This window comes from Phytophthora infestans, genomic scaffold, assembly GCF_000142945.1.
Source record: "Phytophthora infestans T30-4 supercont1.5 genomic scaffold, whole genome shotgun sequence".
Taxonomy (NCBI): Eukaryota; Oomycota; class Peronosporomycetes; order Peronosporales; family Peronosporaceae; genus Phytophthora; species Phytophthora infestans.
The window spans coordinates 3,153,942-3,273,876 of NW_003303754.1; the positions used below are offsets into that span (position 1 = coordinate 3,153,942).

Genomic DNA, 119,935 nt, shown 5'->3' on the forward strand with positions numbered 1-119,935 from the left:
TGCAGTCGATGACATGCTCACTGTTCACCGTCTCCTTGGCCTTGTAAGCCGCAGCAATGCAGTTGCCGTCGCCCTGGTCGTCTCGTTCACAGCTCACATCAATAGCGCCGTCCGGGAAAAGAACTTGAAGATCGCTCGACAGCTTGCAGGAGTACGTTTTGCCTAACGAGTTGGCGTCGTAGATGAGCCCCGTGGCGCACGAATAGCCGCTGCCTAGAGCAGAGCTACAAACATCGGAGGCATCTTGGTCGGTGCTGGCAGTGCACATGCGACACCCAAGGCCACTGAAGCCTTCGCGACACTCGCAGTCTCCAGACTCGCCGAGTTGCCCATAATCCGAGTCGCATGTTGCATCAATTGCAGAAGAAGCTTGCACTACTGTCGACAGCAGTCCCAGTGCCAGAAGAAGGCGAAGAGACCGCATGAGTCTTAATTCTTATGGGGATAGATCGAGAATGGTAGACATGGAAGACGTACACCGCTACAAGAAACATGGCAGATAGGACGGAGGAATAGAAGAATGGCTGGGCGATTGGGAAGAACCTGTATCCGATTTGCCTATGACTGGCTACGACAAGGTTCCAAAACCACCACAAAAACTGAAAAACACCATGCGAGCTGACAAACACAAGACCACGTGTTTTTATCACATAAAAATATTCGGGCCCACCACAAAATCACAGGCGACACAAAAATCTGTAAATAATCATCCCATAGTGTGTTTCAGCACAAAACGATTCTTTTCATCCAGTCATATGCCTCTATTTAAATGATTTTACCCAATCATATCACGCCATCCGTACCCAAAAGTACAAGATGACTGGTCTAGCTCGCCCTAGAGCTTGCAGTTTTGAACGCTCTTTACTTTCAAACAAGCTTCCAACTACCTAGGCCACCCACCAGCTCACGTCGTGCACCGATGCCCAGCTCACACACCTGGAACCTACTCTGCAGCGGCGTTTCGTCTGAAGACGCTGCCCTCCTTCTCCAAGGAATGAAGACTTGGAAGACGGTCAAAAGTCAGCTGATGCCGTGCACGGCTTGTACCAGCGGTGATGCGCACACAATACGCTACAAGCTTCTACGCTGCGCCTGCAAGCACTGTACGGATGCGGTTCCCTACCTGGCCTGCACCTGGCGGATGAAGGTCTTGGTCTGCCAGGATACAGACACCGTTGACATGCACGAGCTAGGCGACCATCATTCGCGTGCGCGAACGCCATCCAGGTCATGCATTACGCCGAGGTGTCGCGAGTTCATCAAGGAGCTCGCCCGTGAAAACCTAATGCCGGTACGCATCCGGCACGCTTTGGGACGCAAATTTGATCTCCCTCCTGCAGAATTACCCAGTCTGCGAGAGGTGCAAAACATCGTACACCACTTTCGGCGCACGCGGCTTGGTGGAAACGATAAGCGCAAGGCGATCGTGGAGTCGGTGAGGGCCTCAGCATTTAGTGGACGTGAAGGTGACCACGACCCCTTCACGTTCACTAGTGCATACGACACGAATAGCCTTCCTGAGGTTGGGAACGGCTCAGATGCTCGGCCGTTTCTAGTAGGAATGACGACGAAGGCGCTACTTCGTAACGCTGCAAGAAACAGCGGAGCCTGTGTCTTGCACCTGGACGCAACGTTCAAGCTGAACAGCGTCGGGTATCCAGTCCTCGTCTGCGGCATTACCGACGCCTCCAGGACGTTTCACCTAGTAGCGCTTTTTATCACGTCACAGCTCCAGTACAAGCATTTCGTGGCCGCGCTCGTTGCATTGCGTTGTGTATATGCCAGGGTTAACGGAGCAGAGTGGCGAGTGAAATTCGTGCTTGGTGACGCGGACAAGGCACAACACAAGGCCTTCCGCAGTGTCTTCGCTGACAGCTCATTTACGTACCTTATGTGCTTTTACCACATGGTGGCGAAGTTGCGTGAGCGTACTCGTGGTTTCAGCTCAGATATGTCTGCATTGGTATACAAGGGCATATACAACTTGCATTTTGCGCAGAGCGATGCCGAATATGTCGACCAGAAAGGCGGCTATGTTGAAGGAGTGGGCTGGACACGCGGATCTCGCTGCCTTCACCATGTACGTGAAAGCCCAATGGCTTGAAGCTGGCAGTGCTTTCTGACGCCATCCGGGTATGCCACTACCAACAACCCGGTTGAGCAATTCAACCGAGTGCTGAAACGGGACTACACTCACCACCGCCAGCTGAAAATGGGAATGCTGCTCGCCCAGCTACTCGCATGTTGTGGCCACCGCTCAATGGCGTTGCCTCAGTTCTCGCTCGTGTCCACCTGCTCGACGACGCTTCAGACACGCACACGGGGGCTTCGTCGCCGCGGACTGCTGAGTGAGAACATCGTTACCAGGTCCAGCATAGACTTTCTCCTTGGCGACGCTGACTCTGACCTCGTACACGTGCGCGCGCTGCCTCCCGCGAGGACGTTTGTCACAGAGCTTAACCGCGCGAGAGAAGATATGGCGATTTCTGCTCAGTTTGGTGTCCACTACGCGCGCATGGAGGTTGAGGGCCAGCCTCGTACTGGCTGGCCGGTCGATCATCGGACTGCATACTGTCCCTGCAAATACCACTTTAAAATGGGGTACTGCTGCCACTTGCTCTTTGCTCAGCAGTCACGAAGCGTTGTGGATGAGGCTGGCGAGGAAATCCTTGTGAACAGGAAGCGCGTTCAAAAAGCTGGACGCCCGCAAAATATCGGTCACGCTCTGGAGCGTCTGTAAATAACAACAACATCAACAAATATTTCCTTTGCTCACATGGCTTCATTTGTTTAGCGGTATCTACAAAGCAATGTACTAAAGCACAAATACATAATATGTTAGCGTTTGAAGGCTCGCATCACATTCGGAGCAATGAGCTGTTACCTTATAATTCCAGAGGGGCAGTGGCCCCGATCCCAACAGCATGCATATCCCGAGCGCGGTAGGCAACCGACGATGCCATCAACCTCCAGCCACGAGCCAGTCCCCGTCGTAAGCCGAAGGCCTCCCACAGCACGCTTTACTTCACCTCCAGAAGCCTGTCAGCATAAAGATCACGTGCAACAAACCACTGGCGCGCACCCTACCTCCAGACGCAAGCAGCTCTGACCACGTGATGTAGATCAGCGACGACGCGCACCCTAGCTCCAGACACAAGCAGCTCTGGACACGCGATGTAGATCAGCGACGACGCGCTCTACAGTGTGCTACAGGCCACGCCTGCTCAGCCACGTGCTCCGCCCTACGACGCTCGAGTTACTGAATGGTGAGTGGCCCACTCCTGTTGGTGGGGGAGGTGAGACAATTTAACCTAGCCCTTCCTACAACAAGACCGTCTTGAAGACGTGGGTCGTCTCTGTCCTGGTGCTGTGTTGGATTTTATGGTGTTTGTCAGGGATCTTATGGTGTTTATGATATTTTATGCTGGCTACCTGACCAGCATGTTGTATCAATTTACCGTCTGTATCCACAGTAAAAACTCACGAGTGTTATTCGGTTTTCTATTGTTACGATAATTTGTAGAATAAACGGAACGGCTTACGGACATTTTAGAATAATCAACTTGTAACTATTGCAATAGGAAGTGATTAAATAATTTTACCGTCCTCGCAGCAAATTTCAGCACTGTGACAGAATAATTTGCAAGCTAGCTAATCACTCACCCGAGATGCAAAATGGTAGCATTTGCTTGAACGGATGAGAGAAACTGAAGGTCTAGACAAGATAAGAAATACTTCTGCTTCAAACAAAGTTACATTGGCAGCTCGCTGAAACCATTGTCTTGGTCGTACTAAATAAAATAAAAGAGCTACGACGATCGACGGAATACGAACAATACTTGTCAGTACATGTAGGGTTCGCATAAATGATGAGATTACGCACAGAATGGTTACACAGTAAACACACCCAAACAGGGCCAAAGCTCGCGTCGAAGTTTACTGTGCATACTACTTTGAAGTACATATGCACATGTTTAATTTAGACCGCATCTAGGATGAGTTTACGCACAGAATGTTCGCACAGTAAGCACACCTAAACCCGCTGAAGTACACTGTTTTTATACAACGTGGATCCGACATTGGGTGCCTGCCAAATATCACATAAACGACCGACTTACTTGCAGCAGATAAGTCGTTCTTCGAAAAGATATATGGCGGCTTATTGTAGAAACGCTCTACCACAATTAACATTCCACTACTTTATTCGTCCGGCCGAAATTGTCCTACCGAGTGTTTTGCAGTATTCGTGAGCTTTTATCTACAAATGTACCCGACATTTTGCTCGGGACACCACGGCGGGCCCACTCCCCCTCATCTTTTATTTTTTCACTTTTGAATCAGCTCTAGCCAAGCACAAGCCACCAGGCGTTGAAGCTAGTGTTGTGCTTCTACGTGGGATCAATAGAACAGAGCACCTTGTGCTTGGTGTTTGGCATACCACCCAGCACGCTGTCCCGAGCGCTACGTCGAGCAGAGGAGGCTCTATCCTCTACACTGAAAGGGTACGCACCCGCGAGAATCGCGTGGCCGTCTCCTCTTCGGCAGGTCGAGTTGGCGAAGCTGGTAGAAGCCAGGGAGCCCCTCCTTAAGCACACTTTTGGCTTCATCGACGGAAAAAATCTGAGGGTGCGTTCAGACGAAATGCATATGTGTATTGATAGTTATTTAAAAATACTATGATAGCTGACTATGGATACGTTTTGCCAACCTGCAGGTTCAGCAGCCATCTAGTAGTGATCTGCAGAACACCATGTACAACGGCTGGCTGCACACTGTATTCGTCACCGGGACAATATGCTTTGCAGCCGACGGTTGCATCGTCTGGTGTAAGCATAATATTGCCCCGGGTCCTGGAATGACTCTGACACTTCACTTGGGCTCCGCAACAAGCTGCTGGATGTGATCCACTGCCCTGACCTCCGTATGAATATGGTGTCAGACTCCGCGTTTCCTTGTTCGTCATCCATGACTGGCCGCATCTTGACCCCGTTGAAGGACGGGGATTTGGAACGGATACTGCCATCACTTCGGAGCTCCGCCCGCACGATTTACAACGCCATAACGTCGGTGAGGCAAGCTGCTGAGTGGGGCATGGGGAGCATTCAGAGGGTGTATCACCGTCTAAGTCTCCCCTTGCCGTACGACCCAGAGCTTCGCGGAGTCAGGCTCAACAACTTGTTCCGGATGGTGAACTATCGGGTACGAACCGTTGGTATCTCACAGATCGGAACGACTTTCCTGGGGGATAGTGAAGGTTACGAAGGCTGACTAGTTGCTGGTTAATTGGTGCATTTTTCGAGGCTTAACAAGTTGAACAACACTACTGAAATTAGATATAGAACCTCGCTGTCGTTGAGCTTGTCAGGCACATCGTCGTCATCCTACGCCTTCTTCGTAAGAGCTCCGATCAACAGGAGCAGCTCTTGAGTGCGAGCACGCGCTTCCTCGCGATCTCGACGTACACGCTCTTCCATGTCTTGCTTCTACGCACGACGACGCTCCTCAGCCTCCACTTTCTCAGCTTGACGGCGCGCCTCCATGGCTGCCAGTTCATCGCGGCGACGTTGGTCCTCCTCCTCGCGTCGGGCTTCGGCCTTGCGCTCCTTCGCGCAACAGCAGGATCGTTTCCATGATGCTTTCACGGTTGTTGTTTGCAGCATTCTCGAGATCGTCCAGCTTCTTCTTTAATGCCGAGGTCGCCTTCATAGCACGAAGCCGTTTTGTTTTGGCAAAGCTGGCTTCGTGAGTGTCGTCGTCGTCCTCATGAGCACGCTTGGCGCCCGTCAAGTCGCGAAACACGGCCAAATCTCCTCCGCCAAGGCGGTTCGAGCGACTGCTCATCTCTGGGTATTTTGCAGCTTCGATCTCGTCCCGCGTTCGGGTGTCACGCCCCTGACTCGTCTGTGGCTGCGCGGTGGTGTCGACATTGGACCGAGTCTTTCGCGGCGGCTGTAGACCAGCGGAGCCAGGGCGACGAGTTGGCGGTGTAGGACGGGGTGTATTGGCAGCTCCGTCGAGACTATTAGCAACGAATGGCGATGACAGCAAGTCCTGAAACTCGCCTCCGCTCATTTCCGCGGACCCCAAAGTAACAGACTCGTCCGTGGCGGTGTCGGTAGCGATTGGCTCACTCCTCACAGACCCAGCATGTGCGACGCGCAGGATGGACGGATCGTCATCTTCGTAGAAAGTTTGGTCAGGTTCAACGTCGAAGCTGAAGTCGGGCTCCACGGTGCGTTGATCTACGTCCGCTTCGTCGTCAAGCTCGATGACGCTGGCCTTGTCGTCAATTGCCTGCTTGGCCTCCTTTGCTTTCTCGATGTGTGGTGGCATGCTGGCCACCCCCGTCGATTTGCGTGTGCTGTATAGCACTTTAAACTTCCGACGAAGGCTTTCGAAGTCGCGTTCAGGTGCTCCACGCGGTCGGTTCGCGTTGAATGAGACCGCGAGGCGCTCCCATTCTTCCTTCCCCAACGGCAGAACCTTCATAACGAGACTCAGCATGCGATCGATGTCGGCCATGGAATAGTTGGTGGTTCCTGCGTTCCTGACCATATCTGTATGGCACAACAAGAACATGTTAGTCAAGGTGCGGTTTCAAAGACGAGAGGCCGAGCGGCTGCATACTGATCGAAGGTGGATGTGTTGAGGGCTTCTATGGAGTGAGGAGCTGCTTGGCAGGAGGCGAATTGAAAAATGAGAGACGCAAGCTCCTGGTCGGCGCAGTTCGAACCTACAGAAGAAGCCGCTAGAGCCACCTATCTTTTGCCTTGGATCTTTCAAAGCCATAACTGCAACTTCAACGCGGTTCGCGCGGGAAATTTGCGCGCGAAACCAGTAACGAGTAGCTTGAACGCTACAGCAGAAGCCAGAGATGGCGCAAATGCTGAATCCAAAGCAACTTCACGCCGGCTGTCTAGGCTCACGTTCGAATTTCACTCGGTACAACTATGAAAAAAACGAAGTTAAACGAAAGATACTCAAATTGACTTCAAATACACCTGCTCGTTAACTATGGCCTTTACTTTGCCGCCCACTTTTCACGGGTCGTCCTCATCCTGCATGTCCCGGTGGCGGCACCCCTCGAAGCCGCACCGGCAGATAAACCAGAGATCATCGCCGTAGTCGACCGTCACCTCCTCCCCGCGGCGAATCACATGAGTGGTGGCCACCACAACAGTGGTGTGACGTCTTTTTGAGACTTCCACAAACTTGGCATTGAAACGACATGAACGGTTGCAAAACCGTATTAGCCCCCCCATCTTTTGCGCGTTGATGACCACGCGGGCGGGGTGGCTTGGACGTGCGGGACGCTGGTTCAGCTCAAGCCGGTATTCTTCGTTGCACAGGCGCTGAGAACGTGGCACATTGATGTGCTCGAGCTCACCCAAATACTGCCCCACCACCTCCCCCGGCCTGATATCCTCACCCGCCACGACGCCCAATACATTCGTCCGCGTGTTCTCCCTCAAGAACACCTTGCTCGACTCAGTCAACATGTTTCCGCATCGCCCTTCGTACGAGCAATTATTCACGTTGCAATACAGGTTGACGAGTGAGATAGGGCACGAATCAACTCGGCACGGGTTCGAACAACCGCACCACCCGTTGTTCGGCACAAACGGGAAGATGATAGCCTGAGGATTGAAAGTCTCGCGCAGGTGGACAACGTCCCGTGGCCATCGAGTAGGCACAAACACGTCGTCCGGCTCGGCCATCTGTAAGAGCGAATGCAGTTTCCTACAGGCGGACGAAGCTTGTGGTTTGGAGTTGCGATACGTTGAGCGCTCCCTATTGTATGGCGCAGCTGCTCGTTGATGTTTACCCCGGGCGCCATAACGTGCCGTCGGGGCCTTTTTCGCGCAGCAACGCGGTGGTGGGTCCTCCAGAAGCACTGGGGATGAAGTGGTCGGGCTCCGGTAGTGACGGGTTGGTGTTTTCGCTGGTTGGGGTGCTGTACCCACCGGTGGTGGGCCTTTATTGCCTTTGGTGCGGGCGCTACGGGTGTCGAAGGGACTCCTAACGCTCTTGATCTGAGCGCTACGGCTGCCAGGAGGGAAACACGGCGATGACATTGTCTGGGTTGTGCTTGAGGACAAGCTTTCACCCAGCTGAACATGACGTTGGGCGGCGAATTCTCATCGCTGCTGGAGGATTCTTCGACGCGCAGCCGCCTTCGATGGACTGCAAAGTATACAGGATTTACCATACGTCTGCAAAGCAAAGGTGCGTCAATTCAATAAACTTACAGCACATTCTAAAAGCAGCAACAAACCTTTTGAGCACAATGCTGCTGTGGTGTCTTCGCAGATTTGAAAGTGATTGAGTGCTGGGTGCATCGGAAGATATATGCTTCAAGGTTAAGTCGCTGGAGTGAGTCTAGAGTGATGGTAATCATAAAATATACAAAAATCAATATAAAACGCTAAGATGGATACACAACATAAATTTAGGTGTAGATTAGAGTCTATAGACACGATATTTATGACTTCGGGTCGGGTATGCGCACCTATGCCTCGACTTATCTGTTGCAAGTAAGTCGGTCGTTTATGTGATATTTGGCAGGCACCCATTTCTTCGTTTAAGTCTTCAAGTCAGAAGCGATTTAGATACTGTACACGGATTCTCTGCCATAGAGTTTAATGGAATCTTCAATGCAATTCTTTACTTTTTCCACCAGTGCTTCGTTTCGCCCTGCAACAACAGCGGAATCGTGCGGCGCCGATAGTTGTTCTTGTGAGTCCTGTATTCAATGCAAGAGAAGAAAGCACTTTGTCTGCCTGAGCGTCATTTCGTGAAGCCACAAAGGGCGCTCTGAACGTAAAGCTTCTGGTCGAACTGCCTCTAGCGTTTACAATTTATTTTTTACGTGAACGAGAGTACGTGATTCAGATTTTTAGGAGCTGTGGCAACAACCTTGTACCACGGTTGAAAGAAGCAGAAACCGTTTACATGTATATATGTATAAAGCTGCCAAAAATACTTGGTGTCGCTATTGTTACTTGATGCATTAATATCAACGAGGGATAACATGCAAACTATTGTGTTGTTCATGATATTCTTTCTGTCTGTATTCCCACGTGTTTTAATGTTCACAGCATACCGTAGCTCTCTACGAAATTTTGCAAGGAATGCGTACTTCGCTCCTAGCGAAGTAGGCAAGTGGCGCGGCGAACCCCGCACCACGCTTCACGTTATTCTTGGTGCAGATCTCGCTTCCAGTTAGGCCGGATTCCGCCTAAGGACTGAACAAGACCTCTTCGAACTTCAACGCGTTGACCACCCCGGCAATAAGAAGGAACTCTCGACTACAATACGTGACGCTTTACCTATGACTGGAGACTCGACGTATGCGAGCACCACTCTATGCCGCCGACTATTATATAAATTGGACTGTTGGGTGAGAAGTTGTGAAGGGGCAAAGTTTGGTGGTGCATTTCATCTCGCCAGTACAATAGCAAAGTTGAGCCTAGCGCAGGTGTAATTTGGCCACGCGAACACGTAATACCTTACCTTACCTTTTACCGTAGCAGTACTCTGACGATTTCAGTGCATCATGTGGCTAAGATAGGCCTCTCCCGTCTAAGGGATCGACTCAAACTTTCTTGTCGACCCTACGCTGTTTGAAGATGTGTGTGGCGCTCACAAACAGGCATAGACTGATGATCAGCTTGAGAAGTGTACTGTATTGTATCAGAACACTCGTTTCCTAGCAATTTCTTCGTGTTGTTGTGCTCAGTTTGTACCCCGCAAATCGCAGCACGCTGTCTTTTTATCTAAATCCCTTTAGGCACGTAGGTCAAATTGACTTAGTAAAACTAAGTTACATAAATTGCTTAACACCATCTAAGGATAAAAGTCCGGCGGGCATTGCGATTTTGCTGCATCCGCTCGCCTCTGTTGATCTTCTTCTACATGTATTTTTATTTGCCGCCCCTTCGTCTCCGGTTGGTGCAATTTCCATACATTTACACGATTTCAATACAACTCGGTAAGTGAAGCCGATCACTTAAAAAGCTGCACTTTGTGCTGCAAATAAAGCGAAAGTAATTTATTAATGGCTCTGTAATCCATACAGTTGTCGAGCACTTCTCTGCACAAAGACCACTAGGTTCTGTTCGATCATGTGGGAAATCGAAGAAGATCTGCGATACCTCCTCTTCTTCTGCATGTACCTTTCCGTGGTCATATCGTATAAAAACAACTTTGTATTCTTATCGAAGGGATCACTGGCGAAGTTAAGCTCTCGAGTTTGATGTCCTCGGGGATTATCCTTACTCGATAATCGAGCTAGTGTCACCAAGATACCAATCGATCCCAAGTCTGTATTTATCAAATACGATGTCAGTCATGGAACTGCTACATCCATCTGAGGACAATCCCCACCGAGGAAGAGTTTAGTGGACAGTCGTGACTTTCCCATGGTAATGCGTCTCATTGTAGTACTTTCTGGTGGCTTTGTATATAATATTACTAAAGAGAGGCGAGAGGGACTATCACCTACTGCTTGGCATAGAATCCCTGTCGGTGGGTATTCCAAGACTACGGATTACTGCATACTGCTGTTGCGTAGTACCATCGAAAACCTCTCGATTCACTGGGTCGCGAGACGTGATTTTATTTTACAAGTCGCCTCCATCTTAACAAGTCCAAAGTAGCGAGCTCCGCTCTCTCCAAGTCGAACTATGCATTCAAGTCTTCTTTGGTTAGGCGCAGTCGTCGCTCTCCTTGCGGTCAATAATGTCACGGCTGTATCGACCGAAGCTAATGGGCAGGTTGCCCTATCTACGAGCAAAGGCCAACTAGCTGGCGAGCGTGCTGAGGAGGAAAACAGCATCGTCAGGTCCCTCCGCGCAGTCGAGACAAGTGAAGACGAAGAAGAGAGGGATTTGCTTGGGCTTTTTGCCAAGAGCAAGCTGAAGAAGATGATGAAAAGCGAAAGCTTCAAGCTGAAGAGGTTTGGAGAATGGGACGATTTCACAGTGGGTTATATTCGTGAAAAGCTCAAAAACAAGTATCCGGACCTCCTTTTGAACTACCTAAATGTCTACAAGAAGGCAGGCAATGAGATCGTTAGACACGCTAACAATCCCAACAAGGTGACTTTCTCGAACAAAGTCCGAGCTCGTATCTACAAAACCAACTCGTAGACTTCCATGGGAACATCCTAACTGGGCTCGAAAAACACCTACGCCTGAACGCTTTAAGTGTATCCTCCTACATCTACGAAATGAATACTGCGTTAGTATGCAGGTCGGTAGTGAGATTCGCGGAAGCAAAACAACATGACAAGTAAAAGTAAATGTCTTCAATATTTTATCTCAAATCAGGCCTTACCATAACAAGCTAAACAAAATGTTTCATAAGCTCTCGATGATATCGTGGGGATGTTCTCTTTTAAGTTCAAATACACATTACGCAGTTTCAGCATTGCCTGAGAGGGGTTGAATACTACTAAAATATATTTCGATCTCTCGTTACAGCAGTTTAAAATTCCAAAGGTACACGGTTTCATCGCTACAAAGTTGATATGATTAGGACAAGGCAGCGAGTAGAGATTAATTAACTAAAAGCACATTCCGTCGATAAGATACTGCGTTAAAGGTCCCTGTACATTTTGACGTGTCATCGACATTGCCATTTGACCGTGTCGCCCATGCACGGCATCTCAAGCATATTTTGCACTAGGATAATCCATCAAAGAATACTCGAAATCCGTCTCATTTCCATCGTAAACTTGCAGGCATGAATACTTTCTCTACTGAAAAATTAACGTCAAGTATCTGCAGAAGTGCACTCAGGTCCGCTTCCTACCGTGTGGTGTCGTAGTCATAAGGTGCAGAACCGATCATTACCTCATAAGTACAGAAAGCTTAGGCGCAACAAATTAGTGTGTACAGTGCACGCCAAATGCAGCCCATCGGAGTCGTCTCGGTTGAATTTCTTTTCGTCAGTAAACAATACATTCTCCCAATACTTCCTGCAATCTGCAAATTTGCTCGCAGATTTCACTCTAGCCACCTTCTGATGGGACTTCAAGCGCTGGAGCAGGTCTCATCTAAAACAAAAATGGCGTATCGGCTCCTGTGCAGCACTCGTAGAACCTTAGATGCACTGGATCGGCGTGGGCGATCTTTTAAGAAGATAGGTTGCGCGCTATGGCGAGTCGCAAAATATATCTGGCACTCTGCTCGTCGATTATGGGTGGTCTACAGACTCCGCTGGGTACACTTAGAGTTTTCTAGGAAGTTGCTAAACGGCCATCTCTCTGCGTTCGAGGCGCCTGGCGATCGCGGCTGCTTAGTTTCACTTCCTTATAGCTCTTAATGCGCTCGCACCCCTCTGCGGATAGACGCTTTCCGCGCGGCATCGGGCTTCGGTATATAAATTGCTAATGCTAACCAAAAAGAGGCATTGTTTGCGCTCTTTTCATCGGTCTAACGTTTTTCTAAAATGGCCCACCATTGTTATATATGAAAAATTAAAATGTGCGCATAGGTGCTTAGCTATGAATTTATGTTGTAATGATATATTGCACATGACGAGGGGTAGATTATTGCTTATGCTTGCAAGCTCTTTTTGTAGATTACAAATCAGTTATCAATTCTTATGTCCTGATCTCCCAAACATCGCTCGCATTTTGATTTAAAACAGTTTCCTCAAGTATATGTAGCATCAATCCAAAGGGACACTTAATGTAAAGTGTTGACATAAGTTGCTAGGCGGCTTCGCTGAGTCTCATCATCATCAGTTCTGCCCCCACCTGTAGAGGATTCTCCGTAGCAATGACAGACAACTCGTCGTTCTTCTTCAACAGCCCACACCATCCCAACGAAGTGCTAGTGTTTTCACCAACGCTCTTTGGAACTTGGCTCTCCAACAGACGGATATTGTTTTTCCGAAGTGTCACACCACCATTACACTTTTGCTGAAGTAAAAACACCGTCAAGTTCAAAGTGTACCACCCCTTAACGAGGCAAATTATTCCATTCCGCTCACTATTCTGATCGAAGTGGTCACATTTCTGCTCGTTCCAAATAATATCACCGTCTTCGTTCAGTTTGTCCACATTGCTCGAAACCGCAGAGAGATGGACCACTTGCTTCCCTATTAGATCCGCCAGAAGTTTTTCCGTCCGCACTAGTTTTTCTTCTACATCCCGGAGCTTTGCTTCCACTACATCCACGCGCTCCAGCGAGATAGGCTTGAGCTGGAGCACGTATTTGGTAAACCAAGCCGAGGAAAGTGCTCGGACCTCCACCATCAGTTCAAGCTCAAGCGTGTCGTCTTCCAATTCGGTCAACCTGCGCCGTATCTTGTCAGCTGTCAGTTTGTCCAAATCTATGTCCTCCAAATTCCCATCTTGTGTTTGGGACATACAGAATCGCATCGTGTCCGCAAAAAGCTGCCTCCGACAACAAGATTAGCTTATATAGAAGTAGTTTTGAGAAATAGAATATCAAGTTGCCTTTTTTACCGATATGTATTAATAGTCGTCTATAGAAGCTCTAGGGAGGCGATCCATGGCACTCACGAAATCTTCGTCATCGAGAAAGCCTGTGCACCTGCAGAAGCCCAATTCAATTTATAATATTTAGTAAACTTGTCGCGTCTAGCTCATGGGTCAAGCTCTTTATCTACCACTGTCGCTTGGTCTTCATGCCAAAGACGCATCTTATCATGATTGGATGAAATAGCGAATCGATAGGAAGAGGCAGGCGGTGGCCCGAAAGCAGTGATTCCGCTCGCCTTTTCTACTGCTGCCATCCTGACAGTTATTGATATTTTGTCGTGGCTTCCTCGGTCCACGCTGAAGCGTCGTTAAAAATTAGCGGAGAAAGCTGGGACAGGGTACTACATGTAGCCCGTTAGGAAATAATGCGATTGACTGGAAACGTCCACGTCGAGTCTAGTACCTCGAATGTTTTTCACGGTAAAACCGTAAGAATATAATGAAAGGGACGAACGAATTTGCTCGCCAGGCGGGCCTATAGCCATTCCGTTGTGGCTACGCACTGTTGTTTACACCTTGAAGTACATGTAGACGCTACCCAAGTTGTTGTTGCTGCCAGTGTGCGCATTTCAGCTGCAGAAAAAGCTAGTACAGGTAGCTCTAAGAAACCGGATTTCTTACACTTCTTGTTCTCTAAACATATATAGTAGGTGGCTCGGAGGCGGAAAGTCCACCTGTGCTAAGAGGTCAAGGCGGAACACCCCAGTTGACAGCTGATTTAAATACACTATTTAATTCACAATAATATTGACTAAAACCCTTGACAGCTAATTTAAATAAGGGAAATCATCAATTTAGGGCCGCCCTGAAAAAAAGTCACATAACTCGGCAACTATTTGCACAGGGACACAAAGCGAGACAGTGTCCGAAAGCTTGTAATCTGAATGTTTTTATCGTATTTTTTGCGGCCAATGACCAATAGCATTGATCGTTCAGGACACGGCAGCAGAAATTTTTGTCGCATCAGTTCAGGGCCGCATTTAACCTTAACTTCAGTACTAAAATGTTCAGCTGGTGAAAATTTCAAGCCCATTCAAGCATAGGGTCTGATCACCCTTTCTTTTTATGTTTATGCGTCTTGATAAAATTACGGAGGATACATAATTATGCAAGAATAATCAAACGTCTGTCATTACCAAAACAAAATCAGAAACGTCAATTGCTGACAGCTCAGTCGTTTAGACGCTAGCTTATTGAGGGCCCATTATGGGAGCAGGGGTGTCGCAGGCTCGAGTCTACTCGTTGCCGTTAATTCTCCGCACTGAAAAGGTAAGTTATCAATTCTTAAACATTGTGTAAAGATTGCAACTAACCTTTTTGTTGATTAGCTACACTACGACGGAATTGACAATATGTTGGGCTGCGCTCGTTTCTTGAGGGACTCCATCGTCTTTGCCTTCGGTGGCGACTGCAGATTCTCTGCGCGACTTAGTACGTGTTCTGCTGCTGGTGGCCCAAGCCATATTTGCAGGCTTTATTGCGTTGGGTTTGTCAATCGAATAACAGCCCTCATCGTCTTCGTCAACAACCTCCTTTATCAGATTGCAGAGTTTCACTTTTAGTGTCGCATTAACTGCAAGTTGCAGTCTGCAACGTCCAGAGGCTGCAATAGGTGGGTGGCGTTGGGCGGAAGCATGTCCTCTCAAGTATCTTGGTTTGCGCCGCGACCTCGGGAACCGCCGCACCGCTGAGTATTTTTGCCACAATGGCAGTCTTGGTGTCAGTAGAGTAAGTGTGGCGAGTCTTAGACATGGCTTGGGTCGGACAAATAAGAAGTGAAGCGTTTGTTTTCTTCTTGCAAATGTTTGAACGGAGTGGATGGCGCTCAACAATTGGAGGAGCTGAATAAAAATATGGCGCCAAGGGTTCACCCCTTCTGCAAATTAAAATCATAAAGGTATTCGTACTTAGCTCATTATAACCAATAGTTTCCAAGTTCAATGGAGTACTGTATATGATTGGCAGTAACTTATGCGGCCCTAAACTGGTTCGCGGCCCTAAATTGATGATTTCCCTTACATTATTTAATTCACAATAATATTGACTAAAACGAAAGCCTTCAGATGACAGAAAACTCAATAAATTCCAAATCGTCATTAATAGAAAACACGGCTTTAAAAAAGTGGTGGCGGCATATTTCATCGCCCCAGCGTTCAATTTCCAAGTCTGAAAGCGTCGAGATCACCCCCGACTTTAAAGGGAGAGCCCGTGGCGACAATCACGATCTCGTCGCTCTGCTTGAAGTACGTCGTAAAGGCGAACGTGACGCTGGTATTCTGCTTCAACGTACAGGGCGCTGGCATAGACCGCAAGTAGGTCCCATTCACTTGGATCTTAATGTCAGTTCCGACTGTTTGAGGCGCCAAGTAGACGGTCGAATGGACGACGTACCATCCGGCAACGAGGACGCGCACACCGTATCCGTCAATCGAGGACACGAAGCCAGACCCCGTGACGGAGCTCCACTTGAGCTGCCCCTTGTCGTTCAGCTGCGGAACGTTCTTGGAGGCTGCGTTCAGGCGCACGACGGCCTTTGAGTTCTTGACACTAATTAGCGCAGACTCGACTTTTTCGAGTTTGGCTTTAACCTCGCTCAACTCCTCCGCGACATTCGCTCGCTCTTGTTTTTCTTCGCTTAAATTGTTTGTAGTCTTCTCCAGCTCTTCCTCTACGTCGCGGAGCTTGGCTTCTAGAATATCGAGTCGGTCCAGAGTCACGGGCTCCAGTGAGAACAGATATTTCGCATTCCACGCCGACTCGAAGATCCGGATTTTTACTGTCAATTCCAATTGAAAGGTATCGTCTTTGAGAGGTGTTAACTTGCGACGAATCTTCGCAGGGTTGAGCGGGGCCTTGGCGTCGTCGTCTTCCCTTTCCAATTTATCCGTCTCAATGATCTCGTCCTCGTCCTCGTCCGCGGAATTCTTCATAAGAAATTCCAACGCGTCCTTGAAGACCTATATGCATAATTTAGTGCTAAGAAGCGCCATCATTCAGTTTCTTTGCAATGGGTTTTTGTAAGACAACCTTGACGTAATCTGTGGGACTCGCATTGGGCACTTTGTTGGTGCTTGTGAGGTATTCTTTGTCGTCTAAGAAGCCGGAGCTCCTGGATAGTATCGAGACACGGCGTTAGATTGAGTGAACTGAGGAAGGACGACGTCCTCTACGTACCACTGCTTCTTGCTCTCTAAACCCTCCAACGTGATCTTCACTTTCTCGGCTTTGCTGGTGATGAAGAAGCGATACGTCGGCGCTGGGGGCGGAGCGAACGCCGTCACCCCACACTCCGTTGTCTCGGCCATGGTTGCTTGCACTGATTTCTAAGGTACATTCAAGCAACATCCCATCAAAATATTTACTATAAAAATTCCTGATTTACAAAAAAGTAAATTTTTAAATCAATACAATGAAGAATCATTTCTTTAGAATATCGTATCTATTGTATTTTGCAACAATGCAAAAAATGGCACTCTTTATTTTGCCAGACTGAGGTAACATAGCATCGTCTTTCATACGTGTACAGACAGTATAGTAAGTTACGGCCATAAAGGTAGGACACTAGCGCGTTTGCACTCGTCTGCGGACCTACAGCCGTGGGCACGCCCCTGCTGCGCTGCGCTCGGGGGGCGCCGCTGCGCGGCCTGCCTCACCCCGGTCTCTAAGTCCTCGACTCGGCAAGGCGCTGTGTCTGGGATTATTAATAGAACTTAGTCTCGAGCAAGTCGTCGGCTAAGTCCATTTTATGCATGTTGGGGTCCCCGACTCCCCAACTTGGGGAGTCTAATTGTATACAGTCGTGCACCTCCAATTCGACAGTGCGGACCATATCAACAGTGCCAGGGCATGAGAAACAGAAAAAAAAATACACACTAATGCAAAAAAATACATAAAGTGCCTGAATGCACATAATATACATGAATGGCGCACAAGCGATTGGGAAGAACACACATCATTGTGTCTTCATGGAGATCGTAACCTGACTTGCATACAGAGGAAGCTGAATTGCGGACATTGTATTTAGCCAATCTCATGAGCGTTTGACAGGGTTTTTATCCTATCGCAGATGCGCACATCGCAATTCCCCCGAGTCAGAGCTGCCGAGGAAATCTGGCGCCTTCGTGGTGGAGCTCCCGGGGCGACCGACAGGTACGGCTTGCCTCAATCACGGTCTGCTATGACGCTGCAGTGGACTATAGTACGCGATTTTGTGGACGCCACTACCGCAGAAGCTGCGCTAGCAGGTTTTAAGCAGTACAAGAAGGGAACCAGTCATACCGTCCCCTGCACGATATGTACTGTGGCAACCCCCCACGAAATGCGCTACCAACTTTTGAACTGCTCATCTTAAAAATGCGAAACTAGCGGTCAACAGGCAAACTGTAAGTGGCGTGGGCGTGTCATGGAGTGCGACAATACACGGAAGTTCACCATTAACGAGTGTGGGGAACACAACAGCCTCGAGAAGGATACCAAGAAAAACAAGTTGACAGAAGCGCATAAGACTTACATCAGAGAGATGGCTGCGCAAGGACTGCGACCAGGTCGTATTCGAAACGCGATGCCTCGAAAGTTTAACGTTCGTATGGATGATCTGCCAGAGTTGAAGGTCGTGCAAAATTTCTCGAACTACTTTCGCAAGACCAAAATGATGAACAATGATTTTATGGACGAGCTCACTGAGTACATACGTGGGTTGGAGTTTAACGGAACTGATGAGGATAGCGCATCTTTCACTATTAGTTGTCAAAAGGATGATGCTGGCCATATCAAAGTTGGAACAGGATCTGACGAAAAATCTTTCGTGGTTGGTGTGACTTCAAAAAGGCTTCTATCTAGGTTGGATCGCCCAGTGGATTCATTTGTTTTTCGCGTGGATGCTACATTTAAGGTGGCTCAAGTGGAATACCCAGTACTGGTTTGTGCAATGTCAGATCGATGTCGTTCATTTCACCTAGTGGCGTTGCTAGTAACTTCTCAACGTTTGGAACCCCAATACACGGACATGCTAAATGCACTGCGCTCGGTGTACTTCCGTGTTATGCAAAAAAAATCTTACTCGACGCAGCTGCCCATGCAATTACTTCTTTAAGTTCGTGTGTTGCATACATCTTCTTCACGCATTGAAAGTCTCTGGCGCTGCTGAACCGGTTGGAAAAGCTACATTGGTCTACCGAGGCACGTCTAAGAAACGGCAACGGGAAACCCAAACAACTGAACCCCATGTACCCGTGGGAAGACCTCGCACCAACGGTTTTGCTCTTGATATGGAGTAGAAGTGTTGTTCGGCCTTGCTCACAGTGATAAGGACTGATAGTGCCGTGAAAGGTGCTCTACCCACCGCTTCATACGTCAGAGTAACCTCTCAATACACGGGTTTTCTTTTTAAAGCTGAAGTAAAATGGTTCGGTGCTGCATCCCCTGTCAAACCAAGCCGCCGAGCTTAGCGCCAGAACATGGAAACGATTTATTTGCAATAAAGGTTGCTTTCGGCGCTACTCATGGTCAATTCGTGCTTCCATCCTACTTTAATGGCACCTACGACATTGCAACACGGTGATCTTGAGCCCAATTACACGGCTTTTTGTCCTAGCCACGGCAGTTGGCAGCACCACACACGCAGTCGAACCACGGGTCCACGTAGTCGACAGTCATCTCTTCTCCCTCTTCAATCGTGCGCTTGGCCATTACCACCACAGCCTCGTTTTCGCGGTTGCGTAGCTCCACAAAGTGGCACGGTGCGTCGCACGAGTGGTTCAGCATTCGCGTTATACCACCACAGCTCGTCGCATCAATGTAGACTTTCTTGCCTCGAGCGCTCTTGAGCTGAAGCTCCAACGCGTAGTCGCAGGTCTGCTCTTCATCTGCTTCGAAGTTATGCGTAGTAGCTGGTGTCGGCATTAAGACAATCGTCTCTGAAGCAGTCATAAGCGCACTTGCACTTATCTGTAGGACCCGTGTCTAGAAATTTAATCTTCTCTGGGTTTTGAGGCACACTCACCTTGTCCACACCCATCGGCCAGAGGTCATCGCCGTCGTCGTCAATAGCGATTACCTCGGGTTTACGAGGAGCCGCTTCATGACGAAGCACAGCATTGCGCCGCGCAGACAGCGCCTCACGAACTCCTGGCAGCCGCAAAAAGCTATTCATGTACATCGCCTTCATTTTGCCGACATTGTACACTTTGGTGGAGGTGCGGACGGGCGTTTTGTGCCCCCTGTAGCGCAGCTTTCGCGAGCTTGTCTTCCAGGGATTGCTCTTCATGCGTTTCTTCTTGTCCTCCCGCTCCTTGTACGTCTGGACGCCCTTGGCCGTCGAGGTAGCCTCCGCTGCAAGCTCCTTCTTCATAGTCGCGTCCATGCCTACCTCGCGACCCTGTTCTTGGCTGCATCCCGCAGCCTTGTGCCCTGCCGTCTTCCCCATGATGCTTCCTCTCCTCGACTGCCGCGAATTTTCAAATGGTCCCTTTAACCTAGCATATGTCATTGCCGTAGGCTCAGACTCAGAACCGCCCACACCAACCCCTATCATCACTGCGCGGATGTGCCACAACGGACAAACTCCATTTTGTCCGAAATTCAGACTTGGCTGTCCATTTCTTATATTTTCTCCCAGGGCATAAGTGCACAACGTAAAGCAAAAAACAAACGCAAATCTAGTGCACTGATATTTGTTAATAGAAAAAAACGTGAAAATCATTCAGTACAAAATTTACGTTTAGTTTTGAGACGATGCCTGTGTGGCACCAACAGTTTCTAATAGTCTTTGCAGATATGTTGTTCCAGCCTTCAGACAACCACTTCATGGCGGAGTAAACGTCGACCGGCGTGTAAGGAACACCCTTGTAGAACAGGTCCAGCTCCGCGGCTTGCTTCTTGTTCTGGTACTCATTCTTCAGGCACTTAATGATGCCCTGGTCCATGGGCTGCAGTACGGCAGTTGTATTAGGCGGGAGCTTGCGAATAGCAACATTGGATAGCTCAATAGAAGCGTCTTTGTGCGACGAAGCATTGTCAACAAGTACACCTTTGCCCGGCCAAACTCTGATTAAGCGACATGCAAAGTCAAAATATAACCTCGGGTTACGTTTGGTGACTTGTGTTTATTACATTAAATTGCGAAATGTGCAAGCAAGGCCGATTTTGCCGCAAACAAAGTCGGAGAGAGACCAGCGCGCCAAACCGAGAGCCGCGCGCGCCAAAATGAATGGACGCTAGGTGGCTTTGTATCGTGGATCAGCTTCTACGATCACTTTCAATCGTCTCCTAAGGCCCCAGATGCCCAGCCAAGCCGCCCGCCTGTCACCTCACACCCCAATGGAGCGCCTGCGAGTGCTCGACGCGTACCGTGCTGGTCGCCCTGACTGGAAGATTGTCGCGGCAAGCAGCGGCTTTCCATCGTCGACAGCATACGACTTGGTCAAGCGTGATCGTGCCAATGATGTAAAACGTGGAGGCGCACGTGCAAAGTCAACGAAGGTAACAGACGAGGTCGTGGCGTTTTTGGAGAGCTACCTGAACGAGAACTGCACGTTCACGTTGAAGACAATGGTGAGCATGCTGACCGTCGACACTGGCATCTCGCTGTCTACCTCCACGGTTAGCCGGCACTTGGTGGTCTTGACATACACAGTCGAGCAAGCACGAATTGAGCCCTCAACCTGCAACAATGACGCTAACAAGGCAAAGCGCTAGAAGTTCGCGAAAACACTCCTGAAGCACCATCGCAAGGGCAACTGCATAGTGTACTACGACGAGACGAACGTCAACGTCTACTGCATGCGCACCCGCGGTCGTGCTAAGAAGGGAGCACGAGCCGTCGTGGTTTTGCCTCCGTCCAAAGGGTCAAGCCTGCAGATTCAATGTGCTGTAAATTCGACCATCGGGCTTGTGCACCACCGCCTCCAACGAGGTAGCATTCAGATGGATTGCAACGCTGAATTTGTCGAAGAGGTATACCAAAAGGTGAAAGAGTCTGAGGCGTTCCGTGAGAACTTCCGCGGCAAGAAGATCGTGATCGTGCTCGACAACGCGCCTGCTCACAGTCAGACGGAAGAGCGTGTTGTCGCGCACGCAGACCTGAAGCTGATGCGGCTGGGCCCCTATTTGCCAATGTGCAACCCCATCGAGGGGTGCTTCAGCGTCTTTAAGTCAAGAATTAAGAGCGAACTGGCTGTCGACCGAGAACAAATTTGCGATAGACGTCGCGGAGTGCACCACGATGAAAATGGCGAGTTAATTACTCTCGGAAAGCGCCAAATGCAGTTCTTGGAGCGGGCAGCTCGAGCAAGCATGCGGTGTATGACGCCCACGTTAGTGGGTCAGATGGAATTACACTGTCGCGATGCTGTCATTGCCGCTAGGGATCTCGAGGATATGCAGTATGGCAGATGAGCTGGCCTCTCTCCGACTTTGTTTGCGGCAAAATCGGCCTTGCTTGCACATTTCGCAATTTAATGTAATAAACACAAGTCACTAAACGTAACCCGAAGTTATATTTTGACTTTGCATGTCGCTTAATCCGAGTTTGGCCGGGCAAAGGTGTAGTAGTACTTGTCGTTCTTCCAGCTGCATACGTTCATTTAGCGCCAATTGCCAATCACAGTACTTTACCGTATTCATCCACGCCTTCGCCGTATTTGTGTAGGTAGCTCCAATTTCGACTTGAAGGTCGCGATTTTTTAGGGGGCGCGGCACTTTAGATCGACCAATGAGGTGCAGCGGAAGCTGCTCCGTGCCATCGGCGTTGGTGGTAACGCACACGGTGATCCGGTGCTTGCTCTGCTTCCTCCCCTTCTCTTTCTTGCTCACTGTTAGTGATCCTCGCGGTTCCCGGCGGTAGAATCGTCCATATTGAAGACGTCCCGGGGGTGGTATTCTGAAACAAGTGCTCGAAGATCTTTAAGCCCCTTTTCCACTGCTGCGTCCTGAACTCGTCAATCTTCTGCATAATCTTGGCGTCAGACGCGCGAATCGCGGGCGCGCAACAGCTCTTCCTGTCGCGATAGGTATCCGGCAAGGCGGCAACGTCCGCCGACCGCTTAAGAATACTCAAAACGGTAGTGCGCTTTACTGCTTGGGGGGTCTTAAAGCGCTCCGTTGCCCAACGAGCAAGTTCGGAGTGAAAGCATGCAGGATCTGACTTGTGCTTCTCGCACAAAGACTGCTTTTGTGCTAGAGTTAGGGACATGTAGGAGGAAGGGCGATGTCCCATTGTCTTTGGCGGTAAAAATCAAAGTGTGTGTTTGTATGAAGACGTCCGATCCAAAATTTAAAATCAGATCGATGCGGCGTGTCATCCCTCCGCGAGGAGGGGAAAACCGCTGAGGTTAATTGCTAGGGTGGTGATGGGCAAAGGTATTGCGCATCCGATTCGCGTAATCATAAAATCTGGCAGGGTATCGACTGATACCGGTGTCGAATTGGAGGTGCACGACTGTAGTCGGTTAGTCAGTCTGGCAAAATACACTCACTTCCAAAACCAATTTGATGGTAAAACCGCCACTGAAATAAACAGAACTGATGGGCGTTTATGCATCCGGTACTAAATACGATGTATATAATTCGAGTTGAGTTTTAATTCGTAATTATGAAATCTGTTTTGTACACCTTTGCCAGTCCAAATCGGCGACAGTGTAAAGCAAAGCTGTGTGAAGTAACTTAAGTGACAAAGAAATTTTTAATTTTTATTTTCAAAAATTGACTTTAGAGCAATGGCGATTTAGTGCAGAGCTAACTGGTGGTCGGCATCAAAACAAGTTAAAAAAGTCCATCCTGTCTTCGCCCTTTGCTTCTTCCTTCCGAGCACCATCGTACCCGCCACCCCCGCGTTAAAATTCCATTTTATGCTACCTCGGTCGTCGTTGACACGTGCAAAATGCAACTTAGGCCACACACTCGACACGCAGACAGAGCCGTCGCGACTGGGCGATGCTGGACGACTCCATGAGCATTGAGCGGAAGATACGCTCCTCGCTGTAGCCTGCCTTCTCCAGCATCGTGATGCGCTCCAGCGGCTTGAACCAGCGCACGCGTCTCCGCCGATGTCGTCCTGCGGTTTCCTGCCTGTCCCCCGCCTGTGTTTTCTCCCGCTGATGCTGCGCCGCGTTCACTGAAGTCCTCCACACACATTGCGGGGTTCGAGCCAGCCCCACCGCTGGACCACCGCGTCGAGGCACTGCGCTGCCGCCGATGCCCACGCCGAACTCGTAGACGGTGACGGTGGACCAGCGTACGCTCTTGGTCGCCATGGCTGCTGTGTATGTGGCTGTTGGACTGGGGCGAGGAAGGAATGGAGGAAAGACCCAGAGAGCGTCGGCTGTATGTCGTTCACGCGCCCCTCCCGGGTGGCCACTCACTCGCGCCGCTGCCATGCAAGTACCAGATTTGGTGGATCTGCTCCATCCACTTACAAACACTCAGTGGCTTGCCTTGCGTTGTTTTTCCCAGTCAGCGCTCAGTTCAACATCGTCCGCTTGCCCAGAAAACAGAGCGCCGGATGCAGCTGCTTGAAAACGCTGCAGAGCATAGCTTCCATGTATGGATCTGCGCTTGGCTAACAAGATGGCGCGCCACTGTGCGTTGTCAGTGGCGGCAGCTATTCGTAGCAAACCTATGGAGTACGGCACGTAAAGTTTTGCACTACACTAAATCAACTTTGCATGACAGGCTTTTTCTAAAAAAATAAATTTCAAAAATTAAAAAAATTAATTACGGGACGTTCCACTTTGCTTTACACTGTCGCCGATTTGGACTGGCAAAGGTGTAGAGTCTACGTGTTGTTGACGCTCCAGTTTTATAAAAGGGAAGTGAAATAATAAACAAAATTACATGAGGCTATTGGGTGAAGCTACTGTGTGTTGTTTGACATTTCTAATAAATATGTCACTGCCTTTTCATTAGTGCAGACAGAGGTAATTGACATGCATTTGTAAGCTTCAAGGTGCGACTGGAATCTTGCACGTTGAACTTGATCGAGTCAGCCATCAATGGCTTCCCCAATCAAGGTGGATTCGTTTAACTTCAAGGAGATTCTAGAGGTCTCGAACTTGAACTTCATTTTCTGGAACTATCATCGTGCCTGGCTCACAGCCATACCGTGCTGCTTATTTGAGCTGATTTCAGCTGACTCCCTCAGTGTTGTTTTTGTTGGACTTCTATCAACAACTCAATCGTGCTCTGCAAAGCTTTTGATGAGTTGTTGAAGCTAACCTGTTTTCACGCTTGACCTGATAAGGGAGAGGGACCCTCTCTCTTATGGCCAGTGGCCGACCACCGGTCGTATCATGCGGGGCAACGGCCGCCGTTGCCCCGCTTCTTTCTTGGCCATGCATTTTGTCAAGTCGCGTTGATGTTAGCTTAGCATACAGTGGCCGACTTAAAACTCGGGACTCGGCGGGTGTGGCTGGTCTCAAGTCCTGTAATTGTTACATTTTGAATGAAGTTGTCTCCACGTCCAATTTAGGCATGCAAAATATACTTGTGTCCATTCACAACAGTGACGTCTGCATTTGTCTAGAATAATTCCACGCTTTGGAAACGTGATGATGTGTAAGGGTATCCACCCCATTCCCTGCACATCAGTCGTGACGTACCGCTTAAATTAATTGGTCGGCTGTATTAATGTTAGTCTTTGCTTTTAGTAAGGGTATTATTCATGCCACTGCAACGATAGTCTGGTCTCCACTCACCGTGATATCGTCTAAAGCAGGCACCCGTTTCCTGATCTAACGTGGTTGTAGGGTGCTAGCTGATGAGCTAAGTGCATTAGAACGTTGAGCTTTTAAATTTCTTCTAGGGCCATTTCCAACGCACTGCTTTCATTCCCAGCTCTCACTTTAAATTCGCCTTCAAGCGCCAAACAGCCTTCCAGTCCAAGCCTTCCTACAGTCTAGATGTCTCGCTCGCCGAATCTACTCCAAGGCACGGACTACGCGATAGCAATGTCCCCGGTTGTGGACACCGTCAACGAGCCTACCATCGAAGGACGAGCGATTCGTGCGCAGTGGATCGTGTACACGTCTGCTGCCGTCGCTATGTTGGAAGCTTTCCAGTATGGTTGGTCGAGTCACCAGATCAGTCTCCACAAATTCAACAACACCGATGATTGCAACGCTCGTCCGGTGGTTGAGGGGACTTGCATTATGTTCCCTGGACACACTAAGACCACGTGGACTTTGCTGTCCAACGCATGGATTGTCGGAGGTATGGTAGGCAGTTTTCTATCGGGTATCCCGTCCAACAAGTACGGGCGTCGGATGACTCATCGCTTCAACACCGTCGTCATGGTGCTGGCCTCGGTGATCCAAGTCATTGCTCCCTACCCGTTCTGATTCGGTTTCGGTCGATTCGTCGCTGGAATCGCCAACGGTGTCGCAATGGCTGTCGTGAACACTTTTCTAAGTGAGATTTCAACCCCTCACAACCGTCACGCTCTCGGTACCAACACGCACTTGGCTGCCACACTCGGTATCTTAGGTGTGGCGACGACGTTCTGGTACTGGAACACGACGTCCGGTATCCGCTGGATCGCTGCTATCCCGATCATTCTCGCTGCCGGTTATCTACTCTGCTCCTACTTCGTTATGGTTGAGAGTCCTGTGTGGCTTGTTGCCAAGGGCCGTGAACAGGAAGCGGAGCGAGAGATCGCTCGTTTGTACGGCAAAGAGAACGTTGAAGCCATGATGAGCTGGATTCAAACTCGCGAACAACGAACCAAACTACCGTCTACTATCAGTGGTGAGTCGGTGCAGATGGAAGCGGAGCGTCCGTGGACGATCTTGGCCAAACCAAAGTTCCGCAAGCAACTCGTAGTGACCTTGGGTCTCACATGTATCAACCAATTGGTTGGAATTAACGCCGTTTTCTGGTACTCGTCGTCTATTTTGACTGGAGCTGGCATCGAGGATGCACGTCTCGGTGTGGTTATCATCGACATTCTTCCCGTCGTTCAGGTACCGATCGCTGCTTACGCTACACAGTTCCTACCGAAACGTCCGATGCTTCGTTGGGGCATCGCTATTATGGCCGTGTGCTGCATCGGAATGACGTTCTCTATGGTCTACAGTGTCGGTTGGCTCTCCGTCACCATGCTCGGTATCTACGTGGTTGGCTACGACGTCAGCATCGGCCCGTTGCTCTGGCCCATGATCGCTGAGCTCTTCCCAGACTCGGCGCGTGGTGGTGCTGTCGGGATCTGCGTCTTCTTGAAGTGGACCTGCGCGCTCATTATCGGCATCGCGTTCCCGTACATCCAGGACGCCATCACGGACTACAGCTTCACGCCGTTCCTGGCTACTACTTTTCTGTCGATCATCTTCATCTACTTCATGGTGCCGGAAACGTCGGACTTCACGATCGCCGAGATCCAAAATGGCTTCCGTGGCGACGAGAACCTCCACTCGGTCAAAAGACAACAGTGAAGTGGTTGACAAGTGTCAAATCAGCGTTGGTGTGTGTGGTAGGAAGCACCTTGCGCATTGCGCTGCAGCGTCATCGCCTCAGTAGTTGGATGAAACGTTTTACATATCGCTTGCCTATTGTCATTAAAAAAGGTTCTCGTTCTTGCGACTGACAGTAGTTCCGATTTGTTGGTCGTGCATTTGTCACATCAAAATGTACTGTACTAAATACTTCTTTTTATCAATTAACATTTCGTGGTTTTGATTCGGTAACGCTATTGTGTCGCGAGCCGTCCTTGGATGGGACGGTCGACGCTGTATACAGTAGAAGTAGAACGGTACGGAGATATAAACAGAAGCAACAAGCTAAAGACAAATGTCAACACAAATTCTTTTCTGCTTGTTGTCTCCAAGGAAAATTCACGACCGACCTCTTACATTCTTCCTTGCGACCCGCACTTCGCCCTCCACGGTCCTCGTTCCCGCCGTCAGGCACCGTTTCGCAATCATCGTCCACGATTTTGTACACCACGACAGCGAGGCGGTACTGCCCACCCCACCGCCTCACCGCGAGGATACACAGTCCTTCAGTAGCTCCGGTCCCCCATGACTTCCGTCCTCGTCATTAACGGGAACCGTACGCTCTAGCTGCGCTTGTCCTACGGAGACCGAGGCCGGCCCACAACTTCTCAGCAACTTCGTCGTGGCCCTGCCTGGCTTCATCGAATGCGCGGCCCACACGAATCTGGTCGGCCGTCGAAAAGTGCGGAGGAGGGTAACGGAACTCACCGTGCCCAAGACGGTGGCCGCCAGAACCACTCTTGACACCCTCCCCGACTGAAGCTTGACGCCCTCGTCGAGCACCCGTAGGGCCTTGATCAGCTTTCCGGGCACGATGAGCATCTTGGCGCGCCCGCACTTCACTCAGCCGACGCACCTTTGGCTTGGGACCCACACAGCCGTCGGCCTTCCAGAACGCTTCGCTGAGGCGCTCGGCCTGCTCCTGCTCCTCAAGGTCCTTCGTCCACCGGGCGTATCGGTCCTCAGCGACTTGCTTAGGCGTGCGTCGGTCCTTGGAGGCCTCGCCTCACCGCAGTAGGCGGCTAGTAACAGCTAGCAAGTCGGTCAAACCACTGGCAAGCACCATATCGTCGTTCCAGACGAATCCGCCGTCGACACCCAAATGCCTCTCCGCCAGTACGTAGTTCCCCAGCAGTAGTAGCGCCCCGACGCCGCAGCTTCCATAGAGAATCCATTCCACAAACTCGTACACGTAGACGGCCGTGTACATGCCGGCGTAGGCAAACAATCCCATTAGAGACGCGAAAGCGCGGAAAACACAGCATGCACGGTCCATTGCCCGGTGACACTCCGCGCCAGAGCCAATCCAATACTTCACTGTAGACTTGCAGCTCAACTCGAGCACGTCGGGTAGGCACACGCACCACAAGGCGTGATAGGCCTCCAGCCAGCGGTGGGCAAGACGTTCCAGCCCGTCCTCGCTTTCCGCCTCGTCCTCTAGCACCACCAGCGGCGTCTGGAACAACGCCTCGTACAGCTTCCAGCGACGCACTGCCGGAGTCCTTTCCGCAATCCTCACGTAGTCGGCGAAGATCCGGTAGCGCCGGATACAGGTCCTACACAGCCCGTCCACTTGATCACAAATTCCAATACGGCGCCGACGATCCGCCCCACCACCCACCACAACGGCTTGGTGATCATCCAGCCGACGGCGCCGCTCAGGACCCAGAGCAATCCAGACCAGTGGCGGACGGCCGCCACCCACGTCATTTCTGTCCACGGATGACGCACGACGCTCCACCAAAACGCCAAGCAGATCCCGGCAAGCCAGACGCACCACTCCGTAGCCTCAGCGAGCTACTCAATCATCGTAGCGCAGTCCCGAACGCAGGGAGTCCGAGCTTTGAGTAGTCGTGCGTACCGGCGCTAGGCCGGTCCAGATAGGCAGGAGCCATCAATCATCGTTAAAAGAACTCCATCACCGTCACTTCTCGGCGCTGGGGCGAGTCCACGCCGTAAGTCACAATCCATCGTAGTCGGATCTGGGACCGTGCCGGGCCTTCGTCACAAACTGTCGATCACGGTGGGCAAACCGTCTCCACCACCAGCGCATCTGGCGTATCACTGAACCATTGACGGCCCCAGACTAGGTCAAGAACCATCCGCCTAGCGGTAAGACCCAGCCTTTCTCGCATTTCCGCATTCGTTTCCTTCTTCCCACGCCGCCGCAGTTCTTCCCGCCTTCCACCATGGCCAAGACCAAGGAATCCAGCAAGGACGCCGCCGTCCGCCGTCTCCGCGCCCGCCTCGACAGCAAGGGCAAGCCGTCGGAGGAGGACATTGTCCTGCGCGCCCAAGTGGACTTCTACGCCGAGCTCCGTGATCACCTGGCCGCCAACGAGGCCTCCTCGGGGATGCAGGCAGTCGACGCCCTCGCCCTTGCCCTTATCGCGGATGACGATTCCCTACCGGCCACGCTGACGGAGGTCGTGACGCTGTTGCCGCCGCCCGACCCCTTCGAGACGGACAGCCCCCGACTCATGCTCTCTTTGCGCCGGAGCCAGACACGACAATTAAGCGTCCTGCCCCGCGCAACAAGGCCCAGTCGAAGCGTCCGGCCAAGAAGTGACGCACCACCGCGAACTCCCTGAAGTACTCCCTCGAGCTCCCCGATGACGTGCCGGCCGCGATCCGTCGTGACGTGGATCGCCTTATCAAGGAGGCGACAGGACGAGGGAAAACTCCTTTCCGGCTGGCGTATCCGTGGTCCGGGCAGCGAGCCTGGCACGACCCGCAAGTGCACCCGCTGCTTCATCTTCTGCACTGGCGCTTCTGGATGAAGCATTGCGCTACGTTCTTCATCTGCGCCCTCTACGCACCCACCGGCAACTCTGACGCACGCCGCAAGAAGAAGTCCGTCGCCGTGTAGGCCCATTTGCGGTTCATCAGCGCGAACATCGAGGTGTTCGGCTATTACAGCTTCCTGGCCCAGCTGGAGGACACGGCCCACGACACTCTGATGTGGTACGGGGGCAAGGCGGCCGCTCACTCGGTAGCGGCCAAGACTCAAGCCGCCCAAGTCGACCTGGCGACGCTCTACAAAAAGGATAGGGCTCTCTACGACCGGACCTTCGCCCGCGCTCTCGATCCGTTCTCCATCGACGAAGACGACTACAGCTCCGTTCCGGAGCTGCTGGAGCAGACCCAGGCGTTGGACATCACCCGGAAGCCCCACCTCCGCCTCTCGGACGTCGCGCTTGGCCGCATCGCCATGGACGTTGCCAGACGGTCGCCTCCCAACCCTGCTTGGGTTAATAACAAGACTAGCGGCGTCTGAAAGCAGCTCCTCTCGGATCGGTCGCTCCGCGAGGTGCAGACCAACATTTTGCAGCAGCAATTGGACGGTGCGTACGAAGCGCTGGACGACGTTAAACCTTACGACGTGACCGAGCAAGGGGACGACGACTCCGACTTCGAGGGCGAAGACGGTGACAGCTATTCGGCCTTGCCTCCTTGTGACAGAAATGCAGCACCGTTTTCACGTATGTCAAAGGCACGAGGGGGACTGAGACCGAGCCAGCAGGGCCGGCTCGAGCCAGCAAGTTTACGCGACGCAAGAGCATTCCTTCTTGGACGGAGTACCGGGACCCCATCCGCACCACTCGCGCTCGCAGGTACGGATCCAGTGGCAACGCTCCGTCCAGCAAGAAGGCCACCAGTGCCTTGATCCACGGCACCTTCAACTGTTCACTCACGAACTGCTCACGATCAAGGCTAAACTGGTCGACAGGTGACGGGGCGACCGGTCCGACTTCTTCTCTGACAGGATCCTCGCGTAACCCAACCGACCCAGGGTCGTCAATGTGCCCATCGGCTGGGTCGCCAGCAGCTCCGTCGGCGTATTCCACTTCTTCGTCCGCCTCGGGACTCGAATGCTCCCCGACTGAAGACGGACCCACGTCGTCGTCGTCCGGATTCAGTAGGTCGTTCATAGTCAGCGCCGCCACTTCGTCCGCTGGTAGCCCGAGAGAGACCGTCCACATGCCCCATAGCCGCACCGGGCTTATGGTGTACCTTGAACTGCAGACTCGACAGCTCCATGGCCCACCGGGCCAGTTTAGCGTTCGAAGTCCGATTGCCGGGACTGAAGACCCACGTAACGCGCTTGGTGGTCCGAGTACACATCGAACTCGCGCTTGTCGAGATAACTCCGAAACTTACGCGTCGCCCAGACGACGCCCCAGCACTCAATCTCCGAAATCCCATCCTGATTGTTAATCCAATTCTTCTGCGAACCTGTCAACAACTTGCTGGCGTAAGCCACTACACGGTCACGGCCATCAACTTCCTACACCAGACAAGCACCGACTACGTACCGAGAGGAGTCCACAAACAACTTGAATCGCCTCCGGCCGTCCGGATAGGCCAGGATAGGAGGCTTCATAAGAGCTCTCTTCATCTGCCGAAACGAAGCCTCGCAGTCCTCGTTCCACTCGAACGGAGCGTCCTTCGCTGTCAGTCTCTCCAGAGGCGCCGATATCGCCGCATATCCAGGGATGTATCTCCGGAAGTAGCTCGTCAGGCCCAAGAACGACCGAATCTCGTGCAAGTCCCTCGGCGGCCGGATGTTCATCACCGCTTTCACTTTCTCGGGGTTCGGCAGAATGCCGGCCGGCGTCACAATGTGACCCAAGAACGCCACCTGACTCTGACCCCAATGACACTTCTTCATCTTGAGCTTGAATCCCGCCTCACGGAACCGAGTCAGCACCTGACGGACACGCACTAGGTGCGTAGGGAAATCCTTGCTGAAGATCACACAGTCATCCAGGTACACCAAGCACACTCGCCACTTCAGGTCCACTAAGACGGTCTCCATCAACCGCTCGAACGCCGGCACCGCATTACAGAGTCCAAACGGCATCACCAGCCACTCGTACAGGCCAAACTTACACGTGAACGCCGTCTTGGCCACGCTGCCCTCGTCCATCGGCACGTTCCAGTAACCGGACGCGATGTCCATCGTAGAGAAGATCTGATCACCTCCTAATACATCCAGGATATCGTCAATCAGTGGCATAGGATAGCGATCCTTCACCGTCACAGCATTAATTTTCCCGTAATTAATACAAAAGCGGACTCCTCCGTCCGGCTTCCGGATCATCAGGACGAGACTAGCTCACGGACTGTTCGACGGCCTGATCAACCCGAGGCCCAGGTATTGCTGCACTTCCGCCTCCATGACTTCCCCTTCCGCCATCGACACACGGTAGGGCGGCTGCTTGATGGGCTTACTATCCCCGGTGTCTATCTCAAATTTGGGTCGGTCTGTCCTCCCCGGTTTCATGGACGACGTGACGAATAAGTCGTCAAAGCGGGTCAGCTCCTCGCGGAACAGTTCAATCTGTTCGTCCGTCAACTTGGACTGTGAGAAATCCGCCTCGCCCTTCTCTTTCTTGTCGGGCGGCACCTTCGGCTCCGGGCTCTTGATCTTCTCGAGCTCCACTAACTCAACGTTCCCCGAGGCCGACGTCACTTTCGCTTCTCGGGACTCCGTCGACTCGACCGCCGCGCCGGTAGACACGGAAGGCGAAGGAGGGCCAAACGCCGACTCGGGAATCACAGACACGCAAGCGACCGTGGAACCCTTCTTGACCCAACTCACGTCGGACGACGCATTGCACCCCTCGACTAGGACCTGGCCGTTTTCCACCGTGCACAAGGTCCGCGCGACACACAGAGTAGGCGAGAGACCAACGGTGCTCTTCACTAGGACCGTAGTCTTGTCAGCAGCGTCGCCGACGACGTTGGCCATCCCTAGAGCTTGGCCTCGCGGAGGCAGGCGTATCGAGGCGGTCATCTGAGCCATGTAGGCGTCCTGCACCACCGTGTACCCGAGCGGTAGCTCCTCACCGGTATCCTTGAGCGTCATCCTCCGTTCGGCGACATCGATCACCGCCCCAAAATCACCCAAGGCGTCCACCCCCAAAATGGCGTCGACGTGCAACTTGTCAGCTACCAGCACACTAAGGGAGACCTCAACAGTTCCCAGTCGCAGTGAGAGACCGATACATCCCCGTATCTTGAGAGGGTGTCCCGACGAGCTCTTGACTTGGCCACCGTACGGCTCCAGCGCCTCCTAGCAAATGCGACTCATGTTCGGCTCAAGTGATGAAGGTGAATAGTCGGACCACACTGTCCCACAAGGCAAGTCTGCTTCGGCGTCTGTTGCGACGTCCAAGCCAGTTGAAGTCTCGGGAGTGGTTTCTACAGCAGGGCCTGCCCCTGTTGAAGCTGCTCCACCAGCCTCCGTGTCTTCAAAGCCGGCTTCGATTGTTCCGACGGCTGTCGTACCAAGCGTGTCTTCGCCCGACTTAAAACAGTAGAGGATGTACAGTCGCTGGACTGAGATGATGACGGACCACGCAGCAGTGAAGTGGTTGATGACGAGCAAGGATCTGACTGGGAGGCTGCACCGTTGGGCTTCAAGAGTACAACTTCGAAGTGGTGTATCGGCCAGGTTCGAGCAACGTAGTGGCTGACGTTCTGTCGAGAGCGCCAGTGAGGTAAGGCACCACCAGCTAACGCAGTGGCGACGGTGAGCACGGTGGCGACGTTGGGCTTGCCATCGGTGGCTGAGCGCGGTGGCAGTGGTCAGGTGACAGAAGGGCGTGATGGTGTAGAGCAGCCGACGGCCGGCAACGAAGGCGGGTGACGGACACAGAGATTAAGACGGATCAAGCGGGTGACAAGACAGTCAAGAAGCTGAAGGAGAAGGGCTGGTACGGCAGACAGAAGATCGTGACGAAGGACGGGATAGTGTACATTGAGCTGGCAGATATGACCGGCCCAATCGCTTCAATACCTGCCTGTCCACGAGACTCAGAGTCGCACCAGTGTCGGCCAGCATCCGAGACGGTAAGCACTCAATGTACCCACTCGAGAGTGCCTCAAAGTTACCAACGGCGCACACGACTCGCCGGCCATCCTCGACCACTACATGGACATCGGCCCTTGCGTCATCGTGGGAGACGCCAAACCCACCAGGCAGCTCCACGGTAACTACTTCCACTAAGACGGTCTTCGGCACCTTCGTCACGACCCTCTGTGACGACCGCACCACCTCCACGTAGTGGGAGGCGTCGTCTTCGTCCTCGGGATAGAACAGCAGCTCGCACAAGCCAGCCGTTGACTCGAAGATTGTAGAGACATCCGTCCGTCGGGCCACTCTCCGCCGCTCACGGCGTCGTGCCGACGAATTCTTCACCCTTTTAGCCCGCAGGAGGAGCTTGGTCCAGACGAGAGCTCCTTCCGCCTCCAAGTACGCTCTGAGATATGCCTCTAAACGTCCCCACGGCATCCCGCTCTTAGGAGGTCCAGCCGCCTCACTTTCGGCGAGAGCACGGAGACGCTGCCAATCCGGAGTAGGCGCCTCGTCCCACCTAGGCTGAACTCCGTCTGTCGTAGGTCCGTCGTCGTCGGGCGTCGACGCCTTCGCGCTACCAGCCTCCAAGCACTCCTTCAACCAGCGATAAGCGGCGGTACGCGCCGCGGCCCGTACGCCTCGACGATCAACTACCGGTGAACTGTCACCAGGGCGTGAAAGTCTTCCGTCTTCTCCTCCAGCATCAGTTTCGACGGCGGGCAACAGGATGTTGTCACAGACGTCGTCCTCACCTCGATCCTACACGCGTCGGGGAGTCTCACGGCGCTCGTTCAGCTTCTCCGACGGCGACGACCTTCCTAGGGTAGTAATAGTCGTACGCACAGTATTTACTACGGGCGTCTTGAAGTCTCGGTTGGCCCGCTTGGCCTCCTCGGTCGTCTCCAACGTCTTCCGGAACCAGACTTGCCAGTGCTCCGGCGATGCAAGCTTTCCAGGGAAGGCACGGCGAGTTAGCTCCAAGATCTCGGGCGAGATGCCCAACAACCGGGACAACTCCGCTATCGAAGGGTCCCTTACGGCCTCAGTGTTTAGTCGCACACGCTCCAATACAACGGCTTCGTCCAACGGGTACAAACGGTCTTCTAACGCCTTGTCATATTCTTCACTTTCCGTATTAACTTTCGTACCAGCCAAAACCGTAGCCTCTTGGCCGGGCTCACACTCCTTCATGGCGTCCAGTTCCGCATCCGTGAAGATACAGCCAGTTTCAGTTTGCTCGATCTCCTTGCTCGGTTTGGCATCCTCGTCCGTGTCAGCCTCCTTGTTCCTGTACGTCATAGCGGCGCTAGGTCCATCAACACTGCTTACCCCTTCCGCACGCATCCTTCGTTCCGGCCGCGTCTTCTGCCCCACAGGCAGAGTCTCCACAGAAACCGTGACGCCGTCGACAGCGAAGGTAGTTCCCACCGTAGAGGCCACCTTGGATAGATCCACGGCTACCTTCTCACACCGTTCCGGAGCGTCGTTCACGCGAACAAGGTTTCCCTCTTCTTCCGTGCCTACGATTCGGATACCCCTCTTTTTCTTCGACTTTTTCTCCTTTTTCTTCGTCATCTTCTTTTTCTGCACCACAACAGCCACCGCAGTGTCCTCTCTCCCCGTCACTGCTACCTCTTCATCCAACGTCCACTGTAACGGCCTTATGTCCTCCATCCTTCACTCGGCCGCCACTCGAGTCATCCACTTGACCTGAGGAAGGAGTGACTCGTTCTTTCCCCTCCCTCACGCTCCCGTCATTGACGAGACGCTTCGGCCGTCGACGCCTTCAGAGTCGTGGCCAATCCCTTCAGAGTAGCGATCTCGGGACACTGAGAGACACTATGACCGATCTGGTGGCAGTAGAAACACCGCATCGTCGAGTTTCCTCCTCCGTTTCCACCGCTAGGCGGGCCACGGGTCTCATTATACGGCATCTCACACTCAGCCACAATATGACCGTACTGGGTACACCGTCGGCAAGTCATCGTTTGGCGCGAACACGTCACGCGAGGGTGACCCTTGTAGTCGCATCGGCCACAGACAGGTTCTCCTTCTTGCGTGTGGGAATCCTCCGCCATCTTGATGCCTCGACGGGCACGATTACCTCCGAACGGACCAGCTCCACCAGCGGGAGGGAACTGCCCGTGGCCGCCGGAGCTCGGCACCACCGCCGATACAGTAGGCACCGCAGCCGGCGGCACGGACTGCAAATCTTCCATCACCTGGTGTTGCCATTCCAGCTGCTGCAACAGGAAGTCGTCCAGCTTCTGGGTTAGAGCGTTCACAGTCGCCGTGTGACTATCAGGCTTCGCCCGCGACTCGTCAGGAAATTCGTCGTCTTCCTCCACAGGACGATGCATGTCCTTAAACATTAGCCACTCGCACGCCTCCGGAATATCTCGAGCCGGGCTTGAATCTTCGCTTACGTGTGGCTGCACACGTTGGATGTGGAGTCGACTAGGAAGTGCAGAGCGATGGCAGCCAGCATCCTCTTGTTCTTCAGGCCACGACGGAACAACTGATACCGCATCTGAGGGTTCGGATAGTCGAGGGAGTCGCACAGATCGGTGACTCGGTCTCCCCATTCCTCCACTGACTCGCCACGTTCACGCTTAGTGGAGTACAGTCTCTCCCAGAGCTCGTCGGCCGTCCTGCTGAGGAACCGGTTGTGGAAACGCACCTTCAGCGTCGCGAACGACTTGATGCTGGAGTTGCTCCACCACCTTTCGGCCTCACGTCCCTTCAGCTCCTGCCGGAAAACCAACAGCCGCTCTCTGTCGGACAACCGGTCAGTGTGGTCCTCGAACAGCTCCAAGAAGTCGCGCGTCTTCTCCACCATAGCCGTGTCCGAGTAGAGCATCGGTAGCACCTTTATCACAGTCGACATCTTCGTGATTCAGTCTTCACGCCTCGGCAGGCGGGACGGCCCAGGCAGGACCCGGACCGGCGGTCGGACACCAGCACGCGGAGGGGCCTGCGGACCTCGCGGCACCACTGCCGAACGCGGCGGAACGCCCGGGGCGCTCCCTACTTGTCCCGTCCAAGCAGGGCGCGGACCAGTCCGACGCACTCCAGGCGGAGCAGGATGCGTCCGGGTCGCAGCGATACTCGGACCTCCCGTAGCAGCAGTAGCCGTCCGAGCAGTACCCGTCCCAGGCACTTCGGGTCCCGTGGTCTTGTAGGGGCCACCGGATTGGCAGCGACCGTCTTCCTTTTTTAAGCGACAGGTGGAGCCTCGTAAGGCTGCTGGGGCACGGATGCCGTGTACGCGAACACCGTGTTGTCCGAGGGTGCGAATCCCTTGGACGTCCAGCTCCAGTCAAACGCCGTCCGGCCCCAGCGGCGCTCCTCGGTTCCAAAGTACTGCTGAATGAATCCTCTGGGGCTCTTCTTCTTGGCCGGTTCCCAATTCTCGACGAAAGGCTCGTCCTCCTCGTACTGGCCGAACACTTCCCAGCTGCCGTGCTCATAGGCAAGTTGGTAGTCGTCCCCAAGAGGAACGTCCTCCTCCACCAGGGGTACCTCGTCCGGGCCCGGCGACACCGCCTCCGTACCGGGCGCCGGCTCCGTTTTCACCTTTTCTTCTACCTTGACCGCGTCTTTGACGCCATCCGTCACCTCCAACCGGCCTTCTCCAGCCGCCCGTAGCTCGTCGCGCGTGCTCTTACGTAGAGCGTCCCGATCAGCAGCGGGTGTCACTCCTACAGGAGCCTTCGCTTCATCATCATCATCTTTAACATCCTCCGTCTGAAAGTCTCCCTGACTCTGTCCTTCTTCAGCCGCCTCTCTGGCAGCGGACTGCCTCAGGTCCTCTTCATAGTCGTCTTCCACGTATACCGACATGACACTCTTCTCCAATGCTTCCCTCGTCAAACTCTTGTTCCCAATACTACCTTATGAGCCCCTGGGCTCGATACCAGGAATTCCGCGCCGAATAAACTCCAAACTTCACACTCCCTTATGCGCCCCTGGGCTCTATACAAGGAATTCCGCGCCAAAAATCACACTCCAGTCCCTATGCGTCCGGGCTCGATACCAGACCTCCTTGCACTACGGGATCACACTCCACGACGTCTCCGACGGTTCTTCTTCACAACCAAGACCAGTACCCTGCTTCTCCACCACGTGTCGCGAGCCGTCCTTGGATGGGACGGTCGACGCTGTATAGAAGTAGAACGGTACGGTGATATAAACAGAAGCAACAAGCTAAAGACAAATGTCAACACAAATTTTTTTCTGCTTGTTGTCTCCAAGGAAAATTCACGACCGACCTCTTACATTCTTCCTTGCGACCTGCACTTCGCCCTCCACGGTCCTCGTTCCCGCCGTCAGGCACCGTTTCGCAATCATCGTCCACGATTTTGTACACCACGACAGCGAGGCGGTACCGCCCACCCCACCGCCTCACCGCGAGGATACACAGTCCTTCAGTAGCTCCGGTCCCCCATGACTTCCGTCCTCGTCATCAACGGGGACCGTACGCTCTAGCTGCGCTTGTCCTACGGAGACCGAGGCCGGCCCACAACTTCTCAGCGACTCGTCGTGGCCCTGCCTGCCTTCATCGAATGCGCGGCCCACACGAATCTAGTCGGCCGTCGAAAAGTGCGGAGGAGGGTAACGGAACTCACCGTGCCCAAGACAGTGGCCGCCAGAACCACTCGTGACAATTGTGAGTATAAAGTTACACGATGCGAGCCAATCAGTTCTTTCTGAAGTAAGTAGGGTGTATGTAGTGTATCAGTTCGTGGGGCAGTGAACTATTCGATCCTAGACTGGATTTTAGCAAAATACTTCAGTAGTAACTATTGGGGTTTTCATCCATTTTGGCAAAGCGGATGATCCGAGATCCACTATGTCGGATCCGATTTGCTGAGCGCCGTCGAAATAGATAGTAGGGGTAAGGTAAGAGTGCTATCTCGAGTCGGATATGTCGATGGGCACTTCGAATTAAAGGAGAAGTGCCAGAATTGCCGTCTTTGGACGGCATAAGTGATCTGCCCAAACTCATTTGCTAGAACACTTCCAGTCTAACCGCCATAGGAGAATTATAGCACCCTTTTACTCGGCAATCGCGCTACAGTATGCATACGTTTCGTGTTTTCCTCTTACTCAATAAGTAAAACTGAGTTGTGGGTGGTAAGGTCGTCTGGAGATGACGTCGCCCTCATCATTAAGACCTTAAGTAGGGTCACATATAGCTAATTCAAGTCTTATTACCCTACACCCTGCCCAATTTATTTAAATCTGGCCCCGAGATAACACAGCAAATCGGGCGGCAAAATTGATGAAAACCACAATATTTGTTGTTATCAAATAGCAGTAGCGGTCTGGAGATTGACTCCCATCCATGTCCACAACATGATACATTCATTTACTTCTTACATCTGACTCTTGCTAGACGACTGTACGCTGTGATCGCTACGGAATCCGTCCTGGATTTCCGCAATAGTCATGTCGGACGTCTCCGGCACCATAAAGTAGATGAAGACAATGGAGAGTACCGTCGTACCCAGAAACGGCATGAAGCTGTAGTTCGTGATAGCTTCTTCAACGTACGGGAAGCCGATGCCCACAATGAGCGAGCAGATCCACTTCATGGTGAGACAGATACCAACCGCAGCACCTCGAGCGGAATCTGCGAAGAGCTCAGCCACAATCGGCCAGAGCAACGGGCCGATGCTCAAGTCGTAGCCCACCACAAAGACGCCAAGGAAGACAATCGAGAGCCAACCCACACTGTAAACCAGCGAGACCGTCATGCCGATACAGCACAGAACCATCACGAAGATACCCGACATCAACATGGTACGTTTCCGCATGATCTTCGTCAAGGCCGCAGCAATCGGCACGGGGACAACGTTCAAGATGTCGATGATCATAAGTCCAGCACGGGAGTCCGAAATACCGGCATCTTTGAGGATAGACGACGAATAGAAGAACACAGCGTTGATACCCACCAACTGGTTGATGCAGGTCAGTCCTAGCGCGATGACAAGCGGCTTACGGAGCTTTTTATTGGTCAAGATTGTCCAGTTCGTCTCGGTGTGGACTTTATCCGAGACGCCACTCAACGTCGAAGGGAGCTTGGATCTTCGGTCGTTCGCTTGGATCCAACCCATCATGACGTTGACGTTCTGTGTTCCATACAGACGCGCCAGTTCCTTTTCGGCTTCTTCGTCTTTCCCGTTCGCAACGAGCCACACGGGACTCTCGACCATGAAGAAGAACGACAGGGCTACGAAACCGGCAGCGAAAAGAATCGGCATCGCAGCGATCCAGCGGAAACCGGACGTCGTATTCCAGTACCAGAACGTCGTGGCTACTCCGGAGATACCTAACGTTGCAGCTAAGTGTGTGTTTGTGCCCAAGGCGTGGCGGTTGTGAGGCGTAGAGATCTCGTTAAGGAACGTGTTGACGACAGCCATAGCTACACCGTTCGCTACACCCGTCACAAAGCGACCCACGGCGAACCACGTCGGGTTATTGGCCACGACCTGGATCACAGATCCTAACACCATAAGGATTGCATTGAAGCGAAGAGTAGTGCGACGACCAAACTTGTTGGACGGAAAACCGGACAGTAGACTACCGAACATACCGCCCACAATCCACGCGTTGACCAAGAGCGTCCAGGTCGTGTGTGTGTGACCAGGGAACATAAGGCAAGTGCCTTCTTCCACTGGTCGAGCTTTGCATTCCTCCGTGTTGCTGAAGGTGCTGAGGTTGACTTGGGAGTTGGACCAACCGTAGTGGAAGGCCTCGAGCATGGCGATCCCAACGGACGAATACACGATCCACGTTGGCTTAAGTGAGCGATCCTCGATGCTGAGCATGGGCTCATCGTGGACGTAGACAGGTGGCGTCTGGACGACTGTGTATCCGTTGCGAGGCGATTCGTGCGGCGCCATAAGAGGTTCGAGTTGGGGGCTTGTCAAGGCTTGGGCAAATTCAAAAGTGACTGCTGTGAGCTGGCCATCGGTCACAAATGAGAACATGTACGTGTAGGATGCACCATCGGGAGCGGAAATGCATGCATGCCGATACACTCGGCAAAGAGGGTGACGTCTCAAATCCCCCTGACAGATCCTTCCATTCTAGTGTGCGCTACATGTATTAATCGTTGCCAGGCGATCGTGAGCGATTGCCTACATCTCTTACGGCGTCCACCATGGACTCCACCCTGCAACCACACATCAACCAACTTCAACTTCAGAAATGGTCGACCGGCTCAGGTGCAGCGTTTCGGCTCGGTGCCTGGCTCAGCGGGGATACTTAGTGACACCTAATGTACCGTACTGGAATGATTTGTCCATTGAGTAGAACGCGACAATTGGATATGAGGATGCTGCACGTACCCATCTCCTGCCTCATTGACCGAAAAGGACGAATTTCCACGTACATGTACCATACAATATTCGAGCAATAATTTTATTGCAGCCAAGAAAAAAAGCAAGCTGTACGCTCTCATTTTTAAGTACAACCGTACAGAAACGTATGGTCAAATACTCTTCTCTGCCAAGGAATCCTGATTGCCTGGACGTTTTTCTGAGCCAGCTTAGCTCACAATTAGAACTGGTGTAGCCTTGAGATTAAGTCAATTCCGGCTGTCCCTTATTGATTCGCGGGCCAGTGTATATTGTTGACACTTGGAAATCAGTAAAAGAAATCTCGTCAGCAAATTCATACCGTTGTTAATTTCGCGTTATAACTGGTTTGGCTTTATTTAATCCGTCAACATTGTGCCGAATTTATCGAGGGCGAATGATGCACGCGTTAAAATCAGTCTCCGAGACGTATAGCTGTCAAACACGATGCGGGACTTGCAATCCCTGAGGCCCCCGTGCAAACCACGCCAAGATACTCACCCTTTTTAATCTGGAGAATGCATATAAACGACGAGCTGGTGAGGTGACTCAAGTAGGTACCATCGCAACTTGAATAGGCTGCAGCCGTTGCCGCAGACTATATAACAACGCCGCTCTTCTCCAGCGAAATCGTCCCCACACTGTTACTTCGGCCTGGCACATGGTTCACCAGTACAGCGATTGTGTACAAACCTGGAATGAGAACCTTGATCGAGGTTTTCCCGGAGCCCAGCACAAAATTCTTACAATCAAAAGGCTTCCACTGGAGCTTCATCGAGCTCCAAGCTACGCTTTCTGCGCGCAAAAAAACACGTTTGTCTTGGCCACCTCGGCCACGAAATTTTTCCAGCTCTTCCTGTTGATCTTTCAATTTCGACGCTAAAATGTCGATCTGCTCCACTGCAACCTGCTGTAGCTTGAATACGTAGCTGATTTCTCGAGCAGACTGAAGCAGACGAAGCCTGATACTTAACTCAAGCTGAAGTTGGCCATCACTGAGCGAAACTAGCTTGCGTTGCGCTTCGTCACTGTTGTCCTCCGAGCAGTCCAAGCACTGCTGGAAACACTAACAATGCAAGTACAAATTACTAAAATTGAATAGTACAATAAGCAGCGGCAACCGCACCGATGCGTAGTCTACCGCTGACGCATCCACGAATATGTTCGCAGCAGTCACATAGTCCTCTTTGCTCAGAAGTCCGGATTGCCTGGCGGGAAGCAAAATAAACATCGTTTTATTAGCTGTTATGCGCTTCATTTTACGTGTAGTTAGGCACACATCCAGCTAACCATTGTTTTTTGCTGGTGCGATCTTCAAGCCAAAGGTTCAGCTTTTCATTCTCGAGAGAGATCCGATAGCGAAAACTAACGTTGGAGCAGGTAGGAAACGTCGTTACTCCTTCAACGTCAGAGCTAACTCCCTTGGCCATGGCGAAATTTTGTTGAGGGAAAATTTGATTGTGATAGGTTAACGTCTGCTCCGGAGGATGTCATAAAGTGTCAAAGTGATTTCTTTGAATACCGAAAGATGAGTAAATTTCATGGAAAAATCATTTTTCAATAAGCCTCATCCTGCGATTGACAGAGGCTGAACCTAAGCTACTTAAAGTCTCATTCCTGAATTGACGTCATGGCATTCAAAGACGATATTAAGCTCGAGGGGGTCACGACGTTTTCTTCACTTGTTGGTGGAGCCTTCCGCTATTCAATATTTCTAGAAAACGGAAAACTGAGCATCTGGCTGGAGTCCAAGACATCCAGAAAGCAATGGTAAGTAGGACGGAAGAATCTCTACCAAACAATGGAGCTAACAAACAGTATCGCACTGCTGGAACGGTAAGGCAAACTGGATATTTAAGCAAAGAAGAGTATGTGACTCCTGCAAACACATTCGTGGATGCGTCAGCGGCGGACTACGCTTCGGTAGGATTACATTGTAGATGTACCCTACATGTACACGGTTGTGTCGGGCTTACCATTGTTATAAAATGATAGTATTTCCAGCAATGTTTGGACAGCCCACAAGACAACGATCAAGAACTACATCGCAACCTGGAATCTTGGACCGATAACGGACGTCGGCTTACATTTCACGTCAAGTTTCGACTTTTTAAATCCGCTCGAAGCGCCAGCTACACCTTTAAGTTACAGCCTGCTGCAATGGAGAGGATTGACATCTTGGAGTCGAGGATGAGGGACCAAGCAGAGGAGATTGAGAAGTTACGCAGCCGAATAGATCAAACCGAACACATATATTTTTGTATGTCGAAAGCGCGACCTGGGCGTCGTCGACGATTCGATGGAAGCCCCTGAATTCTGAGAATTTTAAGCTGAATGCTGAAACTTCGTCGATCGTCGTTCGAATTCCGGTATGTACGTGATTGCGGTGCTTGTCAACCATTGGCCAGCTCGGAATAGTTCTTCAGGCACGATTTCGTTGCTGATGAATGATGTCGAGATTCAACGCGCGGAAACAGGTTCTGCCCGCTGTAATGACAGCAGCGTCAAAGATAAGAATGTTAGTCATCGGACCAGTACGTCACTTGTGTGCGCTCAATGAGAGTGAGAGGATTTCTGTTTCGTTCTCAAACACCAATTCCGTTTGCGACACTGCATCATATTTGACAGCAGTTCGCATGGGGCCTTAGCGGACTTAATGGCGCTTGAAATGTTGCTAGCAACGACGCGTTTAATATTCGATTGCATTTTGATTGTGTTGTAAACTGTTAATCTGCTCGTCGCCACATACAAGAACACGTATACTGTTGTTTTATTTTAAAATCAAAATACCGATAGTCGCAGTAGTGGTAGTGCGGGTTGTGTCGTCGTGTTGAGGTTGGAAAAAATTGTGACCAACTCGTTTTATCGATAAAGGACATACCAGCACGGAGCGCCTCTAAGAAACGATTGAAGCACCTTAGGTCCGTACTACGTGACCACAGCACTACCAGGAATATAGACTTTTCAGGCAACATGCATAATTTACCGTCATTCGACTTACTTCAGTGTCATTACGTCGAGACCCGGCTTGAAGCGCTTCTGAATTTGGAAGCTGATAAGATGTTTGATATTATCCAGAAAAATCACGCGTCAATTCACTTTTTTTGCGCTGCACCAGTTCCCAAGTTGCCAGTTTTATCTAATTCACAAATGAAGTCACACCATTTTAATTTTAGGCTACGGTGTTTGGTAATTTGAGTGTTCTGACGCTTGAAGGGTACGCTTTATTCAGAGGAGAAACACTGCCCAAACAACGACTACATCATTCACAGCACCATATCCCCCCATTTAAGCTGTTCTACAGTGAAAAATGTTGCGGAGGGCTTCTTTTTCTTGAAGCGAGTCGAAGGGCATGGCTCATAGTGCTTCAAGAAAAGAAGCCCTCGTCGAAGTAACGTAAGCATTTGACCAGGTTTGCAGCTTGCTTAAAATATGATGGGCAGAAATGCAAGTCGTGGGATAAGCTGCTTTTTTCATGCAAATTGCCAAATACCGTTGAATAAAATTAAAAATGGTGTGACCTTGAATTAGATCACACAAGAACCGGCCATTTGCGTCCGTTTGACCGCGTCGATTCGAAAGTTCGAGTAGACTTGACGGAAATGGTGTGCATGTACAGTATCAGTATTCTGTACATGTAACAGAAATTTTACAGTTCTCCAGTAAAGAATCTTTACTAAACAGCTGTAAACCTTTTTTTAAAGCGTCCCGAACGATTCACGTTGAAGAATGCTGTTGCTGATGCTTAATCAAAGTTTAAGATACCGAGCTGGTAATAGTGGCCGACATAAAACTACTGAGCCCTCCCTACTTACAAACATGTCGCGCCGAACAGCGGTACAAGCAGTTGGTCGATCAAGCTGTTCAGTAGCGAACGCACGAGCTTGTCCAAGACCTTCGTGAACGTATTGTACGCAACCTTCTTCTTGTTTAGCTTCTCAGCGGAGAAGTCCAGGAGTCCATTGATGATATTTGAGATGAATGCGCCAGTGTCGGCGAATTTGAGGTCGATGTTCGTGATCGAGTCCCAGTCCAGATTGAGCGAGGTCAGCGACGCGTCCTTGAAGTGGCGTGGGACAGTGTTTAGAACGCTGGTGAGATCTCCTCCAAGCGCAGCCACAAGAATGGACGTGATCGTCATGTTGGAGCACACAGACGCTGGAACACCTGAAGCACATTGGTACAAATCCGCTTCAGCTCCCACTACAACGGTAGGCTTGTTGAGTCCCAGAGCGACATCCACAGTGACAGTCGTCGACGGACAACTGCTTTGGTGCAGCAGGCTCGTCCAGCAGATTTGGTACCATTTCTTGTCGAGCTGCGTGAACTCGACTGAGAACCTGCCGCTCACTGAGAGCTCACCTTTGAAGTCTGCTCCCAGGTCAAGGGAGTTGGAGCCTGTAACGCTGGCGGTCTTGGGCGCGATGGTCGTTAGACCGGACACATTGAGCCGTTCGAAAGAAGGTGTGGCTTTGAAATTGAGGCCCAGAACTTTTAAGTCGATGCCTTCCAGTGTTTGGTTAGTGACGACATATGGGTCGGTGATGTACATGGGCAGCAGCGCCGGAACGAGGCCCAGCACGTTGTTGAGCCCGACGAAATCGGCCGTGGCAGTCTGAAAGTCCGCGAGCACGCACGTGTCCTCGACGGTAGCGGCATTGGACGATCCGAAGGCAGTGGCTGCAATCGCGGCAGCAAAGGCGAAGAACTTGGCCATATTCAAATACAAAGGGTGTGCTTGAGAAGGCAAAATGAAAAGTGATTGAGTGAAAGCGAAGGCAGTGGAGGTCGCAGAGAGTTGCAGTCTGCAGCTCTTTGCCCATGCAGACTGCACCGGTAAGTGGAGGTGCCAACCACTATCCAAGCAGTAAAACCGGGTCAATGTGTTGCATGTATCTTCGCCAGCATTCAAGTAATCCTCGTTTTGTTATAAAGTATGATACTACGTAGAATTGGTGGGACCTTGTTTCACGCTTACCAAGATGGCTTGACAAGCTTTGTTTTAATTACTGTAAATGTAAAGCTGTGATGATCCACTGTAGCAACAAGCGCCCGTTGGAATGGATCCATTGGGCCACTTTCGTGACTGCTGTGTGCTGGTGTCAGGTACTGAGAAACGGATTCACGTCACCCGGTCTGATCGGATGTATCCTCGAGCGACATGGTACCGGTACATGTACCGGTACTGGTACACTTGCCGGTACTGTAATGTAGCCAATTGTTGAACAGAATAATTTGCGCTTGTGTGGACCACCTCACACGTAGATAGTCGGGCCTTACAAATTTCAAGTGCAAGTGCCTTATAAATTGGAGTTTTTTCTTTCGCTTTGACAGGCCACGTTTTAAAGGCGGAAATTAGGTTTTAGAGCTAAACGGTACAGTCGGACGTGATCCATCACGATAGGTGTTGGACTCGAGACTCGGTCTAGCAAGTTTACTGAGCTGGCGTTTCCGCATTGCCGTGTACCTGCTGAGACCATACGGCTCGTGACAGAAACACCGGGTGTGAAGGTTCTGCTGTTTTTATACTAGGTGCTCAAATCTCAGAATTCAACGGCTTGCGCTCCCTTAATCTCGAATTTGGTTCAGCCTTCCTCCTCGACCCTGCGACTCAGCGCTCCGAGCAACTCTGTGTCTGGATCTCGAGCAACCACAGTTTTACTTCCCGGGGTAGCCTTTCTTCCGTTATAGCGCCGCTCAGTGAGGTTCAGACCCCGCGCGCTCTCTCCTTTCCGCTCGTTTTACCCTGCTTTTCAAGTTCTTCATTTTCTTCTTTGCGTTTCGCCTACATCTTTGTGTTGCACTTACCTAGCAGTTCAGCTTAATTTACCTGCTGCTCCGTCATTTACTACCTGTTTCTTCGAAAAATAAATCGCTGGAATTCGGCTTCATTTGACCAAAGCTAGCCTCTAAACCCGGATAGTAGTAGTAGCGGTATTGTACTATCGAGACTAATTATGCTGAAGCTAGTATCGAAAGCTAGGTATTTGAAAATAGTACCCTAAAATTATCATAGTACTATGCAGATACTTTCATGTATTACTATTACTCATATTAAATTCAGTACTACAAGGTATTATTACAAGTATGACTGCTACTAATAGCAATCGGTATTGTACAGTACACATCCTAGCATCTCTGTAAAAGTATAAAGCAAGGGGAATTGTGTTTTCCACACCAAAGACTTGTACCGGTATACCGCAGCTGTTTCGGTATACACTGCTCCTTGCATTGTTAGAGCAGCAAGCAGTAAAGAAATATCCGCCCCTTTTCGGATAGAGCTGATGGTCATTGCATAAGCTCTCATTAATGCAGCTGTTCGTTTGACCCCCAAGGATTGTGGGACTCCTCCCTTCTGGTACACGTTTTTGAAAATTGTTTGCTTAAAAAACGAACGGTATGATTTGAACCACATTAAGGATGTAGTAATACTTCTGAAGTACTCATAAAATGAGGGTCAAGCCTACTTTTTGAATTTCAGACTTTGTTTCGATAATACATTCGATTTTATTGCTATTTACAGAAGTAATTTTACTTTCATTCAAGTTTTTTCGCTTAAGTCAGTGTGAAACACGGCATTAAGTGTTATTACATTCACACTGCATTTACTCATTTGGAAAGTTTCTTTTTTTGGATTGTCCCTGTCTCGTTTTTTTGTCTTCGATACTACATCGACAATGAGCTTCGTACTCAAATACCTCTTCCTCACATCCAAAACATGGTACTCAATTGCGTAGCCGACGCCCCTTTAGTCTTAGACGCAGCGACGAAACTGGTAGTACTTGTTGCAGAAGTAGCAGCTGCAGAAGCGCTTTCCAAGGGGGCGTCGCCTGAGCCGATGGACGGCAGCCCACCGCCGAAAGACCCGCATAAGTCACCACCACCGAAGCCAGAGCCACCAAAGCCTCCTCCGATCACGGAGCCCCCTCCTCGGCGACCGCCACCCATACCGTGGCCACCTCCAAGGTGACCGCCGAATAAACCGCTGCCCGCGAGACTGAAACCCTCATCAGAGCCAACGTCGTGCATACCTCTGTGGCCAGAGTCGTGACGTCCACGACTGCCGCCCCCGTGCATGGAGCCCGCAGGTCGATTTCCTACGGTGATGCCTTCACGTTGGAGACCACCGAAACTGCCTTGCGCCTCGACGTCGCCTGGGGTAAATTTTAAACCAGAACTGAGTGTGTTGAAGTCGGTATGAGTGACGGTGGAGTCCGTCTCGGCCGAATCCGCAGAGCGCAGCAGTCGCAGGGCGTCTACCGTCGACGACATAGATACAAGAGCGATTGTCGTAACAAGGATTGAAAGCACCTTCATTTCGAGTTGGAAGCTGCTGGTTGGAAAGTGTTGAGGAGGAGGTCAGTTGGAAAGTGAGGAGCTAATTAATGACAGATCGGTGACCAAAACGGCGTGAGTCGAAGTAGCGTCTCTACAATAGAGGCGACCGCGTGCGAATCATATCATATCAGTTCTCGTTCTCGACGGCCAGATGTAGTGTGCACCGCCCACGCTATTGACGATGTTAGCCACAGCAGCTTAACATGCTGGCGATCCGCGGAAGTCACCCGCGGCGATAGCAGTTAGTTTGGTTGTACTTTTGAGAACTTAGCACGACAGAGTGTAAAGTTTGTTGAGGACGAGATCTGTCAAGCACTACCAGCAGGTGCGACTCACCTTCGCGTGCCGTAACAGTCGTACGTCAAACTGCTGTAGTGCGGCATGTATCGCACTATGTGGCTGCTATGGATGTTGAAACCGACGGAAGACGTCAAAAGCAATAGCATTCCCCGTGTGTGTCAATACTTAAGTATTAGTTTCGGCCAGTCTCTCAAAAGGCGAAATGCCATTCGTGAACACGATTGGATCTTGCACCGACAGTATAAAATAAACACATCCCTATTATTTATATACCCTGATAATTATGTTCTAGATTTGATTATCAGAAGTGGGTAATATCAAAAGATAGGAAGGGTTGGTCACTACCGATACGACAATAACGTACTTCTTTTCTTAAATTGCATACTCCTTGATGCACAGTAATGAGAATCAATACATGAGCTGAGGAACGCAAGAAGTGCGTGATACTTGAAGTTCGTAAATTGTAGTCGGTCCACAGAACACGTATTAGGGAAGCTGATGGCTTCCTAGGATCCCTTGCTTGTATTGGTGCTGATTTCACAATGAGGTGTCTGGCTAACCTGACAGTGCTCTGTCCAAGCATGCTCTCAAGCTTCGTCCTCTAGAGGTCCTAGCTACTCTACCACCAGCTCGGCTTCGGAATCTTATCCTACACCCAGTGAGTGAGCCATGTGTTGTACATGAACCCACTACACCGCCCTTCCAAGACTTGGCTCACGAACATCGCTTGTCACCGTCTTGTTGTATACACTGTACTCTTTCATCACGTCATGGCAGCTACAGCATCCTGAAATGCACGGTTCCCTCTAGAAGCTGAGTAGTTCTTTACCATGACAGGTATGTCCTTGTAGAGGCTCGTCATAGACTCCCACGAGTCGTCAATAGGCTCCAAGCCCTTCCACGAGACGAGTATCTCGAATTCGTGCTTGCTAGTGTTCCATCTGTGCTCGAGGAGCGAGGCGACAGTAAGAATAATTCCCTGCGAGGCCACGTGCTCTCGAATTTCTTCTGTAACTTCAAAACTCTTGTCTGCGTGGAACTCCAATCTGGAACTGTGCACATCTTGTTCTGCGCCGGTAACCAGGTGTCGTACTCTGAAAGAGTTCTCCTCAGCTTTAACGACTTGGTATGGACCTATCCATGTCACCAGTAATTTGTCGCTGTGCTTCTGGTCCACTCGAGATCGTAACACGAAGTCTCCTTCATCGAAGTTTGGCTTCAATGTATGTTTAGGCTTCCGTTGGTTTCGCTTCGTCTGCTTCGAGCGAGCGTCGATCACCTTCTTATGCATAAGCTGAGCACTCTCTCGTAGAGCCTCTAACTTAGTTTCAATGTGATCTGGCAGCTCACCCAGATCCACCAGTCTCTTTTGATCTTCGTTCAGATAGAAAATGAGAGGCGACACCGCAGGAAGCACGCAGAACAGCTCCACGGGAGCGTGATTGCCCAACGAGGGCACGGGTGTATGGTTAAGGTTGGCTTGAAGAGCTGCAACAAAGTAAGTCCAGTCCTTGATGTCGACCTGATACTCCAGACACATTGCCCTTAGCACCTGGATGATGTCCTTGTTCAGTCTCTCAACAGATCCATTAATCCATGGCGAATACGCCAACGAAAACTTCTGGTTTGAGTTGAGCCGCTTGCTAACTTCACTCACAACCTCATTCTTGAAGTGCGACCCGTTATCGCTAATCCATAGCCCTGGAGCCCCGAATCTGCTATGCCAGTCCATTATGGCCTGTGCCGCCACCACACTGGTCGGTACGATGCACGGAACCAACTCACAGTAATGGGTAGCGTCGTCTTTCATCACGAGTAGATAAGCGTAGTTGCCGAACGACTTGCCCAAATGCAAGTAGTCCCAATGTAACGCTTCGTTCCTCTCATTGCTACGAAAGGTTTCTGCCCAAGGTCGATGCACGATCCTTCCCCCCTTCACATGGTGGCACATCAGGCACCCACGAAGGAAATTGTCCACTCGTTCACGTAGTTTAGCGATAGAGAAGCGTCGCTGCATGATTTCCATCAGAGAGTCACGACCACGATGCCCTTGTGATCCGCAGTGATCCACAACAAGCAGTCGCTGCACAATGCTCCTATCTTCGCTTGGTATCCAGATGCACTCATCCTTGGCCCATAGACCATCATTTCTTTGCGATATACCTCTTGGTCTTGCTGCCTCATGCTGCTTTTGACTTGCCAGTATAGCTGCAACGTCCGGCCACTCAAAGCTGTCATCGCTGAACGGGCGAATAGGTGGTGGTTTTGGCTGACACTCCCCACCTCTGTCTTCGCCTCGATCAGCATCCTTCGTTTCCTTATTGTCTGGTCGTGCACGTTTTTGCCGTATGCGCTTCATGGCTACATCGTTTGGGTGCAGGCACCCCGCCCAGCGCGATATCATATCCGCCCAAACGTTTTTCACTCCCTCAATATGCTCAATAGAAAACCGATACTCCATGAGCTTCATTGAACACCGCAATAGCTTGCCTCGCACATGTTTCTTGATTTCCTGCGCCGGCGCGAAGACGTGGATGAGATTCCTATGATCACAGTACATGCGGAACCCCTTCGGTCTCATCAACAGGTACGAGAGTTTGTCACACGCAGTGATAATTGGGTACGCTTCCTTCTCGATGACGCTCCAATTGCGTTGCGCGACAGTGAAAGTTCCTCCCATACACACTAACAGTTCATGTTCTTGTTCGTGAATAGGAATTTGTGCCTTCCAATCAATCACTTGAGTCACTATCACCGACCAACCAACGTCACTTGCATCTGTAACGAGGATAGTTTCAGCTTCCATCTTTGGAGATGCCAGCATCGCACTGCCGGCTAACGCATCTTTCAACTTGTCAAAAGCCTCCAACTCAGCTGCACTCAGCATGATCGGAATTCCACTCGCCACTCGCTTTGTTCGCTTGGACGTATGAGCCATGACAGAGTCAAATTTTTCTTGCAGCGGTCGCACTAGGCGGCCATAGTCAATGATCGACGTCCTCATCCAGTTAGTCGAGCAGATAAACTGCTGTAATTCACCGGCAGTTGACGGGTAAGGAAGTGCACGAAGAGCTCCAATCCTTTCTGGGTCATGCCTCACCCCGCTGCCGTCTATCAGTTTACCACACCACTTCACTTGTTTCTTGAATACGGACGACTTGGTAGCGCTGAGCTTGAATCCAAGCTCGTTCACTAGGCTGAAAAGCTCTGCAAGCTTGTCCAAGTACTCATCCAGAGTCTTTGCGTACAATAGCAGGTCATCAATCCACACTAATAAGTGATAGTAGAGCAGAGATGTGAAGCACCGCTCCATCGTCGCTTGAAAGTAAAGTGCAGCATCCGAACAACCTTGAGGTACTCGACGCGGTGTGTAAATCTTGCGGTGGGTCATATATGAAAGAATTTCTTGAGAAGATTCATCTAGAGGCAGTTGCCAATACCCCTTAATAAAGTCGAAAAGCCCAAAGAACAAACTCCCAGCCACTCGCTCAAGATCCACATCCAGGTTTGGCATCGTGCCAACGAGAGGCTCCACCTGCGCATTTGTCGGCTTGTAATCAGTCGTCTGTCGGAACTCGTTAGCTCCTCCAGCCTTCTTCACCGGCAGCGCTGGGCACGCCCACCTCGCATCAGGATTTTCATACACCCACCCAAGACTCTCCAATGTGTTGTTAAAGTCTTCGAGAAACCGTTGTAGTTCCGGCGGGTACTTCCTAGCCTTGGTTTTGTACGGTTTGGCCCCAGACTTCAACCGTATCTTCAGTGGAGGAACTTTCGCTGGCGGGTCATCGCCCAGATTGACGCGCCAAATATCGTACATATAGATCACAGTTCGAAGTCTGTCAACACGTTCACTCGGGAATCCTTCATCCGAAGCTCTCGCGATCATCGCTTCAACTGCCTCCTTGATCTCGTCGTCATCCTTCCTGCTCACGGCAGGGTCATCATCAATGTCATCGTCGTCCGATCCATCGGACCAGACCAGCAACTCTAGCTGCCTGTCAACGTCAATTCCTAACATGCTTAGTACATCGCGACCAAGCAGGAACTCATCTTGACCATCCACAATCAAACACTCCACCGGAGAGTGAATGTTAACTGGTCCAGCCGCTGTCCTCAGCGACAACTTCAAATATACAACCGTTTCCACCTTCAAAGTACGTCCACCAACCAGTTCACACAAAATTGGTTGCCGCAATTCCACAGTTTCAATCTCTTCTTTACTCAATTTGTCCACATCAGCTCGAGAAATGCACGACTTGAACGCTCCACTATCTGCGCAATATGGTAGCTCAAGAGAATCGTTCACTCGTACAGTCGGTTTTCCTTCAGGCAAGCACTGCTTAATTCGATGGAGGCGTGCGGTGCCTCCCTTGCTGGTTGGGTTGAGATCTGCGCTGGTTGTTGTTGGAGCTAGATGTGTTCGTCGTGCTCTCCACGCGGGGACAATCCCTCACTAAATGCCCTTCACCACAGTTGAAACAGCCACGCTGCTTGCTGCTGCGGCCACTTTGCTGTGTGGTACCTTGCTCTTCAACGCGGCGTCCTGACTGCCGTACTTGGCTGTTATCGGAGTGCTCCCTTGGCTTTGTTTTTTGCGAGGGGCAAACGAGTTGGCCTTGCTGTTTCTATCACTCTCGTGGTATTTCTGCTTGCGCTTTCCGCCGACACCAGCAACTCGTAGCGCCCGATCGATTTTCTCCTGGTCCGAGGCCTGCTCCATGATGAGTTTGAACAATTCAGGTACACTCGATTTTGCTCCTTGTGCCCGAAAGTCGATCTCATTTTTCACTCTCTTCTTCAACTTAGCTGGCAAAGAGTTCACTAGGATCTTGCACATCGACTTCAAACCGTCATCAGTCTTGAAAAGACCTACAAGTCCATTCGTACGAATCAGCGTGTTGCATGAGTGGAAATAGCTGATTACCTGAGCCTCCACATCACCCTGACTCTCATCCATCGACAACTCACGCTTAAACAACACCTCAATGTTAGGCAGAGTGCGATATTTGAAGCTCTCGACAGTCTTCATGATCCAATCCCAAAGAAAGTCGTCAGTCAAGTCGCTCTTGTCCATTTCCCAAGCTGCTTCACAGAGTGTGTCCAGCAGTGATTCATCGAACGAATTCCGGACGCTCGTCATGACAGCATCCAGCTCTTCGCCAGTCGTTTTGCAGCGAGCTTTAATCGCTTCTTCGTACTCAAATCGCAAGTCAAGCCATCTCGTCATGCCCTCATGAGAGACATTGGCCACTTTAGGCGCAGTGACAAAGGTGAATATCGGCTGCGGTACCGTCGGGTGGTTGCCGACCAAAACACTACTCGTAGCACCACCACTCTGCATGGCAGTTGACATGTTAGGCGCGCCATTGGCCTGACGACCTTCTCCTCCACCTGTCGTTGCTGCTCGCCGTCCTCTTGCTGCTCTTCCTTGGCCCCTACCCCGCGCTTGGCCTCGATTCCCCGTCGCAGTCGACTCTTGGGTGACTTCATGGGTTCTAGCCGCTTGCTCTTCTTGTACCGAGCGTGATGCTTGTCTAGGCCGAAGTGTTCGCTGCGTCGTAGTCGTACTTGCTGCCGTCGCAGTCGTACTTGCAGTCGTCGCAGCGTTGCTCACTGAAGCGTCGTTAACGGTAGGTGTTGTTGACATTTTCGTCGTCGAACCTTGAATAACTAAAGTTAACTTTGTAGTCGGTCCACAGAACACGTATTAGGGAAGCTGGTGGCTTCCTAGGATCCCTTGCTTGTATTGGTGCTGATTCACAATGAGGTGTCTGGCTAACCTGACAGTGCTCTGTCCAAGCATGCTCTCAAGCTTCGTCCTCTAGAGGTCCTAGCTACTCTACCACCAGCTCGGCTTCGGAATCTTATCCTACACCCAGTGAGTGAGCCATGTGTTGTACATGAACCCACTACATAAATAAAAAAGCTTCTATTGCTTGCGACAGCTAAATTCACCAGTGACATTTTATCATAGCTGTAAGGGGTTTAGGAGTTGCCATTACTGGACCGCGTGGGCCACGGTGCGAGGATCTCCAATAAAAGCCAACAAAGATGGTGGAGATAGCAAAGACGAGTGCCAAGATGACACAGTTGCTGATTGTAAATTCTAGAGTGTACCCTTTCGAAGAATGCGCTGGTCAAGAAAAACTGTTCTTTACGATGACGTTGTACGGCGCGCATTCGTTAAAGCAATACCCTCATGAAAGCGTCGTTGCTTACGGGAGATTGGAGCTTAACAGAATTGCTGACAACTGGTAGAGATTTATTGGGATTCACCCATTGATTTATTTTAACTTCGAAAAAGAGATTTGTTTCACCCAGTTTTCAAGCCGCATTCACTGGGTGAATAAGTTTTTATGTTACCCGTGGCCGCCATTCCGACAAAACAACGCCGATTTTTGCGCCCCAGTTGACCGGAATGACGCACATAAAAGACGTGCTCGTCGGCTGTGAAGCATACTTAGTGCCGTATCGGGAATCACAGAAGCTGGAAGACCTGTAGACGCACGTTGGACTTGAACATCGTCTAGCTGCAGCTCGATAGATCCGGTGGATCCATTCGCTATGGGGAGGTAGTTCACAAGAACCCCGACGGCATAAATTCCCGGATCAAGAACGCTAATCAAAGTCTCGTCGTCACTAAGGGTAAACCCCTCGATGTTTACCTCCTTCCAATGCAGCTTCGAGTCCTTCAAGGCCCCACTTTCAGGGTACAGGAGACAGCTGTTGTTGCTTGCATCGACCTCGTTACGCAGCTTCTGTAGCTCTTTTTGTTGGTCCTTCAGCTTCGACTCCAGTATGTCAATCCGTTCAACAGTAATGGGCTGAAGATCGAACGCGTAAAAGATATTACGAGCTGAACGAAGCAGACGGATCTTCAAGCTCAACTCAAGTCAAAGCTTTCCTTCTTTTCGCGAGGTAAGCTTTCGTTCAGCATCGTCATCCTCCCCCAGCGGACAATCCAGACACTGCTTAAAGCACTAAATTAATCACAAATATTAGTAGATATAATACAGGACCCCACTAGCCTCACCGACACATAGTCTGCTGCAGAGGCGTCCACAAAGACGTTAGCAGAAGTGACGTAGTCCGTCTTGCTCAGAAATCCGGTTTGCCTGTTTGAACATGCCACATTGATGCTTAGATGCTAGCTGTGCTGAGACTAGAGGCTCTACAACTTACCACTGCTTCTTGTTCGAACGCTCCTCAAGCCAAATGTTCACCTTTTCGTCCTTCAACGAGATGATATAACGGTAGCTTGCCGTTGAGGGCGATTTGAACGCCGTCAATCCCTCCACCTGACAATCGGATAGCCTTTCCATAAGTATGCACTGAATTGGTCACAACTTGGCAAGTTTTCGTACCCGATGTAGCTTTCGTTTCCATAAATTTACCCTGTCGCTCTATGGGAAACCGCGAAGTCTAAGTCTAAATGTGAAGCGAGAAACTAGGGTGCTTATCTGAGGTTCTCTCATGCAGCCAATGAATAACATCTACACACACGAATGGCACGCTGTAAAGCATCAAAGCTTGCCTTAAGGAAATCAAAGGACTGCACCAGCTTACCAATTTTCGCGTACCCTTCCAACTGTACTGTGGAATCTTCTTCCACCCCACCGCTAATAAGTCACATTTTCTTCATTAAAGTTAGTACTCTCTCCCAGGGATCGGAAAATAAAATAAAAAATTAGATTGCAAAACGTTCTATGGCGTAGTAATCATTTCAGTATGCATTTCCATTAATAAATTATTGTTTTGAAAAAAATCAAAATAATGTTTTACTGTCTGTATTTGACTAAATATATGTATGCCTTGGAAAACTAGACCTTCTAGTAATAATCATTGCAATACGACTAGGCTCAATAGTCAATTGTTTTAGTGGAAAATACCGCAAATATTGTTTCAAGTTATTTTTTTCTGATCCCTGCCCTCTGTCATGCCACTTGGCAAGATTAAAGAGCAGTTACTATCTGCTGAACTGAGTTAAGCTCCGATGCGAACCGCCGTCAAATACGCCGACGTTTTAGGGGTAAACGTTGTGTTCGAGCAAACCACACTGATTTGTGCGCTCTTGTCTATTTGAGAGATGCACATAAGCGACGTGTTGGCCTGGTAAGAAACATAGCCCCCGTACCCATTAAACCTTCCGAAAACACCCGTTTTTGCAGATTGAATTTGGACATTGTTCATTTCCACCACGATAGACGCTGAGTCATTATCCAACGGGGTGTGGCTCATAAGAACCCCCAAGATGTAAGTCCCCGGAACAAGAACGGTAATCGAAGTTTTAATGTCATCGAGACAAAAGAAGTCCGAGCTCAAATCCTTCCACTGCAGCTTTTCTTCCACCAAAGCTTCACTTTCAGCGCACAAGAAAACGTTGCTCTCCGCATCGACCTTGGCACGCATCTTTAGCAATTCTTCTTGTTGGTCCTTCAATTTCGACTCCAGGATATCAATCCGTTCAACAGATAAGGGCTGGAGCTTGAAAGTGTAGCAGATCTTGCGAGCTGAACGAAGCAGACGGATCTTCAACATCAACTCGAGCTGAAGTGTCCCGCCGTTCTGCGGGGTAAGCTTTCGTTCCGCATCTTCGTCCTCTCCCAGCTGACAATCGAGGCACTCCCTGAAGCACTGCAGTAAAACAATACCACAAAATGTCAGCAAGATTTGTTGCATTATTCGATTAGTCTGTAGCCCCACCGATGTATAATCTGGCGCAGACGCGTCAACAAAAGCGTTAGCAGCGGTGATGTAGTTCTCCTTGCTCAAATATCCAGTTTACCTATTTTGCACACGACCGCGATAAGTTGGTGAGTCAGCCGTGAAAACATTTTTACATCCGATTGTTTTATCAAGTAGCTTGCCATTGCTTCTTGCTCGAGCGGTCCTCCAGCCAAATGTTCACCTTTTCACCCTTAAGAGAAATGACGTATCGGAAGTTCGACGATGGGAACGTCGTCCAACCCTCCACCTGACAGTCGGGTGGACTTTCCATTATCAAAGTGGCAGGAGAACAGGAACAGAGGCGGCCACGACTTGGTAAGTTGACGAATGTGCTTGTACACACGGTCATTCACACCCACGAGTTTGCACTTTCGCTTAATGGGAGACTGCGAAGGAATTGTAACTGTCGCTCAACGGGAGAGAGATGAAGCGCTAGAAACTTCTTTGGCTAACGCTCTCAAATCGACAAATAAATGCAGGGCAGAAATGTTAATGAACTCAAGCGTGAGGTCTTACAAAAAGCAGGATAAAATATCATAATAGCAATAAGGTTCGTATTTGATGCACGGAATAGCTTATTACTTGACCTGAAATATTGTGATGGTTATTACTGTTTCCGATGACCTAAAATACAGTTTACATTGTTTTTCCATTCCCTGCCGCAAAATATATATTACCTGGTGATACTCGATGATTGCTCTTAACCAGCACCTCAGGTCTAACAGTAATATATGTAACTCTAGCTTTCCCGACATGATTACTATTAATATACACTGTATCCTGTTCGCTAAGATAAGGCACTTCATGCCCAAAAGCCACATTTTCTATCCGAATTCCATCCGAAAGAATGCTTGGGTGAGAAGTGCCTACTCGTGTACATCGAAATTACGGGTGCTTTGTCAGAGAAGTGGTATGTACCATCAAAATTAGTGTGAGAAGGGCTCTCAGAAAGCGTAATAGCCTTCGACAGATTCATCGGGTAAAAAATCCTTTATAACATCGGAAAACGGTTTTACCAGGATGAGTGCTGTGGTCTCCATAACAGGTACAGATTCCGAAGAGAATCCTGGCGTATTCGAAAGGACAAAAAGCGGGTTATTTAAAAAAACAGTGTGTGACTGTAACGCCACTCACCACTCGCCCGAAATTCCAACGAGAAGAAGACTGTATCCTCGACGGAAATGACCAATTCCAGGACCATATGCAAAAAGAAGTGCTCCTCCAAGCTGCCAATGCGGTATTCTTGTCCACGGAGAATGTTTTACGAATGCGATTGCCACTAACTTGACAGCATTCAACCAACGGTCGATAAAAATACTCATTTATGAAATAAAAAAACAAGTGACTTTTTGGCTCTAATGCAAAAAAGTATTAGCACCAGCTCCTCAATTTTTATTAGCTTACCTTGATATCCATATATTGCTACGAAGCCCTTCTTAAAAGAAGGTAGCCGCGACGTAGTCATCCGGACTTTTGCTCCGTTCCAAACTTTTCTTCAATTCGCTGACAGCCTTGACGAAATCCGACACGGGGGCTTCTTTCTTTCTGTACGCCGCGCACGGCAAGAATCTGTTCGTGATCGATTTCCACTGCGGGATTCCGATCACTTGATCACCCGAGTCCAAGTATTGCAACAACGTGTAGCAACGAGGATGGCCCTGAACGCCAAAATTGGCTCGGAAGAGATCCGTATAGTCGACAACGCCGCCAAGACAGTCTTCTTGGTACTGACACATGACCATCTCCATCTGTTCCTTGGCTGCTGCTTCTTCGAAGCCGACGATGCGAGCAGCTTCGTACAACGCAATATTCCAGCGCTTGACCTTCTCATCATACGACGTTCCTGGCTCAATAATTGGGTAAAGATTCCCTCTATCTCTACCGCGAGGCCAGTGTTGACGCTCATCAGCGAGTAAAGTAGTAGAAGTAGCGGAGACTTGAGTAGAGGCCCAGCACTTTTCGTAAAAAGTAGCGAGCCCACCACTTAGCGCGTATGTGTAACTGTAGTTCCCGAGATCTTTAGCGTCAACGTAGTCTGCGTACTTGTAAGGTAAATCTTTGAAAAATGGGTACAACATGTTCTTGGGGTCCTGCCACACATTGACGACCGTTTTTCCGTCGTTAGCGAACCCTCGAATGGTGATATTGTCTGCGGTGGAGTAGGACCCGGAAGTTCTCCTCGCACAACTATTGAACCAACGCGAGTCATTGCCCTTGGCTCCTGCGGTAAGTAAACTATTTTCTCCTCCTAGTTGACACTTGAGATAAATTACTTGCAATAAATCTACCAACGCGTGATGCAGATAGAAGATTGGATCAGCTGGAGACTGGAAATACGCCATTACCCCGCCAAGAGCGCTGTGAATCGTGTCTTGTAAAATAAAAATGTAAGAAATATTAAAAAAAAAAATTCTGGGCAAAATAACTTACTGTGGACTCCACGTTCGACTTGGGTGGTAAATGTGTAGGAGTTGTTCGACGAGAAGATCTGCTGATACACTGAAGTGAAGGAGGCCGAGTCTGGGTACGCGGTGCTGGACATTGCGGTCCTTGTTTTACGAGTGATACACTTTGCGCAGCCCGTATTATTCCCGCAAAACTGGGAAAGAGGGAACCGATTCATACAGGTTGTGGCAGAAGATGACGGCGAAGAAGTGACCGGTATGCTGACGTTGTAGATGATCAAATTCTTACTGGTGCCCGCCATATCACCGCTGGAATCGGCGAGAAACGGGGAACAGCTCAGGAGATTCGTGCAGGTTCCAGTCGAACGCCGGGCTCTAGCCGACACATGGTCCCAGTACGGGAGCGTAAGGCATTGGAACTTTGGATCCAAGCTGCGAAGCATGTTCTCGTATCCTAGCAGCATGATACGGTGCCAGTAAATGAACATACAGTTGCCGTGGGCCTCCTTCTCGGACAAATATTCTGTGTGGATCTGGATGAACTTTTGGTGGAATCCCTTGTCCATGGCGACGCCGATGGCTTCCAAGTACAGACTTTTCTCGGTTGCATTGTACATTTCCCAAGAGCGACGGACGCGAGGATTGGCGCAGTTGGTGCCCACTTGTTGGCCATGGGTGGTGGAGAAAAGGAGACAGTTGAAGACGGTCACCAACGAAGAAAAGAAGAACGATTTGCGCTTGATTCGCGCCATTTTCGACGGCAAGTGCTTGACGTGTATCAGGAAGATCGCAGAGTGACCAGCATATATGACAAGCGAAGCAAGGGACGCCGATTAGCGGTGAGGAGGCCGCTGTAGAAGATCTTGGATCGCACATGAAAGGTCGCGTATCTTGGTACGTGGGTGGGATAAATGAATCTGTTTTTTTTTTCATTACAAGCTCTGATTCAGCCCAACCCTCTTTTAAAAACCGAAGTCAAATGACCTGCGCCATGAAAATACACAGCTATTTAACCCAAACGAGCTGCATTAAGAGAAGCAAAGCTTTGAGCTGATCGCTCGGCCACAGAAGTCCGGCAATAATAAATAACGATCGCATTACTCAACCTGAAGTGGCTACATCTTCTGCATATCTTCAACAAAGTTCTATCTGTTTGTAGAGAACTTCGAATCGAGGACGTGCCATCGAAGCTCGATGGCACGTCTCCTCGACAAAACTAAAATTTGTGCTCTATTCTCATTTTGTATGAACAAATGTGTCCACCCTCAGATTTGGTATGGAGCTGAATTCGTGACTTATTATCTTTTGTGAATTTTTATCGAGTACTAAATTTATAAGTTGTATATTGTCTTTTCTCGCTATGATTTTTCGTTTGGGGTGAGTATCGAAACTGTGGTATGTGTGCCTGCGGGACGTTTGGAGAGATCCCAAGAGTAAAAGTACAGTTTAGTCCTGTCCACACTTCACAGTAATGCTGCGTTCATCTGTGAACTCTATCCTACAAGAACACCAAATGAGCTACCGGTACTGTATCATGCGGCGCGACTTCACTTTGTGTTTCTCTCTTCGTCCCTCAAGTCTCGTAAGCCAAATATGAAGCTCTTCCTTCCCTTCGTGGCTCTTGTAGCTGTCTCGACCCTCTCAGCAGCTGAGGTCATAGACGAAATCGGAGCTGGAGGCACGTGCAGCGGACGCAACGCACGTGTCGCCCCTCCCAAAGGTGCCATCGTCGTTGACGCCACTGGTGACTTTGACGGCAGCTACGAGACCCTATCGAAGGGTGTAGAGAGCTTGGACGTCACTTCAACGGACGTGCAGACCATCTTCGTCATGCCGGGTATCTACGAAGAGCAGGTGCTCGTTCCTAGACTAGCAGGCGCTTTGGTGCTGCAGGGCTCGACGTGTGATGCGAGATCATACGAAGACAACGAGGTCACGATTACTCAGGCCACAGCGCAGAAGGATCTCCCGCGGGAGTTGACTAAAGGACGTAATGATCTCACCAGTACAATGCGCTTCAAGGCCAGTAATGTGACAGTGTACAATCTCAACATTGCCAACACTGCTGGCAACGTTGGTCAAGCTGTGGCAGCTACGGTTGACGGAACGGACTATGGTTTCTACGGGTGCAACTTCACGGGATATCAGGACACGTTGTACGCTAACAAAGGACGGCAACTGTACGCACAGTCGTACATCAGTGGAGCCGTGGACTTCGTCTTTGGGTCCAAGGCTGTGGCCTGGTTCGAGAGCTGCGACATTGAGACGGTTGGCAAGGGCTGTATCACTGCTAACGGCCGTAGCACTGAAGATGGCCCGTCCTACTATGTGTTCAATGACGCTCGAGTGTACGGCTCCAACCCCAAGGGCACGTCCTTCCTCGGTCGTCCCTGGCGTCCATTCGCTCGCGTAGTGTGGCAGAACAGCGAGCTGAGCGACGTCATCAATCCTCTGGGCTGGTCTGCGTGGGACGCCACATCTGGCACGAACGATGTTCACTTTAGGGAGTTTAACAACACGGGAGCTGGTGCTGCGATGGATAAGAGAGTGGAATTCAGCCTGGAACTTAAGAAGGCGGTGGACATCACGGAGCTCCTGGGCGAGGATTACGAGTCGCAGTGGTGGGTGGACCCGGACTATCTGTAGAGACTATGAATGACACGTCGTGATGACTTCTATTGCGGATAAAAAACTAGATTGATTGACGCTGGGATCCTTCTTCTCTTTTCATGCCATTCTCTGATATTACTTCCGGTACTATAATACAGCCATAGTTTCTGACAACGACCTCACAACCTTCCTTAAGTGGTACGTCTCGTCGACGATTATCTGGTCGGGTATCAGACTCGAGTACGGCGTACTGAACGCTGAATGCGCAGGTGCTTCAGTGGGAGATCTCGACTTTATTTTTCGCACGAACAGCTCCCTCGTGGTTTGATGTCGTTAAGTCCGCATCCAATGGGGGCCACACGCACGTTTTCCAATGGATGACAGAACGTAAAGACGGACGAGGTCCCTGGGAATCAGATTTCTGCTATTAATACGCTTTCGAGCAAGCTGCAAGATACGGACATCTTGACGTCATGAAGTGGATACGATTTCAAACATTCTCCTCATTGGAGAAGACACAGGCCATGACAAGTGCAGCTGCCAACGGACATCTCAACGTCGTCGAGTGGCTAGAAGAGAATGGGGTTGATGGTATTATAGCTATGCTGTTACGGCAGACACAGCTGCACGCTTTGGTCATTTGAAAATAGTCGAAAAGATGTGCGATCGAGTCCTCAGGAACCATCAAGAGAGCATCATGTGCACCGCAGCTTTTGGAGGGCATTTCCATATTCTTGAATGGTTTGTCAAAAATGGTACGCTAACAACGCAATCAACGAAACAGTTCGTGGCGAGCGTTTGGATATTGGAAAATGGCTCTGTGCACGCGGTACGCAACGACTCCCTGGAACTGTTCCGGAATACTACGTGTCGAAATTCTTAAATGGCTGCACACTCACTTTTATATCGGATGCGCCCGAATAAAAGCCCCCTACCGAATAGTGTCCTGTGGGGTGCTACATGCCTGCACAATTAAATACGAGCCCCTCCTGAATAGAGTCCTTATAAAAACTACCAAATTTGCTATTACAAACTTGCTGACCATCCATTCTACAGAAAGAAACACTTTTCCGTCATTTCCAATAATACATCATCAAAGGCAGTCGGTTAGCAGTGGGCGTAAGTAAGCAAGAGGTGATCAAGTGGATTAAAGATGTCGTTTCAAGGACCTACTGAACATGGAAATTAACGCTTGGAAAGAGTCAGACCGAGTCGAATACACTCGCTTTGGTAACACGTATGCCAAGTGTTGTCACCGTTTGCGATTGGGGGCTCCGCGTGGCGAGACACGGATGAGGCAACAATCATGCGGAGCGTTGAAATAGCAGGCTTCTCGAGAGACCCCTCGTCGTGGTTTATATCCAAGCACGATGTGTAAGGCGCAAATTCTCGTGAAAAGGGGTCGAAGGAACCGCATATGGATGAATATACACGTCTTTCCGACAGATAGTTAGGTAGGATTGTGATCAGGCTAGGGTTTGTCAAATTTAAGCCAATTGAATATCTTCATTTTCATCTTTTGGCCAATGGCATCCCATGTGGGTAGGTCTCTTATTCCGACAGCTTCCGACAAATATTTGTCGGAAGCCCAGCCAAAATATTTATGGCTGGATACGAATACTCAGTATAAAAAGTATTTTTTGAAATATTCTTGTCATTCCGACAACAAGGTCCTCCAGTAGGATTCCTACTTCGAAGGAGCAAGTATTAAAGAACGTGTTTAGGAAAATGATAAAATAACATGCCTCAACAAAAACAATTGAAAGAGAAGTAAGCTTAGATACACATGTACATGTACTGCATTATTTTTAAAAATAGCGTCTTTGCTAACCTCTCATTGTGATTCTAGAGGCCTGGGTGTGACGCAGTCTTGTTGCGTAGTCAGGACCACCAGTCACCAAGCAGCAGAAGAAGGTCACGGTAACCAACGTGATGTGTACGACCAACGCACCAGTACGGGCAACAAGCCTGCGCCGGGTATTTCTACACCATTGCCCGGCCAAGTTGAGAATAGTTTCAACCAAAACGATACTGTATTTTTTCCGGTTTCCCAAAAATATAGTTAGCAGCCAAAAATCAAGGTCCAAAGCGAGATTGATTTCATGCAAAGCGATCCAGCCGACGTGCAGCCAAAATTCGACGTGTTCGCGCGCGCGCGAAATCGTGGCGCAAAGCCTCGGCTCGAGGGCGCGCTCCAGGAGCTCACTTCTAATCCTGCCTTGTCCAGCAAAGATGCCCTCCCAAGCCTCCCTCCCCAAGCACTCCGCGGCCGAGAAACTTCGTGTCCTCGACGCCTGCCGCGCTGGAAGGACCGACTGGCTAACGGTAGCCAAGAACAACGGCATCTCCCGGGCCGTTGCGTACCGCATCGTTGACACCGGCCGTGTCAACAATCTCCCCGTGGTGGCGCTTGTCTTGGCGCAACCAAGGTTACGCCGCTGGTGAAAGAGCAGTTGGAGGAGTACTTGAACGAGAACTGCACGTTCACCATGGAGACCATGCGCCGCATGCTTGCGCTGGACTTGGCCGTGGCCATCTCCACGTCGACGATCAGCCGTCACTTGCTGGGGATGCTGTACACGGTGAAGCAGACCCGCGTGGAGCCGACAACCTGCAACATCATCACGAACAAGACGAAGCGTAAGGAGTTTGCGATCAAGTTGAAGCAGCACCAACGCTAAGGTAACTTTATTGTGTACTTCGATGAAACTAACTTTAATGTGTACTGTAAGCGCGGCCGAGGGCGCGCGAAGAAGGGTGACCGAGCTACTGTTGTTCTGCCGCCGTCCAAGGGTGCGAGCTTGCAAGTCCAGTGCACTGTGAACTCGGCCGTTGGTGTCGTTTTGCATCGCCTCAAAAGAGGTAGCATTCGGATGGAGCAGAACGCGGACTTCATCGACGAGATATACGCGACGGTCGAAGCGTCCCAGTACTTCCGCGAGAACTACGCTGGGAAGACGATCGTTGTCGTCTTGGACAACGCCCCCGCCCATCGCCAGACGGAGAAGCGCGTGACGTCCCACGCCGACCTGGAGCCGCTGCGTCTAGCCCCCTACTCGCCGATGTGCAACCCCATTGAGGGTTGCTTATCCGTCCTGAAGTCGCACCTCAAGGACCACCTCGCCTTGGATCGCTCGGAAATTTGCGATCGCAGCGACATGACCGACGCCGACGGCAGCATCCTGACCGTGAAGGAGCGCACGATGCGCTTTCTGGAAAGGGCTGTCCGCGGCAGCATCAAGTACATCACTCCCGCCATCGTCTCGAACATGGAGCTACACGCCCGCGACTCCGTGAACGCTGCCGAGAACATGGTCGACATGGTCTACGGAAAGTAGGCTGATAGTGCTAGTCGAGCTTGGGACCCTCGGCTCTGTCTGTTCGCTTTGCATGAAATCAATATCGCTTTGGACCTTGATTTTTGGCTGCTAACTACATTTTTGGGAAACCGAAAAATTTACAGTATCGTTTTGGTTGAAACTATTCTCAGCTTGGCCGGGCAATGGTGTAGTACATTTACTTGACAGTCCACCTCCACTGCCTTCACCTCGGCATCTTCCACAGTCTCGAACACCGCCTTCATGGCCTCGGTCGCCGCTACGATAGCCACGCCCACCAGCGTCATGTTCGTCTACACCGCCACGGCCTCAGAAATGGCACTGCGCGTTTCCTATTCCACCTCTTCCGCCAGCTTATCTCGCTTCGCTGAATCTCACCGGGAAGCTGCCACTCGCGACACCGCTTCACTCGCTGGAGTAGTCGAGACGCTTAGGAAGAACCATGCTTACATTCTGCACATTCAGCCGAGCTCTGCTCACCCAACGCAGAAGCGAAATCAAAGACCAGCGACACCGCCTGCCTTGTCTCCACTGGAGCCGTCTTGTTCACGAACTCCTTCGTGGCACGAAGTTCGTGCGTAGGTCCAGGCTTCGACGCCGCCACGAGTTCGCCAAAAGATGCGCCACCTCCACGCGCTGCGCCGCATCCCGCGTTCGTGAAATCATCACCACAGAACGACGCCACCGAGAACACCTGCTGCAGACACGTCCGATCCAATCGACGCCAGCGCCGACACAACAAACTTCGTCACGCTCTCCGTGCTAGCACCATCGCGCGTCTCCACGTCGGCCTGCACGCCGTCAAACACTATCGTACTAATTGACTCATGTCGCGCCCGTAAACATCTACGCCCAGTACTCCAACCACACCATCACTCTGTAGGGCGCGCACCGAGCGTGCATACAAGTTGGGCATCAACACCTGCTCCGTCTCGTCCTCCGGTATATCCTCCAGGATCACCCGCTCTACACTCGATTACACGCCACCAGCACGCCTCCCTGTTGCCGCTACCCTTCACGCTCGCTCGCCCGCCGCCGTATATGTCGCCGCTCCGCGCTCTCACCTGCCACCAGCACGCCGCCCTGCCGCTGCTGTCCTTCACACCCGCTCGCCCGCCACCAGTGCCACCGTCGCCGCCGTATCCACCACCCTCCGCACTAGCTCACCCATCAACCGGATGACGCACTGGCGCCGTCGACCGATCCTTCGTATGCCACTCTTTTTAAATTAAAAGTTTAAATAATTTATAACGTTAGATATGATAAGAGATATTTGTTTTATAGTATATGTGGTGTCTGGTACCTGAATCTGCCTGTTGTTCCGAGCTGTCGGAATTGTGTCGGAAAGGGGTAGGGTGTCGGAACGGTTGCGATATGGATGAATATACACGTCTTTCCGACAGATAGTTAGGTAGGATTGTGATCAGGCTAGGGTTTGTCAAATTTAAGCCAATTGAATATCTTCATTTTCATCTTTTGGCCAATGGCATCCCATGTGGGTAGGTCTCTTATTCCGACAGCTTCCGACAAATATTTGTCGGAAGCCCAGCCAAAATATTTATGGCTGGATACGAATACTCAGTATAAAAAGTATTTTTTGAAATATTCTTGTCATTCCGACAACAAGGTCCTCCAGTAGGATTCCTACTTCGAAGGAGCAAGTATTAAAGAGCGTGTTTAGGAAAATGATAAAATAACATGCCTCAACAAAAACAATTGAAAGAGAAGTAAGCTTAGATACACATGTACATGTACTGCATTATTTTTAAAAATAGCGTCTTTGCTAACCTCTCATTGTGATTCTAGAGGCCTGGGTGTGACGCAGTCTTGTTGCGTAGTCAGGACCACCAGTCACCAAGCAGCAGAAGAAGGTCACGGTAACCAACGTGATGTGTACGACCAACGCACCAGTACGGGCAACAAGCCTGCGCCGGGTATTTCTACACCATTGCCCGGCCAAGTTGAGAATAGTTTCAACCAAAACGATACTGTATTTTTTCCGGTTTCCCAAAAATATAGTTAGCAGCCAAAAATCAAGGTCCAAAGCGAGATTGATTTCATGCAAAGCGATCCAGCCGACGTGCAGCCAAAATTCGACGTGTTCGCGCGCGCGCGAAATCGTGGCGCAAAGCCTCGGCTCGAGGGCGCGCTCCAGGAGCTCACTTCTAATCCTGCCTTGTCCAGCAAAGATGCCCTCCCAAGCCTCCCTCCCCAAGCACTCCGCGGCCGAGAAACTTCGTGTCCTCGACGCCTGCCGCGCTGGAAGGACCGACTGGCTAACGGTAGCCAAGAACAACGGCATCTCCCGGGCCGTTGCGTACCGCATCGTTGACACCGGCCGTGTCAACAATCTCCCCGTGGTGGCGCTTGTCTTGGCGCAACCAAGGTTACGCCGCTGGTGAAAGAGCAGTTGGAGGAGTACTTGAACGAGAACTGCACGTTCACCATGGAGACCATGCGCCGCATGCTTGCGCTGGACTTGGCCGTGGCCATCTCCACGTCGACGATCAGCCGTCACTTGCTGGGGATGCTGTACACGGTGAAGCAGACCCGCGTGGAGCCGACAACCTGCAACATCATCACGAACAAGACGAAGCGTAAGGAGTTTGCGATCAAGTTGAAGCAGCACCAACGCTAAGGTAACTTTATTGTGTACTTCGATGAAACTAACTTTAATGTGTACTGTAAGCGCGGCCGAGGGCGCGCGAAGAAGGGTGACCGAGCTACTGTTGTTCTGCCGCCGTCCAAGGGTGCGAGCTTGCAAGTCCAGTGCACTGTGAACTCGGCCGTTGGTGTCGTTTTGCATCGCCTCAAAAGAGGTAGCATTCGGATGGAGCAGAACGCGGACTTCATCGACGAGATATACGCGACGGTCGAAGCGTCCCAGTACTTCCGCGAGAACTACGCTGGGAAGACGATCGTTGTCGTCTTGGACAACGCCCCCGCCCATCGCCAGACGGAGAAGCGCGTGACGTCCCACGCCGACCTGGAGCCGCTGCGTCTAGCCCCCTACTCGCCGATGTGCAACCCCATTGAGGGTTGCTTATCCGTCCTGAAGTCGCACCTCAAGGACCACCTCGCCTTGGATCGCTCGGAAATTTGCGATCGCAGCGACATGACCGACGCCGACGGCAGCATCCTGACCGTGAAGGAGCGCACGATGCGCTTTCTGGAAAGGGCTGTCCGCGGCAGCATCAAGTACATCACTCCCGCCATCGTCTCGAACATGGAGCTACACGCCCGCGACTCCGTGAACGCTGCCGAGAACATGGTCGACATGGTCTACGGAAAGTAGGCTGATAGTGCTAGTCGAGCTTGGGACCCTCGGCTCTGTCTGTTCGCTTTGCATGAAATCAATATCGCTTTGGACCTTGATTTTTGGCTGCTAACTACATTTTTGGGAAACCGAAAAATTTACAGTATCGTTTTGGTTGAAACTATTCTCAGCTTGGCCGGGCAATGGTGTAGTACATTTACTTGACAGTCCACCTCCACTGCCTTCACCTCGGCATCTTCCACAGTCTCGAACACCGCCTTCATGGCCTCGGTCGCCGCTACGATAGCCACGCCCACCAGCGTCATGTTCGTCTACACCGCCACGGCCTCAGAAATGGCACTGCGCGTTTCCTATTCCACCTCTTCCGCCAGCTTATCTCGCTTCGCTGAATCTCACCGGGAAGCTGCCACTCGCGACACCGCTTCACTCGCTGGAGTAGTCGAGACGCTTAGGAAGAACCATGCTTACATTCTGCACATTCAGCCGAGCTCTGCTCACCCAACGCAGAAGCGAAATCAAAGACCAGCGACACCGCCTGCCTTGTCTCCACTGGAGCCGTCTTGTTCACGAACTCCTTCGTGGCACGAAGTTCGTGCGTAGGTCCAGGCTTCGACGCCGCCACGAGCTCGCCAAAAGATGCGCCACCTCCACGCGCTGCGCCGCATCCCGCGTTCGTGAAATCATCACCACAGAACGACGCCACCGAGAACACCTGCTGCAGACACGTCCGATCCAATCGACGCCAGCGCCGACACAACAAACTTCGTCACGCTCTCCGTGCTAGCACCATCGCGCGTCTCCACGTCGGCCTGCACGCCGTCAAACACTATCGTACTAATTGACTCATGTCGCGCCCGTAAACATCTACGCCCAGTACTCCAACCACACCATCACTCTGTAGGGCGCGCACCGAGCGTGCATACAAGTTGGGCATCAACACCTGCTCCGTCTCGTCCTCCGGTATATCCTCCAGGATCACCCGCTCTACACTCGATTACACGCCACCAGCACGCCTCCCTGTTGCCGCTACCCTTCACGCTCGCTCGCCCGCCGCCGTATATGTCGCCGCTCCGCGCTCTCACCTGCCACCAGCACGCCGCCCTGCCGCTGCTGTCCTTCACACCCGCTCGCCCGCCACCAGTGCCACCGTCGCCGCCGTATCCACCACCCTCCGCACTAGCTCACCCATCAACCGGATGACGCACTGGCGCCGTCGACCGATCCTTCGTATGCCACTCTTTTTAAATTAAAAGTTTAAATAATTTATAACGTTAGATATGATAAGAGATATTTGTTTTATAGTATATGTGGTGTCTGGTACCTGAATCTGCCTGTTGTTCCGAGCTGTCGGAATTGTGTCGGAAAGGGGTAGGGTGTCGGAACGGTTGCGATATGGACGAAGACGTCGATCTGTTAAATATTTCAGAGTTAGATGACGCGTTAGACGATGTTAACCTGGTACACGAATCATTTCAGCAAGGAATAAAGTCCTCACCCGTCACTATTAAATATAGTCGGGACTCTAATAGGGCGCGTCCGTTATCTTGCCAACTAGTGCTGTGAAGCAACAGAGCCACTACCGGCAGCAAATTGACGAGGGTTTGCTAGTCAACAGAGATGCCCGAAAAACGACCTACGACAATACTCGGGGGTAGGGGAATGTTTGTTTTCCGACCCGGCCCCTAAAGGTAATCGACTGGGCAGCGCATAGAGGTGAACTAGATGTGGTTAAATGGCTGCATGCAAATACTGTTGAAATCGGTAGCACCAGAGAAATGGATGATGCAGGCAGATATGGACATCTAGCTGGTGCAATGGCTGAATTGTCATCGCACGAAAGGCGGAATGATTACCGCAACCGTTAATTAAGACATTTATGGGCTTTTTAAGGGCTTTTTGGTTGCGTTACCAAAAAATCCAAATTCATAAATTACCTGCAAAACTAAAAGAAATTTCCGTCTTAGTGTACGTATTAGAACAAATGTTGTTCTTTTACTTTTTGTTTTAAATACGATCATTCTGAGCCTCCCATTTCAAAAATTGCGCAGGAGCGGGAAGAACGTGGCTACCATAGGAACCCGAGCTTGTCACCCAACGCTGAGGCAGCTGAAGACCAATGAGGCGGGCGCAGGGCGCGGCTAAGCCTGGTACGCAATGCAGTACTTGAGCCTTTAGAAACAGCAATTGGTTTGATCTTATGTGCGATTCCGTAGACTGGCGAGGACGTACGAGGCTGCGAAACCTGTGCGCGGCAATTGGCGTCGAAGACGTCAACGACAGCAGAAGCGATGATAGCAGAGACGAGGGTGCGTCTGTGGGCGAGCAGGATAGCAACGCGGAAGGGAAGATTCCTTTTCAGAGTCAGAAAGTGGTCAATCATTAAAGACTGGTACGCACATTTGCTGTCATGTTAGTTTTTAGCGATGTGCATTTACTTATAAACCATTGATGTGTGTGTTTGCAGCTCGTGTACAACCCAAGACGCTCCCCAAGATAAAAAGGACAAGAAACGAAAAGACACAGTCATGTAAAGTTGCTTTAAAGAAGCTGTGGTTGGTTGCTTTAGCGAGAACAATTTTTATGCTAATGTTTTTTTTAAGCCTCTTCGAAGAAAGAGAAGTTAAGCCACGAATTACCGCACCTACAGTCGCTGCCGCGTCCCTTCAAGAAGCAGCAAATTACGGGACAGTCTGGTCCGTCGGAAGGTACTCAGCGTGAGCGATCCAGACTCACTCACCTGCCCAAATCGGCAGCAGATTACACGCGAATCCGAAAAAGTAAGCACCTTGAAGAGATGGACTCCATGAGTGGTGATGATGACGAAATAGTGAGCGTGGTGGAACCACTCAGGCCGAAGGCACCACTTTTGTTGTGTATTTTTTGAGAAGAAATTCAACTAATACATGGAGAGGAATAATCTAAAGTCTCGTGTGCGGAAGTCCGAGCGAGCGGCGGCTTACAACACGTACGCTTGTTTTGGCTGGTGTTATCTGTCTAAATTTATTTACTAAATTGAATGCTCTTAATCTGTTTTAATTAAGCGTGAATCAAGCACAAATCCCGTTTGAGTACTCGGAAATAATGTACCGCTGCACTCCCAAAATCAAGGCCAAGGGGCATCGCAATCGAGAACGGCGGTACTGCAAATGCACGGCAAGCTTAACGGCCAATGTGTGTCGTGTTTCGGGCAATCACGAAATCGTGCTACGGAACCAAGTTCGAGACTTATTATTTTGTGTGTGTGATACAGAATCCGGCTGGCATCGATAATTTTTTTGCTGTTTCAGAACCATACACATTCGTACGACAACAGCAGAATACAAGCTTCAAGCTACTTTACAACGGCGACGCTGCCGCTGGACACACAAGATCTCGAGGATGTGAAAACATTGTCAGATGTGCGTGTTTATTCTTACTTCAAATACCGTAGAGAGACTTGTGTGGCGCTTTCTGCTTTAAAACAAACTCGTTGTGCTCGCTTCTCTGCGTTAATTTTTTTTTGCGGTTAAAGTCGAATAACACTCGGCAACAACCCCGCTAATGCTCGCAATACGTTTAGGGTCTATACGGTAGTGTGCTCGAGATAAAAAATTGTATGTTGCGGATCTGGTCTCTCTAACCAGAAAACAAGATTCTACATGTATATAATTCATTAACCGAAAGTGTATACCTTGAAAACGAGCATATTCTAGTACGTACAGCCCAGCGAGAATTAATTCAACAGCGAAATATGTGGCTCACAGAAAAAGGAGGTACTGCGTCAATACAAATTCCGAATAAAGTTTTTTTATCCTCATATAAATATCACAGGTTCTTTGTGTGCAACAGTGCTTTCCCGGCCTTGCACCGTAAATTATAACATTGATCAAGTAAAATGAAAAGAAAATGATGTGTTTTTTTAAATAGCCCTAAGCAGGTGTATTAAAATACGTCTTCTTTTTGTTCTTTAGTAAAAGCGACACAGTGTATCGCGCTTGGCTCGAACACCCCATTCGCGCCAGACGTGTAGGTGGTCACGTAAGGCCTCTGCATATTTCCAAGTATTCACACCTTGCAGACAAAAAAGTGGGCATTCATTTGGGCATTAGACTTTTTTTGTTGTTGTTATGTATGTGCGTTTTCTGTGCGAAAGCACCCATCTCTCCACAGCCGCATTTGTTTGGCGGACTTTGGATGTGCAACGGGGTACGTAGCTCTAAGTGTACCCCTAGTTACATGAAATGTGACACGTCATACTTCGAGATATTTGGTACAAGGTACCAAGGTCGTCCAAAGCCAACCATTGGCTGATGACATTGCTTTTCTATAGGTGGTTTATAGTTTGTATTAAACCCAAGCTTTATCTACCTATAAATATACTCAGTTTACATTCTACCTTAAATAGGTTACCTAGCTTTCTTTCGGTAAATGGGGACCAGTGAGCTGCCGTCACTGAGAGTTTGTTTACTCTCGGAAGCTAAATTCCTCTAGCGCAAGGTGCTGTGTGACCCCGTCACACTTGGTAGCACTCGTAGTCAATCCACGCCACCGCATGTAAGCTACCTGAACCTCTCCGAAGCTTGTTACCATGATTAAGAACGACTTCCCCCATATGAACGACTCACACTTTGAGTCGGTTCGGAAGATGGTAGGCATCTTCGGGATGGAGGCCCTGCAGAGCCTGGTGGTGTCAACACCGGCCGAGCGGCTCGAGCGCGTCAATGCGTTTGACGCGTACGATCAGGGGATCATCGCGCATGTGCGGGAGAACCTGCAGCCTCCGGCGGCGGAAGCGAACCCGCCTCACCAGAAGCCAATACGGCTGAAGGTTAAGCCGTATGAAGGGAAGAAAGGCGGGAACCTTCACTTCTGGGTCCGAGAAGTAAAGCTCGCGATGGACGCGGCTCTGATCTCGACCGAGCAACTTCGTGTTGCTTTTGAATTCTCCAGCCTTAGCGGCCTTGCTAAGATTTGGGTGTACACACGGGAAGCAACATCCCCTGGATGTTTCACATTCTGGGCTCATCTGTGTGAACAGCTCCGAGCCGCGTTCCACCCGGCGAACTATGAGTACCGCCAGCGCTCGCGCTTCCTCTCGTGCAAGCAAGGGAGGCGTGAGCCGCACGAGTACGTTCAAGAGATACGGGAGCTCACGCGTCCCTAGTGTGAAACCCACTCAACGAACACATCAAGATGACTGTGTTCATGGACAGCCTTCGAGTGGGCCCAGCGCGCACTCAGCTGTTCCGGGTGGCGATTCAGGTGGTTCTCCAGGAAGTGTACAGCCATCGCCAGCGTACGCCGGCCTCAGCATGGCCTGGGAGTTCTTTGTCGACTCCCGGTCGAGCGAGCCCCAACGGACCAGTTCACATGGAAATTGGATCCGCCGAGCAGCGCGACATCCGCTGCTTCGGCTGCGGGAAGATGGGCCACTTCAAGCGCGACTGTCCCGCGGAAAGGCTCCGCAGACGGTCTTTCCCCAAGCCTGTCCTCAAGGGTCCCTGGCAGAAGTCAGGATCCCGGGGACAGGGGAACGCCGGGAACCGTCCTACTGGAGAAGGATTAATATTTCTTAATTTTTTTCTTTTCCATGTTGAAGTTCTGTAGTAGACAGCCACGCAGCAGAGTAGTAGGAAAATACATTGTGCTTCTTCTTTTGTCAAAGCTAAGGTCCTCTGCACGCCAAGACGCTCAGCTTAATTCTTGCCGAGAACCCCGCTGCGAGCCAAGGGTTGTCAGTACATTTCTTCAAATAACTACACTATGTTGCCTAGTCACTTTACGTGGGACATACGCCCCGGAGAAAGCACAAGTAAGTTTGAAAGAATAGCATCGACGTTCGTGAGCCTAAGCTTCCTGCATTCAGGGAGCCTCTTTAGTGCAGCTGCCCAATTCCCATCCGAGCTCAACGCTCTAGCGTGTGCGACCTCTGTACGATTATTTACTAGAAGGTGACGGTGGGGGTTACCGCCTAACTCACAGAGCTACTCAGTGCTCACACATCACTCAAAGCATCGGACAACTTGTTGCTATTACGAGCAGCTGTCTGGCGGCGTGCGAAATTCCTCGACGCCCCAGAATCGATCAAGATTCTAAAGGGATGATCGATTCCCCGTATACATCCGTGTACTGTGAGCAACCCGCCGCTGCCCTTCGCCGATTCGAGAGTGCGAAGACTCTCAGGGGCTAAGTCCCCGTGGTACGCGCCACCCGCGCACCGCTTCTGTGTGGGTACCACAGTACCACACGAGGCCACGAGTGCCTCGGATGTCGGTGCTCCGACATCCCCAGACGTGGGTAACAAAGTTCCACGTCACGGTCGCCGTCGACGACGACGCCGATGTCGCGTCAAGCGACTCGGAGTCCAGGGCCCGGGCTCCTCCGACAAGGCCGGCGGAAGTGTGTTATCACTTCTTCGATGGCGAGACCGGTTTATCCATCAAGGCGTCTGGTGTCCACTTGGAGCCGTTGCCAGAGGTTGCAGAGATACTGAACCTCGAGGAAATGACGGTCGAGACTTTCCTGGCCAACCTCAAGGCCGGGAAGGCTGATGAGATGGTGCTCATGAGACCTGAGACCACTCGGGAGGAGCTGAACGCCTCCTCTGTCTTGGACGAGGACGTTCTGGAAGACCTAAACAAGCAGCGTCAGGCGCGCTTGGGTTCTGAGATCCTTAAGAGCCCCAAGGATCCGGTGTATCCTTTGGTGACGGAGTATGCGGACGTGGTGAACAAACACCCACCGACCCAACTCCCGCCAGATCGAGGTGTACGGCATGAGATGGATCTCGTGCCTGGCACAAAGTATTGTGTCACGAGGCAATGGCCTCTCCCGCGCGAATAGTGCGAGGTTATTGATGCCTTCTTCGCCTCGAAATCGAAGGCAGGCATGGTGCGGGAGTCTAAATCCCCGCACTCGACGCCAGCTTTCTGCGTTCGGAAGACGAACAGAAAGTGGCGTCTAGTTCATGCTTATAACAAGCTGAATAACGCAGCGGTGCCGGACCAAACATTAGTTCCACGAAAGGATGTGTTGTTAAACAACATGGCCGGAAGCGTACTGTACAGTGCGCTGGATTTGGTAGACGGATACTACCAGATCCTGATGCGAGAGAGCGACATCCCGCTAACCGCGGTGAGCACTCCAAGCGGCATGCTTTAGGAGTGACTCATCATGCCGCAGGGCTTGTCTAACGCGCCGGCGACGTTCAATCGCCTGGTGACGCAACTGTTCCGCCCATTGCGTACCTTCGTACAGACGTACCTCGACGACATATTCGTCCATAGCCGTGCCGACGGAGGCAAGACGGCCATGGAGGTGCATCTAGGACACCTTCGTCGAGTGTTGGACGTGATGCGAGCAAACAAGCTCTACGCCAACATCGACAAGTGCGTCTTCGCGTCACCAGATACAAAGGTTATCGGCTGCTTCGTCAGCAACGGGCGTTCGAATTGATCCAGGCAAGGTCAAGGCCATAGCAGCATGGTCAACGTCACGATCCTAGAAGGATATTCGAAAGTGGTTAGGCTTGGCCAACTACCTTCACAAGTACAGCGCAGGGTACGCGGGCTTTGCTAAGCCCTTCTCGGGCCTCCTTCAGAAGGACGTCGACTGGTACTGGGAGCAAGAGCACCTGAATGCCTTTGACAGCATCAAGACCAGTCTCCAAGAGGCCCCTGTCCTGACCCTGCCGGACGAGACGAAGCCGTTTAGCGTCGTCTGCGATGCCTCCGATTACGCCATCGGGTGTGCATTGCTGCAGACCGACACGGCTGGACATGAACGAGTTATCTCGTTCCAGTCCCGGCAGCTCAAAGCCGCCGAACGGAGCTACCCTGTCCACGACAAGGGGCTCCTGGCAATGAAATATGCCCTTGTGAAGTTTCGTGCTCACCTTCTGGGCTCGCGGCCCTTCGTGAGTTACACAGATCACGCATCCTTGAAAACGGCGGCCAATTCACCTCACCTCTCCCAAAGGAAGGCGAGGTGGCTGTCCTTCTTCGCGGAGTACAACTTCCGCATCGAGTACAAGCCGGGCAAGCTCAACATGCTTGCGGGCGCCCTCTCTCGGCGTCCTGACTACGGGTTGGCTCACATCACACGGGTGACAACAGACCTAAATGGTTGGATACGCATGGCGTATCGGGACGATGGGGCTGTCGCGCCTATCGTCAAGCTCCTCACGGCAGGAGCGAGTGCGAAGTCCGACAGGCTCTCGTCGCGACAGCACCCACGGCTTCACCGATATGGGTTGCAGGATGGCCTCCTCTATTACCGGGTGGAGGTTAATGAACCTCCACGGGTGGTCGTACCCAACGACGAGGGTCTGAAGTGCGATATCCTCGCGGAGGCACACGATGCGCCCTCCGGCGGCCACTTGGGCCGCGAGAAGACCTTTCTGTCGGTCTCTCAGGCCTTCTGGTGGACCCACATGTACAAGTGGGTCGCCCGATATGTGAAGACATGCGAAACATGTCAGCGGGTCAAACCCGCAGGGCACTCTTCGGCTCCACTACAGAGCCTGCACTTACCGGCGGACTGTTGGAAGTCGACGAGTCTTGACTTCATCTTTGGGCTTTCCGCCGACGGACACGGCAACACCGGAATTTTGGTGTTCGTATGTCGGCTGAGCAAGATGGTACATCTTGCTCCGGTTCCCGTCTCTCTTACGGGCGAACAAACCGCAAGGTTGTTCGTCGATGGCGTGTTCCGCTATCACGGTCCACCGGAGACGATTGTCTCGGACCGAGACCCGCGGTTCACGGCTGCGTTTTGGAAAACGCTGTTTCCTTTACTGAAAACTCGACTGCAGATGTCCACTGCGGACCATCCGCAGACAGACGGCCAGACAGAGCGCGTCAATCGATTTCTCGAGGACACTCTGCACAGTGTGTGCGCGGAAGCACCACGTACGTGGTCAACGCAGCTTCCAGTTGCTGCGTTTGCGCTCAACAGAGCGGTGCACGCGTCCACCGGGCTCACGCCGTTCTCCTTGAACGGCTTCCGTCACCCCAGGGTGCCGCTCACTCTTCGAGGAGACACTGACCCCTCTATTCTAAGTGGGAGAGAGGCTCGGAAAGCCCTTTCCTCCCAGGTCTCGGATGTGAGACCGGTTTCACTGCGGAAACAGGTGGAATCCTTTATAAATACCAAGCTGAGCGTTGTCAGCAGGGTCCGCGATGCCATGGCAGCGGCCCAAGATAAACAAAAGGAGTACTCAGACAAACATGAAAGAGGAAACTTAAGTGCATTTAAAGTGGGGGACTTCGTGTTACTAGACACGAGGAACCTACCGCTTGACACTGTCAGCTCTGTCGGCAGCAACAAGCTGAAGCGCCGCTTCATCGAACCATTTGCAGTCCTGGTCAGACATGCGCTGTACACCATCGACCTGCCTAAGTCAATGACGACGCACCCGACGTTCTATGTTGGACGTCTTAAGCGGTACTTTGATCCACAAGGGGTTGCTGACTCGTAGCCCCCCTTGGCCCAGCTCTTTGAAGCGAGGGCCGGCCACAGACGTCGACGAAGGCGTCGGAACAGGCGCCCAAGCCTCGATCTGGACGGCAAAGCTGCGGTCAAGACCGTACGCAGGAGGGACTTCGTACGAACGAACCCCGGAGGCATACGCCGAGTACGCTGAGTACGCCGGGTACGCACCATACGCGTACGTCTGGGAGTGCGTCGAAGGCGGCTCCGGACGTGGCAACAGAGCCTCGATCCGTCGGGTCATGCGATAGGCCTCGTACAGATCGGTCGAAGTGGCCCGTCGGTTCATCCGCAGATGCAGATTCGCGACCTCACGCTCCAGCAGGTCCAGGCGGCCCGCAAGACGAGCGAGCTCGCCCTGATATCTGACCCGGGTGGCATCATCACCGCCAGGCCCAAGGCCAAGTGCAATCTCAAGCACGAGGACACGTTGACGGAGGCGGTCGACCTCAGGGCCCTGCGTCGGACCCGCAGGAGAAGGACTCGGACGAGAGTGGCGTTCGGGAGGCGCCGAGTATTCATACTCGTACGAGGGCACCTCCGCCCCTGCTTGACCGGAATGGAGAAGCCCACTTCCACGTGGAGCGAATCCTCCAGGAGCAACGGCGTCGCGGTAAGCGACAGCTCCTCGTAAAGTGGAGGGGTTATGCCTACTCCGAGAACTCGTGGGAGCCAATTGAACGGCTTCTGATCGACGGCCCGAAAGCTGTCGCTATCTGGGAACAGAAGTGGCGGCAGCTTCATAAGTAGTCCGGGGTTCTTGCCCGAACGGAGTACGGACGTTGCCGTACCTGCGCTCATCGTGAGCGCTAGAGACGCGTGCTTAAAGATTTCCCTTGGCAGCATGCCCTTATTGACCAAGTGGGCAAACCGAACACGAAGATCACGCTAGTCCAGAATGCGGGACAGCAGCTGATCTTCATGGACTTCCCGTAACTCCGTGGGGGAGTACTTGAGAGACTTCATTCAAGCCCAGAACATGTCCTCGCAAGCACTCCAGGCTGGGCAGTTCTCGGGCAGAGCCCAGGGGTGCCCCCAAAGAGGATAGAGACCGGTCTTCTTGCGACAAATCGCAAAGTCCTTAAGAGGGACACGGTGTGGCGCGAGAAGCACACACCGAGCCGCCTCCAAGTTGTCAACAAACAACTTTTTTTCTGAATAAGAGTACGCTCGTAAACACCCCTAGAGGTGTGGCCGCCAACAAGGCCACGAGGAGCAACGAGAAGCTCCAGGAAGAGGTCAGCCCCAGAGCTCTCCTCGGGAGGCCAACACCCTCTTGAGTTGATGGCATCTCCCTGGCTGACGGGTGCCACCCCCGAGCCCCCACGCGCACGCTGGGCAGCTTGAAGGTCCTCCTGCTGCTGGTCGAGGTCATACGTGATCTCCAGGGGCTCAGAGATAGCACCCGCTTCCTCTTTCTCCTCCTTCTCTTCCTCTTCATTCGAGGAATCGAAGAGGCCTCCATGGGAGTACCGAGTCTTCTTCTCCTCGCGGAGTGAAGACTTAGAAGCCGTACGCTTCTTAGAGGGCTTGGCGCCTTCGACTTTAGAGGCCTTAGCACGCGCAAGACCCTTACCAAGCGATAGACGTTTGCGAGGTTTCTCTTCTTCATCGCTACCAGCTTTGGGAGTGCCCTTAGCCTTGACGGTCGGACGCTCAGAGCGCGCAGACGTCATGGGGCTGTAATCACCTTGATCACTAGCGAGCGACTGTACGCTGGCATTTTTGTGCTCGCTGGGCACTGGGCTGTGCCCTCCCGCAGATCCCGCAGGAGCATCGTGCGTGCTCTCGGACTCGGCTTCGTCCTCACTGCCAGAGGCGAACTCACGCTCAGCAAACCGAGGGTTCGGACGATTGTCTGGAGAGGCCGAGGGCGACGGGCTGCGGCGCTTGCTTGTTTGCTTGCCCACAGCCGCGTCACCCGATGAACCGATCGCCTCGGAGGCCACCCGAGTAGCCTCATGAAGTGCCGAGCATTTGCCGTGAGGCTTAGTGCTCTTGGCCGGCGCCTTTCCGGCAGCAGCCTTGAAGCGTGTCTTCGCACCACTCTTTGCAGTGCCGCGGGCCACGATAAACGGTCGAAGTGGAGACCAAGAAGAAGAGCGCACAGACTGCTGCTCGAGGCTCTAACTGTGAAGTGAGACTCCGCCGCGCTCGCGCGGCCAAGTCGATGTTTTTCGACTTTGAGAATGAAAGTTTGTGACGAACACTTCTTCATTCTGATTAGTCGGTAAACCGAACCTAAGTGGGGGAGGAGGTAGCGGGGTACGTAGCCCTAAGTGTACAATACCCCTAGTTACATGAAATGTGACACGTCATACTTCGAGATATTTGGTACAAGGTACTAAGGTCGTCCAAAGCCAACCATTGGCTGATGACATTGCTTTTCTATAGGTGGTTTATAGTTTGTATTAAACCCAAGCTTTATCTACCTATAAATATACTCAGTTTACATTCTACCTTAAATAGGTCACTTCGCTCCCTTTCGGTAAATGGGGACCAGTGAGCTGCCGTTCACTGAGTTTGTATCTCTCGGAAGCTTACTTCCTCTAGCGCAAGGTGCTGTGTGACCCCTTCACAGGATAAGTGATGTTCTGTCAAAATTGGTCGCTCACGATTGTGAATTGGGTTATCATGGGCACTGTTGTCTCCTCTTTCCTACGTTGTGCGCAAGGATTCGACCAAAATTACGGAAACTACGGTCGACAATCCAAATGGCATTATTTTCCTATTATCTAAATTTGTAAATATGCCAAAAACCAATAACGTGTCCTGACCATCTACATCTCCACTACGGACAACACACGACGGAGCTGCGCGCTCATGTCCCACGTGATGTTCGGTAAGAACACAAAGTTTAACCCTAAGAACCGCAAGTGGAGCAATCGTGACCGATTCGTACTGTTAAAGGAGAGCGCTTACGCACTGCAGTACAGTAAGTAGCACAGGAAGGGATGACATCAGACATTGCATGGCCAAGAAGAGCGGAGGTGCGTCGCCGTGATGGCTATTCGCGCGACCGTGACGGATCGCTTCGCAGCGCTGCATTGCAGTGTACGAAAGCGACATGTGTTGGAGCTTTTGTCGTAGGTTTGATGCCCGGCTACCTTTGTTCTGCGCGTTCTGCGTGCGAATCGCTCTAGTCCACCCCCCCCCCCACGGCAGTTCTGGGCCAATAACAGGCAGCACAACGCTAACCACAGTGCGATAAACGTAGATGTAACCACTTAGTTACTACACACCTCTTCTCCTGCTTCTTGAGCGCGTTGAACATGTCATCCTCTTGAGTTTGTTGCTCTCGTGGCGCTGCCTTCGACCTTCGAGCTCAAGAAGGACAGCCTCGACATTGTAGACCCTACACGTATGCCAGCTGCGGCGTTGGCTGCTTGCAGGAGGGGTCTTCCCACTACACGTACGGCATCTGCGGCGATGGCTGCGTGATCGTCTCAGATAACACGAACTCCTGTATCGGACATGCGCCATCGGTTTGTTAGTGCATTTAATGCGTGTAGATACTAACTGTACGATCGATGTCGCCGTCAAACTAAAAGTAGAAGTGCGTTCATTTCTCTGTTGTTAGAAAAGAACTAAAAATATGCAAATTGCGGGATTGGTCGGTGGTTACTCAACCTCTTCGTTCGAGGTATAAACACCGACCAGAGTTGCTGGGCACCATCCCAGCAACTTACGGTACTTGTAGCAGCCGCTACAACACTGTAGATGCGCAGGTGGGTAAGCGATTAGATGAGTACCCTACTATAATTAAATAAATCCACTTTTTTGTATGTACTAGACCTTTATTGTAAATGTAGTAATCTAACAAGTAAATATAATACATATTTTATGATTGATAAGTTAGTGCATCTTTATTCTAATAATCTAAATTGAAAGGGAATTATGATTCAAGACAAATGGTCAGCTTCAATCAATCCAAGAACATCTTCGCGGAGTCTGCACAGCTGCAATTTCTCAGGGACCCCACTACTGCGGTGGCCCTCGCCCAAATTCGGGCCATACTTCGTCGCTGCGATGGTGGGCGAGATTTTGCGGCTGGTTATCACGGTTGGAAAGTATGTTTGACCGGCCAATCAAAACTTCGCTTAAACCTTCCTTGAAACGGAACCACCAGTAAAGGTTCTCTGTGATTGGTGGAAAACCGTGCCAGGAGGTTTAATTTGGTTGGTAATAATAATAATAATTGAATTACGCAAGCCAACGGTCAGTACATGAAATAACAGCTAAGTATCGGTGCAAGGATCTGCTGTGAAGGTGAAGTGATCACCACTCTCTCGTCCGCTTCGCTGTCGTCACCATCGAGCAGCTCCATCATAGTTAGGAGCTGTAGACGCTGCAAAAATACTGCGAGCAAGCTTCCTGTCATTCTACCAGTGCGAGCTGCTCGCCGATGAGCTGAAATAACGTCAAACAATGTGCCTTTCTGCACGACTTTGGCCCTATCGGGTGAAGGTTTGATTTAATTGGCTGGCCAGACATAGTTACTTTCCAACCGTGATAACCTCTTGTAAAACAATTGCACAAAACCGTTCGGAACGGGTTTAATATTTGGTAAAGGCCGTTATTCAAGCTTAGCTGGATCTAATTAAATCAATTATCGCGATTTATAGTCGTATGTTTTGATACGAGCAGTCTATCGATGCGCCACACAGTAACGAGTATCCACTACTACGCCTGTTAATAATCATTGCTAGCTGTGATTGTTACATGTACTGCGGAGTTTCTCAGGGAAATTGTTTTAATGGAGGTTAACGATGGTGACACTTTAGTCCAGAGTCAACAGCGTACCTGTAGTCTCAACTGTGTGGGGTGTACTTCCATTTGGGCATTCTACCTGTCGCACGAGTCGTCTCCCACCAAACTCTGAAGTCGCCAACGAGGAAGTTATCACGCCCCATCATCTTTGATCTGACGCTCAACGGTGTCTCTCCCCAATTGTACAGCCACTTGAACATGCGATTGACAGCTATATTCAAAATAAATTCGAGCATGCCTTGTTCCTCCGTGGTTGCCTTGATGGTGTTGCTCCGAAGAATATTTTTGGCATGGCTATTGAGCTCGGTTGACAGTGCTCGGGCAGAAAATGTAGCAGTGAGCCTCGAATCCTTCGTCGCAATTTCGAGATTGGGCATGGCTGTGGCCGCTTCAGTGGTTGTTGAAATCAAGATAAGGGTAGAGAGTATTGTCCAAGTGAGCCATCGCATCGTCAAAGGAATATGAGCTCGGGCTCAAATGAGGAAAATTCCACAATGATCTTATATTAGACAGCGACCAACTACTCGTTCGCAAAGATTTTGATAGAGGGAGTTTACAAATTCACCATCTCTAGTACCCCAGTGCATCATCCACAGTAATTCTTGGCGAGCAAGAAGTTTGAAGAGAGAAAAAAACGTGCTGCGTCTCTAATCGGATTGTACACTTGATCTAGTACAAGTACAGTAGTTATTAATACGCAAGGCAAAACAAAATATAGCCGTCTCGTCTCAAATCATATCGTAAGCTTGGATGTCGTGACATTACGGACCGGTGCAAACCCACCGACTTGTAGTGGCAGGTGCTTTGAAGACCAAGCCTTGCCCACTGCACTGGGCCGCACAGAACGTGCGGCCAAGCTGGCATTAGGACGTAAGGTATAGCTAAGTATAGTACGGTATAGTCAAGGACGTGATGTCACTTACCGACAAGTCGTAGTAGTAAGTTTAAGCAGTTTGAGTTTTACCTCAAGACAAAGAATAGATCAAGGTTAACAGGAAGCGCCAGCTTCCCTAGTGTGTGTTCGAGTGTGAGACCCACTACAAAGATATCTTTAGTTGCGAAGGTCGCAGCTGAACACGAAGACAAGAACCATGACTACGAGCTACCAAGACACCAACGAGAGTGCTGCTCGTCAGTATGGAGAGCAAAACGACAACGAGTTGAGCGCAGGAATTCCGGTGGTGGTGCCGCTGGCTGTACCACGCATTCCCCAGCCTATCTTCGCGATAGTCAACGCTCCTCTGATCAAGGACGTGTCCCGTGAAGCGTTGCTGGAGTGGCAGAAACTCCGCAAGGAGTACGTCGCTGTCACCGAAGCGCGTTGCAAGGCTGCCAACGAAGATGTCAAGGCTGTTCTACAGTCTGTGCGTGATTCGTTTGACGAATTCCTGTTGGAGACGATTTGTGAGACTCGTTGGGACGCCGATTTAAATGAGTTGACGGATGAATACCTCATGGAGAAGATTAAAGAGATCACGAACAGCTTTAAGAACAGGGAGCTACCGGATATTGACGACCTGTTTAGCGAAGAATTGAAGTTTGACTGGTCTATCTCCGATATCGAAGGGCGTGTGACCACGTACTTCCATCTTGTCAACGAAATCATCGTGCGCAATGGTGTGCGTGACCTGTTTCGGTGAAGACGGAATTAAGCGTAAATGCAAGGTCTTAACGAAGCATCTACCAGGTCCGCTGCAGAAGAAAGTAAAAAACGAGCTAGAATTTCGCAGTGGTGAAGCCAAAGCTTCCGTGAGGAAGTTGTACGCAATTGTGAACAACTTGGCATTGGACCTGTATAAGAAAAAAGGTGCTGAGGCGAGAACGACTGCCAAGATCTCAAAATCTGGAAAAACATTGAGCACTAAAAGTTTTGCCAAGGCGTCCGGCAAGAAGTCCGTTATTGCCGTAGGTGTTACCTACAATAGCAAACGAAGCGCAAGCACCCAGCCGGGTGAAGGTGCCCAGCGCAAGATCTCCCGTCCTGCTCGGCCCAAACAGTGCTTTCATTGTGAAGGCGAACATGAATTCATCAACTGCCCCACAGCAACCGAGGCCGATAAAGCCGCAATTCGAGAGAAAAGGAAGGCTGAATACCAGGCACGAAAAGAAGCAGGTTACCAGCAACGAAAACGCGGCTAGACTACATCGCATCCGTGAATGCTTGCCACCTGAAGGAAGCAGTGTGCTACTGGAAGGTGTGTTAAGTGTACCGTTTTGCGCGGATAGTGGAGCTACTGTGTCGTGTATGAGTGAACGTGTGTTTGGAGATCTGAAGCGGATGTGTGCAGAAGTTAAGAGTGTGGAATTGAAGACGCCAATCCCCTCTGTGACAGTTGGTGGTGGAGTCGAAGTGAAGCCAGCCGTATATGTACACGTCACCCTGCGAGCTGCAGCCGGGCCGGTCTCGATCAGTTCCCCGGTGCAATGCCTAATTGTACCTGGTGAGTTAGAGGAATTTATCCTTGGCAAGGATATTCTGGCAATACTAGGCATTGACGTGGACAGAGAACTGGAGATGCTGGCCTCTAATGGTCAGCAAGAGGAATGTGATGAATTTGAAGAGCCGGAAGTAAGCCATTTGCCTGATTTGAGTGAGGAACTAGAAGAACTAATAAAAGCTCTAGTTGACAAAGCTAAAGTTCGTGTATTCACGAGTGATTTCTTTGGTGAGCTGCGACGAATTGCGAGCCGTTTTGAGATTACTACTAGAAAATGACCAGCCTGCCCGTGTACCGCCAATGAAGATCCGGTTGAAGAAGGATGCAAAACCTTACAAGTGCAAGGCACAAAAATATCCACCCGCGGTCCGACAGTTTATGGAGGAGTTCAACGACAAACTGGAAGAGCTCGGATGGGTTTACGAGAATCCAAACAGTAGATGGGCCTGCCCTGCCCTGCCAGTACGGAAACCTGGTTCAGATAGCTACCGACAGACAGCTGATTACAAGCCGTTCAATGCACAAGTCGAGAGTATTGCCGGTGTGATGCCAAATCCTCAGGTGGACCTAGAACTGGTACGCGGCTGTAAATTCTTTGGATTATTCGACTTCATCAAAGGCTATTGGCAGATAGCCCTTGACGAAGCCTCTCAGGAGATGTTTTCCTATATGACGCACCGAAAGATCTACACACCGCGACGTGTGCCACAAGGCGGTTGTGACGCGGCTCTTTTCTTCCAAGCTACGATTGAGAAGTGCCTCCAAGAACTGATGTACAAGCATCTACTCGTTTGGATTGATGACCTCCTTTTTTATGCGGTGGACGTGACGACTTACTTGTCTAAGCTGGAAAGACTATTTGAACTACTCGATTTCTTTGGTTTCAAGTTAAGTGTGAAGAAGTCTAGCTTGTTCGAACCTCAAGTGAAGTGGTGTGGCAAGATTATCACCGGTCAAGGTGTAAGCCACGACCCAGAGCGAATCAAAGCGCTCACCGCTTTGCCGTACCCGACCAATGCTGGTGAGCTCCAGCAATTCCTTTGCACTGCAAATTGGATGCGAGAAAGTGTGATTGACTTTGCGAGAGTGGCGAAGCCGCTCCAGGAAAAGCTCGATGAGACTTTAGCATCAGCATCACGACGTACGAAGCGAGTGGCTACAGGAGTTGGTCTAGAACTAGACAACGTGCAAGTGAGTGCAATCAATGAGTTGAAAGGGAGATTGGCGAGCTCAGCAACGCTGACATTTCCGGAGCCAGACGCTATGATGACGCTCATCACTGACGCATCCGACGTGGGCTACGGTATCATAGTGACCCAAGTACGGTCCTGGCAAGCTGGAAAACCTGTGTCAGAACAGCAACACGAACTGTTAGTGTGTGTCAGTGGAACATTCACTAAATCACAGAAAAATTGGAGTGTGGTTGAAAAGGAGGCCTTTCCGATAGTGTGTGCCTGTGACCAGCTCAGCCACCTTCTCCTGCGACCTCAAGGTTTCAGACTCTTTTGTGATCATAGAAACTTAATCTTTGTGTTCGCGCCTGGAAAAGAGGTGAAAAAGCACATTAGAGGAAAGTTGTTGCGCTGGGCCGTGAAGCTGATGGATTACCGCTATCACATCGAGCATATTGAAGGAACAAGCAATGTCTGGGCTGATATGGTTTCGAGGTGGGCTGGGAACCACCACGATGGTGTATCACTACGAGCTATGGTACTGCGTAAGCGCAGTAGGGAGGAAGAAAGGACCCAGCAGAAGCGTCGGCGAGGGGAGGAAGACAGGACCCCGAAGACCCAGGACAAGCGTCGGACAAGGGAGGAGGATAGGACCCTGGCAACTCGGCCAAGACGCAGAGCAAACGGAAACAAAAAGGAGAGTCTGGGAACCACGGCAGCAATTAGGCCGCTAAGCGACCCATACGTTGTATGGACAACACTGTCGGACATAGTTCGTGTGCAAGACATCCACAAGGCTACCGTACCAGCCAACATCCTTACCAAGGGCAATGGCGACGAGGGCTGGTACCGGGATAATCGACTGTGGATACCGAAGGAAGATGAAGCACTACTGCAACGGCTAATGGTGGTAGCGCACTGTGGCGCCCAAGGCCACCGAGGCCGAGCGGCAATGATGGAGCTGTTGCAGCGGCATTTCTATGTGGATAATCTGAGAAGTAGGGTGGACAAATTTCTTTCGACTTGCCTACTCTGTCATCATATGAAAGGCGGCAAGATGGTAAGACGACCCTGGAGCGAAACATTTAGGTGCTACGAGCGGAACGGCGCCCTACACTGGGATTTTCTTTCGGTTGGAGAATCGTTTGGTACAGACAAGTATTTGTAGGTGATGAAGGATGAAGCTACTCATTTCTGTGAGCTGGTGCCCTGCGCTAGTCCTACTAGTGCAGTGGCCGTCGAGGCGATACTTGACTGGCACAGTCGATTCGGAATACCGCCGATCTGGATCAGCGACCAAGGCAGCCATTTTAAAAACGAGGTGGTGGCCGAGGTATGCAAGCGGCTTAAGTGCGAACAGCGGCTCACTGTGGTCTACAGCCCATGGATCAACGGGAGCATTGAGCGCGTCAACCGTGACGTTAATTAAGTACTCAGAGTGATGTGCCTCGAGTATAAAAAGGACATCAAAGACTGGACGTATCTAGTGCCACTGCTTCGAGCGAATATCAACCACACACCCCTGCCTTCGTTAGGCAACAAGGCCCCCATCGAACTCTTCTGTGCTCTACCATTACCGAATCCACTCGACTTTTGCGTCGATTCAGAGACGAAGGCTGTGGTAGATATGACGAGTCAGCCTGAACTAATTGCAAAAAAGCTGAAGGACCTACGTGATAGTGTCCACGCCATGCACAGGGCGGTGACTGTGGAGCGCAAAAAGCAGACTAAGAGGAACAAAGACATGCAACATGGAGCGAAAAAGGCCAATTTTAGCGTAGGTGATTTCGTGCTACGGTCCAGAGTGGACCAGAAGTACCAAGACAAGCTTTTGGTCACCTGGATTGGTCCATATCAAGTGGTGCGTGCCGACGTGCACTCATTTGTGGTAAGACACCTAGTAACTGGTGCAGAGACAGACGTGCACGCGTCTAGGCTCAAATACTATGCCGACAAGGACTACAATGTGACAGCAGAAGTAAGAGATCCCAAGGGGTTATCCTGGCTGTGGCGGAGCTAAAGGAGCACCGTTGGTGCGCAGCCAAGAAGGACTATGAGCTCGTAGTGTCCTGGAAGCGGCTTGAGGCCATAGAAGACTCGTGGGAGCCGCTACAGTCGCTCTGGAAGGACATCCGAGTGATGGTCCAGTTACACGCTGAGAAAGCTATTAGCAACATGCTTCTGAAGCATATTGCAAGGTCTGCAAGATTTGCAAAGGGTGTAAGTTGAAGTGCAACAAGAATGATGATCAAGGACATTTGTACATTCAAGCAACATTCTGGCAACACTCACGAAACATGATTTGGCTTTGCGTGTTTGAAGCATCATGCGAGTGGTCAAGGCTTGAAGGGGCGGTGTAGTGGCAGGTGCTTTGAAGACCAAGCCTTGCCCACTGCACTGGGCCGCACAGAACGTGCGGCCACGCTGGCATTAGGACGTAAGGTATAGCTGAGGATAGTACGGTATAGTCGAGGACGTGATGTCACTTACCGACAAGTCGTAGTAGTAAGTTTGGGCAGTTTGAGTTTTACCTCAAGACAAAGAATAGATCAAGGTTAACAGGAAGCGCCAGCTTCCCTAGTGTGTGTTCGAGTTTGAGACCCACTACAAGACACACAAACACAACTAGGACATCCGCTGGGAGGATTCAAATAATAGTAAAAAGGCTGAGTGAGGATCGGCTGTCCTTATCGCCCGATACCGAGTTTTGTAGCCTTGGGATTGACACTCTTAGATGTGCATAACGGCACGGGTATCACGAACAGTCGGAATCTTGGATAGCAGTAGTAATGATAATCAAATTGGAATTATCGAAATATAAGCTAGTAGTAGTATACAGTAGTAGTAGTCTTCGTCAATGCGATACAAGTTTTAGTATTAAAAGCACTTTCCACACCTCTATATTGCTACCAAATCGGCTGTGGCAATAGATTGGCACGTTTCATTTAACACTACAAATTACCATAAAAAGCGTTTCAATTAATATTTAGGTAATTTCAGCCTGGAACGTTTTTAAACCAATTGAAATGCGCTAAAAGCGAGCTGTAATGGGTCATTGGGACGCCGGTGTCGCTCCGATTGAGCTGCTGCAACACGATTCTTACGTCGTTGACAAGATGCTAAACTCAAGAGGGGTATATGCCTTTCCACAATTCTGTTTAAACCTCCCTGAGGAGCGGGAAATCTTGCTAAAAATGACCGAGCTTTAGATCAATTAAAAAAAGTTAAACTTTTTTTCGTTTTATTCGCAAACATCCATAGACCAATCAATAGCTGTGGTGCAGCAGAGTGCTAGCTATATCACGTCATTAATAAGGGTATTTTTTATTTTATAAATATCAATATCAGCTTTAAAAATCAGAAACTTGTTTAACTTTTACTGTATTAGGGTTAACATAGTCATGATAGAAATTATCTAGATACTAGTTGATATATCCTAATATTTTCCCGTTCAGGTAAAAATTAAGTACTCGAGTATTTTTAAACCTAATCTCAGAGGCGTTCTATACGAGAAAAACGTGTCGTTTCGCTGTTAAACCAAATAAAGAATAAGTAAGCACTGTGATAACTAGTTTCGAGCCTTGTGGACATTTCTAGTATGCTGTGTAGGTTTAGATCAAATTCAACCACTTTTGGTAGGCTAATATGTGCTAGCTTGGGACCAGTTAGCTGCTCTTTGGTGAAAATGAAATACTGACCACCACTAGTCCAAATTCAACAAATGAGCCAGCAAAACGGTACTTTAAGACTTTAAAATCAAAGTCTTAAAGTACCGTTTGCCAAATTCAATACGCTCAAAATTATATATTCGCAGCTCGACAAAGGTGCTAGGGGCCCTGAAAAAGTTGTCATCGTGCAACGTTACGTTTACCCAAGCAAAGTTGCGCAACCAGCGATATTTGTCATCAAGCAACTTAATTTAGCATGGCTTCGCATGTTAGGGTTCACGAAACGTTTGTCGTTCTGCAGCACTATTTACGCTAGCACAAGCGAAGTTGCGGTACCAGCGATGTTTGGCATTGTCACTTTTGCAACTTAGGGTCATGAAAGGTCTGTCAGCAATCGAGATAGCCTTGAAAAGGACGATGGGCCAGTTCACGGTAGCCGACTCCGGTATAAGATGGAACGGTACCGTTTTATCACGTATACAGGACAGGTGCTCACACTGTCGAATTACAAATGTTAGGTTGCGACTTAGTTTTTGTCAGCAAACGCTTTTTCTCTAAGCGGTTAGTAAGGGACTTTAGTTGGAGATTTATTCTGTTGTCGATGCGAAATGACGGTGATGAGGTTGGGTGGCCATGGTGGCAGGGTGAGAGCATGATTAGGAATGACGGTAGCAGCTTCAATTACATGACCGGCCAGTCAAATCAAATCTTCGCGTCCGTTTTTTTTTCTACTCCAACTTTCCTTGAAATAGTGGAAGGTTGCAAACCACCAGTGAAGGTTCGCTGTGATTGGTTGAGACCCGTGTCAGGAGGTTTAATTTGGATGTTCATAAAATTAATTTAAATACGCATGTCTGAACACTATTAAAATATGAATACCGCCCAATTATTTGATTGAGTAAGAGTGGCAGTTTCAACTCAAAGTCAGAACACAAAGTACAACAACGATTTCAAAATGTACAAAACCGATAGAGGATTCAAAGTACAGAAACGCCTAAATACGGCATACGGATTGGCTGAAACTGGTTTCATCAGTGGAAAAACCGTGTTCGGATTCGGGCGTGTTTCAAACATATGGCGGATTTCACCGTCGTTGTCGTTCGGAACGGGTATAACATTTGGTAGAGGCCGTTATTCATGCTTACCATGATCTAACCAAATCATTGATCGCGATTTATAGTCTTATGTTTTGATACGAGCAGTCTATCGATGCGCCACACAGAAACGAGTATCCACAACTACGCCTGTTAATAATCATTGCTAGTCGTGATTAGTAGTTGTCAATTGTGCAGCAGCAAGAAGTTTTTTTTTCTTGCAGCAAGTCAGATTTTTTTTCGAGACCACTGATTGGTCAGAATCGTTTTGGACAATCTGCAACAAAACTTGTGCTTTTAGGCTTGCAGCAGCAAGTCATTTTTTTCGCGCGCTTTCGACGTGTTGAAGACCCAGGACACAGATGAGTGGGACGTCGCGTGCACGACCTTCTAGAAGGAAACGCACTTGTAGCAAGAAGCAAGCCGCTCAGGAAGGTGCTCGTACGAAGCGAAAGAATACCAGCACACCGTCTACAACCTCCATTTGCGATTACATTGACGGAGACACTACAGCTAAGGCTACGCTTTTGGCCTCCACTTTGAACGGAACTAACAGCAATGAGTATCACGACGCGCCTGCAACGATCCATTACGATCAAACCGTTGCTGCACACCCGCTGTTACCATTCGAGTTTTCACGCGCGGATCAGACGCCGCAGATTGGCATTCAGGAGCTGATGTGTAGGCGACTATCGACGGGTAAGAAGGCCCAACTGGACAGAATTCGTAAAATCCTCAGCAGTGATAGCGATAACGACGATGGTGATGCACAACCGGTATTGAGGAGCACTGGCGCCGAATTCTGCAGCTCGTCTACAGCAGAAACAACCACTATTTCACCAATTTCAACGGAGCCAGCAACTACACCAGAGTCATCAACGTGTGAAGAGCGCACAACCGTCCCTATGACTGCATTACCAGGTGCTTGTCGATGGAAAGACTGCAAAAAAGTGGCCAAACCGGAAGGAGAAGCTTCATTTCGCATTTGTAGCAGATTGGGATGCGAACGAGTCGTGCATTCGGCTTGTCTAGCTGCTATGTTGGTTTTGTTTGGAGGTGATACATCGTTTAACCAAGCGGCATGTGGTAAACGATGTTACAATGCTCTCGTGAAGCTCGCTGTGAGCATGACACCATCCGTTTCGACAGGCAAGAAGCGCGTGATGTGGCATAACGATGGCCCAGCAGAAGATGTTAGTTCTCTAACTGTACTGAATGACTGGATGACGGACGGAGACAATTATGAGCGCTATCGAGGTGGTGACGCTCAATCCGGAGAGAATAAAACTGCTCTGGCGCAGAAAAATTCGCGCTTAATTTCTTAAAAGGGAATCAAGACTGTTCGAACTGCGAAAGATATAACGAAGAAGATTGCTAGTCTTGAATCCAGCTATCGGTCCGTGGTAGATTTCTTGCATGGCTCTGGCCAAGGGATAACGGATGAGACCTCATTACGTGACAAAATTCTGCAGATATGCCCAGAGTACTACGACCTTCACGACACGATGAATAGTCGCGTTGGTACACGAGCTCAGCTATTGAATACGGACCCGGGGTATTGGAAAGATGACACTGAGAGTGACGGGAACAGTTCCAGCAGCTAAAGTGATCGAGCTTCAAATGAACATGCTGACAAGGCAATCCGCCTGAAACCAAATCGCCCCCAGTCTGTTCCAATATCAATAGCTGTGCCTCAAACAAAGAAGTATCAAAAAGATGGTTTACCATCACAACCCGCTTTATTACGTCTGAAGGAAGCGCAGCTGGCTCCTCAGAGAGACTTTCAGCATGCAGAACTCGGTGTACGCGAACAAGAACTTCATCTTCGAGAAAAAGAGTTTTCGGCTAGAGAAAAACAACTGGAAAGTGAAAAACTACCGGGTTGGTGAAGCAAATGCACAAGCAAGCAAACTCATGGAAGAAGCCGAGCATTGGCGTCAGCAACGGCGCGTCACGCTCCTCCGAGAACGCAAGAAGCTACTGGACGAAGGCGTCTCAAAAGACGAAATTGATTTCCTGCTGCCTCTCGTCTCGGACCTCGAGCATGTACGCTAGAAGTTGGTTTCTGCGTTTGTCACCATTCTCACCTTCCGGGATGGGCTCGTTCAACTCGTCGTCGTCGTCGAGTCTACTCGTTATCTGCCTTTCAATTTCATTTTGCCACTGGTGTGGAATGGGCTCAGCAATAAGTAAGTTGTGAAGAATGCTTGCACAAGTCACGTGGCGAATTAACCGTCGTATGTGTTTGCGCTTTTTGCCCAGTTTTACTCGAATTTCACGCAAGTATGGAAATCGCATCTTTAACAGTCGAATGCAGTGCTCGCTTTTTATTCGGGCCTTCGCAAGCTGCTTGTTGAAGTACGTATGACGAGGATTCATCTGTGCCTTAGGTGGATTTTTGAATGCAGGGATCATTACGGATGATGCTTGGAATGCAGAATCCCCCAGCACATATTCATTGTGTTTGAAGTGGTCCGCACGCTTAAGGATCAAGGGGCTGTTCATCCAAGCACGGTTATCGTGGGTGGACCCGGGCCATCCAACAACGAGACTTCGAACGCTTCCAACATCATCGCATGTCACCAAGCCGTGGACTGAATACGAGGCTTTTCTGCTAGAATAACCTTCTCCTTGATGTTGCGGCTTTGCTGCAAGCGGGAATAGCGTCCCATCCGTTATTCCAACGCAGTTTACAAAACCGTATTTCTGCTGCATCCGTAGCGATATCATAACCCGCTCCTCTTCGTTTGGCCATGCCATAGTGACGGGTTCAAGCTTTAAGACGACATTCGTAGCCCGGAAAAGGTAGATGTGGACAGACCCACTCGCGATTCCAAGGAAGAGGCCCAATTTGACGGCTGTGTTGTCATTTCCGTATGTCCCAATAAAACTTAAGTAGCGTTAGCATGTGAAGCTCCGGTCCACCACGAAAAGGCTTGCTCCCCTTCGAACAGAACGCAGAATGATGCTTCACCAGTGCCACTAGGCGAAAGAAAACGTCTCGGTCAAGTCGAAAATGGTCGTGAAACTCCGTGGCGTTCATGTAATCGTGGTCATAGAGCAACTTACGCCATCGATCACTACGCCGACGATACTTGTTGGGCCGATCAACGTAACGCGATGACAGCAAGAGATCGTACGCCGACTGCCAATGCGCATCTAGCTCGTCTGCTGAAGGGTCAGGGTCACTCAGGAGCTCTCGGCTAACTGCTGCAACTCCCCGCCTCTCTAGGATTCGGTACAGCTCACGTATCTTCTTCCCACGGGCCGACAAGCGAGGCATTTCTCTCTAACTTGTCGATGTTAAGAAAGGAAACACGGCAAAAATTTAAAACTTGCTGCAACTTCAATTTGGGGTGGTCAATTGGGTCGACTCTGGTTGGCTGTTGATGTTGCTGCTCAAGTGCATGAAAAAAAATTCTTCTTGCTGCTGCACAATTGACAACCACTATTGTTACTGCGGATTTTCTCAGGGAAATTGTTTTAATGGAGGTTAACGATGGTGACACTTTAGTCCAGAGTCAACAGTGTACCTGTAGTCTCAACTGTGTGGGGTGTACTTCCATTTGGGCATTCTACCTGTCGCACGAGTCGTCTCCCACCAAACTTTGTAGTCGCCAACGAGGAAGTTATCACGCTACATCATCTTTGATCTGACGCTCAACGGTGTCTCTCCCCAATTGTACAGCCACTTGAACATGCGATTGACAGCTATATTCAAAAGAAATTCCGAAATCCCTCGTTCCTCCGTGGTTTCCATGATGGTGTTGCTCCGAAGAATATTTTTTGTATGGCTGTTGAGCTCGCTTGACAGTGCTCGGGCAGAAAATGTAGTAGCGAGCCTTGAATCCTTCGTCGCAACTTCGAGATTGGGCATGGATGTGGCCGCTTCAGTGGTTGCTGAAATCAAGATAAGGGTAGACAGTATTGCCCAAGTGAGCCATCGCATCGTCAAAGGAATATGAGCTCGGGCTCTGATGAGGAAAATGCCACAATGATCTTATATTAGACAGCGACCAACTACTCGTTCGCAAAGATTTTAATAGAGGGAGTTTACAAACTCACCATCTCTAGTACCCCAGTGCATCATCCACAGTAATTCTTGGCGAGCAAGAAGTTTGAAGAGAAAAAAAAACGTGCTGCGTCTCTAATCGGATTGGACACTTGATCTAGTACAAGTACAGTAGTTATTAATACGCAAGGCACAACAAAATATAGCCGTCTCGCCTCAAATCATATCGTAAGCTTGGATGTCGTGACATTACGGACCGGTGCAAACCCACCGACTCACAAACACAACTATAATAGGACACCCGCTGGGAGGATTCAAATAATAGTAAAAAGGCTGAGTGAGGATCGGCTGTCCTTATCGCCCGATACCGAGTTTTGTAGCCTTGGGATTGACACTCTTAGATGTGCATAACGGCACGGGTATCACGAACAGTCGGAATCTTGGATAGCAGTAGTAATGATAATCAAATTGGAATTATCGAAATATAAGCTAGTAGTAGTATACAGTAGTAGTAGTCTTCGTCAATGCGATACAAGTTTTAGTATTAAAAGCACTTTCCACACCTCTATATTGCTACCAAATCGGCTGTGGCAATAGATTGGCACGTTTCATTTAACACTACAAATTACCATAAAAAGCGTTTCAATTAATATTTAGGTAATTTCAGCCTGGAACGTTTTTAAATCAATTGAAATGCGCTAAAAGCGAGCTGTAATGGGTCATTGGGACGCCGGTGTCGCTCCGATTGAGCTGCTGCAACACGATTCTTACGTCGTTGACAAGATGCTAAACTCAAGAGGGGTATATGCCTTTCCACAATTCTGTTTAAAACTCCCTGAGGAGCGGGAAATCTTGCTAAAAATGACCGAGCTTTAGATCAATTAAAAAAAGTTAAACTTTTTTTCGTTTTATTCGCAAACATCCATAGACCAATCAATAGCTGTGGTGCAGCAGAGTGCTAGCTATATCACGTCATTAATAAGGGTATTTTTTATTTTATAAATATCAATATCAGCTTTAAAAATCAGAAACTTGTTTAACTTTTACTGTATTAGGGTTAACATAGTCATGATAGAAATTATCTAGATACTAGTTGATATATCCTAATATTTTCCCGTTCAGGTAAAAATTAAGTACTCGAGTATTTTTAAACCTAATCTCAGAGGCGTTCTATACTAGCAGAATGTGTCGTTTCGCTCTTAAACCAAATAAAGAATAAGTAAGCACTGTGATAACTAGTTTCGCCGCTTTTGTACATTTCTATTATGCTGATTAATTTTAGATCAAATACAACCACTTTTGGTAGGCTAAGATGTACTAGCTTGGCTGCTCTTTGGTGAGAATGCAATACTGAGCACCACTAGTCCAAATTCAGCAAATGAGCCAGCAAAACGGTACTTTAAGAATGTAAATTAAAGTCTCAAAGTACCGTTTGCTTAGTTCTATACGCTCAAAATAATCTTTCCTCCTATATTCGCAGCTCGACAAACTGTGCTAGGGGCCCTGAAAAGGTTCTCATCCTGCAACGTTACGTTTACCCAAGCAAAGTTGTGCAACCAGCGATATTTGTCATCAAGCAACTAAACTTAGCATGGAGTCGCATGTTAGGGTCCATGAAAAGTTTGTCATTCTGCAGCACTATTTACGCTAGCTTAAGCGAAGTTGCGGTACCAGCGATTTTTGTCTTGTCATTTTTGCAGCTTAGGGTCATGAAATGTTTGTCGGCAATCGAGATAGCCTTGAACAGGACGATGGGCCAGTTCACAGTAGCCGACTCCGGTATAAGGTGTTCCGGTACCGTTTTATCACGTGTACAGGACAGGTGCTCACACTGTCAAATTACAAATTTTTGGTTGCGACTTAGTTTTTGTCAACATACCACAATTTTTCTCTAAACGGTTGGTAAGGGACTTTAGTTTGAGATTTCTTTTGTGGTCGATTCGAAATGACAGTGATGAGGGTGGCCATGGTGGCAAGAGTGAGAGCATGATTCGGATTGACGGTAGCAGCTTCAATTACAGTGCTTCCTGAGAGACTCACATCGGATATGATGCTAATATTGGGGTCGCTAATTATAACCAAGTGGATGTCATGCAAAGCTCACAGCATGCTGTAGAACGTCATGCCAATGGTGGCGCAGATACCGTAGCTGCACCAGCAAACGGTAAAAAACCATTTACTTTGGGGGATGAGCCTAAACGGGAGGGCGCTTGAAAGCACTACTAAACGGCTTGAACTTGGTCGTGCGCGGGGTGTGTGTAGTACCCTTAACGACGTCTGTGCGAGCGTTGGTCACGAATCATATGACGATCCAGTTGCACGAGGTGGTCAATGTGGACATAGTGGCCTTAGGGTCCATGAAGAAGATAGAGGAAACGCACAGGCGCAAAAAGGACGCCAAATGTGCAACGAAAGGGAAAATGTGGGAAATGACGAGGTGCTGGTTTTGCCTCGAGCTTAGAAGGGGGCGTCGCTAGTACAACTACATCTTGGGTATACGGCTAGGTATGTGTTTTCGGTGGTGTATGACGCCTATATTTAGCGTATATTTAAGCTGAAGTAAAAAATAATTGACGCTGAGCCGAAAACCTCGAGTGAGTGTCTTGCTGGTGTGGCCATCGTGCCGTCATTTTCAAAAGGTGCACTTGCCGTCTCAGACCAACGTTTGACCGCGCTCGATGCGAGCTATTGAATCCAAGTTGTCGTCGCTAAAGGCTTTCTACACGTTAATAACTGACCACAATAACGACACATTTTTTGATAGTACCGGTACACCGGGTTGGTTTGATATGCCAAATTCAGAGCGGTCTGAAGTACTGAAAAGTGGGGTCGGGCTAAGTTGAGTACCGAATGCTGTGCGGCTCTTGGTGCAATCTTTGAAGACGACCCAAGTATTAATCCGGTGCGTTGTGGCATTAAGCTACGTGCTAGGGATTTAGGTGAGCAGGTTCTTGTTGCTGAGGCAGCTTTGACGGGAAAGAAGCGGTCCCGCGCCGACGACATTGCAGGCGGAATGAACGCTGTGATGGATAAAGCAGTCAAGTCAATGGGATTGATAGCTCAGCCAGTTAGAGAAGAGCTCTTTCGTCACCAAAAAGGAAGAAAACGAAAAGACGCGTGCATGGCTTCGAGAGCTCTTTTGTTCTCAGCTCTAATAGCTTAGCTACGATGATCTAGCTGAATCGAGAATCTCTTCTACGTTAGAATTGACTTGCTAGTCTTGTCCTGTTGCAGCTCGTCCCGTGGGCAAGTCATTTCATTAGCCACCGTCAGAGCGTTTGCCAAGTGAAAATTCCTTCGTTGCACTGCAGCACGCGGATCCCAGATACCATCATGTTCGTCAATCACAAAATTGTTCAAAACGCAAGTTGCACTTACTAGCGTCGGGGCGTCTTCCAAACTGGACCTCACCATTTCAATTGGTTTTGACAAAATCCTTCACCTCGACTTTAATGCACCAAGCGCGCAATCAACAGGATAGCTCATTCCGGCCAGCTTGTGGTTTAGCTTGCTGATGCAAAACGTCACTCGTTGTCTCTGCAAGTTTGTAGGTAGTGATGGCATGCCGTCTGCTAGCGTACGCAGAGTCGGCTAACAGGAAATAAATCTTCTGATTTTCTGCTTACCCGGATGATAACAGTCATGCACTTTCATCTCCACTAGCTGCAGCAAATAGCTGCTCGTGTCATCGCCTAACAGTGCTATCGGAAAAACACGCGATTGTCACCAGCAGATCGGGCCATTCACGTCAATGTCTAAAAATATTCTATCACGATCCACAATTGCGCTCATAAAGAGAGAATAAAGCCCTTTCTTAAACGTTTACGACTAGTTGGCATGAAAAAAGAAGCAAATGTAGCCATCGAACGCTCCTACCCACCCTGATAATTTCGTAGCCGTCCTCAAATTTCATTGCCAGATTGAGCAGTTGTTCACGTTGAGCTGGAAATGCATTGCGTTTCTTAATTTTGAGCAAGTATTCACGCAAGAATCGTAGAGCCTTGCAAATGTGGCAGAACGAGGATCACTCAGTCAGCTTTTCAAGGATAGAATTGATTATATTCTGGGTCAGAAAGAGGAATGGCAAGTGACGCATTGTGCCTTTTAACCCTACGTTGTTGCTAGAAATGTACCTGAAAATTTGTATAGGTAGGTTCCCATAGTAAAGTAATACAGTACGTAAATGATTGGCCTTCGCGCAGCATAGTAAAACATATCAATGGTCTCACCAACAATTATGGTCATTAATGTAGTCAACTAAAACCTGTGCTTGGGCTCTCCGCAGGTAACACAATTCGTCCAAAATAGAATCCCTGCAAAATGATTCCCATAAAAATTGCAAATCCAAGCATATTGCAGTGTTTTGATAGCATCGGCAGCAATAGGGCCAATAAGCTGGATGCGGCCACCATTCTGGCGCAACGCCGATTCTAGGAAGAGTGCTCTACAGAGCAACAGGGTGAGGTGATGCCCTAGGGGCTGTCCAGCAATGTTCAACCGGCATGTGACACGGCTGTTCAAGCCCTATTAAGCGTAAGCTCAGACGCACTTTGACGATATCTTCGTCCATTGTCGTGACAAGAACGGAAAACTTTCCGCTTTTGACGTGGAGACCCACATGCGTACTTACAAGCTGTGTACGAACTTGGACAAGTGCGTCTTTGACGCTTAGGAGCTCCCGTTTTTCGACTGATTCATTTAGAATCATGAATTGCAGACCGATCCTGCCAAACTCCAGGCCATTGTGGACTGACCGGCTCCCAGGAACCAAAAGGAATTGTACAAGTGGCTAGGTTTAGCCAATTGCTTGCACAAGTACAGCGCGAATTACGCAGAAATGATTCGGTCATAATCCCGTAGTTCGCGTTGTACTTGCTTTATAAGTCCTGTCGGCACGACGTCTACGACGGTGAAGACGTAGCTGACCATCTGCGTGAAGATAAAAAAAACGTACCCCAGCCAACCCGTTCTCTTGAGACGTATACGGTACCGCCTTTTCGTGCATGATACAGCTGCGTTTGAGGTAGTCCTTGAATTGCCGACCCGTGGTGTTACTGTCGTTATCTGAACGCTGTCGCTCGCTCTTTTTTGTCCGTTGCACTCTCCATTGCATTTATGTACTTAAATAATTGGCTTAGCTTACATATAAGCTCATCCAGTGAAGGTTTGGTACAGCAATCACACGCATATTCAGCTACTTTCTTAAGCTAGTTGTATAAGCTGTTTTGATGGAGACACACATACAATAGCTACTCAAATCGGAAATATGACACCCCATCTATCTTTCGTTTTGATGCTAAAGTCAATATGGTCAGCAAGCTTTCACAAGCTTAGACATTTTGAAAAGGAGGATCTCGAAAAGCCAAAAGCACCTGACAGTGTACGCATGGAGCAAGGCTAGCTTTCAATCACATCATCTTCATTTACTTCATCAGGCATCTTAATCACGTAAACTACTGAGCTTATATGCAAAGTTGCATGCAGGCTAAGCGCTGCACAACTTTAAGGCATCCCCAGCCACTGATGTACACAGCCAAGCTGGTGTGTATAGTCAAATCGAGGCATAATGCAGCTTAAGGAAATTCAAAAACGCTCGGGTTCATATGCATGCGCGCATTTTCCAATTGTTTGTGAGCTCAAGTACAATTAGGGGGTTTCAAAGTACCAATAAATGAGGGACTTCTTTCGCCAAAGATTGGTTTCATTTTTGAGAACTCAAATCTATCCTGCTCATTTTGGATCAGCCAACAATTGTCCCAGAAACAGGAGATTGTTCTTACCACGCTTAGGTGGCAGCTTCCAGAAAAGTTGGCACTGCTAACGAGCTTTCAGCTTCTCCATGAACACCCTCTCTACGCACTCTCCCCGGTAGCTTTGTATCTCAGCTACCTGCCGGATAAACATAATACTTTAGTATACGCAGGCATCAAGGAAAATAGTACATCGACTGAATAGCACGAGCTCTTGAGTGCTACTTTGTTCACACTTATCCACGACTATTCACTGTGTACAAATTTTCTCTGATCTCACGCGTTTTGGAATTTGATTTGAAACGCACTACAGACAGCGACGGTGAAATTCGTCATACCTTAGAAACACGCCTGGGCCCAAACATGGTTTTCCCACAAAAAAACACTATCAACCAATTCGTATCCCGCATTCGGACGTTTTTGCACATTTAACCCCTCCAACCCGACGTGCTGCATAATGCAGTTTTTTTTCATAAACTGCATTATGCTAGATAAGAGCAATTTAGACTTAAAAATTGTAAAGAGCGTTGTTTCCCTCGCCAGCGGGTCTACAAACTTTAAGATAAGCGATCTTGGCAAACAATGAATTTTTATTTTTCTGTTCCATAACCAAAACCCGATCAGTCTTCTGGCAAGAGAAAGTCGATTATATTTTAAAAACTTGAGACAAACGATTTTGATGCGCATCAGCAAATTTGACTGGTAACGGCTGACAGCCACTCGCCGACGGAGGAATATTTTTCCATTCGAGATTTTGCGCGCCTAGGACACAAGTGGAGACCCAATATGGTGCGAGCCCGACACAAACAAGCTCGTGACGCCGACGTGACGTCAGGTGACCTTTCCTGGCGGTCGGTGTGGCGTGAGCTGAGAGACCAAGGCTGGACTAACAAGCGTCCGTCAAGCCGTGGCCTTGACGACAGATATCGCTACGTCCGTCCCGGATGCAACCCCGACGGAGTCGAAGGAGTCGACGTTTTCCTGGGAGAAAAAGCAGTGCTGGAGTACTATGCGAGCAAGAAGGTACTTTAGTGGTGTTATTATCAATTGGTAACTAACGTTATATGTTTACGTACACAGAGCTACGTACTCGAGCGCGAACATCCAGTCTGCCTACCCGTGGTGATGCTGAGCTAGAGCCTGCTGCTCAAGTCGTTCGCGAAACCTACGGCCATCTATTTGAAGGCACAAGTGGTCGCAACGAAGCTGAGAGCGTGCCACAGCCTCCGCAACCATCCCAAATGCTTTCACCGCCTCGAAGTGCACCTCCTAATGTCCCTGCAAGTGCCCCAACAACCCCACCGTCTAGTCCTGGAGCTGGGCGACGGTCTTCGCGCCCTACGCGGCGTTCATTGGCTGATACTGAGCGTCCTATGACGTCTACACCCCCGCCACACACGACACTGATTGCTTCGTCACCCCATGTCAGCGTTGGTAGTCCGGACAGCTTGGGCGACGACTCCGAGTTTGGAGCCGGAGAGATTGTGGACGGTGTACCGGTGGAATCGGCCGAGGAAGAAAGCGATTGCCAGCCTGGTACATGTTATATTATGCTGCATCTTGTGGGCTACGGCAAGGGCATTCGGGCCCCACAGCTGATGCACTGCGCAATGCTGACTCTCCGCTTGCGCTTTTCTTTTTCTTTCTACCAGTAATGCTGTGGCAACACATTGCGGTGTGCTCAAACGAGTATGGGCGTGAAATGGCACCCCTTCGTGTTGATGAACGGTACAAACGCTACCGTAGCAAGTGCCGGCTCAGTCCTCAACTACCAAAGAGGACCAAGCGAGGCATCCAGACGGAGCTAGAAGGAGCAAAACCGATACAACCTCACGAGCTTTGTCGCTTTATCGGCCTCCGAGTTGCACGCACGATTGCCCCCAACCGCGAAAAACTTGCAAGCCATTGGAAAACTACTGATGAAGGCGGTATTCCACGTGGAGCGTTTGGACCCGTGCTGCGTCGCGATAGATTTATGGTGATTTCTCGAAACCTACATTTCAGTCCAAACTCTGATCCGAGGGCGGTCACAGATAGAGCATGGAAGATTCGCAAAGTTGTGGAAGTTCTACAAAGGACATTTGAGCGAGGGTATGTGGCTCCAGCGTACTTGGCTTTTGATGAAGCGATGCCTCCTAGCCGCTCGTCGCTCGACAAGATGCGTGTCTACATGAAAGACAAACCCCACAAGTGGGAAACGAAGCTCTTTATGCTGTGCAGTGCGATGACCGCCTACTGCATCAGTTTTGTTTTTGGTTCTAAGTTTTCCTTATGCTGAATAATGCAGACTAAAGCTGGATATTTTGCTTTGTGTATGCTGCATTTATGCAGGTTCGAGGTTTACTGCGGTAAAAAACAGCACTCCAGTGATGCACACAAGACAGATATGAAGTCAGGGCCTGCTGCAGTAGTCCGCAATCTTCTCGCTGCGTTTGGGCCAGATTCTCGGATGAATGGAATGAGACTTGTTGTAGTGGATCGGTTCTATACGTCGGTGTCATTGGCAATTCAATTGCTGCTCAAGAGATTCTACTGTGTTGGGACTATTATGACGAACCGGCTGGGCTATTGCAAAGGAGTCGTTGAAAAAAAGAAGTTTAGACCTGCTACTATTGCTCGCGGATCTTTCAAAGTTTCAAGATCAAAGTTAGCGCCAAACATGTCTGCTGTTAGCTGGTGGGACGCGCGTCCGGTTCACTTTCTGTGCACTGGCGGGAGTCTAGAGATGGATCGTGTTGCTCGCCAAGAATTCGCTGATAAAGTCGAAGTTCCTTGCCCACGCATCGTGAAGGACTACCACGCCTTCATGGGGGCGTGGATGTCCACGACCAGTTACGTTTGCAGCGGTATTCTATTCAGCTGGCCGTGCGGTCCAAAAAGTACTACAAGTCGCTGGTGTTGGGATTAATTGATGTAGCAATCGTGAATGGCTACATAGTCCACAAAGCCTACTACAAGCAGAAGTCGTCTCGCCCATTAACGCATGTGAAGTACATGAAGAAGCTGCATTTGCAGCTCTCGCAGCTGCACGCGTCCGACATGTATGAAGGCAACACGTTTGGTACACACGAACCCTCACAAGGCGCTTCCGTTCCAGGATCTGGAGGTATGCAAACTACTCAAGCTGTCCGCCAGCTTGATGAGTGGCGCAATACGACGACGCAGCCGAAGCGCCGACAGCGCGCGTGCAAAGTCTGCTCGCTTCTCCGTGTTGCAGACAAACGCGCGACAACAACATCGTTCTTTTTGTCAAGAATTCAGCAGCACGGGGCCAATGTTCCTGTGTATGAAGCCGCGCCGACAGATACGTGGAGTAGCTATGACATGCTGGGATATTTGGCACCGAGAGTGGATGAACGGCAAGTTGGTTCCAGTCGACACTGGTAGAAATATCAGAGTGCGTCGAGCTGCAGACACGTCGACTGGAGCTCCGTCAACGCCTGGAGCTCCTGTCACGCCTCTCACACCACTGGATCCGGCTAGTAGAGGAATGCGACGTAGGACGGACAATTAGCTGGTAAACTGCATCGCTGTGCTTGGTGTAGCTTAAGTAAAAAACTTTGAGCAGAATATATGCAGTCTAAGAAATCAGGATGATTGCTTGCGCGAACGTCCCGCACAAGGTATTGCTTGCTCATCTGACACTGTGCCTAATCCATCTAACTCTTTTGTCAGCTGATCTTCTCACTTGATTTGAGTATACGTACCTCGAGCTGCCAGCACCGCATCATCTGATGACGTTACTTTCTGTGGGTGACCCCCCCCATCGGACACTATGACACTTTGTATGGGAAGTTTTCACCTCAAAATTTCTAAAAATTAAAACTCTACCAAATGCAAAGACCGATGTGGATGGCTCGTATCTGTACAGCGTCTGTCTATTACCGGTCCTGTAATGCTACATTATGCAGACTGTCCAGGTCAATTCAGCTCCCAATATGCACCTTTTGAACAGTTTAGTTTGGTCCATACCCATTCACGACTGACTTTACCCCGTTTCCCGCCAGTGACTCTACCCTTTATATACAAACATCAAGTCATGGTAAGTTGCATATGCAATTTAGAAAAAAACAAAAATCGCTCCGGGTTGGAGGGGTCAACTCAGAAACTGTTGATTCTTGCATTGGTTTTGGACCATTTCGAAATGGTTTTGCACTTACCAATCAAATTACGGTCGGGTATTCCATTCGCGCGTGATACTTTTTCTATATGAAGGATACTGTGCTGACACCGAGCGGATTTCACCGTCGTTGTCTGTATGTTTTACAAAATTAAAAGGTATAGAGCAAATCAGATCATCAAAATCTATCAAATCTGCTGTCGTTTTACGATTTGACGTAGAAATGCAAGTATTTACCAAAACCTGTGGGATGAGCATTAACCGTGCACGACTATTTAGGTCACACAGCAACTTAGAGTGACCGATGTATCCTTTTTGGGTAAATATACCGTACACCTAAACGATAAGCTTATCAAGACAAATTGTCCCGTGGCCCATTTTTGGACTAATCTTTGATGAAATAAATGCTCATTTATTAGTACTTTGAGCCCTTCAAGTATAAATACGTTTTCCGGTCTGTTCAATAACTTATAGCACGACAAATTGATACCCCAAGCTGTACCAGTATCTCCTCTTTTCAAACTAAAAGTAAATGCGGATACACGAAAAGTAGATACAAATACCTGAATGCAATTAGGCTAATTACCGGCATACCCTTTGTTTTTGCGCTAATCTGCCAACCGTGAGAATACTTTTTTTGTCTTCCACGATTTATCGGGCAAATATAATCAGAGAGCGGTAAAATGCTGCCTACTTTGGTCACAAATGGCTCTTCTTTGAAAATATCCTTATTTTAGCGGGGTTGCCGCTTTCGTTTAGATGTTTGTATAAGTGCTAAGCCTTACCCTGACCAAATCGCTTCGACAAACCTTAGTGAGAAATACTTTTCAGACAATATTATGGCTACCTCAGAATACAAGTAGTAATTTTGTGAATCTTAGCTCTGTATTCCGAGTGAGAGAGGGCGAATTATTCCTGTTCCTCCTCTCAGCTACTGTAAAGCAAAAAAATGAATGACTACTGAGGGGATCGTATGTACAGTACGTGTTGCGGCTCACCGGCAAAACACGCCACCTGTTTAGAAATAAGAAAAATAGAAATGAAAAAAATATTCATTTCTTATAATGGCAACTACCAGACCAGCAAAGTATTGACCGATTGAAGCCTTTGGCGAAAAAAAAACATGATCGCCACATGTGATCATCCAAGTAGGAGTCGAGCTTGTCCTTGGTCATGCCTCGCATGCTTTTAATGCTGCGCTTGAGACGGGTCTCACACAGCCCCTCAATAGTATTAGTATGTGCTCCCGTTACCGGGTCTAAAAAGTTGAGGCTGTGGTTGACCCAGCTATGCGTGTAGTTCATAGACAGCAGGAGACGGTTGTTCTCGAGACAGTGTGTTGCTTGTTGCCACGTTCACAAACGTACGTAGTGAACATGTCGGACATAATCTTAGTTCTACAAAATAAAATACTAGGAAAAATAAAAAAAAATGAGGCACCGATTACCAAGAGTAAATAAACTTACTATGGCTTGATAAATTTCTTGATTATGGGGAGAAGTGTCCGCTTGGTTTGTTTACGTATACGATCCGTCCAAACCATCGGCCAGTCCCGCGCTCCACACCATAAAAACGTCAGTATCCCTGGTAGTGGCGGCCTATATTGTATTCACGCTTCTTGGCCAGGCTAGTCTCGTCAACCTCCACTATGTGACCGTCACCTCCAATCTACACGCAACATACCAGCAAGTTTAGAGCAACTTGAGAAACTTAAGCATAGTAATTGTGCAGCTTCACCTTTAACTCGGTCTTCAGGAGCTCCTTCGAGCACGTTCCGCGGCAGTATGCATTCGAATCGCGCACTGTGCGCTCGCTCGCCTCGGACATTTCCATTGCCTGCGCCTGAGAGAGCCTCATGGTTCAGGCCAAGAGGAGGCGGACGGCTCGGTGTAGCTTTAGCTTGGCATCGTTGAAGAATGAACAGGTCAGCATGCCAGTGGATTGTTTCTTTCCATCAGCATACTTAGTCCTGCGAGAGCACCGCCAGCGCTTTCGGGCCAATGATGGCTTCATGAGGCTTCCGCAGCTTGGGCATCGCTTCTGCTTGTCTATCAGACCCACGTCCATGCACCAGAGGGCGCAGGCCTCTTCGTCGCACGTCACCTCCATCACTTTAGAGAGGACGAAGAAACCTTCGTCCTCTACGTGGTACAAGTACGGTGTCTGCATAGTGAAGCTTGGGGCGGTACTTGATGGTCTTGGGCACAAAATGCGTTGTGATGGCAATTACATTGGCGGTTTGAAGTCCAGTGGGCTTATTTTTCTTTTAAATACAAAAAACAAGTCAGCTTCAACATGACGACCCTCCGTTTTGGTGCCAAAAGTGCTGCTAAAAATGTTTACACAAGGTTTACACAACATTTGCTGAATGTACGGATTTCGCTTTAAATTTTTCATTTCTTTTTTTTCTTATTTCTAAACGGTGGGCGTGTTTTGCCGGTGAGCCCGTGTTGCTTTACACTGCCTGACTCATTCTGCGTTCCTATCCAAATCCTGTTCCCGATGCTAGTTTTTAGGTTTCTGCTCTTAGCGGTCACCGCTGCTTTTTCGTCGAGTTCTGGTGCAGTCCAAGCCGACAATCACTTTTCGTCTGCCACGAGGCCCGCCCAGGCCACCCAAGACATCAACAAGACAAGTGGATTTCTTCGAGACGGAGCTGTAGATAGTGCTGACTATCAGCACGGCGGGACATCAGACGAAGAGGAGCGCATGAATATAAACTTGAGTCCGGCGACAGAAAAATGGCTGGCGGGACTGCCTGGCAAAAGTGCTGCGGAGCTGGAAAAGGTAGCTCAGCCGCCGAAGAATGTCAATGTAGAAGATACGCTGGCGCAGCTGATCGCCAACGTCGAAGCTCATTTTGTGGCGCCAGCAGAGAACGGAATGACTCCAAGTGCGATTTACGCGAAGAACAACATCAAGGCTCACGAAAATGCCCAAAAACCAACGAATGTACGTCGCTGACTACCATGAATATGTCCGTTTCAAGGATTTCTGGAATAAGCTGCCCATAAAGGCCAAGAAGGCGCTCGTAAGTAAGAGAAAAGTATAACGTGATTTCGCAGCATCAGAGGCGTTTTTACCACCGTTTTAGGCTTTGAGAAATGCAATCAGGGGCAGTCTTATGCTACTTCTGCGTCTTGTAGTAAAGGACTTCGTCTGAGTGTCGTAGTTTAATTTCAGTCGATATTAATACATGTAGAGTTGTAGTACAGACAACGACGAAGAAATCCGACACCACTGAATACCATCCAGCCATAGTAAAAGAAAAAAAACAGAGCCCGACACAAAAATCCGACGCTTCATTTGATAGGTTAATAACGCACTCTAAAAAACAAAAACAGCACAGAAAAAAACATGTCAATGAAAAAAAGAGGATTATATTCAGACGGTTACTTCCGGATACCTCGAGATGGCCTTTTCGAAGCTACGAATTATCGTTTTCTTTTCTAGCTTTTCCCAAGCAGCAATAGTAGACTTTATAGCACGGATGCGCTTTTCCTTAGCGTCTACCACAACGGCTCCGTATTTTTGCTTTTAATGGTCCCATCACCCCCACATCTAGCGGCTGACACACAGCAGTGCTATTTAGGGTTAGTGGGACCAAAGTGGCATTGGCTTCTTCAACCACAAGCCGCTGTCCTTCTTCGGAAACGTAACATTCAAAGTTGTCAGCCAGAAGGACAGGGGGGCCATCTATTTCAAGCTTTAAAAGTTTTTCTACGTAAAATTTCCACACACTGGTGTCCATCCATGCGTTCTCCTGCATGGCGTTGAAGTGGTGGTTAGGGTACTGCTCCATTTCATTTTTCTCGATGCGGCCACCAGGGACGCCACGGATGATAAACAAAATAGGCATTTTCAATCCTAACGAATTAAAAATATGCTAGCAAAAATACAATTTAAAATATGTTTCTGCAAGAACAAATAACTTACCGTCATCGCGAATGGTTCGCACTGCGGTCATTCGACCGGCGTGCTTATCTGCACCCAAAATTCGCGCGGAGTCCTATCGCCCTTTGCCAGCCCACGACTTTATTGGCGGCATGTCGAACAGTATGGCTGTTTCATCGACATTTAGAATGCCCCCGCCACTGAAAGAACTATACTTGGACCAAAACTCAAGGAAAAAGCTTGCACGGGTCTCTTCGAGGTCTTCAAATGATTTTTTAGCCGCTTAAGGTTTTTGGGACGAAAACCCGTGCGCAAAATTTAAATTTAAAATAAGAAATAAGTACAATTTTAAAATTTGCACAAAATTGTGTTATACCGATTAGCGAAGCGCTGTACCATGCGCTCTAGCGCAAGCTCGCCCGCTTCTTTTTCGTTTATGTAGATTGCCATCCACTCAGGATGAATTTGCCACATGAACGGAATCATGCCGGCAGTCGATAAAACCTACATGTTAATGTAAGAAAGCTAGCTCAACACCACAATAGCACAAATAGCACATTCACATTGACTTACTTGCTCAAGTCTGCGCATATCCTTCATGTATGTTAAAAGGTCAGAGACGCCAGGAAAATTTTCCTTGCGTCCCTGACCTTTTAACGTCTTTGACGAGTGGTGTCCCTTGAAATTGCGTATCGCGTCCTCTTGCTTGCGCCAATCGTAGATAGTCCCTCGCGCAATATTAAATTTTTCGGAGGCGGCCTTAACGCCCTCACATTTAGCGATCGTCAAGGCCTCGCGCTTTTGCTTCATTGTGAAGCTTCGCTCAACGCGCTTCATCGCGCAAAATGACTTGATAATTACCGACGCCCAAGAAGTCTTTTATCTCCAGCCGTTCATTATTTTTTGTAAGTAATTGAATTAAAAACTTCTTGTATAACGATATGATTGGGTAAAAATACAAACATAGTTACTATGGGAAAGAGGTGTGCTCACAATCTCTTGTCGGATTTTTGTGTCTGTCGGATTTCTCCGTCGACGGATGCGACCTATTAGAGTCCGGACTATATTTTATTAGTGCCACTCGAAAGTGACAGAGAGGTATTTATACGGTTGAGGACTTTATTGGTCTCTTTCTAAGCGTTTATTTCTATGTACAGTAGGTCCTTGAAACTGTTATAGAATCCAATATCTCCAGCTTGCAAGTAAGGCGTGAGGCCACCAGGCACAACACACATCGAACACTTTTCGAATAGCACTTAGCTTTCACAGCCTTCGATATGTGGGCTCTCGTGCTGTCCCAAACCAAGCATTTACGTTCACCGTGGATCACAAATGGAATAGCCACATCAATTCACTTCTTGGGCAGCTCGCTATCAGCCTAAGCTCGGGGTTGGTGTGTCACAAAAAGTGGCCCTGACTTTGTTTTCAAAAGACGGTGAATATTTTCTTTTCCAAACCAAAAGTGGGGGCAACTTTCGGCCTGTTACCGGAAAATTGTTCCTCTCTGTACAAGGAATGGTCAGTAAGTTTGAAATAATAGAGATTAGAAAGTATGTTTGACCGGCCAATCAAATCAAATCTTCGCGTCCCGTTTTTCTCAGCTCAGACCTTCCTTGAAAAAGAGGAAGGTTGCAAACCGCCAGCGAAGGATAGTTATAATTGGTAGAAAACCGTGTCAGAAGGTTTGATTTGGTTGGTTTTGAATACGCGACTGTTCCAGCTTCACTTTTCTGCACGATTTTGGCCCTCACAGCTGACGGATGTTAATTGGCTAACCAAACATACTTACTTTCCAACTGTGATAACCCCTAGTAGTTTGTAAAAGGACTCTATTCGGGAGAGGCTTGCATTTAATAGTGCAGGCCCGCAGGACACTATTCGGAAGGGGGCTTTTATTCGGACTAAAGCAGCAAATAGTATTAATATTGAAAGGAATCAGAAACAAACGCTTTTTAGTAATAGTACTTCCGGCTCTTCAAATATAATACTGTAGTGTATTCTCCACAAAATTTGTTTAAAACAATTTTTTTTTTTTACATTTAATGTTGGCCGTTTACCCAGATCCACTGATTCCATACAAACGTTCGGAAAATCTGGGTCTGAGTATGCAGACGATTGAAAGTTGCTCTTCAACGCAAGTTTTACGATTCAAGAGGACAATTGATACTTCTCATTCGTGAAAACTACAGCACCCACCCCACTATAGAAAAAAGGGGATGATGGACTTGCGACGCAGCTTCTTGTACTCGTCGCCGTACGTCATGAGGTATCCGCGGTGTTTCTTGAGGGCCCAGTCGGCCATCTGCAGGAAGCCTACGACGGTGAAGACGTAGCTGGCGGCCACCTGCGTGAAGATGGAGAAACCGACCCATCCAAGCACTTCGAACGTGTAGTTGGGGCACGACACGAGTGCGAAGAGCGGGCCTTTGGGGATGGGGCGCTCCTTGGAGCCCTCCGCCGGGCGCATGTTACGCAGCTGCACGTGCACGCAGAGGTTCAGGAACTCGGAGACGCCCATAAGCGCCAGACCGGCCTTAACCTGGACATCCGATGTGGGGCCAGCGTACAGTGGGTGACACAATGGATAGCCCACGACGGCACCGAACGACCAGTAGTAGATACAGTTCTTAAAGAGGTTACGCAGAGGCATAGTGGGGCGACTGAAGCGGTGCACGAAGAAGGTCTCGAGCTCGCGCTTAAGGAAGTGCAGCGACCAGGCGGCCACGCCTAGTAGCGCCGTGTTGCTTAAAGGCTGCGACGCGGCCTCGGCTCCATAGATGAAGGCCGGACGGGCCGCATAGCTCAATACGAAGAGCAGCGGGCCCAGATACTCGGCCACGAATACGGTACGGTAGCCGATCTGCGGGCCGAGATCGCGGAAAACGAGCGTTGAGCCGCTCTTGACGCCATAGTCTACCAGCAACTTTGAGTCGTCCGTTAGAGGCACCAGAGTTTCGCCATCCTGCTGCAACTTGAGGCTCTGACGGTTGCGAGACACGCGCGCATGCTTCTCGAAAGCAACCTTAAGTTGCCCCACGGTAGGGGCCGAGCCCGCCACCTCCACGGGGCCGTAGTCCTTGGCGCGCTTGCCGGTCTTGATCACCTTGACCTGCATCGTCGGAGATTGTCGAATGACGGAAAAAGATCCCTCGAGTACGTCAGGGATTTGTGTGTGGTTCTCGTGAAAGGCAACGTAAGCTTTAATGCAACATTAACGCAACATAAGAGAGCCAGGGAAGAAATTTGTTTTCAACCAATAGATAGCATTCACGACTTGATTATCAACCAATTATCGTGACAAGCCGCCTCAGCCAGCCGCCCGAGTGTTAATGCTCTGGTGGCCAGCCAAGTTACTGTCGCATTGCTAGACAATAGAGACCATGGCCGACGTGACGATCCGCAAGGGGCTGCGTAACCCGCTGGACGAGGCGCAGGTGCGTCGCGCTGTACTAGCGCTGCGGACATTCGCGGCCAAGAAGAACGAGGAGCGGTCGAAGGCGCCGCTTGTGGAGGACGTCGACTACGTCTCATGCATCTTGACGCGCAAGCTGGTGCCGGCCAAGGCGTCTCTCAAGCCGATCCCAATGTAATACTCGCTTGTCTCTTTGTGACCAGTGCTGGTCGACGTTGGTCATGCATTTTTGACCTGTTGCTGTGGGCTTTTTCATTGCAGTACGTTGCCGCACGCGCTGTACGATGAGTCGGCCGAGATCTGCCTGTTCGTCAAGGACGAGGACAAAAAGCGCATTAAGGAGGCGTTGGCCAAGGACCCTGTGCAGGGATTGACCAAGGTCCTGACAGTCAAGAAGCTGCGCAAGAACTTCTCGCGCTTCGAGGACAAGCGTGCGCTTGCGGCCGCCTACGATATGTTTCTGGCCGACGACCGTGTGCTGCCCTACCTTAAGGGCCCGCTCGGTAACAAATTCTTCGTCAAGAAGAAACAACCCGTTTCTGTCCGCGTGTCTCGCAAGGACGTGGCCAACAGCGTCCGCCTCGCCGCGCGCCGCACAGCCTTCCACGTCAGTGCCGGCGTCTGCTGCAACGTAAAAGTGGCGCGTCTGGACATGACGCCCGAGCAGATCGTGGACAATGTCATGGTGGCCATGAACAACTGCGCCAGCCTCGTGCCCAAGGGATGGAACGGCGTGCAGTCGATCAGTCTCAAACTCGCCGACTCCGTGGCCTTGCCCGTGTACAACGCCTTGGCCACGCTGGCCAAACTGCCGCCCGTGGGCAAGACCGCCAACCTGAAGAAACGGAAGCTCGAGGAGTTTATTGCTGGGGCCGAAGAAGAGGAGGAGGCTGCCAAGACCACAAAACAGAGCAAGAAGACGGCGGTCAAGAAGCACAAGAAGCAGGAGACCCCTGTGGAGGAGACACCGAAGGCCAAGAAGACCAAGAAGGTGGCCAAGGTGGAAGAGACAGAGGAGACCCCGAAGAAGCAGACAAAGAAGGTAAAGAAGGACACAAAGCCCGCAGAAACGACCGCTTCTCCGGCCAAGAAGAAGGCCCGGGGTAAGAAGAAAGTGGCCAAGAAGTAAGCTCCTCGAGGTCGGAGTAGATAGATGATTTACACAACATACACGTACTGCTCTCACTTGAATACCGGCACGGTGTCGTCTATGTGTCTTTTGTGTAGTGCCGGCAAGTCCAAGCGAGGGGTGTCGGACTGTGCGGTCTACAACCGCTTCAACTTTAGCTTATCTAGTGAAACCCCCGCCGGCCGTGGTGCGACTGCTCGCTCACTCTTAAAAAGAAGACGCCCGAGCAGCAGAGAGGAGAGGAATTAGCGGCACCATGGCCATGTTCAGTGCCCGCGGGCTCAACAACTTTATCAGTGAGCTGCGCGCGTGCACGTCGCGTGAGGAAGAGCAGAAGCGCGTGGACAAGGAGCTGGGCAAGATTCGACAGAAGTTTACGCAGACCGCGAGCAATTCGGGTCTCGGAAGTGGCGGCCCGGCACTGCAGTCGTACGACCGCAAGAAGTACGCGTGGAAGCTCATCTACATCTACATGTTGGGCTACGACGTGGACTTTGGCCATGTGCAGATCATCAGTCTCGTGTCCGGGTCCAAATACTCGGAAAAGTGTCTGGGCTACTTGGGCTGCTCCATCTTGTTGAAGGCCTCGGACGAGCTCATGACGCTCGTCATCAACTCGATCCGCAACGACCTCAAGTCGCGCGAGGCCAGTTCTCAGTGTCTCGCCTTGTGCTGCGTGGCCAACCTGGGCGGCGCCGACCTCAGCGAGACCATGGGGCCCGACGTGGCCGGGTTGCTAACCAGCTCGGCCAGTATCGCTCACGTCCGCAAGAAAGCGGCGCTGTGCGCGCGTCGCCTGCTACCGGACAACCCAGAGCTGTTGCCGGTCGAAGACATGGAGAACCGGTTGAATGATCTCGTGGGCGAGACCCATTTGGGAGTCGTCACGTCGGCCGCGGGTCTGTTGCAGACGTCACTGTCGCTCCACCCGACGGCCTTCCGGTCGCTGATTGAGCCTTGCATCCACCGCCTCAACGCCCTGGTCACGCACAAGAACTGTCCGCGCGACTACATGTACTACAACACGCCGTGTCCGTGGCTACAGGTCAAGTTGCTTCGCATCTTGCAGCAGTTCCACGCGAACGGTGCGTTGGATGCCGACTCGGCTGACGGCCGGCTGAACAATATGCTGAACGAAACGTTGCACCGGGTGCTGGCCCGTACACCGCCCGGCAAGAGCGCTAAGAACAACGCGGCGTACTCTGTGCTGATCGAAGCTGTGAATCTTGTCATCGCTCGTGGCAAACCGGGTGGCGACACGGAGAGTCCCGCGTACAAGTTACGCGAACAGGCTGTCGCGTTGTTGGCTCGCTTCATCTCCGTCACGGAGCCCAACATCCGCTACGTCGGTTTGGACTCGATGTACCGCATGGTGCGGCTCGACGGCGACGGCACCAGTGTCAAGCAGCACCAAGAGACTGTGCTCTTCTCCCTTAAAGACGCCGATCCGTCCGTACGCCGGCGTGCACTGGACTTGTTGTTCGCCATGTGCGACGCGACCAACGCCCAGGAGATCGTGGGTGAGCTGGTCAACTACTTGGCCGTCGCCGAACGCACTGTGAGCACCGTTCCGACCACTGGACCTGTTAGCGGCATCCGCGAGGAGATCGTACTGAAGGCAGCCATTTTGGCCGAGAAGTACGCGCGCGACCTGCGCTGGTACGTGGATACGGTGCTTCAATTACTGACCATCGCCGGCAGTGAAGTACCCGACGCCGTGTGGCACCGCGTGGTGCAGATCGTCACCAACCGCGAGGAATTGCAGCGATACGCAGCCGAGCAAATGTTCAAGGCCATGGAGCCTCGTTATGTGGACGAGACGACGACCAAGTTCGGCGCGTACGTGCTGGGCGAGTTCGGGTATCTGCTGTGTGACGACGCCAGCATGAGCGGCACGCGTCAGTTCGAGGTGCTGCACCAGCACTACGTCGATGCATCCGTGCCTACCAAAGGCGTGCTACTGACGGCCTTTGTCAAGATGGACAACCTGTACGAAGAACTGCGCCCCACAGTGCATGGTGTGCTCGCAAAGGCAGCTAGTAACATGAATCTGGAGATTCAGCAACGCGCGTGCGAATACTTGGCGCTACGTCAGCTGTGTCAGAGCGCTCCTAACGGCGAAGAAGTTCTACGCGCTGTCTTGGAACCCATGCCGGTGTTCCCGGAGAACCGCGAGTCCGGACTCATCGTCCGTCTGCGTAACCAGCAGAAAGCTGCAGCCGGCGGTGACGGGGCGGTCCTACCCGAAGAAGGAGCTGTTTCTCCCCGTGCGCAGGCACGTGCCAGCGAACAACCGGCAATAGACGGCGCTGTCGACTTGCTGTCTCTGGACGAACCTATAGTCCCCAAGATCTCGTCGGTCTTCGGCATGGCCGGTCAGGACGCGATCCGTGGACCGAACCCGGCGTCCACAGACCTGGGCGACATTTTCGGCGGCTCGAGTGGTGGCAAATCTGTGGGTCTCGATGCCTCCTTGACACCGCAGGTCGCCGTCTGGGCACGGAACCTCATGCTGAATCCGCAAGGCGTACTGGTCGAGACGGACGTGCTGCAGGTTGGCGCTAAGCACGAATACCGCGGCTCGCAGGGTCGGATTAACTTGTTCTACGGCAACAAAACAGCCGACACACTCAGCGGCTTCTCGGTACAGCTCGCGACGGGCAACTTCTTCCGGGTTCAAGCCGAAGAACTGCCGTCTCAGCTGGAAGGCAAACAGCAAGCTAAACAGCAGATCATGATCGAGGCGATGGCGCCGTTCACAGAGCCGCCGACGATGACGGTGAACTTCTCACGCAACGGCACGAGCTACTCGTATCGCGTGGCGTTGCCTTGTCAGGCGACGAGCTTCATGGAGCCCGTGGCAGTCAACGAGGACGCCTTCTTGCAGCGCTGGAATGCGCTCGAAGGACAAGATCGCGAACAGCAGGAGGTGGTGCCGGCGGCCAGCAAACTGGACATGACACAGGCACCGGAGTGGCTCGGCACGAACCTGAAGTTCGCGATGATCGACGGGCTGGACTCGCAGGCCAGCGGTAGTGTGTCAGGCGCCGCCACCTTCCGCACCGGAGCAATGGGTCCGAATGGCGACAAACTCTCGGTTGGCTGCCTGGTGCGACTGGAGGCCAGCGACGGCAACGCCTACCGCATCCGAGTGCGTGCGGTGCATCGCGACGTGAGCATAGCGACCAAGAACTGCCTCAAGATGCTGCTTCAAGTGTAAAAAAGCAGAAAGAGTCGCTAGGATTGTCCACGAGGACGAGTATGAATTCACTTAATAATACCGTCTCCAGTTAACAAACCTTTGAGTGTGTTGAACCCTGGACGCATCCCAACACAAAGCTGCTCAAGTCTGCAATGTCGACTATCGCGCTGCACTCACTTCACACTGTGAAGCCCACTCTCATGTTTATTGTTGACGCCACAGTGCAAGGCGGACACAGATACATGTACCGTTCATTAAGATAATCATCTTCTTGTTGAACAGTTGAGTCGTTGAGGGAATCCGGGAACCCGGATACTGTAGTACAGTACTGTAGTCCCATTTGTGTTGAAGGAATGATTTGCGCAGAGTTGTTAGGGCAGTACAGAACTGAATGAGGACAAAGGTAGAGAGGATTAGGCGGCCATAGTGAAGAGGAAGTCTTGAGTGTAGAAGGAGAAGACGCTTGTGGTGGACTTGGTAAAAGAAGAAGAGCATGTGGTGGACTCGGATGGACCCTACTATCGCCGTGCATCTCATTACAATGGCTGCCCCAAAGCAGTTACCTTCGATTACAATTTCTCTATTTGAAATAGTACAGTTATATTTCACTAGATAGTCATCATCACATCGGAGATGCTTACTTCGACAGCCTCCCACATCGAGGAATGTGTATGATGCTCTATCTGTCGGATAGTTACCACAGGTGGCTGTTATAACAGTCCTGTACGTACATGAGCATTTACAAGAAGTAGATCTTGTTTTGATATTGATGATCTTTTTCCTTTGACTTTCATTGTCAGATTTGTCGCCTCATGCTGTTTTGTTTGGCAATAACTGTGCTGATTTCTTGTTTTCATTGTTATTTTGGCTACTCAGGAAAACCTTAGAGGATTAAACCTGTTCACCGTAGTGATTGTTGTTGCTATCGTTTTAGTTATACGAATTTGTAGCAGCTACTTCAGGGAAACCTTTAATTTTAAGGATCAAAACCTGTTCGCTGAATTGTTGCTGTTATCGTTTTAGCTTTACGAATTTGTAGAAGCTACCTCAGGAAAACCTTTTGTTGTTGGCTACTCAGGAAACCTTCGAGGATACACCTGATCACCGTATTTATCTTTATATATTTTGTGTAAGCGTTTTAGCTTTGTTCATTTCTTAAACTGCCATTGTTTTGCTCTTTAATATGTGGATATTTCTATACAATGTGTGGTTTGTTTTTTGTTTTTCGCTGCTGAGGTCTTATCGAATTGCCTCCCAGTTTCATGAAATGGTTGATATAGGTGCTGCAGTCATTTTCAATTTGTTCTGACTATTATTATTGAGAGCTTATAGTTTTCAAATATTTTTGAAGAAAGGCTACAGCTTTCAAAGCATAAAAACATCTAACAGTGTCATCGGTAGTGTACGCATCTTGTTTGCAGGCTCTCATCGTTGGGGCTATTTTTCTCCCTAGAGGCTCATGGAGTTGTTTCTCATTTCGAAGATTTTTATTTTGTTTATACTTCGCAAGTGCAAGCAATAGGTTTGTAAACTATCGATTCCATTGAAAATGAAACTAATGCAGTAAAACTATAGTTGCTTTCTGTAGACAGAGGCTTGTGTAGGCTTGTCTTAAAGTCATAAAGTATTGAAGATTTTTTCTTTATGCTGGAAATGTTTGAAACTTTTGCCGCAATAATTTTTTTTTTTAAGTTTGGCGAATTGAATGAATTGTTTTGGCGTTGTTGCCTCCCAGTTTCATACATTTCTGGGCGTATTTCTTAACTTGGTTAAATACCAGACACATGTTTGTATGGACAATTGCCCATTTTTATTTTATCTCTTTCTTGTTTTTTTTAAGGTATATTTTTATTTTACAGGTCCAAAATGTAGTGGATTACCTGTTCTCAACAAGCCGTAGATCTGCATTTAGTAGACTGCTGCAGCTTTGCATTAAGCGAGGTTTTAGCTGTGCCATTCCTCCTTGTAGCTCGAGATGCACATATTTAAAATGGTATTTCATTAAGTACACATATACTAGTAGTAAATACACAGCTTGTAGCTGGAATAATTTTTGCACAGCTTTATAGCTCGCAAGTGGGGCATTTGGCCTCCCAGTATGGCGTGACACTACAGCAATGCTGCTGGTGCGTGAGGGCGGTATTTAGTTCTTCGCCTTAAATATGTACTACATGTACTTGTACATCATCAAATGCATGTACGTGTATGTGTACGTGTACGTGTACGTGTATGTGTACGTGTACGCGTACATGTACGTAGAGCACAAGGCACTGTGGCCTTCTAGTACGGCTTTTCAACCAGACAGCGCTATGGCTGGTCTGGCATCATGGCCTCACAACTCGGCAATGGCCGGTGTGGCACGGAATGTATGTGTCTCGTGCGGCGCTACAGCTCCATGGCTGGCGCGGGGGTTTCATGAACTCCCAGCATGGCGAATAACTACGCATGCTGTGCTACAGCACAGTGGCTGGAGCCAAGTTGGCAACGTGGTCTTCACGCGAGTTGTGTCCGTCGGGCGATTTTCTTCTCCGATCTCTTTCATGAGCTTGGGGCTTGGAGGCGCATCGTCTTACCGCTTTCAGCTC

At 50.0% G+C, this 119,935-nt stretch overlaps 18 protein-coding genes across 18 annotated transcripts; 7 read left to right on the plus strand and 11 right to left on the minus strand.

Annotated features, from left to right (window-relative positions):
- PITG_04310 (uncharacterized protein) lies at window positions 1-484 on the minus strand (the record flags this gene model as incomplete). The annotated part of the gene is made up of 1 exon (XM_002905912.1): window positions 1-484. One exon carries the CDS (start codon window positions 331-333, stop codon window positions 214-216), a length of 120 nt encoding a protein of 39 aa, XP_002905958.1.
- Window positions 485-10,685: 10,201 nt separating this feature from the next.
- PITG_04314 (secreted RxLR effector peptide protein, putative) lies at window positions 10,686-11,150 on the plus strand (the record flags this gene model as incomplete). Its single annotated transcript, XM_002905913.1, has 1 exon — window positions 10,686-11,150. The coding sequence occupies one exon, from the start codon at window positions 10,686-10,688 to the stop codon at window positions 11,148-11,150; it is 465 nt and encodes a 154-aa protein (XP_002905959.1).
- Window positions 11,151-15,666: 4,516 nt separating this feature from the next.
- Window positions 15,667-16,830, minus strand: PITG_04315 (uncharacterized protein; the record flags this gene model as incomplete). The annotated part of the gene is made up of 3 exons (XM_002905914.1): window positions 15,667-16,470; window positions 16,541-16,622; window positions 16,688-16,830. 3 exons carry the CDS (start codon window positions 16,816-16,818, stop codon window positions 15,667-15,669), a joined length of 1,017 nt encoding a protein of 338 aa, XP_002905960.1.
- Window positions 16,831-23,397: 6,567 nt separating this feature from the next.
- On the minus strand, window positions 23,398-23,763 carry PITG_04316 (uncharacterized protein; the record flags this gene model as incomplete). Its single annotated transcript, XM_002905915.1, has 2 exons — window positions 23,398-23,574; window positions 23,626-23,763. 2 exons carry the CDS (start codon window positions 23,761-23,763, stop codon window positions 23,398-23,400), a joined length of 315 nt encoding a protein of 104 aa, XP_002905961.1.
- A 1,644-nt stretch (window positions 23,764-25,407) lies between these two features.
- Window positions 25,408-26,934, plus strand: PITG_04317 (Major Facilitator Superfamily (MFS); the record flags this gene model as incomplete). Its single annotated transcript, XM_002905916.1, has 2 exons — window positions 25,408-25,812; window positions 25,921-26,934. The coding sequence occupies 2 exons, from the start codon at window positions 25,408-25,410 to the stop codon at window positions 26,932-26,934; spliced, it is 1,419 nt and encodes a 472-aa protein (XP_002905962.1).
- Window positions 26,935-29,183: 2,249 nt separating this feature from the next.
- Window positions 29,184-30,881, plus strand: PITG_04318 (uncharacterized protein; the record flags this gene model as incomplete). The annotated part of the gene is made up of 5 exons (XM_002905917.1): window positions 29,184-29,420; window positions 29,864-30,244; window positions 30,275-30,476; window positions 30,515-30,608; window positions 30,788-30,881. The coding sequence occupies 5 exons, from the start codon at window positions 29,184-29,186 to the stop codon at window positions 30,879-30,881; spliced, it is 1,008 nt and encodes a 335-aa protein (XP_002905963.1).
- A 5,300-nt stretch (window positions 30,882-36,181) lies between these two features.
- On the minus strand, window positions 36,182-36,719 carry PITG_04319 (uncharacterized protein; the record flags this gene model as incomplete). The annotated part of the gene is made up of 2 exons (XM_002905918.1): window positions 36,182-36,222; window positions 36,371-36,719. 2 exons carry the CDS (start codon window positions 36,717-36,719, stop codon window positions 36,182-36,184), a joined length of 390 nt encoding a protein of 129 aa, XP_002905964.1.
- Window positions 36,720-39,237: 2,518 nt separating this feature from the next.
- PITG_04320 (Major Facilitator Superfamily (MFS)) lies at window positions 39,238-40,767 on the minus strand (the record flags this gene model as incomplete). Its single annotated transcript, XM_002905919.1, has 3 exons — window positions 39,238-40,020; window positions 40,063-40,677; window positions 40,729-40,767. 3 exons carry the CDS (start codon window positions 40,765-40,767, stop codon window positions 39,238-39,240), a joined length of 1,437 nt encoding a protein of 478 aa, XP_002905965.1.
- Window positions 40,768-44,901: 4,134 nt separating this feature from the next.
- Window positions 44,902-45,966, minus strand: PITG_04321 (uncharacterized protein; the record flags this gene model as incomplete). Its single annotated transcript, XM_002905920.1, has 1 exon — window positions 44,902-45,966. The coding sequence occupies one exon, from the start codon at window positions 45,938-45,940 to the stop codon at window positions 45,035-45,037; it is 906 nt and encodes a 301-aa protein (XP_002905966.1).
- A 13,061-nt stretch (window positions 45,967-59,027) lies between these two features.
- Window positions 59,028-60,778, minus strand: PITG_04324 (uncharacterized protein; the record flags this gene model as incomplete). Its single annotated transcript, XM_002905921.1, has 2 exons — window positions 59,028-59,812; window positions 60,022-60,778. The coding sequence occupies 2 exons, from the start codon at window positions 60,746-60,748 to the stop codon at window positions 59,028-59,030; spliced, it is 1,512 nt and encodes a 503-aa protein (XP_002905967.1).
- Window positions 60,779-61,589: 811 nt separating this feature from the next.
- On the plus strand, window positions 61,590-62,642 carry PITG_04325 (pectinesterase, putative; the record flags this gene model as incomplete). The annotated part of the gene is made up of 1 exon (XM_002905922.1): window positions 61,590-62,642. One exon carries the CDS (start codon window positions 61,590-61,592, stop codon window positions 62,640-62,642), a length of 1,053 nt encoding a protein of 350 aa, XP_002905968.1.
- A 20,858-nt stretch (window positions 62,643-83,500) lies between these two features.
- Window positions 83,501-83,908, minus strand: PITG_04326 (secreted RxLR effector peptide protein, putative; the record flags this gene model as incomplete). Its single annotated transcript, XM_002905923.1, has 1 exon — window positions 83,501-83,908. The coding sequence occupies one exon, from the start codon at window positions 83,906-83,908 to the stop codon at window positions 83,501-83,503; it is 408 nt and encodes a 135-aa protein (XP_002905969.1).
- A 9,918-nt stretch (window positions 83,909-93,826) lies between these two features.
- Window positions 93,827-94,874, minus strand: PITG_04328 (uncharacterized protein; the record flags this gene model as incomplete). Its single annotated transcript, XM_002905924.1, has 2 exons — window positions 93,827-94,721; window positions 94,789-94,874. 2 exons carry the CDS (start codon window positions 94,872-94,874, stop codon window positions 93,827-93,829), a joined length of 981 nt encoding a protein of 326 aa, XP_002905970.1.
- A 594-nt stretch (window positions 94,875-95,468) lies between these two features.
- PITG_04329 (secreted RxLR effector peptide protein, putative) lies at window positions 95,469-95,780 on the minus strand (the record flags this gene model as incomplete). The annotated part of the gene is made up of 1 exon (XM_002905925.1): window positions 95,469-95,780. One exon carries the CDS (start codon window positions 95,778-95,780, stop codon window positions 95,469-95,471), a length of 312 nt encoding a protein of 103 aa, XP_002905971.1.
- A 12,435-nt stretch (window positions 95,781-108,215) lies between these two features.
- PITG_04331 (secreted RxLR effector peptide protein, putative) lies at window positions 108,216-108,677 on the plus strand (the record flags this gene model as incomplete). Its single annotated transcript, XM_002905926.2, has 1 exon — window positions 108,216-108,677. The coding sequence occupies one exon, from the start codon at window positions 108,216-108,218 to the stop codon at window positions 108,675-108,677; it is 462 nt and encodes a 153-aa protein (XP_002905972.1).
- A 3,077-nt stretch (window positions 108,678-111,754) lies between these two features.
- Window positions 111,755-112,728, minus strand: PITG_04333 (3-oxo-5-alpha-steroid 4-dehydrogenase, putative; the record flags this gene model as incomplete). Its single annotated transcript, XM_002905927.1, has 1 exon — window positions 111,755-112,728. The coding sequence occupies one exon, from the start codon at window positions 112,720-112,722 to the stop codon at window positions 111,808-111,810; it is 915 nt and encodes a 304-aa protein (XP_002905973.1).
- Window positions 112,729-112,927: 199 nt separating this feature from the next.
- Window positions 112,928-114,148, plus strand: PITG_04334 (uncharacterized protein; the record flags this gene model as incomplete). The annotated part of the gene is made up of 2 exons (XM_002905928.1): window positions 112,928-113,193; window positions 113,281-114,148. The coding sequence occupies 2 exons, from the start codon at window positions 112,988-112,990 to the stop codon at window positions 114,146-114,148; spliced, it is 1,074 nt and encodes a 357-aa protein (XP_002905974.1).
- Window positions 114,149-114,404: 256 nt separating this feature from the next.
- PITG_04335 (AP-2 complex subunit alpha, putative) lies at window positions 114,405-117,447 on the plus strand (the record flags this gene model as incomplete). Its single annotated transcript, XM_002905929.1, has 1 exon — window positions 114,405-117,447. One exon carries the CDS (start codon window positions 114,405-114,407, stop codon window positions 117,366-117,368), a length of 2,964 nt encoding a protein of 987 aa, XP_002905975.1.
- Window positions 117,448-119,935: the final 2,488 nt, after the last annotated feature.